At 36.8% G+C, this 122005-nt stretch overlaps 6 protein-coding genes across 19 annotated transcripts; 3 read left to right on the forward strand and 3 right to left on the reverse strand.

Annotated features, from left to right (window-relative positions):
- Positions 1 to 4659: 4659 nt before the first annotated feature.
- LOC139980823 (uncharacterized) lies at positions 4660 to 52477 on the forward strand. 11 transcript variants are annotated; one of them, XM_071992775.1, is made up of 10 exons: positions 4660 to 4877; positions 9479 to 9607; positions 13669 to 13692; positions 14702 to 14797; positions 22915 to 22992; positions 24795 to 24854; positions 32754 to 32871; positions 34896 to 34934; positions 44762 to 44892; positions 46342 to 52477. In XM_071992775.1, exons 2-10 carry the CDS (start codon positions 9481 to 9483, stop codon positions 46575 to 46577), a joined length of 909 nt encoding a protein of 302 aa, XP_071848876.1. In that variant the 5' UTR covers positions 4660 to 4877; positions 9479 to 9480; the 3' UTR covers positions 46578 to 52477. The 11 variants fall into 11 exon arrangements, with proteins under 11 accessions (XP_071848876.1, XP_071848883.1, XP_071848891.1 ...); XM_071992782.1 differs by having other exon boundaries at positions 34899 to 34934; XM_071992790.1 differs by lacking the exon at positions 34896 to 34934.
- Positions 52478 to 52993: 516 nt separating this feature from the next.
- LOC139980809 (uncharacterized) lies at positions 52994 to 70525 on the reverse strand. Of its 2 annotated transcripts, none has more exons than XM_071992764.1 (14): positions 70310 to 70525; positions 69042 to 69151; positions 68330 to 68514; positions 66263 to 66581; positions 64581 to 65470; positions 63702 to 63796; positions 62358 to 62459; positions 61626 to 61797; positions 60185 to 60292; positions 59318 to 59467; positions 58835 to 58954; positions 56931 to 57185; positions 56468 to 56504; positions 52994 to 55069 (listed from the first exon to the last, which is right to left on the reverse strand). In XM_071992764.1, exons 1-14 carry the CDS (start codon positions 70384 to 70386, stop codon positions 54906 to 54908), a joined length of 2784 nt encoding a protein of 927 aa, XP_071848865.1. In that variant the 5' UTR covers positions 70387 to 70525; the 3' UTR covers positions 52994 to 54905. The 2 variants fall into 2 exon arrangements, with proteins under 2 accessions (XP_071848865.1, XP_071848857.1); XM_071992756.1 differs by having other exon boundaries at positions 64581 to 65476.
- Positions 70526 to 71628: 1103 nt separating this feature from the next.
- LOC139980893 (pre-mRNA-splicing factor 38A-like) lies at positions 71629 to 77869 on the forward strand. The gene is made up of 9 exons (XM_071992902.1): positions 71629 to 71782; positions 73207 to 73366; positions 73943 to 74064; positions 74546 to 74673; positions 74873 to 74938; positions 75189 to 75295; positions 75910 to 76010; positions 77123 to 77195; positions 77693 to 77869. Exons 1-9 carry the CDS (start codon positions 71653 to 71655, stop codon positions 77715 to 77717), a joined length of 912 nt encoding a protein of 303 aa, XP_071849003.1. The 5' UTR covers positions 71629 to 71652; the 3' UTR covers positions 77718 to 77869.
- A 1519-nt stretch (positions 77870 to 79388) lies between these two features.
- On the reverse strand, positions 79389 to 93501 carry LOC139980873 (eukaryotic translation initiation factor 2D-like). 3 transcript variants are annotated; one of them, XM_071992872.1, is made up of 14 exons: positions 93360 to 93501; positions 91501 to 91595; positions 90708 to 90898; positions 90063 to 90146; positions 87624 to 87822; positions 87078 to 87334; positions 85926 to 86043; positions 85517 to 85666; positions 84402 to 84578; positions 83545 to 83634; positions 82926 to 83018; positions 82477 to 82603; positions 81360 to 81534; positions 79389 to 79808 (listed from the first exon to the last, which is right to left on the reverse strand). In XM_071992872.1, exons 2-14 carry the CDS (start codon positions 91554 to 91556, stop codon positions 79741 to 79743), a joined length of 1785 nt encoding a protein of 594 aa, XP_071848973.1. In that variant the 5' UTR covers positions 91557 to 91595; positions 93360 to 93501; the 3' UTR covers positions 79389 to 79740. The 3 variants fall into 3 exon arrangements, with proteins under 3 accessions (XP_071848973.1, XP_071848981.1, XP_071848990.1); XM_071992880.1 differs by having other exon boundaries at positions 93368 to 93479; XM_071992889.1 differs by having other exon boundaries at positions 93415 to 93433.
- A 6587-nt stretch (positions 93502 to 100088) lies between these two features.
- On the forward strand, positions 100089 to 105397 carry LOC139980902 (uncharacterized). The gene is made up of 5 exons (XM_071992915.1): positions 100089 to 100246; positions 101388 to 101555; positions 102074 to 102193; positions 102599 to 102736; positions 102979 to 105397. The coding sequence occupies exons 1-5, from the start codon at positions 100196 to 100198 to the stop codon at positions 103207 to 103209; spliced, it is 708 nt and encodes a 235-aa protein (XP_071849016.1). The 5' UTR covers positions 100089 to 100195; the 3' UTR covers positions 103210 to 105397.
- Positions 105398 to 106592: 1195 nt separating this feature from the next.
- Positions 106593 to 112724, reverse strand: LOC139980903 (uncharacterized). The gene is made up of 5 exons (XM_071992931.1): positions 112566 to 112724; positions 110888 to 111049; positions 109538 to 109657; positions 108797 to 108937; positions 106593 to 108015 (listed from the first exon to the last, which is right to left on the reverse strand). The coding sequence occupies exons 1-5, from the start codon at positions 112629 to 112631 to the stop codon at positions 107764 to 107766; spliced, it is 741 nt and encodes a 246-aa protein (XP_071849032.1). The 5' UTR covers positions 112632 to 112724; the 3' UTR covers positions 106593 to 107763.
- Positions 112725 to 122005: the final 9281 nt, after the last annotated feature.

Here is a 122005-nt window from a genome sequence, read left to right on the forward strand (position 1 = left end):
CTTTTGAGTGGGGGGGCTGAAGACTGATGGCTGGCCTGGGGGAGGGGTCTAAGCAGTGGCGTCACCAGACTTTTCAGTCTCGGGGGCACAGGGGGGCAGCAGCATTTGAGGGGGGCACTTAGGTGGATACGGATCGCCGTCCTGGGGGAGGGGTCTAAGGGGAGGGGGTGCCCCCCTCCCCTTTGGAAAATTTTCGCATACGGAGGATGGGCTAGATGCAAAATGGTGCCACATTTGATGCTAAATTCGATCTGAAGATATCTCCAGAAATTGCTATTTTTGAGGTAATGATTTTAACAACGCGCAGAATTTTACAGAGGATATGAACCATATGCTGTCGATATTATGCCTAACCCTATCAATAGAACCTACATTTGTTGAATTAATGTGTGCATGACCCCCGACTCCTTTCTTGTCCTTCTCGTTTTCTCCCATTATCCGAAAATACGAATTACTGTGCTTCTTTGTCCTTATGAAAAACCAACTCAGATGATGGGAGTTGAATATAACAAAATATATATATTTTTTTTACCAACCCAAATCTCAGATGGGGGGCACTCGGTTTTCCAGGGGGGGCACGTGCCCCCCTGGCCCCCCTTGGCGACGCCACTGGGTCTAAGGGGAGGGGTGTCCCCCTCCCCTTTGGATTTTTTTTTTGCATTTCCAGGTGGCCCCAGATGCAATTTGGTGCAATATAGCACACTTCAACACCCAATCCATTTTGTAAATAATTTTGCATTTTCACCTGGCCTTATAGATGCAATTTGGTGCTCCAAATGAGATTTTTTTCTCATTTGGAAATGAAAAAGGGGTTTTCTGACTCGCGGAGCGGGGGGGCGGAATGATACTTCCGCCCCCCCCATATTTTTGACTGGGGGGGGGCTGGCGCCCCCAGCCCCCCCGGTTCCTACGCCCTTGATAGAGCCATCTCGGGCCCAATTGAAATTTGCGTGTGGCAAGGTCACTAAAGTAACAAAAGTTTGAAAGATTGATGCTTTTATGCCGCATTATTTATATATATCCCGATAAATGCAACAGTAAGTGTTGGAACTGGAAGACATGTCAGACGTGAACAACCCAATGACTATGTGAGGAGAGAATCCACGTGCAAATTTTAATTGGGGCATGGACGTCGCTTAGGCAGAGTTTTTTTGGGCAGAGATGTGTTCATACCCTCCAAACCACTTTAAATGTAATACGAATAGGAAATGTATGTATGCTCGAGCGAAACAAAACATCGTGTAAGTACTTACGGTCAGTGGCGTCACCAGACTTTTCAGTCTGGGGGGCACAGGGGGGGGGGGCACCAAAATTTGATGGGGGGCACTTAGGTGGATACGGATCGCCGTCCTGGGGAGGGGTCTAAGGGGAGGGGTCGCATACGGAGGATGGGCTAGATGCAAAATGGTGCCACATTTGATGCTAAATTCGATCTGAAGATATCTCCAGAAATTGCTATTTTTGAGGTAATGATTTAAACAATGCGCAGAATTTTGCAGAGGATATGAACCACATGCTGTCGATATTATGCCTAACCCTATCAATAGAACCTGCATTTGTTGAATTAATGTGTGCATGACCCCCGACTCCTTTCTTGTCCTCGTTTTCTCCCATTATCTATTAAGATGTAACAGGTTCCAGCATCGTTATTGGCTCCTATCAGGGATCTCACCATGCAATCCAAAGTTTGATCACACATCGAGTATAGCTCAGTATGCAGGTGTGAACATTCGCCATTTGTTCCTACAAGCATCTGACCTCAAATGACCTCTGCACCCCCTACACAACAGGGTTAATATATGGGTCTACAAATATAGGCAAGTATGGTGCCTGCGGACCCTCACATTCTCACATTTCGTCAGCTCCTAACCTGTCAACCTCAGACTAAGGCAACATACTGCAGTACCCTCCCTTCTCACAGCAGGTCCGAATTTTCGGCATTTCACAGGCATCCAATTCACGAGTTGTGATGGCGCGGGTTACGACTTCGATACCCGACGGTCAAGGATAAACTTTTTCATTTTTTCGCAGCTCATTTGAAGAAAATACGAATTACTGTGCTTCTTTGTCCTTATGAAAAACCAACTCAGATGATGGGAGTTGAATATAACAAAATATATATATATATATTTTTTTACCAACCCAAATCTCAGATGGGGGAGGGGCACTCGGGGGGCACTAGGTTTTCCAGGGGGGCACGTGCCCCCCTGCCCCCCCCCCCCTTGGAGACGCCACTGCTTACGGTAGCGCACACTGTCACTTATGTTTGCACAGTGTGAAAGTACCGTTTGCGGACCTACGTGAAGTTGGGCTAGAATACAATTCCTCCTGAAGCCCAAACCACGAGGCATGCATGTGAATAAACGCAATAGGCATTGCATGTAGTGAGAAAATTGTTCGAGCTAGACGTAACTACTCGATTGAGTTCAAATGCGGTTGTATTTCAAGCTCAGTGAAACCTTTCTGTTGGATTTAATGACGCACGGAACAAGGAACGTTTATGTTTTACAGTAGGCCTAGTGCATACAAGCGAATCTACTTTGTTTAGAACTTTGGATTTTCTTTCGGATGTTATACTAATCTACGTTTGAGACTATCATCACTTTTGTTATTGTGCCAGTTTGACTGGTAAGTGAGCACATTCATACATCACTCTGTATAAAACCCGCCAAAAACGTGATCTTGAGATTTACGTTACTTTGGGTCAGCTTGCGAGTTACCTCTTCAGATATTGGGAAATCGTTGCGAAATCGCCGCAAATTTCGTAAAAAAAACTTGTAAACACGTGGTGAAGAAATCAAGAAACACCATTATATTCAGTATCTATTTATGTCTCGAACATTACGCCGGAAAATAACAGTTATGCTGACACGAAATGCACGCACAGCTCCGTACTGAACAGTTCACAACAGAAAAGATCATCACAGTGACGTCATTCACTGACCTGAGGGCTGTTCAAGGTCGTTGCAGTGTTTGCAAATTCCTAAATTACGGAGACGAAAAAACGATGTTTCAATTCCCTTTTTTATAACTTTCCGGTGTGCTATTTGGAAAATTAAAAAAATATGTTGCTTGGTAACATATAAACTACATTATATATGAAAATGAGAGATTTTTTTTCTGTCACTATCGTTCTACTTTAACATTTGGCAGCAGGGGTAGGCAATTAGTACATAACATTGCTTCTACATTATCCACTCCATAGGATCAGGATATAAATTAAAAACTTTCACATTTGATTGTTATTTCAAGTTCAAGTGCACAACAGATAAATAACCTTGAACAATTGAGAATGGGATTAGCTTAGATCCGACTTTCGAATTTGTTCAGTCTTCTCTAAAGTAATAATAAAAAAGATCAAACGCCCTCTATTAAACTGAACTTTTAATTAGAAAAGGAAGCCTGAAAGCTGTAAGTACCGTACACTACGCGGCCCACTGAGATAACATATAGTAAACTGGTAGCTCGTGTACAATTAATATTGAAAGTAGGAAAAGAGCTGAAGTTGGCAAAAAACAAGGAGGCGATTGACAAATTCATCATAACCGTATTAAAGGTCACTTCTCTCTTTTCTTCTTTCACTACCCAGCGGTAATAATTATTTTCGCTCCCGCGCCACCTACCCTCCCTTTCCTGACTCGCTTACAACAGCTTTTCTGGTATTGAATGAATTTAAATTGACGTGAAAATTTGAAAGGTGCATGGTAACGTGATAAGTTTTATAATCGCGACTTTCTGAGCAAAGCAAGATTGTAGGGTTATCCTGTCTTAATTCCATCTATCTTCCACATTTCTTCATGACTTTTCCAAATTTGGTTAAAACGAATGGTTGTTTTTAACACCGTTATGATTCTGCTTCTATTTTGATCATATTTTTTTACCATAGTTGGATTTTTCTGTTAACTATGGTTTGATAAATATAGACTTATCAGAGTTACGTTATATATCACAAAGGAGATCATCTTCAACAGTTCAAAATACTACGGTGTCCCTTACAAGACAGTAAATCCGTATTTTTTTTTTATGTGTCATTTTTTTATATGTCATTTATCGTGAATTCAATCTTCTCTGAAAATGCATTTTGTGTTTATTGTTTATACATATTTTAAATTCTAACAAAGCCTTATAATATTCATGTAAACTTGGATACTATTTTAACTTTTAACTAAGCCTTTTGCAGCAAAGTGGTTCCAACTTCACCGACAGTTCCCGTGGATTAGCAAGTTAGTTACATCCAGTACAAATGTTCATGCACCATCAAACCTGTTTAGTGATAAATACAAACAAATCGCCCGTTTTCATAATTTCCGGCGCGATTTCGACTATATACGGAGCATATTTTTGTTTTGAGATAGCCTACCTGGTCTTGTGATAAGTCATATCGTAAAGCCTTGAGTAAGTTTCAAACATAACGTAGCGTCTTCATCAAAAACTGTTGCTTTCCAGATATTTTTCTGTATATGTTTACCCCTTTTGATGGTCTGGAATATATTGCATAACACGAATAAGAATTTGCAGTGTATAATTCTGAATAAAATATGGCAAACTTCCAGGAGTCTGGTTGAGCAGTGAAGTTGGCACATCAACTATCTGTAAGTTGTTTAAGAGTTACCGTAAATCTTTCAACTGGCTCTCTAATTACAAACCTTTCACGATCACAATCGCTTCACGTCGTTACGCGTTAACGTTACAAATTTTCAACAGTGCAGTTAGCATGCAATGCTCAACATATGTCGTCTGTTTGTCGTTCATATCTCATGAGATACCTGTCGCTTTACCATTTATATAAAAAAAAAGTGGCAAAACCTTAGAAGTACCGAAAGGACTAAATCAATGTAGAGCTAACGTCTTAAAATGTTAGATATCCAACATCCAAGGTAAGTTCGAGCATGTTTACCTCCATGGTTCGAGATATTCGAAGCTAGCTAGGCTATGGAACAGGTCTCCTATCCGTGAGAAGCATACTGTGATTATGCTAGGACTAGTAGGAGGATGGATCTTGCATAGGCCCTAGTACATGTTTTGTGCAATTGCAACTGTAAGTGTAAGTGTGTGTGTAAGCGTGATTTGGAAGCAAACCTAAGGCTTGGCCTAGGCAAATAAAGGAGGCATGTTAATAATGAGTCATTGGTTTAGTTTAGAGACCCAAGGATCAGGAAGCCATACAATAGCTAAATATTTGAGACCCTATCTGTGTTAGATCCTGGATGAACACTGGCTTATTTCAAGCCTTCTCTTTTTCAATAAGTGTTCAGAGGCTAACAAGGCAGGGATGTGAATTTGCCCCCATTCCTGCTCCCTGGACTCATTTAACGTCTGCATCCAACAGAGGAGAGTGTATACCCCAGCATCTGACCATTTTCTCAAATATACTGAGGTAGGCAAAGGCACCCCATTCCACATCACTGCAGTGCAGCCATGACGAACAAAGTTGTTTCGAAACAAACCCGTTTCCTCAAGTTCACAAATACCAAATCCACGGAAGACTCCACACATAACCACTGCACTGCAAAGGTTTTAGGATAGGTCAAGAGAATCGGCTCCTTGTGGAATTTTGGTAATGTTTCTATCAGGCTTGGGGTAATCGTAATCAGTAATCGTAATCGATTACAATCGATTACATTTTTTGAAGTAATCGTAATCGATATCGATTACTTTTGTGAAAATTACAAAGTAATCGTAATCGATTACAAGGGCAAAGTAATCGTAATCGTATTACATTTATGATTACAGTGAAATTTGAATGAGAAGGGCAAAATTAGTAATGTAATTAACCTTGTTGCTGAAAAAAATCACTGCAAATTAAGTATTTTGGTGGATCAGAATTTGCTTTACCAGAGTTGACCACTTTTTGATGAAAATAATTTACTTTTACTTCGGCCTTCCATGTCCCATGTACTGTGGAATGCCCCATTTCAAAGCTGTTTAGTTTATTTTGGTGTTATAATGTAAAAGAGTTTTTAGTTTTGCTGCTAGGCAGAAATTATTAGTTTACAAAATATAGTGTTGCATGAAAATCTTCATTTGTTTTACTTTAGTATTTGTCTGTTTACTCTTTGTCTGTTTAAATTGTATTTTTTACTGGACTTATGGGTTACACATCTTAAACGTGTTAAGGCATAAATGTGTAATGCCTGGTAGGAATTGTAGATATACTTCCACAATTTTGTCCGTATATACTGTAAATGCCCTTCCTTTGCCCTATTTCATTGCCTTATTTCCCGGCAGAGAGTTATATTAAACAGATATGCAGAGGATTGTGCAAGTAACCACAATGTAATCGTGATTGTAATCACGATTACATTACAATGTAATCGTAATCGAAATCGATTACTTCAACTTTAGGCTGTAATCGTAATCGTAATCATACATTCTCAAGTAATCGTAATCGTAATCGATTACATTCAGATGTAATCGCCCCAAGCCTGGTTTCTATTGCTGAACACCACTTGTAAGTGAAAAGTAAAACCATTATATGTAGGCTAGGATGGCATACATATTTTCTTAAAGGTCAGCTGTAATCACATTCTCTATGATGTTTCTCTGTGATTTAGTTCTATCGTTTCGATCAAGTCTCTTCGTTGGTCCATTGGATTGTTCCATTAATTTTTGGGGGGTATTGTATTACAACAAACTTGTTTGACACAATACCTGACTGAGCTCTTATTGTGTAACAATATCTTCTAACATAGATTCAATGGTATTAAGATAGACAAGGCATATGAGGTGCCATTCCCAAAATAATTTGACAATGACAAACAACTTTGTGTCTGTAAAATACCCCAACTAAAAATAAAACAATCCCACAATGGAAGTAAGAAACTTGTTCCCTATCCTTTATCTTTGATTTTCATCAATTCTTTGGTCATGAAAGTGCCTCAGAATACAAAAAAATGTTTATTGCTTCATTGGATAGCTATTTTAATTGGTTTTGAGAGACTCTGGAGAATTTACAAACTCTGGAGATTCAAAAATTGGTTCAAATTGATTCAAAAATTTTGTTAAATTCAGAAAATTCAAAAATTGATTCAAAAAATTGATTCAAAAGTCCAAAAATTTGATTAAAAAATTTGACTAAAGAATTGGCTCAAATTGGTTCAAAAATTGATTCAAAACTTGGTTTTGACAGACTCTGGAGGTTTGACAGACTCTGAAGATTCAAAAATTTGACTGTGATAATAATTTTCTCATTCTTTCAAATTAAGGAATCAAATACAGGACAAATTGATAGAACGTCTTATTGAATGTGGTAACGATGAACATCTCGTCAGTAACGTTCAAAGGGATGTATATATTTCATTTAATAGAGTATCACTCATTGTGTGGTACTGCAGTTAAACAGAATTTAGTTAATATTTAATTGTGAAATCAAATGAGGAAATCCATCAAGCCTGTTTTATAGTTTCTTGGTAAAGGTTGGTAATTACAGAGAGTACAAACAAACTACAGTAAACTTGAAATATTGTGATATCGTTCTGTCTGTGTACAGTACATGACAGTACGTATGGAGCAATAAAATTGACATATTTGCAGACTCTGTTGACTGTCTTTTACTTCCTCACTACTATCAGATTATCTTACAGATCTATACAAATTTAAAAGTTGCAATGTAAATATGCCATATAAAGATTGCATATAGTCATAGTGTTTACCCAGACCTAAGTTCAGTTATCAGCCTGCTGCCAAAGTACTGTTTGTACACTTCAATGGATATAAGAGGGGAAAGGACTGTATATATATGCAAGGGGACTTTCCCAAATTATATTAGAGTATCTGGTTGCATAATTTGGTCAGCAAGTGCTTCTGCACTGAGCAGGACTACCTTCATTAAAGATTACAATAATAAAAAAATTAAAATGAAGTTCAAGGATGTTGTCACAAGTCTTATCTTGTGTTCTTAGCAACTCACCGTTACCAGAATCTACTGTACTCTGCGCTCTGAGTTCAGCTCGGGCGAGTCTCGTGATTTTTAATGTGGGACACGGTTCAGGATCGGGTCTTTCAATTGTCCTCCAGTGGTGTATTAAACTCGACCACACCCGCTGTCCATGAATAATCATTGCCCTAGGCCTTCCACCAGCTTGCCGTGACCTCGGCATATTACTTTCCCTAAATTTGCTAAATTCCAGATCCTGCTTACTCGTGTTTAAATAAGCGCATTGGGCCACAGACTGCGATCAGGGTTTGTTGGTGTTTGTGTCTTAAGTAGGCAAAGAGCATCTCTCATCATTACCTCCTGGTAACACCGCGTCAATGGGAATGCCCCTTCATTGTTTTTCTTACTAAGGTAACATTTGAATTGTTAAGTCAACCAAGATAAGATAAGACTAGATTCTGGGCACAAAAACCAAACAGCCTGATTCACTCTTAATCCCAGTCTTGGAACACAAAAAAAAACCAGATGTGGAATTGTATGGAGGAGGGACCTCTCTTATCCTCATAGTATTTTAAGTTTGGACAAGTACTTCAGTACAGTACTAATAGTAATACTTAATTTTCTAGTCATAGGGGTTGGGGGTGAGAGTATTTGGGGAGTGATCATGTTTCTCCAGATATAAGGTAAATAATGAAAATATTAATATAATTAAATATCGTGCATGAGGCCTGTATTTATTGTAATATAGGACCTATAAAAAAAATGTTAAAAAATATAGCTTCATTGAACATTTGCCCAGATCATCTTTAGGAGAAGAAATGCCACTTACGAGAAACTTACTATTCAGTTGTTCCGCTAATAATTACCGAATCGTGGAGTTGATCGCACCAGCCAACCGAAGCCATTCCAAGTGGACGCCCACAAACCTCTATGTACATTGATGATACGAATACGATTTAGTAAACCTCTCAACAAAATAAAAATATAAAATAAGACTTGTTTGTATACAGAGCATCTATTTTTATTAAACATGATACTTAAATGACTTGATTTGATGTAATTTGTATAGTTTCCACAAATTTTATTCCCTAATTGGGTTACTGATTCCTAACTTTTATACATTTTATGAATGCACATAACATTTTATTTATTATACTCACCATTTTCCTATTTATGAATTGTATTTTATGCAATTTATACTGGAATAAATGAAACGAAAAAAACGAAATTAGCAAACTGCTTATCCACTAAAGAGCCTGTGTATGAGAATGTGTAAAAGTAAGTTGGCCTGACATTTTGAAACCAACTTACTTTTACACATCTTATCAAAACTTCAAAAGGACTCTTTTCATATAGTCACTATTTTGCATATTTTTCACAACTTGTAAATTACAACTGAATGCCCACAATTTTGTGTGATCAGCATGAAGTCATATCTGGCAGAACAATTTCCCCTCCATGAGAAGATGTTCCTGCTTGTCCCATGACATGCTTGTCCCAAGAGTGAGGCACAATTTATTGGAGGTCATATTTGTGCTACCTCTCTTAAAGAGTGATGAGGATTGATGCCTTCACATTTTTGTTCCATCTTCTGATCAACAGCAATGACGACTCCTCAGAAAGTCCTAGAAGAAGTTGGAGCCGATAATCCAACTAACTGTGTTATTAGTAACTCCAATAATGAATGCTGTCCAACCCAGCAGAACTTTCCAAAATTGCCAGAGCTACCATGTGAGTATTGATCAGCTTAGTACTTTTGGTTAACTATATAAAGTTTTCTCTTTCTAAATTCAAATTTGGTAAAAAAACAACAGAAAATGATATTTCCTGTGTTGGTGTGTTGTCCTGTAATAAGAAAGCTTGTCTCCTCCTAGGTGTATGAGATATTAATACTGCCATTGACTACTGTGTAGCCAGTCCTTGCATGTATGTGAGTGTCGGTGAGTCATCTGCACTTGAACTTAATAAAGAGAGCTATCTTTCGAAATTTATTCAAATCCTGAATAGGAGGAAATCTTAGTCTGATTGTGAGTTTTTTAAAGGAAAAGTTAAATCCCCAACCCCCCCCCCCCATAAATAGAATGAAAAAAAATTGAAAATCCTCTAAATGCCAAGTGCATATTCTGGCTCTGGTGTATATGTTTTATGTTTATTAGTATGGACATCCCCAATCATGAAGTTTGTAATACTCTGTATTATAAACCTAATTTATTCTCCAAACCTCCTAGGATATCAACCTGTATGTTTAATAACCATGAGTTTCAGCATGGGTTCACAATTTGATGTCACGATAATGATCGCGAAGTCGCTTTGGTATGGGTTAGATTTGCTTTTACAGCTCTTTGACAGAACTGTTCACCAGTGAGCTCCTCTGTTAATACAAAAGGTACAGATGATAATCATGGCCTTCTGTTTTGTTCCCTTTTTTTGGAAAGAGCTGGTAATCCCTTGTGCGTCTCCATCAATCACATGAAATGATGCTGGTTGCAGGGACTCCGTCTAGTCTTAAAGATCTTATAAAGCAGAACCCAACCATAGTATCATTGGTATAGCATGTGATATTAAGAGATACTTGCAATGGACAACTTTCCCAAGTTACAGCTTCTGTACATAAACTACTACTACTACTCCTAAGAAGCTTCAGTGTGCACTGTGAAGGACTGAATTGAAAGTGAAATCTTTATTGAAGTTTAGCACTATGTCAGAATCCATTCAGTCATAATTAGAACACTTTTCAAGGACAAAAATGATAGTAGAACCTTAGCATTGCTAAATATAGCAATTGTTCAATGCCATTGAGTAACAAATAATGCTACAAACAGTACATGGTTTAAATTATGTAGACAATATTACACAGTGTACAATACACACCCACTTTTTGTAGAGTTACTGGAATTTCACAAAACATAACTGCACAGTGTTTTAAGCTCAATAGAAATCTGCAGATGTAGTAATTGATATGAGCAGAAAGCTAAGCATTTTAATGAGAGGGGGAGGGGAAGGAGAGGAGGGGGTTGAAGCCCTAATTGACCCAAACCATGGTTTCTGGGCCAATTAGGATGCCTGGAAAACTGGGGGTTTCAGAATATTGTATTTTTTGCTTTTCATAAATGTATCATGAATTTATGGAGACTTCAACAGGGGACCAGGTGAAATATTTCTTCCAGGGCATCAACCTGGTTCTCATTCCCACCAATGTGATGTATTTTTTATTTGTTTGGGGGCAGTCAGGGAATCTATGCAATGGTGATGGTGTGTGCGTGTTTGTGTGACACTTCAAATTTATGCTTTTGTTTGATTAACTTCGTTTTTTGTATGAGGGTCGGTCTTATTGAGTACAGTACAAGAACGCAGATTCTTTTCTGTGAAACTGTTCAATAGTCATTTGCAGTCAATAGATGTCAAAGTCAGAAACTTTTGTAAACATTTATAACTCAAAAAAGTACATCTTTGTTGAACATTATACATGGTATACAGATCCAGCTTGGTGAGCACAAGAACCCTATTGAAAATGTTGGAAATCAAAGGTCACATGAGGTCAACAGACCTGTATCAAAGTCTGAAAACCTTTTAAACATGAATACTCCAAACTTTAAGAACTACAACTACTTTGTGAACTCTCCAATGCTATGATTTTGTTTTGGTGAACATAGTTTGGTCAAATTTAGTTTGAACAGTAAATAGTTTTTTGAAGGGGCTCTACAGGGAATACTACAAATAAGAGTTGGAAATCTCTGATCTTTTCTGGTTCTCACTGAGTTATTGGACAAATTTAACCGTCTAACTCTACATAAGTCACATAGTTAAATGTGGAATTTTGAGCAAATTGTATGGCAAGGAATCACAAAGCCAACTGGCTTTCTGGGTTTTTCTTAAACTTTTGTTTTTTTTATCATAAATAACATAATGATGCATACAGAATATTTCACTATGTCCTGCAAAACATATTTTGTACCCTCCCCTAATTTACAGTCTAATTACAGAAGCAAAGCTTAAGTACAGTTTTTTAGTAGATGGCCTGTACTGTTGTATTGCCTGTAGTATATTAATTTAGAAGTACTGTACCTGTTCACCAACACTAATACTGTTGTCCAACACAGTTAAATGTTTTGTTTTATCTTTCTACCTTACAGTAAGTTATAAATGCTTATCTGACAGTAACTGACAGCTGGTGTGTGTGTTTGCCAGTTCGAATAAACTTACAAGTACAGGATCAATAATTATTATTGAAAGAATTAATGCTGTTGTCAGAAAGAGTGCATTTATCGCCTACACTTGGGACAGTACGGTATGATACTGTACAACTTGCCTGTGTTAGACAGTTGAATGTAACTTGCAAAGTAAATTGTATTGGTATCACATGCCATACATGTATATTTGTATGGACTTTGCAATTACCACAAGGGCGATATTAACTTTGTAGAACAGATGTTCATAAATTGTGAGAATTTTTATTTTGTCCATGATTGCAGAGTTGTATTTCAATATGTACAGTATATATGTACTGCATGATAATGACAGGTTAATAAACGATCTTAGGCCTACCATGCTTTTATCGCAGCATAATGCACGAATGGGGGTACAACACAAGTGAGGCACGAGGCCGTAGGCCGAGTGCGTCCAGCAACAGGGTAGGGAAAGGGAACAGGGTATAACCCTTTCGCTGGATGCACTCATGTTCTGACACCGGCTAGTCAAATATGGTGTATAACTGTCTTTGGTTACTTTGATTCCTTGGAACGCTGCTGTCAGGACATTTGAACATTGCTTCAATAGCTGCAAAATGCCATAATATTAGGCCTTATAACATTGTTGCCGGTATTGTTAATTGAGGTCATCGTTATTGCTCGCACTCAAGGTGAGTGTACTTTAGGCTAAAAGCTAGTGTTCTCGGAAATTTTGGTTAACATTTGGTGAACATTTGGTCAAGGACAAGGGGTATACACCATACCTGATTGTTTCACTGAAGTTCAGTGATTCGTTTGCTTTGAATTAGCTAAGGCAGCTAGCTGGGATCAGGATTAAGCTAGCCGACATGCATTTTTGGTTCCAGTTGCTGGTTAAGAGCTGGTGCTTGTACTGTATCTGGCCTAAATTGTTTGGGACCATCTGGGCGAAAACAATTCCAGGCCATTTTGGGCTGGGTGGGCCCCAGTCTCTTCCACCTCAGCATTTTGAGACACATTCTTTGGGCCCAAGTTTGTGGGGCCCATTTTTTGGGCCCATTTGGGTGCAAACTATTATTGGGCTCATTTATTGGGGATGGGCCAAAATTTTTAAAAGCCAGTAACTACGCAACCTTAAATCAGATTGAATCCAAACTTAGAATATACAGTAGTTGTTGGTTAATAGTTGGTACATGTGGGCCTCAATATTATTTATTATATTGTGTGAGATCTTCAAGACTACAAACACTTTAATATATTCCACTAAACAAGGAACAGTGTCTGTTGGGCTCTTGTTTTTCTTGCAACTTTTATTAAACACTGTAACATAGTTTTGTAACAAATTTAATTTTAGAGTTAAAAGAAAATATCTTGATACTACAGTACTATTGAAGTACAGTATGCATTGACAGCTTACCAAATCTGTAAGACTCACTAATGCCACACTATACAGGTGTGAGTGTGTTTGAAGTGTGAATTTGAGGTAGTTTAGAACATCCTTTAGAATGTGATGGCCCAAATGGCCAGTGCTGTAATTTAGTGAGTTTAAATTTGATGGTTTCCTACTTTCCATGTGTGTTTAATCATATCTGTATTATCTTTCTTTTGTTTCTTTTTCTTCCACAGCTTTTGATGAGCGCCCTACCACAGGTAAGATCACCAGTGATAGACATGTTGGTATGTCCTATATAAGTTGGAAGGTACTGTACAGTGTGTGTATAAATTATAGATGGGTAAACTTAAATTTGAACAGAGGTTAATACTGTAGGACAAACACCCACAGCACAGTAATGTATAGTTAACATAGTAGAGTCTTTACAGTACAGTATAGTACTGTACTAATACAGTACAGTGTGTAGCATAGTACAGTACAGTGCAATGAAATACAATGCAGGGCAGTACGTACAGTATAGTATAGTACATTACAGTCTGTCTGTACATGTTAAAGTATAGTACAGTCTGTAAGACAGTACAGTAGAACTACAACAGTACTACTGTATGAAGTTTGTCAAGTACTAGTAGTTTGGTAAGTAAACAAATTTAGTCACTGAGCTATAATTTACAAGGTCCAGAGTAGTGTTGTCAAAACATAGCATACATGTACATGCAGTAAATGTGTGCTGATAGAAAAAGATGTAGAAAAGATGTATGCTTTAATATGAATTAGAATGCCTCTATAATGCTTCTATATAAGTACACTTTCTCTGCTTGCTTACATTTAAATTTGGTCACACGCTTTGCAAATTACACTTACAGACACTTTGTGCAATTTTATAATCTATTTTTTATTATTTTTCCAAACACCATCTGTTATTTATATCATGGTAGGTTACTGCACATACTGTTATAAACCACTTAATACGCAACGCCTTGGCTTTGAAGTGTTTAAGACAAGCATATATAAATTTAAAATTGAATCACTTGTGCTTTAAGTGTCATTCCATTATGTAACTATGTTATGTAGTGTACAGTGTGAGCTGATCAGTCCCAACAAACTCTATAGCAAGGTAGAGAGTGTGATGAACAGCCTAATTCAATTAGATATGGGATTAACATTTAGATTAACTAAAATATGCATGACTTGTACTAAACCATTGCCTGACTTTTCACCCTCATTGTCTACCTGCATGTATGTTCCAATGTCACCACACAATGGTAGAGGGTACCACATTTGAAAGCTCCACCAGTGATCCTTACTCTACTGCTGATGTTACCAGAAACTTCACCACCAGAGTTACAACGCATGATCATGACGGTAACCTAATCTGTCATCTTACCATTTAGTCGATCAATCGATCAATCAATCGATCAATCTACCACTCATTGCTGTGTTGTTCTGCTGGTATTTCAAGCTGCTCTTTGTACCGACTTTGCCACAAAGGAGCTGAAGTAGCTGCTCCCAGATGGTCTGTATTTGCATTGTTTGGAGGATTGTTGGAAGTACAGTAGCTGAAAACATATGTAGTCTGCTACTTTTAATCCACAAAAATCACACATGAAGTAGATCAAATCTGGCAGAAATTGTGCAAAATTTTGAAACGAAACAATTAAATTTTCAGTTCCTTATTTGTGCGACACAATGTCTTCTGTATCAGACCAAAATGGAAGTTAACTGCCAGTCCCACGTCGAGTAGCAGTCAAATGGTCCTAACCACTGATCGGTATCTAAAGTTGACTGAGGGGATTAAACTATATATATATATATATATATATATATATATATATATATATATATATATATATTTATATATATATATATACATATACTGTACATGCCACCGTCAACACTTGTCATTGTAGTGCGTGGTGAATGTCAAACATAGTTCTAGTTGTTCATATTCAATGGAGGGGTCTTTCTACTGCAACCCTTGAAGTTATTTCGATCACGAAGAAGGAAGTTCAGCGTTTGGTCCTTTAAGGTAGACCAAACCTCTGTGTAATGTTTAAAAACAGTATTCTAGCTGTGCCTGCAATACAGTATATATTTAAATGAGGAAATGATGACTATAGAAAACCATCAGAACTAAGCTGTCAATCAGGAATCACGCCTATTTCGGACGTGACAGAGAATACACAGAGTCCTGGACACTGATTGTTGAAATTTTACAAACATACGTAACATCTGAAGGCCTATTAATGGACAATTAATCTAACGAATACACGTAGGTCTGTAGTCTATCATTGCAAATGTAACTCCCTCAGGTCTTTTAAAAACTGCTAGGTCGATTCCCTGGCCCTGGTTTATCATCATCCAAACATGTAATATATGCCATACACGGCTGTAGTATATGGTTAATTCCATGATAAGGTCAACATCATACCCAAAAATTTAAGATCATTGTACATTAAAATTGTACCAGTTTCCAATAAATAGAATACTTGTAGTTACTAAAAATAATTTTTTCACCCCCGAAACATCATTTGTTTGATTATGGGGTCGGTAATAACAAATGGTTCCCGTTGTAACTAAATTATGAAAAATACAGTGAAATTTCATTTTGTGCAGATTTGTACATAGTAATCATAGATATCATCAGTTTTTTGGACTAATTATATTTGCTATAGCATAGTGCTCACTTAATAGCTTCAATTTTTTTTCGACATCAAGGCATTAGACAATAGTGGTGAATTGAAAACACCCTCAATTTACTGTCACGCGAGTCACAAAATTTACTGTTTTTGTTTTTTTTCTCCTTGCCTGCACAATAGTTTTACTCCAAATAATGAATATCAAGTCTTCACATAGATACCAAAAGGATTACTGAATTTTCCTTTCCAGAAGATATTCAAATTTTGCGGAAAATCACCCTTTATGAATGTCACGCCAGTCACGTCACGCGAGTCACGTCAAATCAAGATAGTGTTTCTACCTATTTACTGTGTGTTGGACTAATTATATTTGCTATAGCATAGTGCTCACTTAATAGCTTCAATTTTATTTTGATATCAAGGCATTAGACAACAGTGGTAATAGAAAACAGTAAACACCCTCGATTTACTGTTACGGAGTCACAAAATTGACTGTTTTTGTTTTTTTCTCCTTGCCTGCACAATAGTTTTACTCCAAATAATGAATATCAAGTCTTCACATAGATACCAAAAGGATTACTGAATTTTCCTTTTCAGAAGATATTCAAATTTTGCAAAAAATCACCCTTTACGAATGTCACGCGAGTCACGTCACACAGGTCACGTCAAATCAAGATAGTGTTTCTACCTATTTACTGTGTGAAAATTACAGGGATGTTATCTAGTTTGATGAATGAATCACTGATTAAAGATATCATATATGCATTCCCCTTTAATTAGGCAACTTGAATAATATGGGCACACATAATGCAACTAATCATCATAATTTCATTTGAAATATCAGAATTTAAATCATGAATATTTAATCGCAATATAATGCCTATTTTATCACCACATTTGGAAAGTTAGCACATGTCATTGATTTTTTAGTATTATACTAAAACATAATCTATATTTGTATCTGGCAATGCCATGTGCTATGACTTGACAACCTTAAGGTCTTAACTGCTCAATCATTCCCAAAATCCTATGAGCGAATGTATCTTCTCAAATATTACACTTTATGTTTATTCAAATATGACAAATGAGAATGGTAATTTGAATCACATTTTGATAGATCTGTTTCTTCTCTAACTTTCAAATGAGTGACTTCAACAGACTTAATATTGTTATAAATATTAATTGACAAAATATATTGCCTGAACAACTGTACTACCCGTACAGTATATTACCTACTGTCTGCAGTCATGAAGGTAACTCGGGGACATTAATATTATCTGGACATTCCCAAGGGAAGTACCTTTTGGACACTTTCTAGACCAATGAATGTTATATTTCACTATGCAAGATCTGTACCTTCAATTCACTACTGCATTTGGTCTAGAACTATCCGAAAAGTGAACTTGTCACGCGAGTCACGTTTTCTTGTCACGCGAGTCACAATACATCTTCATCGTTATTTTCATGCATTACAACTTTTTTTCAAAGTTGCATAGCAATTGAGGTAGAGGTGTTTTTCAACTTCGGTATGATTATAAAAAGTGATTGGAAAAATTTTAATAAGACATAAGAAATCGAACATTTGTGTGTGCATTCTGATTTTTGCTAATAGTAACTGTCACGCGAGTCACGTTTAGTTTTTCGCCAATTTCACCCCCAAAACTTGAGGTATAAATATTTTTTCTCTACTGTTGTAAGCATTAAGGCGAACATTCACTGCTACATTAATGCTTTTCTCCCAGGTAATTTCTTTATTTGTTAAATGATATCAAATAGAGAGGAATTTGAGTAAAAATGTCACGCGAGTCACCATGGAATTGACCATATACTGCCATGGCACAATAATAACATTACAAGTACCTATGTTGCAAGAGCTGAAATAGTACAGATAATGCCGAGTCGTTGCGGATAAATACAATTAACATTTCATGCCTGCAGCTACTTTGCAGGATGTTGTTAATTCAAATGCGTTCAAATGATACCTGTCTTGTTCAATTCGAGAATAACGAACCAAAGTAGAGAATTTTACGTATAGTTTTGAAGAAGTATGCTAGGCAAGGAGATCTATTTAAATTAACGTGTGCAGAATTAACTGTTCGCGGCCACAATTCTTTGCAAATCTGAGTCTGGATTTTTTCCTGCGTGGCCAACCTGTGAATTTGAGATTGTTATGAAGAGCGTACAGTATGTTCAGTTGGCATATACCAGCCAGCCATGTAGATGGTGGAGCGGGCTAGTAATCCCAATATTGTAGCGCGCATGTGCACTATGTACAATAATCAACCCATTGAAAATACAGCTTTCAATGTTATGTTTCTTCTACATAAATTTGTATATATACATTTTTTACGTGTACAAATTTCTCTAGCAAGTTGTTTTGTAAACTCTCTTTTCTCTTGAGTTTTCATGTGTATCAGTATCCTGTAAAACATGATTGTAACATTTCTACTGTGCTCTGGTTTTCTCTGCAGTTTTTCTCTTAGAAATGCTTCAGGATTACTGTACCTAGATTCAGTTCTCCCATTTTTGTTTTACCTCTTCGTATTGAGGATAACTTGGTGTACTATAGAATGTACCTGTATAGCTCCCATATACCATTCCTTACAAGGGCATTAAATGCAGGGCTTCCCATTATGGCAGTATTATTAAATATTATTATGAATGTGGTTTCATAAGGTTCATTACCTACAGACTGCAGCAGTCTGAATTCTGAAAGACATTACCCCCATCAGCTGGTTCATTCTTGTCATACATAAATCAGTCATGTTCGCCTTGTTGATGATCAGTGCAATGTTATAAAACTTTGTGGAGCTTACCAAGCTGTTGATGTGGTAAAGTGTACACAATATATCCCCCCTCGCCGCCACCCTCCCTTTATCCCAGCTATGATGGGAGAACTACATCAATCTATTTAAAGCTCTAGAGTGTGGCTTAATTATCCATGAAGCAACCAGAAAATTTCAGACATTCTGTTCACCTGGTTACTTCATTTGGGACATAAATATGTGGAATGACTAATATTCATATGGAATCATATCCATCTGGTGATGTTTGAATTACATAATCGACGTTTAATCCATCAACATTGCTCATTTATCATGTACTAACGACAATCTGCTAAAGTCACAAGAATAGTGCAAAATTAGTCACAGAAAATAGTGCAAGAATAGTGCAAATATTGCAAAATTCATCCTCTGTCTAAATAAATATAATTTGTTAAACTTATCCTATAGCAGCTGCATGGGAAAAATGATACATCCCACACAACCTAAAATAAACACAAGCCTAAAATAATGTATTAGTAGTATTGTTTTTTGCATAATTGTCATGGTTTTGTTCATACATTAGGAATGATTATTTCCTGTAGTTCAAACCACACCCAACAAGTTGCATTCTTGATTCGTTGCCATTGAATTTCACTAATATATCCTTTCACCTTCTAGCCTATTCGTTGGCTTATATAGCGTTGGTCACCCTTCTGAGTGACAATTCAGTGTATCCGTTCATGAGCAAAATGTTTTTCATATTCAATTTTAACAAAATTAAGACACAAACTGGGTTCAAATCCTAGCTAACAGGGTCATGATAAAAGCTGTAGACATGGGTCATTGTTTCCTTCTCGTTTGATGCTCAATTAGCATACCAGTTGAGAATCCATGGGATAATGTATAGGATTGGTCAAATTGGATTGGGTATGTAAATTATTAAAACAGCCCTGCTTGTTGTACAGTATGTGGGAATCCATGGGATAATGTATAGGATTGGTCAAATTGGATTGGTTATGTAAATTATTAAACAGCCCTGCTTGTTGTACAGTATGTGGGAATCCATGGGATAATGTATAGGATTGGTCAAATTGGATTGGGTATGTAAATTATTAAACAGCCCTGCTTGTTGTACAGTATGTGGGAATCCATGGGATAATGTATAGGATTGGTCAAATTGGATTGGGTATGTAAATTATTAAACAGCCCTGCTTGTTGTACAGTATGTGGGAATCCATGGGATAATGTATAGGATTGGTCAAATTGGATTGGTTATGTAAATTATTAAACAGCCCTGCTTGTTGTACAGTATGTGGGAATCCATGGGATAATGTATAGGATTGGTCAAATTGGATTGGGAATGTAAATTAATAAACAGCCCTGCTTGTTGTACAGTATGTGGGAATCCATGGGATAATGTATAGGATTGGTCAAATTGGATTGGGAATGTAAATTAATAAACAGCCCTGCTTGTTGTACAGTATGTGGGAATCCATGGGATAATGTATAGGATTGGTCAAATTGGATTGGGAATGTAAATTAATAAACAGCCCTGCTTGTTGTACAGTATGTGGGAATCCATGGGATAATGTATAGGATTGGTCAAATTGGATTGGGTATACATGTGATAGCAGCCCTGCTTTTTGTATAGTCAGGAATCCATGGGGCAATATATTGCATTAATCATTTTGAAATTTTGACCAGTAGAATTGTTATCAAAAGAACTTGTAGTTATTTAAGCAAGTGGCTCAAAATTTAAAATTCTTGACCTGTAAATGTAATAAAACAAGTTACACCATATAAACACTGTATAAACAGCGTATATACACTGATTAAACACCATATAAACACCGTATAAATTGCATTATTGCCATCACTACGAGGGAGGAGCAGCATCCACTAATATTGTTGAATGTTGAATGTTTGTTTTCCTTTCTTTGCATGAAGACATCATCAAATTCCGTCATTGAAACTCATCTTGTAAGGATCAATTGACTGTACCATCAAAATATATTGACAAACAAGTACCATATGGCCATCAATGCTAGTTCCTGCTAAATTCTATGGAATTGTAAAAGCATTTCCTCGTTGACATGTACTGTACATCAAATATCCACCTTGAATCAATGTGCAATGTCTGCATGTGTCACTCTGTGATTATCCTGCAATGAAATTATGAACCTACAAAATTTGATGACGTAAACAACGTATATATGTATGTATGAACGTCAGTGTTTTAATCAAAACTAAAGAGATAATGTTTTATTATTGATATTTCATCTATCTTGATGACTTCCTCCCCCTAGCAACCATCAGAATACAATACTAGTTTTGGGGCAACACGCACAGACAGCTTCGTCGCTTTTGAGTATGATGAATGACTGTTCTACATGTCACAAACTTACAGACTGCAAACAGAAACACTTAGCTTACAGTAGTACATACAATCAGCTAGCAATACTAATACGTTGTTATCAGAATTCAGATTCAGTTATTGCATTGCTGCTCTAGTAGTAACTGGTATTTAAGAAGTAAGAAATTCCAAGCGGTGGTCAAAGGTCCAACAAATTAATTGGTTGTAGTGGATTAAAAAATAATTAACTAATCATACTCCAAAACTGAATCGGTTATCAGGCTTGGGGTAATCGTAATCAGTAATCGTAATCGATTACAATCGATTACATTTTTTGAAGTAATCGTAATCGATTACTTTTGTGAAAATTACAAAGTAATCGTAATCGTAATCGATTACAAGGGCAAAGTAATCGTAATCGTATTACATTTATGATAACAGTGAAATTTGAATGAGAAGGGCAAAATTAGTAGAAATGATTAAAACTAATTCTTACTATTGGCTTTTAGTGTGACCAAAGAAGTGTTCCTGCTTCTAGAATTCTCTAGCACAATAAAACTTATTCAGAAATTTGCCTACATTCCATTGTCCAATAACCCATCCAACTTTGCACCATTTACACCTCTTTAATTAATGTAATTAACCTTGTTGCTGAAAAAATCACTGCAAATTAATTATTTTGGTGGATCAGAATTTGCTTTACCAGAGTTGACCACTTTTTGATGAAAATAATTTACTTTTACTTTGGCCTTCCATGTCCCATGTACTGTGGAATGCCCCATTTCAAAGCTGTTTAGTTTTATTTTGGTGTTATAATGTAAAAGAGTTTTTAGTTTTGCTGCTATGCAGAAATTATTAGTTTACAAAATATAGTGTTGCATGAAAATCTTCATTTGTTTTACTTTAGTATTTGTCTGTTTACTCTTTGTCTGTTTAAATTGTATTTTTTACTGGACTTATGGGTTACACATTTTAAACGTGTTAAGGCATAAATGTGTAATGCCTGGTAGGAATTGTAGATATACTTTCACAATTTTGTCCGTATATACTGTAAATGCCCTTCCTTTGCCCTATTTCATTGCCCCATTTCCCGGCAGAGAGTTATATTAAACAGATATGCAGAGGATTGTGCAAGTAACCACAATGTAATCGTGATTGTAATCACGATTACATTACAATGTAATCGTAATCATAATCGATTACTTCAACTTTAGGCTGTAATTGTAATCGTAATCGTAATCATACATTCTCAAGTAATCGTAATCGTAATCGATTACATTCAGATGTAATCGCCCCAAGCCTGTCGGTTATCAATCTCATGTTGGGGATTCTTGTTTTGTTTGTTACTTCTTTGATTCCTAGGGGACCCCCCCCCCCCCGTCCGGTAAGGTTCTCTTGGGCTCTCCAACTACATTGAGTATTTTGAATTGGAGAGAATAAGCATGCATAGAATCTGCTGTAACAATGAGATAAACCAGGAATGTGGTAGTGAAATATGCTGTTCATTGAACAAGTCCCTCAATTCTTTGTTTTCCCCCTGATTGAATTCAGAAACAACAATAAGAACAGCAAAGATTGTAATTAGCAACAAGAACGTTTTCTGGCTTCCATATATGTTAGTCATCAGTGGTCCTAGGATGGCACAGATATGCATTACATCCCACTACAGTCTAAAGAATGCAATGAAGGGAATTATCACGTTCAATGTATTTTCCATGCACACAGGTTCTACTTTGAGTACGGGCCCTACGAGCCCTACGAGCCCTATTTCTGATCCTCCTGATGTTCCCATTAGAACCACCGGTATGCTTTGATTATATGATCTTTTACTCCACAAAGTTTTTTTTTTACCTTTTTCTTTTTGTATACCCAACATGTGTTTTTAATAATTTGTGTGTGTGCTTAAAGTAAAGGGGGATCTCAAAACATTGGGCATTTTATTAGATCATAATTGTTTGTGCTATCTATAGTGCATGGTTTGGTTTGTAGGAGGATGGGAATATTTCACTTCTTTTTGGGATTTATACCATTCCATTTTGGGATAATCCCGAAAGGAAGTGCATGTTGAAAATTCCGTGATCGCTAGAATGCATGTCCTTCACATATATCCTTATTACAGAGAAAAAGATTTCCTCATTTCCAACATTTTCCAACAAATTTCTACGGATATTCCCTAGCGAGGGTGTGACTCCTTGATGAATCAATCTGAGGGATAGTCTTAAAAATGTTTGCTGACAATGAATAATAATGAGAAAATCAAAACATGCACATGGAACATGGATTGGATGTATTTTGTGAATAACATGTTAACAAATCCCTGTTTTTTTTTTTTTATTGGATTACGCACTTTCTAACACATAATCGTGCATCAATTTCATCTTACTAATTTAAAAATACTAACTTTCAACTCGAGTGGCAAACTTGATGGAGGATACCTAAGGAGACATGTGTAGTCATTTTACAATTCTGTTTGAATTTGGTGTACTGACAGGTAGAATAAAGGTTGTGAAAGGGTATAACCTTATGCTGAATAGTCCTGCAAGTATGTTTCTAAAATAATTCACAAATGCCTAATCATACTGTACTTATGATCAGGATATTGTATATAACTGCCAAAAAATCTATGTATGCAAATTTTGCAAACTGCCCTTAAGCTTTGATACTTTCCTATTTAGTTACTCCATATATGACATACTTTCCAATTTAAAACCTTTTCGATCACTGGGTACTTTCTTATAAAGCGTTTTGCCCATAAAGCTGGCAGAACTGGATCATTTGGAAAACAAATATATATATTTTGCTGTAATTTATATCTATCATCATTTGAGAAACATATCCTGATAAAAAACTTTTTCATCAGTGGTAGAAAAGAATGCCTGGCATAATTTTGTGCATGTTTATTGGCAATTACAGAGCAGATCTGTTATTTTCAATGTTAGTTTCGATAAGAAAACGATGCAGATGGCTGCATCGTGGTAGCTTGTTCGATTGCGATCTTAATTTGAATTGGGCTTGGCAGAGTCGATCAAGTTGCCTGCAATTGTCCGCAGCTGCAAGTAACAGCTTTAAGCAAGTTGATCAGTAATGAACATGGTTATCTCCATTGCAAAATGACAGGCTTTACCATTTCAATCCTGTTAGTTTACAAAATTATAAACAAACAATATTGCAGTGGAGATTCATCACCACAGAGACGAGTGTTGTTATTGACATTCTCTGACATACAAATGTTGACTTGAAGTTAGCCTATTCATACAGTTCTTTGAAATGTTCAATAAGTAACCATGGCAATGGCTCATGCACGAGACAACATGTCTTAATGACAGTGCCAATCAGATGATATTTGTTAGAGAGTGTGATCTAAATTTTGATACATTGGTTCTGCATCAATGGTAAGATTTGTTGGTACCACCATGGGCTGGATCGAACATCATTCTAGAATCAGCCGACTGTATGAAAACATTGGCATTAATTAGGGGTTGTTGGTTTTAATGTAACCGATTTTGCACTTCTTTCATTAACCCATACGTGTTATACACTTTCCTTTGTTTTGGTATGTCTTGCGGTTCACCGTTCCCTTTGCACGCACCTTGCCATGTTTTTAGATATTGCAGACCAATTAACAAGCACTAGTTACTATCCCGACAATTCCACGACCAACCGAGGTGAGTCTTATTTTCATGGCAACTGCATGCACTCAGTATTTGAAGTTGTAATTATCATAAAGATCCTCAGAATCACAATTTAGAAAGCAATGTGACTTTTGCCATAATGAATAATTCATGATGTTTGTAAACTAACATCTTACAATCATGTCTCTCTTAATTTTATCATCTCTCTCTAGTCTTGGTTGTCAAGTGATATGTCTGTTTACATCGCTTTTCGTAAACAGTTATTGAATTTCTTCTACGACCTATCTTGTTTCCTGTTTGCTCTTTTTTACGGGATGAAATAAGAAAGAAGAAAGAATCGAGCCCTCGAGCAGTCGCTATGAATCTTCTTTCCAAACCACACAAGTTACAATGTGAAATGTAACTTGCTCAGAGCATGGAGCTATAATCTGTTTATAGCTCCATGCTCAGAGCATCCTCTTGCTGTTCAAAGGTCTGTGTGCGTTGGTGCAGGGAGTTGTTTCCATAACAACTCCCTGGTTGGTGTTTACTTTTTTACACAATTGAATCAGTTTCACTCGGCAGAGCATTTGTCAGAAAAGTCTGCTTAGCCTCCTTCAACTTCAACAAAATTGACCTCCAACATACCTTGTCCTCAACTTCAGACTTCTATACCCTGGATGGTTAAAAATTGAACATGAGTGTTACATTAAGTAGCACATTCCTCATATGAAAGATAGCTGTATGTTTCTCAATCAAAGAAGGTATCCCTCTGCTGGTTTCAGTCGTATACATTTCACTATTTGTGCTCGACCGTGTCCGTTAATTTTTCGTTGCTCAGTGTGTGTTTGTGAGCTATGCGGCTGATGAATCTTGCTTAATTACTGAGGCAATCAATCCTAGTAATTAATGAACACTTATTAAATGATGAGACATTTAGTTAAGCTCATCATTGATCAACATTTATTGATAGTAGCCAATGCAGGTTCTTAACCGCGTGGAGCTCTCTTTTGAAGGGTTGATGATTTACAAAATTAATGATAGTCAATTAGTGCCTAAGTAAAGTGTAATTAAGGTAAACAATCTGTAACTGTAAAGTATTTTTACTCATCTTCCTGTGGGTGTGGTTCTATAAGGACATGCTTGGCAAAGTCCAGTGATCGAGTCAATTAACTGCTTCACATAATATTTAGCTTCACTAATGAATTGCTTCGCTAATTATAGTTGCATCCATGACTGTAGCAGAGTCTAATGAAAGTTTTCCAACTGTATCTAGGCTTATGTATGTTGTTCTCCAATATCGGTTATCAATATTTATGTACTGATGCAAAGAAGAAACTTTGCTTGCACATGCATTAAGTGAGTGTTCTGGTGTTGTCGATTTTGTAAACAAACACAGGATGTTTTTATTTGAATTTTTTCATTCACTGGATCTCTGCCAAATGGGTTACGATTATGATCAATAACTGCATATGTAGTAGACCATGATTGCGTGTGATTAGTTACTACAATATAGTTTGGTACCAAAAAAAACAAAGAGAAATATTTAATTAGACTGTGAAGACTGAAAGCATTATGAAGCTCTCAGTTTCTGTTATCTAGGCACGCCGCACAGTCGGTCGGGAGTGATTGTACTTTGTGTTGAGCGACCGATAAATCACCCGGCTTACAATTCAATTAACAAAAGACAACTGATATACTACAACCTGGATGTTCTAGATAGTTTATTGTTTAAAAACCATTAAAAACCATTATACAATATGTGCATGACATTTATGAGTAATATGAAAATTAGACTGAGAGAGAGAGAGGTAGGATTATAATTTGTATATGTGTGAGTGAGCGTTACCCCAGAGACCTCAATTAGCGGCATATGTTGTTTATCACTGCCATGGAAACGAAAAGTCACATGGTAAGCCAAGACAATTTGTTTTACTACAACCTGTTCCTCCTGGGCATGTTTAGATTGGATAAAGCACATTGGCAATAACAGCGTTGAAATCTTGCATCTGTGCGTGAGGTTGTCAGTTTGCCGCTCAATGGGAGTTCTCCAGCTTAGAATAGTCAGTCAGCATTAATGGTATAGACGTGGCTTGTATGCTGCATTTAGTGTTGAAATTTATCAATGTTTGGTGACAGCATACTTGTTTGTAAAAGAAATGTACTGTAAGCTTGGCTCCTGAAGACCAATGTCACTTTAGCCCTCCAGAATCACACGAGGAAGCCCAAAATTATCGTCAACGTCAAAAGTTTGCAAATGAAACAACGAACATTACATCAGATTTGTGGCCAACTAAATTCTTTTGATACACTAGCAGTATACCCAGAGTAGCTGCTATGAGCCAAATAGTTTGATTACTTAAGAAGATTGTGGCATCCAATGTGTGTGGAAATATATTCATAGATTTAATAGTCAGAATGGTGAAATATTATACAACCCAAAGCAAAATTCAGATTAAATGGGTCAATATTTCTAGCAAGTTTATATGTAATCTTTCAGTCTCTCCTTGCCAGACCTTTTGTTAATTAATTGTCATTAATTAATTATTAAAGTTTATTTTCAAATCAGTGTCATGATGAATCATGTTTTACAGCAGTTGTCACAATTGCGATCAACTGAATTATGTAATGTCAGCTGGTTTAACGACAGATCCAGAGGGATCGACAGCCTTCGCAAATGATCCCGTCACAACTAGAAGTGGATCAGATATCAGGACAGTTGGATCATCAAGTTATACCCAGACAAGCTTTCAGACAGCCAAGAGTGATGTGCCCAGCAGCTTCGGTGGTATCACATCTTCTTCCTCCGTAACTGCTACAGCAGAGGACAAGGGCTCCACTGTAGCAAATTCCGATCCGTTCATATCGACCCACTACGAATCATTCAGCCATCCTACGGATATAACGATTATAAGTGACACAAAGGTCCCTTCCAGCCCAGAGTTGGGTGTCCCCAGCGATGGCAGATGGTCAACCCTAAAGGATGTTGATTCCACTCTCATGTCCACAGGATCGATTAGGACCGAGCTGTCGTCAGAAAAATATCACACAGAGCCTTTTTCAGATGCAACAGAGATTGTTTCGCCATTAACAGAGGACAATTATTACTCAGCTGATCTTACGCAGTCTCCTGTGACTTCTAGCAAAACTCTGACCCCATTTTCGGGCAACGGTGGGTGAGCCTATCAATGGATGCTTTATGTTCATCTGCGGTAGCCTAGTTTTCTGCATATCTCTCCAGTCATGATTGTGTTTTATGTCTAGACAGGGTTGACTCTGGGGTTTTGTGTTTTTGAATGACATTTCACTTGCCTGATGATAACAGGGAGTTGTATGTTGAGTATCTGAGTAACAATATGGGGTAAGGTTGCTATGTAACAGGCCAGGACTAGGAGATAATATGGGATGGTTCACATCTTAATTGGAGCAACAGTATGATGCAGTCATAAAGACAAAGAATTTGTCTGTTAATTGCATTATATGAAATAATTATTCACATTATTCAGATATCCTTTGTTAAACTAACCTCTAACATCATCAATTATATACCATATTTAACAACACTAAAATTAATTACGCATCATAAATTAATATATAGATTTTGGAGACTCCTTATTAGCTAGGTTCCTGACTTGAAATGAGACTTAAACAATCAGCTCCCTGACTTGAAGGGGTACATAAAGTATGAAAATACATTATGGCAGGGTCAACCCTGAGTAGTAACTGATATGCTGTAGTATCTGCTCAGCCAGTTGGGACATTTTGCTAATGCTAATACCACTCTAAACTGTACAGTACTACAATATCATACTTCGAAGCACTCGTACTGACAGTATAAACAGTTCCTTACCTTTATCTGCCAGCAGAATGGCATTTAATATTTGTACTGTTAATTGTCAGTTCATAATGACTGCTTTGAAGCAGAACATGAAAAACAGCATAAACAAAATCGCCCGAACTAGACGATCAGTTTCAAACATTGTTACATATGCAGCAGCTGTGCCAGTTCTTGATCGTATGCATATTCAACAGTTGGTATTCTTGCAGCCATACATTGTTACATGTTCAGCTACTGCCACTATTTATGATATATATGCATATTCAACAGATGGTAGTTTTGCAGCCATACATTGTTACATTTGCATCAGCAGCTGCTGCAATGTTTATCTTATTCATATTCAGCCTTTATGGTATTCGTGCGGCAATATATGCAGTGTGTCTCATGTTGCTTTCATGTTATCATTCAACCTCTAGATGAACTTCATATATATATGTATCAAAACATGTCAAGTCTTTCTTCTATGTATAAAACTGAAATCATGTAATATAAATTTACTTAGTACTGTAGTCTCCACCTAGTCCTTTCAACACTGTCCTAATTTTCATTGATGAGTCCTACATGTGTGTACTCTCTCATGTAAATATGGTGAGCCTATCAGTGATAGCTCATGTATATAGATGCCTCGTGTTAGATATGCTGGTGGCTCGATGGTTCTTCAAAACTACATTGTATTATAGTGTACATATATGGCATAGCTAGTTTAAGTATGCAATTGAGATACATGTTTTCTGACAGTCTGTTAGACTTTGCTTATCGCTGTGTTATTTCAGTTTTGACCCGTTCCTCTTTTTAAGGGGCTATCAAGTTCCTATAAACTACTTTTAATGGTGAGTCGGTCTATATAAAGATGTAAGGATAAAATAAAAGAACGAAAAACAAAAAGAGCCAATGATAATGTCTTTAAATATATCGTATGATCCATTATAAACCAATCATATATTTTTTATTATTGAGTGAGGGGGGGGGGGATGATTTTGATACATTTTTTCATTCTATATCAATTAATGTAGCTCATTATAAATGATGAAGGTCATAAGTTCTTATAGCCAAATATTATTTCAAATAATGAAGTAGAAACAAAGTCAATTTTTTTTCAAAACGTGTACATGTTTTTACTATATATGGTATAGGAAAGAGTCTAGGAGATAAAATGTTGAGGATAGTCAGATCAAAATTGTTACATTATTAATGATAAACTTTACTTGCTACCAAAAAAAAATATCTGACTGTGTCACTAATTATCTGTATACAGTATATTAGAATCTCTTGTAAAGTGAGGTACTATAGGTTTGATATAATTTCCAACCAAAGGCAAAATCATCGATTAAGAAGCAGTGTCTGGAACCTTGGAACATTTTGATAGGAACTAAGTTTTAGAAGCTTCTGGTGTCTGCGATTATAGCTTCGGTCTGCTTTAAAATGCTGGTGGGTTCGACTTAGGAATTATCATTTCTTTTGTACATCTTCAGTGCATTAATTTGATTGGTTAAAAACTTAAAATGGTATTGGCATTAATTATTTTTAATTAGGTTACTAATTGTACATGTCTGTTAAAGGTGTCGTGACCTTGTTAGTCATTAAAGTGACCTTTCATTAAGAATAAATCCTTCAGCTGATTTCATGTCAGCTACAGTATGTCGATTTAATACTTGTGTGTCTATTGGTAGACGGCCTGTATGTCCGTCAATCATATACTGTGTTAACACACAGCAGACATACCACACATGATGTCAAGGAATGTGCAGTACCATGTCAAAACACCCTAGCAGAGTATGATGTTATTGGTGTTGTAGCTGAGTGTTAATAGTCAATGGGGGATGTCATTAAAGCTAGCTGCTACAAATTTGAATTATGAGATGTTGAGGCAATGTTTAATCGTATGTGTGGTTTCCTTGCTGGGATATAATAATGGCAATGATGTAAAGGAATATGAATTGTTACAGTTTTAATGAGGTTTCAAATATGTATGATATTTCATTGACGGCGGTATGGAGGGACTGTCTGTTAATGCACAATTAGTGCTTGATGTATCACAGATATGGATATGATCTTAATGAGTAAATCTTTAAAGGCATCGCAGCTTTCACGCAATGTAAATAACCGATGATAAGTTTGCTGATCTTGGCTCTTGTCGGTCCTTCACACGACATTAAAAGCATTGAAGACTCGCCCCAAACCGCGTGCGGCCATCTGAAAAAGTTACCTTTCTGTGGCTTGCAAGTGACGTTTTGTTTGTGTCGCTACAAAATGCAGACAGTAATGAAACGTGATACCTTGTTATCTTTAGCTGGACCTGAGATGTCCATCGCTGTATCGTTTGTACACTGTGCTGTGGGTATTGACCGCAGCTCTATGTACTGACTCTACACTAGTGTCTAATTACCGACAGTAGCAAGCTGTGTGTGTATTTTCTGGGGTCGATGGTGGTGTTTAACACTTCTGTTACACCTCATTCAAAACTAGGTCAGATTACCGGCATTAGGCGTTTCTTTTTGCGTGAGTCTTCACACCCTTTAAAGTAATGACTTGGACAAAAGCCCACACTACAACAATTCTCCTCAATTATAGAGCACAGAATTTTGATTGGTTGTAGTAAATGTGAACGATCGTGACGGTAAAAGACAATTTGTTGTCTTAATCTACCCTTCTCATTCTACCCTTCCCATCTTTATCCCACCGTGGTGTTTTATACCTCACCCCCCAAATCCTACCCGACCAACCAACCAATGCGACCGTCTTCTTTCGCCTTTAATACCTCATCCCAAATTCATATCAGCTGATTTAGTGGAAAGTTTTATTCATTAGTTTGACTACTCTGCCACTCCTTGAGTCTTTATTTCTAATAACATTTTATTGGCTTTCTTCATGCAAACATATTCAGAAATGGTTAATGTTTAATACGTATACACCAATTTCGTCCATTTACGCATGTAAATGGAGCATAAAATACCGTTTTTGATGCATGTTAAGGGTGTGAAAATTGTTGAAACTAGTTTACATTTCCGAAGTAAAGTTGGTATTCATGATAGTCGCTTCAAATACATTGCTGATTAAGGAAGGGATAGTGAATGGTGAAGTCGGTCAGCTATTCCATTTAATCGGAAAACTGCATATTAAATAACACATACTAACAAATTTGGATTGTAACCCGTAGACTTGACAGAACATACAGTTACATAATGATCACAATTAGATAACATCATTTTTAATAGAAACACACGTGCAGCAAGTATATGTTTGTATTACATGATAGCAACATTTCCATGATCACAAAATTTGCATGATCCCAGCATTTGCATGATCACAACATTCATTATTTTTTTTTGTAAATTGATGATTTGCTGCAGTCGCAGTAAACATTAGTTGTTCTAGAAATGATAATCAATAGCCATGGTACCCCTTCCTTCCTCCTTTACTATGTCCCCTCTCATGCTCAATTGGTCGTCAAAACTTGTTCTATGTATGGGTGAGAGTGATAATTGTATGTATATGTAGTTACAACAATGTTATAGAATGTTCTCATTATCTGTCTGTAAAGCTGTAACCGCCATACCAAACCAAATATTCAAACCATATGTACATAGGACTCACCAGGTATTACACTTGCACTCTTGTCACAGATGACGTACTTCCCGATTCAAAATTCTATCTGCCCTACCCTCCATACCTTCCATGCCTGCCTCCCTCCATCCTCCTTATTCCCTTTCATTTTCCTTACAGCCGCACCGTAAATTTGTGACCTCTGCAGCCAGCATGGATTCTCTTCTTATGTCGCATAAATTCTTTCTTTTTTCGTCACTTTTTTCCTACTTCATTTTCTCCTTCTTCCTTTGTTCTTCATTTGGTCGCTAGCTCGATAAATTTTCCTTGTTTTTCTAGTGTCCTGTTTATAGTATTCTACATTTTTATTGTAATCATGTATAGACGAAATGAAATGAAATGAAATGTGTTTCATGTAGTGCTTCCCCACAACTGTTCACTTTACAATTAGAAGATATTCTTTAAAATACAAGTGAAAGAGATTATCATTGAAATTTGCATAAAATTATGATCAACTAATATTTTTTTTCTTCATTTTTTGACTCTATCGTGTATGTTGTTTCAACCTACAGGAGGTGACCATACTCTCATTATCGTTCTTTCTTGTGTTGGCTTCATCTGCCTGGCAGTTGTAGTGTGCGTAATATCATATTATGTGTACCTCTACTGGAAGAGGAAAAAGCAGAGAAGGTGAGTTTACATTACTAATTATGTGGGTTGAAATTTCCGATTTCGGAAAAGTTAAATTGTAGGCGATTATAATAGAAAAATGGTTAATATGACCAAGGAGGTAAATATGTGCAACTGTTGAAGGTAAAAGAAGTTTACCCTATTCCATCTCATGCATATTCAGAGAATGATCAAGTGACATCGAAATTAAAAAAGAAAAAAAGGGAGACATTTTGGTCTGTGGTTGCTACTTGACATTTCATGTTATTGTAAAACTTGCTCTACAACAGTAGTAACTTGTTTGTTCTCATTTTTGTATAAAAAATTATAAAATGTGGGTCAATTATGTAATTTGTGATTTTTCAGTGATTTGTATGACTTTTTGGGATATTATGTTCATCCTTTGTCTTGAATTGGCCTGATTTGGGAAAGATAAATCTTTTTCAATATTCCACGTTTACAAGTGACTTTCGACCTGTGTATTCATAATGCAAAGTTATGTCTACTTCTAACAGTGTGATGTGAGGTGTTTTTTTTAAGTCATTATTGAAAATAAACATTTTCTATGTCACATTTATTATTTCTCCAAGTGTAACTAAATCTTGTTTATAGGTTATTCCATGATGTCACTATAAAAGTAGTCGTTTGTGGTTTCAGATACCAAAATCACATAAACCGATTATATTCCCCACTTTGGTAGTTAAGGTGCAAAACTGTGAGTCCTAGAAGGCTAGATGTAAAAATATTTTCTTGCAACCCAAAATTACCATTTAGATTTTAATTGAGTTAACAGTTAAGTCACTCGGTAACAGTTTCTGCAAGTCGGCTAGGTTAAGGTATAGGTGCTATATAGAATTACTATTCTACTGTCAAAGTGCTTAAGGGCCAACAAAATTTGCTGGATATGCTAGGATGGCCACACCTTCATATAAGTACTTAAAACACATTTTAACACATTGCGTGATATTCATATGAATGCTGTTACAATCGGTGTCTGTTAGGGTTAAGGTTTCCAAGCTACTAGCTGCGTGATAATCAAACAGTGTTACGATGGGGCCGTTCAGCCATTCCCCAAAATCTACAGAGGGCGTTGTCGTTATAGGCCCTATCTCCATGAAACTTGAAACAAGCTGCATCTGATTTGCAGTCCATCATGGTTGATCAGTAGTAGTATAATAATATTGTAAAATATTGTTAGTAATTATTGAAGATGATCTCTTTTGAAACAAAGTTTCAAGTCAATTAAACTAACCGTTTGAAGCACGTACCATACCTTGTGTTTACCAAAGCACTTCTCTTCGTTCGACCAGACTGCACAATAAGTGGAACATTGCACTACAGTCAGTCAACCAGCACCTCTGTGCCCAAGTTCTTCCTGTTCATGTTGGCATGCTTGCAAGCTCTTTCATGCGATCATGTTACTTGGATTCAAATATCTGTAAATAGTACGAAGCGCGTTAGGTCTTCCGATATGAAAGTGCCCTCAATAGAAATATCAGAGAGCTTCATCGTTGCAAATATTCACAATTTTACAGGGTTTTTAATATTGACTGAATAAGGTTCCATTTGTTGAATCTTGTAATTAAATGTCAATTAAAGCTTTGTTTTTCTTTGGCTTCACTTTATAGTTTGATATTCATTGTGAAGAAGTGAGAACTTATTATTCAACAAACCCATGATTAGGTAGCTTTAAGTTGGTGGAACATGTTTACGTGTGCGGAGGAATTACATTGTAAAAATAACCAGTGCCCTGCTATAATAGACTAAATGTTACTAATGTTATTTTTATTATTTATTCTGTGTGAGTGTATGTGTGGATCCAATGAATTGTCTAAAAGTAACAAATTTTAGTACAAATTAACTACTGTAAACATTCCCTAATGGGTTCACTCAGTGCTTATTTTTTTTAATTTTTAATCTTATTATGTTCTTAGGGGCTTGGGGGGGCGGGCATGGGGAAGCAAAAGAATTATCCCCTTCAATGGTTTGTTTCTGGGGAGCCCTCGCCATTTTACTGTCCTTTCTTTCAACTTGTTTCTCTTCAGCAGGCCGAACCCTGAACTACCTATGAATAATACTGCAGAGTAAGCTAGCCATTATTGAATTAAATATCTCTTGCCTTCATAGTTGCATGCATAATTTCTCATTAAAAGAAAAAAAAAAACATTCATTTGCATGAGAAGCATATTTTCATTTGCTATTTAAATGCAATGATCACTCTGAGAAAGAGAGAAGATTTTAAGCAGGCGATGCCAGTTGGGTAGCACCAGATTTGGACAGAGCGCATTTTATTTGAGGGAGGGGAGAGGTGGTTGGGGGGGTTGTTTTTGCATTCGATATATAGTCTAGTTAGACTAGTTTCACCACAAATTGCAGTGTACACCTAATTCTTGTCTGGTGGTGTGGTATATCAGGAATTAGAAGCCAAGATCTGTGTCCCTGAATCTTTTCATACATGACTTTTCAGACATCACGTCCAATTCTGGTCTACTTTTTGGAAATTTCCCAGTTACTACAGGCTCCTTCAACACTAAGAGCAAGACTGATACATTTACACTACTTTTATTACGCCGACACAATTAACTTTCATTTTTGCGCCAAAAACTTTTCTTGAGTTTGCCAGAGTTGGTATCTGCCTGATCAGAAGAGCAAACAGGAATTTGTGGGAGAAGGGGAGGGGAGGGAGAGAAAATGGGGGGTAGGATGCTTGCCACACCCTTCCATTTTATCAGGTTTCATGGACAACCAACTCTGCTGATGTTTGAACAACCACGACAGAAAAAAAGAAATTCGAGCAGACTTCCCTTTATAAAACAATTGTGTGCTTCAATAGTATTGAGAGGGCATATAATTTACAAAAGTATGGGAACTCAAGCAAATTCGTAGTGGTGCAACTCATGGGACATTTTAATCGCAACATGTTAATCTAACAAAGTGTCGAATCATAGCTCAGTTGATATGGAAAGTTGTCTCTGGTTGCTATGGTGATTCATTAGCCTTCTTTGTCTCTCGCCGAAAAATTGTTGAGAAACAAGGAAACATGTGAAGATAAGCAGTCGTTAATAATAATTGGGTTGAAGCCAATAAGGAACCTAATTAGAGGATGTTTACAGCCAACCCGGGAGGGAGGGCTTTCTTACATTGGCCAGAATGTCAGATTGCTCACTAAATATTGTGGGTTCGTTTAGCGTGAGAGCTGTATAGTTATAATAATAATTACTCTACCCTAACTGAAGCTCTCTACCTATGGTATGCCAGTAGATCATTTTTTATGAGTTATGTAAACAAGGAAACCAAGACTGGCATCCGAATGAATTTGAGCATAATAATATTTGTACTGGTGGGTAAGGAAATGACAGGTAGGGCTGCATGTGAAGAATCTTTTAAAACATAAATGTGAAAACATCCTAAAGAAATTTCACTGCGTTTTCAATCATCGCCACTAATCATTATACCAAGAAAAACAAAGGACACGCAATTAGAATATAGAGTCCGATTCCAACACAAGAATAAGCTGTTCAAATCAGAGAAGAACAAAAAAAAAGAAGAAGGCCTAGAATCTTGTTAAGTTGTAGTACAATATATATCAAATTCTGTAATTGTGTAGTCTAAAAGGAGAGCTGGCTATACTAGGGTTGAAAATAATTAAAGCTTGTTTCAAATCAACCTTTATATATATACTGTCCAAAGATTGATAGGCCTAGTTATCTACTGTAGTTAACTGAAAACAGGGCTTTGATTTGAACACTGTGTGTTTGTGCACTGTATACATATAAAGAGTTGCACTTAATGCAAGCAATGTACAATGTGCTACTGTGCTCTCTACTTTACAATGAACATGAGAAGTTCTCAATTAATGTCCTACATGAGCTGGGCCAGAGAGAAACAGTTCACTGCATTTTCCTGTTTGTTTTGTTGAGGTTTTATCATGTCTGTCATCTGTGATAGATTATAGAAAAAGCATTTATGGGTGTACTGTATTGGAGCTCTAGTATGGATAGCTCCTGTATCTATACTGTAGCATGTATGGGTATAGTGCAGGTATATGGCAAGCCGTGTGGGACAAACACCGCATAATATATCCGCGTATTAATTTGAATATATACGCGTATTAATTCGAAAATATATGTGTTGTACATGTGTAAAGTTCCGCTTTATGAAACGATCTCGCGAGCCCGCCAAAACATTTATCGTTGGTATATGTACACAGCAAGAGCGGAATTGTTTTTTCGTGTATATTCTAATTAATCCGTGCATATATTGGATTTAATCTCGATATGTATTTTATTTAATACGTGTATATTTTCGAATTAATACGTGTATATATTCGAATTATTACGTGGATATATTCGAATTAATACGTGGATATATTTACACCATATGATTGGCTCATAATATATACGCATATATATTCCAATTAATACGCGTATAAATTCCAATTAATACGCGGATATATTATGCAGTGTTTGTCCCACATGGCTTGCCATACAGGTAGATATTGACTGTACATAGCATGTATGGGTATAGTGCAGGTATATATTTTTATATACTATAGCACATCCATGGGTATACAGTGGTGCAGGTAGAGAATATACTACAGCATGTATGCATGGCTATAGTGCAGGTTGATGTAGATATACTGTAGCATGTGTTGGTATACAGTACTGTAGGGAGAGCTGTATATCATGTAATGGGTACCTGGTGCTGGGTTGTCAGTTTTTATTTTTTTTTATTGATTTGCCAATTTCCAGCAAGTTTACACAATTTAACATGTAACATACAGTAAAAATACATAATGTAAGGTTTTAATTGATCAAACTATGACATCCTTCTACGTAATTTGTTTAACTTTAACATCTAGACTGAATGTGACAGTGTGAGTTTCTACAAAAATTTCATATCAAGACCTTTTCTGATATTCAAGTTTCATTGATTTCGACAACAGAGAAGAGGAGCCTATCGATTCAAATTCTCTTCGCCTTGTTCGATTCAAATTCTCTTTGCCTTATTCTTACATTATTTGACACTAAACTTTGCATGCAACCACCAGATAGACTCCATCATTACCACAGTATTAGTGCTAATTAACAACTAACGAGCAAACTTGACCAAAATCAGTACAAAAAGCAGCTTAAAATTATTGATTAAATGAGTCATTCAAATTTAGTTAAAATTATTATAAATGTTAACAGAATGAGCAGGAACAGGATGGGTAAAGGGAAATGTGTCCATTGAGGCGATAAATATGTTGATGTGTGTACTATTGTGATGTAGGTTAATTAGACTTACACTAAGATTTAAGCAATAATCCGTTGACTGTTTGTTTGAGTTAACAACAAACAAGCTCAAAAAAGACAAAACAAAGCAGCCAGTACTAGAACTCTTGCTGTGACTCCATTGTCTTGAAAAGTTCATGGCTTACTTTAAAAAGATTGTTTTTCTTATCAAGGATTTTGAGTTAGACAGTCCCAGCTCCCCCATACATGGTGCAATATGCAGTTTCATTACAGTACTGTAGCTTGACAATTCAAGTTTGAGGTAAAAAGCTTTTTTTCTGTTAAGTTATCTCTGTTGCTTAAAAAGATCTTGAATAGTATTGAAACAAAGTCAATATCTAATATTTTTCAAGTTTTATGTGTGCGATTGTGGGGAGAAGACAGGTGACCTCCATCGTCGTCACTTGTTAATATCAAAACCCGGTCACTTTTGGAAAGTCATCTGTGAAATAGCTTTTTGATTTCAAGTTAAAATACTTCAAATATTCCATTCGGAATGGACATTTTAAGGAAGAGTATAATTTATAATTTATTGAATGTTGGTATATATACCATTATTTACAATAGGCACCATTTTGAATCAATTGCTGAATGCTGAAAGTTTTAAGGAAGGTATGAAGCCATCTGAATGGCATTAATTACATATTGTAGGTAATTAGCAGTAGCTATTAATGCACTGTGCTACTTAGTACAACAACAAAAAACAAAGCAAAAGGGACATGTAGTCATTGGATGTAGATTTCCTGCAGGGCTTCTCAAGTTACTTTTTAGTTGTGATGCTTTGCGTATATTGTGTGGATGTGTGCGTGCGTGTGTACGTGTATGTATGTGACACCCTAGCTTTGAAACAAGGTATCTCAAGAAGGAAATATATTTATTTACGTCATACTTTTGTTTATACGTTGGTCAGGGTCAGTAGATGATGCCTATTGTTTGTGGTGAGGCTGTTATGCAATTAATGAGTGGACGGTTCTTTACGTAAAATTCGTAAAATATCTCTTCAACCGTATGTCTGATTTACAGTAGATATAATGGAAAAAGTAATTTAAGTACATAGTATGTACATGTTCTTTGCATCAACAACTTTGACCTTATTAATATTCATGTATGTTTAGACATAGGAACCACTGAAGTTTTCATTTCCTGATTGTTTCACGTTAGTAATTACCTCTTTACAGATTTGGAAATAGATTTATATTTACAGAAGCAATTATAAGTGGTTAGTTCCTATCACTGAAGTGTTTATCTTTCATGGTAATGAGAGATGGAATGAGTGCAAACCACAGTATTTGAATTTAACTTTGTGTGTCATTTTAAAGAAAGCCAGTAGGTCCCTGTACCACCCACCCCTTTACCCCCCCTCCCCTCCCCTACCACTCATTTCTGCAACTATTCCTCTATCTGCTGTTAACAGTAGTTAATTTTTCATTTTCTGTCCCAACATAAGGGCAATTAATTTTTCACCAGAAGTGCTCTAAAATGTCTCCATTTTTTTCACTGTAGAAGAAAATGTCAATATTTTAAATAAATTAATAAAAGCTGGAAAAAGATAGATTCTGTATATATATGCTCAACCATAGTTATTAGTTTTTGGCTCTGTTTATCCTCCTTTCTCCAGCTCAGATAACTGTTATGTACTGGTTATAAATTGTCATGTATTTCATGGCGAAATGCTAGATGTGAAAATGGACACATTTCTACAAATATTGGCAACCTTTGAAATAACTGTTTTTGTTTATACAGAATCAATGGCTGTTTCCCTTTCTTGCTTGCCTCTTCAATCAAAGTGCATGAACCAGGAAAAAGTGCATGTTTATCCGTGAATTGCTATCACCAAATTATTCGCTTACAGTTTTACCTTCATAGATACACAGGGATGTGCCCACGCTGGGCGGCACTGGGCGGCTCCGCCCAGCACTAAAATTACCGCCCAGCACTGTCTTAAAAATTGTGAATCCTGCCCAACACTATTTCCATCTAAACTCCAGACTTTCCTAACATATCTTAAATTGGGCCTAGCCTATGCCAAAATCATACAGACAAATAGTGCATCAGTCATACGCATGCGATAAAACATTACTTATGGCTCTCAATCGGTCCCTTGTAAAATCTCTTTGAAAACAAACTAATAACTTTTACCAGTTAGGTAATATATTTCACTATAAAAAATATTAAAAAATGTAAATTGTTAGCAAAACTAGTACTTGTGTATGTGCTTAAAAAGCTACACAAGTGCCGGCATTTGGCTTCTGAGCACCTTCAAAAATCGAAAAATTTCTGAAAGGGGAGGGGGTACCCCCTCCCCCTTAAACCCCTGCCCCAGGACGGCGATCAGTATACCCGGCACTCAGGAAATCCTGGGCACATCCCTGAATACATGTACGAAACATCCTGAAATTCTGGAGCAACGAGAAGAATAGAAAATAGATAAGTTTGGGAGGGCGGGCTAGAGGAAGGCTGGTAATTAGGAGATAGGGGGAAAAGGACACTGGTTTAATCAAATACAAGTTTTTATATCAAATTTTTTCCTGTCCTTGATCAGCTGCCTTTGATTTGTATCCAAATACCAGGTATTTTAATATTTAACTGACCAGTAGTCAGTGATGGTCATATTAGGCCTTGGTTTCCAATATTCACTGGTATACATGTAGCAATGTATACTGGCAATATTAACTAGTACCATCACTGCCATGCACCTGGTTCTTCTTTCAAGTGGAAGATAATGAGCAGAAATTTACGCCAGGTGGTTACTAGGCAACCAACTGGCTTTGTCTAAGAAATGTATACTTTTGCTGCATTGCAGCTGGACAAACTCTAAAATTTACTTTGATTTTTGTCTTCTGGAAAATATTTTGGGAAATCCCCTCAACTTTCCTCCCTCAAATAAATCCTTTCTAATTTGCAGTGAGGGAGGTGATATATTTGCATTTTCATTTGAATTTTTGTAGTTTTCGTGGTAATATTGATTTTTCAAATGGGTTGATTGCAATATTGAAGTTGACAACATCTTTTTAATATTCTGTGAATGTTGGCAGTGTTGTGATCTGCATTGGCATAGTAATAACTTAAAAAAACAGAAAGTAATGTTTTGTCTTTTGTAAAAGACCATTTTGGTTTCGATGAAAGAGAAACACATACAGTCATGATGGCGTGTGTGTGTGTGTGTATGTATCTATTTGTATCTGTGTGTATGCGTGTATGTGATGTCCAGCATGTAAACATGGTAACTCAAGATAGAGCAACACACTCTGAACATGTTTGGGCGTCAGAAACACTGAACGTTTGGTTTGTTTTGTTTTTTTAATATAATTTTTTTTTAATGTGTTTTGTCTTTTCTTTTTATATGATTGTGCTAGAAGGGAAACAATCATAGCGAAGGTATGCAAAAGAAATGCATAAATTCATAAAAACGAATTCATAAATAAAATTTCTCATAGATGGTTTGGTGCATTGAATTTTGCAATGAAATGATGAATTTAAACTTTCAATTAATATGTTTTACAAGTGAAACAATGTATATAGGCATTACAGTTTTTTCTTTGAATTAATTGGGGTTAAAAATTAGTAGTTATAAAGAGGATCACTGCATGGATCTCTCAAGTTTGAGTGTACATTAGGATATCCTGTTTTTGCGAAATATCACAGAATGAGTATGCAAAACATGTGGCATTTGTCGCAACGTAATCACTGCAAACATAAAATTAATTCAGCTTAACAAAAAGTGAAACTTTGTCCTTCCGAGTTCCAACCGTACGGTATAATGCATAGTGCAAGAACTAACAAGTGACAAGATGGAAAAAGTCTCGTCATAAAGATATATGCTACAATAGACTTTTGTTGTCTGTCAGCCAAAAGTGAAAATGGACAAAAAGAAACATTCCACAGGAAAAGTTACAATATTAATACAGGAAAAAAGAGGTACCTTAAATGGAAAAAAAAACATGATTTAACAGGCTGAAAACTTGTGGGATTGGTCTTATTTTTTCAAAACCAATTCTATTCATTTTTTTTTTGGGGGGGGGGAGGGTGTCAATTTGAGCATTGTTTACAGGTCATAGTGCTAGAAAATATGCTAGAGAGTCAAGCAATGGTCACGCATGATCAGATATTTCAACAATCACACTTGCATGGCGCTGCCATCTCCAGTGGATTTTGCCTCCAGATCACTGATACAATCGTCTAATTGAATACTCTGAGAATACTCAACATCCGGGAATAATGCAGAATGTCAGTAGCTTCTGAAAAGAACTCCAAAAAGAAAATTTAGTCTGCTTAGTATGCTGTATTGGCCCCAAATATGCTAGATATTCATATACAGTAAAGTGAATATTTTTGGTCAAAATTTACTGTTTTTATAATAAACTTTGAGGAAATTTTCCTTACTGGGACATTCATTCATCTTGTGTGTTCCATAAAAAAATGTCTAAGAACAACTTGGAGAGTAAAAACCTCCAGGAAAGTACTTGTTGGAAACTTAGCAATTATAGCATGCTGTAATATGGGGGCCTATACTGACTACCTATAAATTTGTGGACAGTAATGATGGCTTTTAAGGAAGTACAGTAGCTGTTTACAAACAAGTCTATTGTTACTGTAACAGTATATATACCAGTTAACCCTCTATTCTTTCTGAATGGATTCACTCACACCCACAAACAAAGCCTGTTTCTGTGTTAGGGAGTGACATGACACCACTATACATAGACATTTATAAATTTACAGAAGATTTGTCTTGCTGTCACAGCTAAAAATTAAAGGAATTCATGTTATTCGATATATCCAAAACCTCTTTATATTGATTTCAAATTTGGTGAAAGTGTCATGAGTTCAAACAGGTGTGGCATGTATCATCAGTACACTATTGAACTGTGAGTCATTTTGTGTGAGGGTTCATGTGAGTTTGTTGAAGTGTAATTAATACAAAATTTGAAGCAGTCTTGTTGTTGGAGGGGCAGTACAGGTAGCAGGGATATTCCATTTATTAGATAAGAATAGTCATATGTACACCAGTTTGTTGAAAACCCAATCTCAATACCTTGTTCCTAACTTTATCATATGATTGCTTTAACCATTTCGATTGGCAAAAACTTTCATAGGCCTTGTTAACATTTCAGAGTGCGGCTAGGAGTGAATCAGGTTCCTACATTACCCACAGAGAGAGAGAGAGAGGTGATAAAGCAAGAATGCAAGGTTATGAGGAGGTGAAATGAAACATTACTCAATCACTTATAGGTCAGGATGATTGCCTACAATTCTCGCTAAGGGTTTTATTCTGTATGCATGTGATATTACTTCTGTGCCAGTCTATGTGGAAGTCACAAGGTTAAGTCACATGAGATCTCCTTTGCCTGAATTAAGGTTTCATTATAGAGAACTGTTTGTAATGTACAACCTCCCATAGAGCAATTTTTTCAGTTATACTTAAATTATTTCAATCTTGATCAGGGGGTGTTGAAAGCCTGGTCGGGCCCAGGGTGGGGGGGAGGAAGCAAGGGAGGGGGAGGAAGTGGAGGAGGGGGAAAAAGTCTTCCATTATCCTGAGGGATCTGTTTGTGTATGTTTATAGTGGGTTACATAATGCTGTTTTAAATGAGTACAGTTCACTAACAGAAATGTGCACTCTCACTATCGTTATTAAGCCAGCTGGAATCAATCATCTCCACAACTAATATCCAGAAGGAGATCATGACAATCAATGTGTTATTGGGGGGGTAGGAAGTGGGGAGGGGGAGGAGGTTGGGGAGGGGGAGGAGGTTGGGGAGGGGGAGGGGGAAAAAGTAACGCAGCTGGTTGAAGTCTTCCATTTTCCTGAGGGATCGGTTTGTGCATGTTTATCGTGGATACTGCTGTTTTAAATGAGTACAGTTATAAAGACAGAAATATGCACTCCCACTATCGTTATTGAGTGAGCTGGAATCACTCGTCTTAACAACTAATATCAAGAAGGAGATCATGACAATCAAAGTTATGTCATGTCCTTTGTGAGTGCTCTTCAAGCTAGCTTTGTGTGAGACCACATTTTAATTAAAAAAATGGAATTTACTTCACTCCTCTCTTACCTGTCTTCTACGGGGCTTGAAAGACACGCGTTTTCCTTCGGAATGGTAAATCCGGAAGGGAGAGAGGGTGCGCGGTGACCTATGGGAGAGGTCACCGGGGGCGCAGTGCTAAAATTATACCAGTGGCGTCTAGGTAGACTAGGAAATGTGCGTAAGTGTTGTAGGAGACAGGTAAGTATCGTCGTTCGTAAATACCCAAACCAGTGAGTTTTGGTGTAACTCACATGTTCATATTTCCACTAATCAGTCCAACTTTTTTCCCTACATATATTTAATATCTCATACAGTATGTGACTATAGTTACAATGTTTACTCATACAAAACATTACTGCAGGTTAATGGGAGCTATTTAAGGATACACATTTTTTTGATATTGCTAAGTTTTTTGTTTTTTTCTCATCACGTTATGGCAGCACGTCATTTTCTTATTTTCGCTGTTCTTCTAACAGTGCGAGGGGAATTTCAGCACTTTTTTGTATTCCTCTTTCATTATTCTCATTGAGTTGTTGCTACTGCATGTCTTCATTTCTACTAATTTATTTGTAATTCATTCTAAAATCTCGTTTGCGTTCATAGCTTAACCGTTACACCAGTAAACGGTCATAGTCCTTCGCCAGCCGCTGAGAGGCGTTCAGGGACGTTCCATAATCCAGATGGAAACTTTGTTGAACTGCACCCTGCCACCAAACCGGCATGGGAAGGAAACGGTAAATGATGATAGAGACTTGTCCCCTCCCCGCCCCCTTCCCATCTTCTCTTCCCCATTCATTCCTCTTCCACTTGTATGTGATCAGTGTAACTGCGAAACATGCTTTTATGAAGGAGACAATAACTCTGCTAGTAAAGTACTGTATGAAGTAGAAACTAGATCCTTCCTCCCCCTCCGCCTCCCACTTGGCTTTCCCACTTTGTATTCTCTTAAACAGTATCTTACAAGTAAACTATCACATGATTCCAAGTGCTGCACAAATTTCAAGCAAAATCACTGACGAGAAGCACATGAACATTTGATTAACACTCAAATCAACATTTATGTTTAATACCATGCAATTGTCCTAATTTTGAAGCATGGATCATTTAAATGCACGTTTAATTTGAACTACTGTTTTCTTTTATTGCTATGAACTTTGACCTATTAATTCATCGCATTGGAGCTTGGCTGACAATGTTCAGTTTTATACAATTTGCTGCATTATTCAACATCTGGTCTGTTCATGCATTTACATACCATTATGTCTGTATCAACTAATTTAATGGTTTATCAATATATTTATGTCCATTTTATCAATTATTATTCATGAATGTGATTTTGCATCATGTTCTTCATTGCATTATCACCACTGGTTCATCTTTTACTACTATCATTTCTCCTTTAAAGAACAAGAGTATCCTTGGACCTGATTTTGACTCAAGGTTTATGTAATTGTCAATTTCAAAATGTTGATGGGGTTTGCGCTATAAAACCAGCTGCATTCCTGTTGCTGCGGCTGGAATTTCCAGTGGCAACAACTTATAGTTCTAAGTTTTTGTGAACTCTTGTTCATGTATACATGTGTACCAAAGAAATAAATATAAGCTTAAAGTACAAGAGGGTATTGACTGACAAACACTACATCTTTGCTTTTTATGAAAGTTCTTAGGCAGGTGATTCCAAATGCAACATTGCCTTTAGGTTGATTCACACCTACCATGCTGTGACCCAGTTATTGTAGGGAATATCCCCCCCCCAAAAAAAGAAAAAAAGTGGTTTTCCATTTGTTGTTGTTCAAATAGCACCAGCTACAAGAATTGATATTTGCTGTCTGAAAAATATTTGGTCACCTCTGCTCTGTGATGACCTCATAAATCGGCACATTTTACGTTATCTGCAGGGAATAGGGAGACACCAAGTTAACCTTAGCAAGGTATTTTAAATAGAAGACATATTTTGAAAGATGAAAGATGTTGATATGTTTTCCTCCCCCCCCCCCCCCAAAATCAAATGTTACAAGTTTGATAGAGCCAAATATGCCTTTGTCTTTGGTACTAATAGAAACAAAATTGTTTTGCTTTGCTATTATTTCTGATGTCCTTTTTAGGACAAAAGTGATTGATCCTTTTTGCTTTCTCTTCTTTTTTTTTCTGATCTGTGTCCTTTCGGTTTATGGCTCCCTCAGACAATGACGGCTACCAATCTGATTCTGAAGTTAATGGTAATGGTGGTAACGTTGACAGCGGCGTGGTCATCTCACCCAAACCCGAAATGAACGGCACGGAAGAAACGAAGGAAGATAATAAACCAAAGAAGAAGAAAAAGAAGAAGAAGAAGAAGAAGGCACCGGATTTGAACGAGTCTTTAATTGAGAGACCGCCAGCGGAGAAGAAAACAAAACCTACAGAAGTTATAACGTGAAATATTTTGGCCGAGAAATTGTTAGACTTTTTGTATATCATTAACCAAGCAGGGGAAAAAAAGGTGAAAAAAAAGTTTCACCATTATCTTTTGAGCGAACAACTGTCGTTTAGTTAATGGGAAACAAAATGAATATGCTGCTACTAACTAGAGACAAGCGGTTGTCCAAACTGTGTGGACGTTCCGAGGACGAAGTTTAAAATGCTTGTACGGACAGAAGTCTGACCACAACTTGTAGAGCTATGCAATCATGGGTGAGGATCGAGTTATTATCACGGACATTTCATATTTCAAAGTCTTTCCTTTTGTTCACGTATAGAGATGTAGAGGAGAGGTTGGGCAGGGATAGATTTAACCTGTTGGTTGTGCAGAGGAGATGAAGTGTGAAGGACAGTTGATCTGTAGATGGCCCGCCCCCTTTGATAAAACAAAATGAAGGTTGAAGGTCTCTGGTAATGATGGTTCTGTTTAGTTAATATCTGAGAAGGTGGACTTTGTAATGCAGGTAGTGTGAAGTTCATGGTTTTCAAGGTTGTGGTTTACAATATCACAACCAGGGATATTTATAATCCAGGTGGGTCTGCTCACTTCCTTGTCACTTACTTGAGTGGATTAACAATATAACCCATCAAGATGGTCTGTTTAAAGTAAACAAACAAAGCATTGAAGGTTATCAGATAAAAGAGTCTGATGATGGCCTGTTGTGGTCTTGTCTAGGTTACTGCTACTTTTTGCTGTTTCCTGGTTCAATCTTTTATTACTACAAGCAGTCAGTCTGAAGTTAGCCTTAGTATAATTAAAGGAACATCAAATAATGCAATCCTGCCGACTAAAGTCCCCTTTTGTTCTGTAACCTTTCAGCAATGCCTCCGAATCACAAAGTTCGCGCACAATATTTAGAAATTACAACAAATTTGACTGTTAAAACATGGTATACAATTTTCTACAATTTTTTTATATTCATTGAAACATATTTCATTGCTTTAAGTGATTTAGTTAACTCTAAAAAAAATAAGGGGAATTTTAGTTTGTACAAGTGCGAAATAATGTGTCTTTGTTTCAAGAACTGTTTATAGCCCGTGCACTGTAGTAGAAGTAGTAAATGACTCTCATTAAACAATGCTTCACAGTTACCCAAGCCCTTGATCAATGCAATAAGAAAATTAATAGGTAGAAGAAGTCATAAAACTGTGAAGGAAACTTTACACGATGCTCTACGCACACACTAGCTCTTTAAAAACCGTTTTAATTTACAATGAACTCTAAAACCACTTGTGTAAACAAGTGTAACTTATTCAACGATTCTGTGTAGTTCAAGAGAATCTCGTCAAAGAATGTTTGTAGTTAACACTTTAGTAGTTTGAATAGCCTTACTGCAGTTGGAAATAAGTTATCAGAGAATACTGAACCATGCATGCTTTTATAGAACAGTTAAAGAAAGGGGTTATGTACAGGCTGTACAGCTACTTAATGGTTCACTGCTTTCTGAAGCTTAACCTGATAAAAATAGAATTCAAATTGAGTTAGAGCTTAAAGAAACCTTTTACAAAGTCCGGTCAGCAGCTTTCCCCAAAACTTACCCAAGTAAAATTACAATTGATTAAACGGAGACACTCTACTAGAGTGAAGCTAAAAATAATTAAAGAACTTGATTAGATCCTGAACGTTTTTGTCATCTAGACACTTTGCACATAGTTACATTATACACAGTTTAAAAAAACAAGAGTTAACATGGAAAATTGCTTTTTTTAACTTTTAATCCACTATTTGAGATCAATCTTACCTGGTCAAGCGAATGAATTCCATTTGAGTATGAAACTTACATCTCTTACTTGTATCCATTTTCAAGATGTTCAAAATCGCTCCCTCTCCCCACCCCCCCCCCCCCATGTACAAGTTCCAACTACATTGCAAAGCTGTAAGGATGAGTATGTGTAGCATGCTTGAATATGTGTAAGTATCTACAAATGTTTTATATTTGTACTATCAGAAATGAAATTCAATCAGCATTTTTAATTTGATTGTTTTTCAGTGCCTTACTTTCCACTAAATATATAGATAAATGTATATAAATATATGTAGATATTTATATGTAAACACATGCATATAGATGAGGCCTTAATTCATGACTAGATATCTACATAATTACAGAGCCAAGTTCTTTAACATATATTTTCGAGGGCCACAAATTTTTGGCAGGTCCATCTCGAATAAAATTGCAATGTTTAACTTGCAAAAATGAATGCACATGATTGACAACTCTTAATCTTGAGCACTATTTTTACTGTAATGATTCCATGACAACTTGAGAATTGTTGCCATTTTAAGTTTTCAGATAAGGGTTATGCAAAAATATTTGATAATGTTAGTTATTCAGTTGTTTCAGTTATCCAGTTGTTTTAGTTAATATCATTATCACTATAGTGCAGAATATCCTTAATTTTACTAGTGTTGTATCACAAGGATAGCAGTTGAAGGTTTTTGATCAAATGTAGATAATGTTTCTATACACTACTAGGGGGAAGAAAATATGAAAAAACCTGCTCATTTATGGTGACAAAAAGCTTATGTAGATAATTTTTAAAAGCTAAGATGCTTTCATCCTAGCAGGATTTGACAAATTTGGGCAGTGCTCAAATCTTGATAAAATATTCAGAGAACACTTTCCTATTAGCTGGATTCATTAGAATTAACTCACAGATATTTGACAAGTATCAATGTAGGTAACAGTGTTCCTTTATGAGGAAGCAAGGTAGAAGTACTATCGATAAGCCTTTACATCTTTAAGCCAACACGTTGCAACAGTTATTCAAAGAGAGCTATACACGTATTCCTCCTAAAGGTTAAAACTCTCAGTTCTCTGATACTGTAGTAAAGAAAGTACCTGTTTCCTTTCATTCAAGTGAAAGTTAAACTTGCACAGAAACAGTTTTTGGAGGTCAATTGTTTGCAAGTTGCCAAGTCAGTATGATTATGTTCCTCTTTATGATGACCCACAATAGTTCATTACTGCTTGGCATGCCAAGTATTACAAAAGTTATTAGTATCAGCACTTGTTGGAATGAGTACATGGAATACCACGATGTGAAACTCGCTGTTGTAGGTAAGAATTAGCTTCATCATTTCCTGCAAAACTAGGTTGTCTATATGAATGCAACAGGAACTAGGAAGCAGTCGGATGTTTTGTTGTTTGGTCGGTCTCAGTGATCACACAAATTCCTTGAATACTTACACATGATTATAAGGTGTATTCCCCAACTGAATAGGTAAAGAGAAAAAGTTACTTGTGAAATGCCATCTGAGAAGTCTTGCCCTCCCCCTATCCTAACCCCTCCCCCTCCCCTTCCCTGATGTCTTTTTGGGAGTTAATCTTGGACTAGCTGTTTTGTTTTGACAAACTGGAATATTGAGTGCAATGAATATTCACTATTTGATGACATCGATTGTTATTTTTAAAGTGGAAAATTGCCCTTTTTCATTGGTCAATTTTTAAAGTCTTTTAGTTCAACTCTGGACAACTAATAATAAAAGTATAAAATGTTTTTTATAATTTGTACAGGACTATATTGCAACTTGAACATTCCTCTTTATACCCCCCACTGAATTTCTGATGATAACATCAAGTAGGGTCTGTGTGGTATGGGAGGAGTAGAGAGAATAAAGTCAAAACATTGTCTTTACGAGATTAACCGTTTAGTTTGTCAGTATAGTCTGACATTTAGGGGTTGTATAATATTACTTTTTATCCGATTACAATAATTTATACAACTCATACTATTCCCTGTTGGTAATGGAACCACCAGTTGGCTGGTATACGAGGAGACAGTCGTTATAAAGTTATAATAAAAAAAAGGAAACACAATTTAATTCATAAATTTGTTTACATAACCCAATTCAAAACCATTGTTAGCCTACACCATCTTTCTTGTTTGTAACTTTGCCAAGTTCTTTAGTTTTGCTTGTAATTTGTTTTCCTTTCCCTTTGTTTTCATTCTTCTTCTGTGTTCATTTCATTTTTACCTTGATCACTTTCAGTGCAATTTTAATTTTCACTGTTTTGAAACAAGAATGATTTGTGGAGGTGTGGGGGGGGGGGGGTATACAGGCAAGTCGGGAGGCTACAATCCTTCTGCTTGGGTTCAATAAGAGGGGGTGGGGGAAAGAAGTATGGCTCTCAAAGCCTAAGAGTGAGGGGCCAAGCAGGAGAAAGAAAAGGTGAATAATTTAAAATTTTGAGCAATAGAATCGTTTATGGAAATGTGATTTACTTATTCAATTTGTGAAACCATCCATTTTTTAGTTTTTAATTTTTTCGTAAAGGAAAGACCCTGTTGTTTTCATTTTACTTGGAAAGTTGTTTTCCCTTGACAAAGTGTTTTCTTCGTTACTATGCTGTTCTTCATATATCTCGCAAGGTTTAAGAATTTTTATCTTCTTAGCTCTTTTTTGTCCAAGTCTGGGCCAATCTCTTGTACTGGTCAAAATAGGTTGGAGCAAATGGCCAGAGTTCATGGAAGGCTGGTAGGCTACTCAAGCCTAAGGTTTTAATTAAGGTACCACCCTCCCTCCCCCCCCCCCCCATGAGTGCAATATTTGCAGGCAGATTTTTTATTTAGTTTCTTTCATGGGCCAGACTGAACTCTTTCACTTGTGTAATTTGTCCTGTGGGGCATCTGATGAGAACCTCTGGTGTATACATGCAATGGCCAATTGATATTACAGTTAACACTCAAGCTGAACAATTATGTGTCTGTGTGTTTCATCGTCAAGCTACAGATTCTGTTATACGTTTATCAGGGGTACTAGGGATTTGCTCATGCCGGGCGGCTGGAAAAAGGTTTGCCACCTAAGCATAGATCATTTGCAAAACTTTTCCTAAAGAGGAGGGACCTCTACCCCTCAGACCCCTCCCCAGGACACTACTGCACAGATCTGCCAAGCACTCGAATATCCCAGTGCACATCCCTGGAGGACAGTCCAATATTTGTGGAACATACCAGTTTAATTCATACATGGCTTTAAACAGGTTATTTTTGTTATTTTCTTCAAGAGATTGTTGCAGTTGGGATGGAGTGGTGGGGGAGGGGGGGGGGTGTGGAAGGGGGCAGTACTTGTGTGTTACAACTTGTTAAGTTATTGTACACAATTCATGGTTATGGCACAAAGGAGGGTGGGGGTGGGAGGGGTGGCATTGTAGTCTTGCTATAGTCCTGAATGTAACTTGTGTAGAACATCTGTGTCTCACACAATAGACAGCTGGGAATGCACAGGGCTGTGTGCTGCTCTACAGCTTGTACTGAAATTGGAATTTGTTTGCTCAATTGTTAGGAACAATGTCACTTCATGTTGTGTGTATAAGTGGGAGATGGGGGGGGGGGCGGTGGGTCAGAGGTGCGATAGATCTGGCAGAGTTAGGTAGATCCTGACAGATACAGTGCAAGGAATTCTTGTTCTACTCATGTTTATGCGGCATATATGCTGTGCACATTCCTGTTCTTGCTGGTAGACACTCCCACTGTAAGCCCCTCCCCCACCAGCCCGCCCCCATTTGTGAAAGCCAAGTTGGAGGTTATCCAGTGATAGACGAGTATATACCAACTCTTTAATTTTTCCTCTTATTTTTCTCCATCATTATATATTATTATGGTGATGAATATTAAACTATCGAAGATTCAAAGCTTTAAAATATTCCTCCTGTACACCATATAGTCTACAAGCTTTATTATTATTATTATTATTATAGTCCTTGCCTATGATAAATATGTATATATCTATATATGTGATTTGATATGTGAAGATTAGGCCCTGGAGTGCTTGGAACATTTGTAGCATACTATCAAAGCAGTACTATGACCACTTATAACTTCATGATTTGTTGAAGTAAAATCTTGACAAATTTATATATGTAAATCTTGTTTTTCTTTGCTGTTGTGTCTCAAAGTCATTCTTATGTAACAGTTCTATCCTTTTTGAAGCCAGGTATCCCCCTAAATTATGATGTATTATGTTTTTCCCTTTGTTGAGTACCGCATGCATCCTTCCAGAGAACCTAGACTAAATAACAGATAAATTCCACCATTCGTGACCATTTATGGCATTCTTAAATAAGTATTTGAGTGCAAGTAAGTGAGAATCGTGTGGCACGCGGTTTGCTAATATCTTGGCACTTCTCATTTAATAATATTCTAGCTGGGTGCTACACAGTTATATCCCTGTACATGTCTTGCGATATCTTAAATATAGAAGACCATCAAATTATTAAGCTGATTGTCATTCCTCCTAAATCAAAGTTAATCTGAACAATTTCCAATCACTTTGGCAATTATTATTATATCTCACATCTAATTAAGAAGGAATATAAATTTCTTTTAATCATATATGAAACAAAACTAAAGAAAATATAGACTAGAAAAGTGTTTAAGTAAAATGGAATGTTCAATTAATCTTTGTTAATACATCCAACACAATTTACAGTTTAAAAAAAAAAATCAAGACTAGATAACAAAGTTTGCTTGGAACCTGTGGAAACAAACAGGTTGTGTAAAAAAACAAATATAACACTGAACAAGCTGCAATACTTCCGAAGAAAAAATGCGGAGGTTATCAATTAGAGGGGGAAAAAAACTATTTGGGGCTTAAGATTGATAACAGCTGTTAAAGTCTGTACGAATATTTTAGTCGTTTCCAATTTTTATTCATTCTCCACTAAAATCGGAAAGATTGACCTTTGAGATCGAAGAAAATTAATTTTGTCAATTATTGTGAACTAAAAAAATGAAGCAGGATTCACATAGAACAAAACTTGACATATTTATGGGGAAAAAAAGAAAGAATTATAACGAAGAGAGGGGGAAAAAGTCATAATAACAAAAGATGGATATTAAATGAACTTTTGGTATCTGTAATGTATCCTAAAGTTCCTTCCTACTTGAAGACAGAATGTCGATATCCATTTTTCTTTACACCTACAAATCCCAATCTTTCCCCACAAAATATATTAACACTTTTAAAAGAATAATAACTAAACATATTTCCCAGAGCAAGTTTGAGATTCATGCATTTGATCATTAAAGATTGGGCTTTTAGCCCTAAAGGTGTTATACATCTTTGCATTTCTGTGACAATTTTGGCCAGTTTGCAGGGTGCAAAATAATAGAATTGATATGACTTAAAAATATTTGGGTCAAATATTCTTATAATATGACCTTATTCATATGACTAATAGTCTGGTTGTATCTATTTCCATTTGTAGCATCTAAACAGGAAAACTTAATTGTGGAAAAATTTAGACAGCAAGCAATTCAAAAAAATAATTTTAGATGTAAAACTTGACCACAATCGCACACAGGGTCCATAGAAAATTACTGACAGAGATAATTTTAATGGTATTAAAGAACAATCTTAATTGTTGATATGTTGCAAACAATTAAGATACACGGCTAAGGGTATGAAGTGGGTTTCTCAAAGCACTTAAGTATTGAGAAATGACCCTATAATCAAGTGAGCTTCATCAGTTTAAGTGTTATACACAGACCATTAGGTCACATTAGGTTCACAAAACTGAATAATGGATAAATAAAATCTTTGTGTGCCCTCAAAGACAGGCTTGCAATACATTACATATTTATATTGTAATTTCTTATATAAAGAAAGGAAAAATTGGTTGACCAGTTTTCACAATGGACTGCAAAAAGTTAGGAAGAGGGAATTTCTTTAAATATGGAGGATTAGTTCAAAACTTCTACTCTTAGTTCTCTACTGCTCTTATTTTCAATGCAGTTTATGTTATTTTGGTTGACACCTTAGGTTATAAAGAGACCCTAAGTATTGTTATTTTAACCTCAAACATGCATACGAATAACAAATACCTTAACATTCATTCAAAAATGCCACTCATTTTATAATCTTCATCCTCTTACAATTTAATTTTATAACTCACTGGCAGTAACAGAGAGAGAAAGAGACAATCCTGCTTTGACAATGAAATTAACTAGATGTGAAAATAATTCCACATTTCTTTCCCGAGTTAGAAGATCAACGACAGTCCAAAATGAAAGTTTAAACATAGCAGTTAGAAATTTGATTTTTCAAATATGGAAATAGCTCACAGCGCCATTCATATGTTTGTTGAACTTGGTTCTCTCACTGCGTTTGATATCTCGGCATCTAATGGCCTCTTTCTTGAATAGAAACTGATAGGAAATCAAGATGTGTTGATACAGACAATGATAATAAATAAACTCTGCAGTCACTAACAAAGCAATGCCACACCGACTACCTGAAGTACTTTGCACCTATTTCATACCTACTTTCAAACCTAATTGTCTGCTAACTCTCTGATTGGCTGAGAGCAAACCTAACATCATCCTGACTGACATTGAGCAAGATTCTTTTTCCAATCTCATTGAAACCAGCTTCAAGTAGCAATAGTTTGGAGGATGCAAGACGTACACAAACAGACCAAATCTCAGAAACACTGGGTGGAGTGAAACCTGGTGGAGAACAATACGTAAGAGTGAGAAACAAAATGGTGAATAAACTGCTAAACAATATACTGGAGAGGGCATGTGTATGTAAAAATTGATAAAAGTGAATACAATTGATATTTTGATGCTAACAGGTCTCTTTCTGCAGTCATACTTAACCTTAAAAAGGAGAAATGAAAAGCTTCATGGTGAGTTGGTGACATATTTTATAATTCGAAAATATGATAATTAGGTATCTTATGATGCATAGCAACCACATGCAAACTGGAGTTGCCGGTTCCATTAATAATAATAATAATAATAAGCAAATATTTATATAGCGCTTTATGCAAAGGCCTCAAAGCGCTTAAAACAAGTACACAAATATGCAAGACAAATCACTGTAAATTTTGGAATAAATGTGTTTTTAAGAGACGCTTAAAACAGTCAACCGATGGTGCATTGCGAATTGAAGATGGTAGATTGTTCCAGAGATGAGGTGCAGCAGAGATGAAGGCTCTTTCTCCATAAAACTTTGTGTTTGGGGTATGGCTGGTGGCAAGAAGACACTTTGTAGACGAGCGAAGTTGGCGTTGAGGATGATACTGAGGAATTAAATTTGTAATGTAACCAGGAGCAAGGGAGTGTTGTGATTTGTACGTTAAGAGGAGGAGCTTATAAATTGACCGATGTTTTACTGGAAGCCAATGGAGTGATTGAAGCACTGGAGACATGTGATCATGACGCGATGAACATGATATTAACCGGGCAGCAGAATTCTGAACAGTTTGAAGTTTTTTCAGTGTAGAGTCAGGAAGGCCAAATAAAAGGGAGTTACAGTAGTCAAGCCTGGGCATTATCAAGGAACATACAAGTTTTGTAGTGATATCTTTGGTTAAAAACTTCCGTATCCGGCTGATCTTCCGTACGGCATTGTATGATGATTTGCAAACAGCATTGACCTGTTGTTTCATGCTTAGATGGGGATCCAGTACAACTCCTAGACTTTTGACGTGCGTGGACGGAGTGATGGTAGTCTGATCAATTTTGACTGAAATAGATTTGATTGTTGTGGATTTAAATTGCGAGGTAGCATGGAGGATTTCAGTCTTTGAGTCATTGATAAAAAGATTGTTTGATATAGCCCATGATTTTACATCTGCAATACAGGGGGGGGGGGGGGTTTGTTGTTGGAATGTTAGGATGGAAGTACCCTAGGATTCTACTCAGCTAGCTACTCTTTGGATTTGCTTGACCATTCTATGAACTGGGGAATGGGGTTAGCAAAATCAGAGAGTAGCTGCTAGCTGAGTAGAAATCCTATGGTATATCCACACCTTCCAACAACCCTCTCCCCCCCAAATCCATTGGTCGAAAAAGAGGATAATGCCAATAAGCACTTCCAAAGTGGATACGGTTGCTTACCTTGTAATCGACATAAGGAGACATGTTGCTTCAACACCTGCAAAAGATAGGATAAATATATTGACATTGGCTAAATAAATTTAGTTGTTACTATTTTTTATTTTTTATTTGATTACAACAGGTTGTTTTAACTTCAAGAGAGTTTAATTCAAACAAAACAGTTAGCTTAGAAATAAACCACACTGATGAACCGTGTATATAATTTACATATACAAATATATATATGTTGTAAGGTCAATAAGCATTTAATTGAACCTTCTTGGGGGAGGGGTTCAGAAATACTGCTTAGTGTTATAAAAACTAGCTAGCTGCATTAGTTACTGGAATACAATTGCTTTGGAAGTAGAATACAAATGATTTTCCTAATGATATTTGTAACCAGCTGATTTAATGATCAGCAGAATGCCATTACCAACTCATGTTGGATTCTCATAATTATTGCATTTAAGGAAGTTTTACTCACCTCTTCAAAAGTGGTTTCTTCCAGTCCACTCTGTCTGAATTCTGATATCAGTGCCCTGAGGAAGATCTGTTCCTGCTCGGAAGCATTCCTGATGGCCATAATCTTTGGAGAACAAAACATCTCCTCCACAGCCCACTCAACGTGGTTTAACCCAACGGTACCTTTCGAACCCTTCTGTTTGGTCCTCTCGGCGATCTCTGTGGCCCGTCTGCAAATGTCTAGGGCCCTCCTGGCATCTCCCGAGAGAGCTGCCACCTAAACCACAAAGAACAGATATTAGAGAGAATGAGATAGCTGCAACATTATAACACCCAGAAAATTAAAGCAATATTCTATCTTGTTTGATGCTAACAAAACGAAATCAGGCAAAATAGTTTTGCTTTCATGAAAATAAAATTTAGTAGAAGATCCCCTTAACCTCTATCATATCACTTTGAACAACAGAATAGAATGTATTCTCGTAGGCAGAGGAACGCCATGCAAAGAAATATCAACACTGTCAAAAAAATACTTTGTCGGTGTGTTGTACTAACTTCTGCATCGTTTCCCACTGCAGCAGTGTTTTCAGCTGGTGTTACAATGGAGACCATCTCATTTTTGTTTTTTTCTTTGAATTATTATTCGTACTGTAGTTTAATTATTGTACGGATTACAAATGACTTAAATATCCCAACAATGGAACTTTGGGATAGCAGCAATTTTTGGCTTTGCATCCGTTTTGTATTTTTGGGTTGTTATAAACTGCTGAAAAAATTTATCAAATAAGAGTGTCCAACAAGCATGGTGTAAAATTGTACTCAAATTCTCTTCTCATGCAAATTTGTGACAAGCAGTGGCGTTACCAGACTTTTTGCTTATCTGGGGGGGGGGCTAAGGAGGGCAAAGAGTGCGAGTGGGGGGGCTCCAGTTTCTTGCGCGACCAGTTCGGTCATGTTAGGTACTTTTGCAATAAACCCCATTACCAAATACTTGAAACCATGGTATCGGAACTGTTATAAATGTTGCTTTACCCAAATTGAAAAATTCATTCCTGAGTTACATATGCTAAATTGTTGAAGGGATAGTCCAACTAAAATATGAACATTGTAAAGAACGTCAAGCACATAGCCAGGATTTCATCGTAGGGGGGCGGTGCATATCCAATGTATTGACATGTCAACAAGAAAGCTTTGTGCCATCTGCATAGGGTCCAGGTGACTGCCATGGGGGCCCCTGGTGCCTATGGTGGACTTAAGAGGCTTCAGTGCTTCAATTTTTATTTCAATTGGCCGAGATTTTAGCCATGTAAAATTCTATAAGAAATGTTCAAAATATTGCATATGATGAGCCTAATATTGATTAATATGGGATATTTTTTTGGGGGGCCCACCAATGTCATTTGAGAGGCAATCAGAGGGGGCAAGACATTTCACTTGGGGGTCCCACCTCCTGCCCCCATCTGGTTAAGCCACCGTGAATGAGACACCATAAAAGTCGTATTTTATTTGCTGTTAGGTGGAGTAGCACATCATCAGTATTATTATACACTATAATAATTTGCTATATTAATATACTATATAAATATGTATAAATATTATATACATATCAAAAATCGTCGTCTGCATGATAGTGCAAATCTTATTTCACCTGCATGTAGCTGCGGTAAATCTCCTTACACACAACTTTTTGGCAGTGAGATATATATATTTGGGAAATCCCATTCTAGCCAAAAATTTGTGTAGTCCTAATTACATGTGGCAATTTTCTACCAGCATTCTGTTTTAGAACTTGACCTGTAAGCTATGACTTGTTCAACATGGTCATGTCAGATACTTAATGGCTCTTGAAGTTTAGAATTTGCCCTCAAAGTGAACACACATGCTTTCTGTCTATTATCTGTTGTGTCATGCAGAAATCTTACGTACCTTTCGAGCGGCTAGTTGGATGGCTTCTGAGTCGAATGCACGAAGACCCTGTAATCTGACTTCAACGATCTCTTGAAGCTGTTTGAAGGTGTATGGTTGGAACGTCATTCTGCTTAAACCCTAAACAAAAGAAGAAGAAGAGAAAAGTGTGTTGTCATGGTAACAATTGTTAAAAGATATGAAAAATATGAAATTGTATGAGTTTTATCATGTCATTCATGAAACAGAGAACAAAGGAAGGAGAAATGGGAAGAACCACAAAATTTAACCAGGCAATCCAGATCCATGCCATGTGACGTTACAAACATTAAAATGTTTCAAACAAGCATGTCACTGAAGAACATCAGAATGCAAAATTTGATAAACATGCAGCACAGCATTATCCCTCCACCGTCCCCCTCCCGCCTCCCACCTTCTAAAACATGAAAAGAAAAGTAAAACAACGGATATTGCAGAGACATATACAAAATTTTGAATACTAACCAATCTGCTGGAAACCCGGTTCATCATGATCCTCTCTGGTAAATCCATTGTGTTAGCTATCGCCACGACGATCAGTCCAGATTTTGGTTTAGTCGGCCAATCGAAAATGCTGTAAAGAACGTCCTGCTTTCTTGTCCATAAGAGATCAAGCTGTAAAAATGATGTAAACACCAACATATATGATTATATGTTCAAACCTCTCAAACAATGTTTGCATAACAGAAAGTCCTCACCAAGTCACCAAAAGTCTAACATATGTCTTTGAGAAAAACTTGGCAATTTGCAAACACCGTGTAACTTAATGTATGATTTCTGTTTTTGTATGGAGTGTTTACAGTCATTAAACAATTGAAGCAATTGCTAAGACATTAATCAACATTATCACAAAAAAACAAACACTGTTCAAAATATGTTTACTACTGATCACTCAAAACTAAGACAACTCTTCAATTGTATTTTGACTTAAAGAGCTGGTAATTGTCAAGTTTGTCTGCTCTGACATAATAAATTGTTCACAAGCATGCTCTATACAACATATGTATCAATCATTTGAACAATCACTCGCTATGAAAGAACTAATATTCTATATTTCCCTCATTGAAATTAACATAAGCTACGTAAACCTACTAATTACATTGTGATGATTATATGGTTTAGCAAAATCAAAACGGTGCAGAAGTCAGTTGCCTCAACATAATCGTGTGCAACTGATGCTAATCCTCAAAATGAGAGGGTGGGGATGTTGAGGGGGGTAAACTATCCATGACTAGAACCAGAACCACACCAACATGAAGAATTACACATTTAATAACATAGTGAAGACACATTCCTTAATAATATGAGAGGATTGATGCCTTAGGTTTTTACCTCATCTACAATCAGGACTACAGGCTTAGACTTCGGTCGAGGCGAAGAGAAATATTGTTCCAACAAAGAGGCTGCATGTTGGGGAGTTGCTTTTTGACCAGTCAAATGCTGCAAGAATAAAACAAGAACAGAAATAGAAGTGGATTAATAAGAAAACTGATTTCCTGCCTATTTAAGACTAGTTTAGCAGAAATAATTTATGTGTGACCCAATATGTTAATAAAGAGAAAAGAGTATTGACGTGTAGTAGTGCTGATAGTCGACTCTTACTTTTGTAGTCGATTAATCGCATAGCTCTTCTCGCGATTACTCGGTTTCAGTTATGACGTCATCACACTTTTACAATGCAGAAATACAGTCAACACAAATCTTTCTCCATGGTGCACTGTCTTTATTTGTTCTTGTGTCTTAATGTGTGGTGTCTAAATCATGTTAACACCAATAAAAACTGTGAACCCTTTTCAATCTTAAATGTGTCCTAAATCGTTCATAGTATTTCATAAATTTTCGAATGAATCTACGAAGCTACTACAACTACTAACACTAATAAAAGCAAACATGCAACAATGAATAGATGTAACACCTTGTAGCGGTGTGATGATTAGTGTGCATGCCTTTTCGGTAGCTTGATAGCAGGCACATATTTTGCTCATTGAAATTAAACTACACCGCAATCGACACACTCGATCAGACATCTGATAAATGTGAACCAGGCCAGTAATGAATTGTAAACATGTTTGAAGAAATGACAAATATTTGGCAATGGTAAAATATTAATAACTTACAAACTTGCAATTATGGGCAATGATCAATCATTGCTAGGACTGAATGTTGCACTGCAGAACAAGAGTATTACTGACAAGTAAACACATGCATCAAACCGGAGCAGGTGCTTGTCAAATTTGAACACAGCACAGTGCTACTGTAGCATTATTAGAACCTGTACCTTTTTTCAATATTTGCTGTCAAACTGCTCTAGTGTTGTGTTTGGTAGGTTAAGCTATTTTTCAAAAGCAGATTTTGTGTAGTGCTAGTTTGTAGTCGAGTTAATCCCAACTTAGGTTTTGAGCACAATTAATGAAACTTCCAAAATGTAATCCGGACAACTGGCGATTAATCAATTACGGCTATCAGCACTAATGTGTAGCCCACCTTGCTAAAACCAGGCTACAAGCTTTATGACTTCAAGCTGATGCATTACGAATAAGGATGTGAATTCTGAATATTTAAAGGTGGCGGAAGGGTGCAATACTTAACTATTCTAGCATTAGAAAGGGTACCTATCAGTATTGAAATGGATCATTTTCACATACAGAAGGGGAAGAAGGTGGAGGGGGGGGGGTGTATCGTAATGGGTATCAATTCATGGTTAGCAAGGAATAGATAATCAAACTGCCAGGGACCACAGAATGAATCATTAATCACACATCTATAAACCTACCTTGAGAATTTGAACAAAAGCTTGATGGGGTTCCGTTAGTCTCATTCCATTGATCTCTATTGTCTGGAAGGCTGGTATCTCACCTTCCTGTACTTCTGTGTTTAGTTCTTCCAGCATAGCATGGACAGTGGCTGTCTTACCAGTCCCTGGGACCCCAGACACATACAGACATCTTCAATAAACAGACATTAAAATAAAAAACAAGGTCAGCAATTACACAGGGCTGACATGCTTACAATTCTGACAGGTGGGAAAGTGATGAGAGTGCAGGATTGGGGAGGAGACATGTGAGAGGAAGTAAAGTAATTGTGAACTAGAAATAAAATCCAGCTGAGTTTTACATGGATCAAAGCTATAACTGCTGATGTTTTACAGGTCACCATGGTGATGACAAGACCCACAAAGAAAGAGATGAGGGAGAGGGATTGGGTTGAGGTTTAATAGGAAACCAAGACACATGTAGTCAATATTTTGTAAAAGAAAGGACAACATTTTTCAAGTGTGCTCAAGTAATTTGACCAACGATTTATAAAATTTAAATAACACATTTCTACTAATTATTGTTTATTAGTATTGTATATTAGTATTGTTATTGTTATAAGTATTTTAATAAATATTGTTTATTGTTTATTAGTAATGTTTATTACACAAATGAAAACAACCCCACAATACTAGACCTCTTGCAGCATTCTCTCTCGACAATTGGTTTGGGTGAAACCTGCTTCAACTTACCCCCAGAGTCTGTCAATCAAGTGGCCCTTGACGAAAGAAAATATGTCGGTGAATTCATCTTCCCTGCACGGAAGGCTGGATGGTACTGCCGAAACGTGAAGTCTAGTTTCCAGGGAGACAGAGAATAAAAGTTAAGAATAACGATAAAACTTATAACAGCAATATATAACAACAATATATATATATCACTTAAACTCATTTTTCAATTTAATCACTCTTTGATCACTTACAGGACATTTTCACTATTCACTTTGACAAGGAATGTTAGTCTTCAACAACATTTTGTTAAAATGCATCAAAACATTACATTTAATATAATAAAGACTACATATGAGCTCCATCTCTTGTCTAAATGTCCTATGGTGAATAAAAAAAAAATAGTACAAAAAAAGAAGAATTAATTTGGATTTGGATTTTCTGTAGGCAGACAACAATTTTTAAATATAGAGGTCACAGAATACCAGTGAGACTCCTTCAACAGCCTTACACATATTTAGTAATATTTGTAGTATTGTCAGGGGTGTCAGAAGCTATTTGGGATTGGTACAGCAGATCAGAGTGTGCCCATCTATCATAATTATCGGGGGGAGGTTTGGTAGGTCAAACTGCGCTACGCGCCACCATGGTTGGCGCGTAGCGTAATGAAGAAAATTTTGAAAAAATGCCTCCCAGATTGCAGGAAATGGCACTTCCCGAGCTTGAAAACAAGACCCCTGCCATGCCAGAGTAGTCACATTTAGCCTACTTGCTGTCATCATTATTGAAAATTATTGAAAAATATACCTCCCAGATGCGTTCTCATTTGTCAGTTTTTGTACCCGATTAATCTTCTGAAAAACATTTTTGAAGTGTGTTTCATTTTGGTTCTTTACTTTTTGCCATTTTTTTTCTTAGTCCTACTTTTTTTCTCTTTTTTTTGCCCCATGAATATTGGTGCGTACTGGCTCAGACGCCACTGATTTTGGTGAAAGCTCATTTCTTGTTCAGTAGTTGACATATGTTACATGAAGCTTTCTTTAAGGCATATTGAATATCCAGAAGAACATATCCAGAATAACATATCCAGAAGAACATACATCCAGAAGAAGATACAAGAACATTATGGAGTGTTAGCTCAGTGGTTAATGCCGGTGCATTTCAATCATAAGGTCCCCGGTTCGAGTCACTCCCAGATTAATGTATGTCGTCCAGTTAAAGAGTTGTTGACAATGAACAATTCATAATCATGGACGTTAAATATGAATGTAAGAGACTGACTTCGGTCAGCTTGCGGCTTTAATAAGCCAATGAGGCTTCTTCACAAGTTCCTGCTTGCAGGAGGATCTAATGTACATACATACATACCTGACTCTAGCCTGTTCCAGTGGTTTCGATGGTGTCTTTCTAGGAGTTTTTCTTGACCGAATCTGAGGAGTTGCTGCTTTAGCGGAGACTTTAACCTGTCAGGAAAAATGTGGGAGAAAAGTTCAGTAACTGCCAGAAAGAAAGGATTTGTTCCAGAAATGGTGCCAAAATTTGTTCTATGACAGTGAAAAAAAAAAAGAAGTATTTTTGTCTTCCATTAATAAAAAAACTCATTTCTTGAAAGTAGTTCTTTTCTGAAAAGTTTATACATTTGATTTCCAATCAGACAACCTGCCCTTACTTACAGAGGTTTTCAAGGATTGAACAGCAAAGCTTGTTAAACAAAGCAAAATGAATCTGTGACTGAGACAATTTGTAAATAAACTAACTGTTCCTCAGATGACGGCAGGGGACACTTTGGTTGTATGACAAAAGACTCGAGTCATTTGAAATCACTGGACAACCCCTAAATGACTGGACAACCCCTAAACACTGGACAACCCCTAGACTGGACAACCCCTTAATGACTGGACAACCCCTAAACACTGGACAATCCCTAAAATCCAGCAATGATGATCATTCAGGACTTTATTTTTAATTTGTTTCTGTATTTGTGTATGTTATTAAATTATTAGCAATGTCATATCCACACCTCATAATACATAGTGCATGAAATAAAAAATAATGTTATTAATTTATTTGCTTTTAGTTTGTGATGAAAGATTGCAGTGTGAAGAATGCATTTCAACTGTAATTATTCTATATTTTTGCTGTGCCCTTTTCTTCAAATACATCCCTGTCAACCATCACAAACAAAAGCAAGGAAGGAAAGAAAACAATAAGAAAATAGACAATCCCTTGACTCATAATTAAACAGACCTTTGGGGTAGCCGCAGCCCTTCCTTTCACTGACTTCTTTGGTGTTTTCGCTCTCGAGGGACGATAGTTGCTCTCCTCCTCCTCATCGTCACTGCTACTCTCGCTCCCATCCCATTCATCTTCTTCTTCTTCTTCTTTTATGGATGAGAAGTTGATCCGTCTCTTAGGAGTCTTCCTCAGAGATGATCTCCTGCTTGAAGCTCCAGGCTGTGGACATGACTGGGGGACTTTCTTACTGGCGACAGCTTGACGGGGGGTATCTTTCCTTCTCTTCACAGATACCTTTGAAGTGGTCCTAGGTGTCTCAGACTTACTTTCAATCACCTTCTTTTTCAACCTCTTCAATTTCGCTAACCTCTCGTCCTCATTTTCATCCTCGTCTGAGAAGTCGCTATCGGAATCGACATCCTCAAAGACGAGCTTTCTGTTTCGCTGGGATTTAGTCTTGGTCGGGTCTCTGTGCTTCTGGCCTTTACCACGATCTAACGGAGGGCACGACTGAGGGACTGAAATCCGTACGCTCTTCCTCCTAGTGGGTGTGTTTTCACCTCTTTGGCTAGTCGATAGTCTGGACGTGGTCCTCGAGGCTGCCGCAGATTTCGGCTTTGTATTCTGCCCAGAATTCGCTATATTTCTTGTCAGACCATTCAAGACCGTCACAGATTTGTTCCGTCCTTTCACAGTGTCGTAAATAGTTTTATCTAAATCTAGGTCGCAAATGTCATCTTCCCGAAAAGTCACACTGCTTGACGTAAATTTCTTCTTGGTCTTGGAGAAGGTTGATCTCGATTTACTTTTCGGGGTGAACTCATCTCCGCTGCTGAAGAACAGGTCCAAAGCGTCTACCACGTCCATGTTACCTTGCGAGACTCTACCAGTGGTTTTATTGGCTGAGACTAAAAGACAAAAAGTCTGAGACTTCAAGCATTTGATGACACTACAAATGCCGAGATGTTTGAAAAATTATGTTCTATTATAATCTGCATGTTTTGCTTTTCAAAATGTAATTTACCAAAATATAAAGGTGAAACTAACCCAATTGTCATCATCATCCAATTTGATTTTGACACTTGCGTCAGATGGAGGCAATCATTTGTGCACCTAACTTCTTCATGTTAATTACTGCGTATTTAAGGTTCCATTATTGATACAGGTTTTGCTAGTTGACAAATTAAGACATTTCAAGTTCTTAACATGATCAAACATTGACACATTATCAACACTATTTTTTTTTTCCTGTTCATATTGAAATTATGAAAGATAAACTAAGTATGCTGGTGAGTCAAATAATGATTAGCCACGTGCAAAATTTAGCAAATGCTTTCTATCCCATTCTTTGAGCAGTTTTAACACTAAAGGTGTTATGTTGCTCTGAGATTTTACAACACTGAGTATTTTAGTTGCTTCAATTGACACTGGAAATAATGTGAAGGATCGCTCTCTGTACTTAAGGTATGGTGCATGATTTACTTTTTGGTCCCATTGTCACATGTCACATTTTTTTAGCTTGCCAAAGCAATAGATTAAGTTTTCTCTTTAACATCAATCCCATCATCTAAGCTAGCTTTCTTGCATTTTGAGTCATCATGGAAGACCCGTGGGGTTGAGGGCCTAAACCTTTGCAGACCAAGGTCTTACAGAGAACATGTGAAATCTTTACACTTGTAATACATCACAAATACCTTTTCTATGAGGTAAAGACTTGGTCAATGCAGCCTTATCTCCCCTCTGCCTAGCAAGCGGAGTCCTCGCTATCCTGTTTCTCCCGCCTGCCTCTCTTTCCTCTTCATCCCCACTCTCTTCATCAGAGCTCTCTTCATCTCTTCGTCTCACATCTTTCCTTGCTTTTGGTGTTTTCTTGGTCGATTTAGCATTTGCTATGTCATCAGAGAACATAGGCAAAAATTGTGACCCATCAAAAGTCCACCGGACAAAGTAAAATGGCCGGTTATTTTTTATTTTGAAGGGTGGTATAGAATCATCTGTATATATGGCCTCAACCTGAAAAAGATTTGAGAAAAAAGAAAAATTCTAATCAGAGAAGGTAAGAGTTGATGTCTTGGTGTAGGGAAATTCTCCTTTAAAGATTTCCATGCAAGCATTCACATTCCCAATGTTCAAATAAACACCTGTTCACCAAGAAAGCGGTTTTGCTTTCTTTCTAATGGTCATTTCAACTACTTTATTTATACCACATTTAATGGACGATGGGGAACCACTTGGCTTTTTATAAAGCTTATCAAGTATATATGTACGTATATATATATCAGCAATGAGTTGGAAGTCTGGAATATTGAAAAACTTCCAGCCTGAACTGAGACTTGAGCCCTGACCTCACACTATATATGCAGACACCCTAACCAAGTAGACTATGGACACTGATTGTATATCCAGAGGTTCCAAAAAACCTGTTAAGAAACGTTGCCATTAGGGCTGTGAGTTTTCGTTTAAAGACCTAAACGTTTAAACGGCCGATTTTTCGTTCGTTTAAACGTTTAAACATTCGCGAATATCGCGAGAAAACGCCGAGCATAAAGGCGTGGGGTCCAGGGGACCACCCTAGGGCCCTGGTGGGGCGAAAACCCCGGAAAAGGAAAAGGAATTTTTTGCGTGTCTGGCGATAAAAAAATTCGCAGTTGAGGATGCAAAATACTGACAAACTTTTTTAATTTAAATTGTCACAAAGCTGATGAAAAATTTTAAATGACAAGTTAGAGTAGCTGTATTATGTTATAAAATGAAAAGGGATTTAATCTGTTTTACAATCTTTAAAAAGTTTAACTTACAGAACCTCGATACACTTAACTATGGTAGGACATTATTTTTTCCGTATTTTTGGAAATTCTAGAAAATACTTTCTTTTCCCCCCGCTTAACACCAGATGTGGTCTTACAGTTTATTCATAAATGGGTGTACTAGAGCCTTGTATACATGACATTAGTTGCATTTAGCACGATTTGCCAGTTTCGCGTGAATTTTTCGAAAGTGTTTTGCTGGATCTTTCGTAAAATTTGAAAGGTGTACCAACTTACTTTTCGTACGCAATTGGTAATTTCTCTACTGATTTTCAGAGTTTTTTTTTCTCCAATAGATACATTTCCTTTGATCATGTATTTGAACAACTATTACCAAGTCGAGTATTCGACCCGGTATTGTCTGGTCGGAGAGTTCAACGTGATGGACAGGGATTGTAATCATTTCGATCGAACATGCATTGACTGGATTATCTGCGCCGCCGCTGTCGGCTCGATTATAAAGTACACTTGTGCCGCGAATCAGGAAGTTTTCACAAAATATTAACATCGTTCAAGTTTAAGCCATTCATATTGCCGGATTCATCGGGGGGTGGGGGGTGGGGGGACAAAAGTAGGATTACGTTCGCGGTTTATGATTCGACTGATCGTAAGTTGTGTTGTTATTTCGCGTAGTAGACAAAATAAACACGGGAATTGATACACGATTTTTGCCAATAATTTAAATTTCAGTTGATATCATAGTTTCGTTTAAACGTTCCTAAAGTTTTATTAAACGTTTAAATGATGTTTCGTTCGTTTACACGTTTAATAGTGTAAATGGCACAGCACTAGTTGCCATTTCACTATACCTCTCCCCACCTGTATGTATAATAGCTAGTGCTCGTTGGTGACATATATCTGTTTACTCTATATATATATATATACCGTATATGTATATACATACAGTACACACATCTTTACTTGATAAGCTGTCCTAAATTGTACAATACTTACAACACATTGACCAATGATAGTCTCCGCATCGATATCAACTTCCACTATGCTAGATTTTGGTCTGTTAAACAAAAACAACTCTTGTTCATGAGCCACCATGGGCATCCGGAGTTCCCCAAGGGCTGGAAGCTCTGATTTCCTCAGGTACCATTGGACCTTAGCCCTTTTACTGTCCATAGCTTGACCTGTGAGTCAAGCAGAGGGAAAAATCTTGTCAGCTTAATTGGGTAATGATTATGAATTAATGTATAAAATTTCAAGATTCATTTGCACAACACCTGTAGATCTTAATAGCCTAAATTATTTTGTTTGATGCTGGCCAGCAGGGTTGTCGATTACAGATGGCAACGTTCCCCCCACCCCCAAGGAAATACACGGTCACTGTATAAAATTTCAATATAGGCCCCTTTATATAAAAAATTTAAGAAGAACAGTAGTGGAAGGAATCAAAACCATGGGGTGAAAACTAGAAATGTTGGTATAATTACAGGCTGGTTGCAACATCAAGTCAAAGTTTTAACTTTGGCAAAAAGGGAAGGAATGAGAGGGACAAAACCAAGATTAACTTGTTACACTTTCTTCCACATTATCCTTAAACAAAACCCTGAAGTAAATCTTCAATAAAAAGGAGATAAGTGTAACATTATCTATGACATGATAAATATATAAAATTTACCATTACTATTATTACACTATCAACAAGTTTACTAACCATTATCATAAAAGTGTTCAACCACAGCCACAAAGTCCTCTCCATCAACGTTGTCAATGACGACAATATCCCCTGTACTGACAATGGTTTGGTCTGGTAATTGTAAATGCCTGAGAACAAGAAAATAGTAATTTACATAATTCAAAACTATGCAGAATATCTTTTGACGCATCATACTTCTTACTAGCCTACTGTACTGACCAAGGAACTCTACAAGAAGGAAAGAAAAATCAACAAATTTGTCCCAATGGTAACTGAATGTGACCCTTAAAGAATCATGGATTTTGCATTGAAGTTTAATTTTGCTTCACTCTGACCAATTCTCATAACATTAAGACATAATTTGTTACCCCTCAATATGCAGTTACAAATTCCAGCTAATTGGTTGAGCAATCATAATGATGGTTGAGTACTTAAGTCCTTTTTTAGTAATGTGTTACATTTTCATTTGAGAATGTTTCATCATTGTTTCATCAATGTTGGTATGATTTTGATGGACTATGTTATCAGGTGCAAGTCATAGTTTTGGAATTTCATGGATAGTGACTGACAAATGTATTGTCTATCATGAAGTATACTTTAGAACAGAGTATAATGCAAGTGTCTACAGACATAACAAATAGGCCTTTGAAAAGGCCATATAGCTACAACTTTTGAGCACACTAGCCCAGCTGCAAAACAAAGAATGGCAATTTGATCATGGTGTGTATCGCCTATGCCCTGTGCGTCTGGTTTGGCCTAGGTCCTAGTTCACTAAGTTATATTTTGACCTAGGCTAGGCCTATAGAGGCTTTGTCAAAGTACAGTAGTTCAATGATAGGGAATGGCATTGTTAAAAGTTTGCAAAACTATCACCCCTTCTTCTCTAGGCAAATCACCCAGGAACCTAGGCACGACAACCGAACTACTACTAGCCTACTAGTATTTAGTCCACACACAGTCCCAGTTTCCTTAGTCCTTACACGTTACAGAGTGTGAATGTGTGATCATCGTGAATTGTGTATCACGAGTTCCGTCAGAAAGGTTACAACATCTAATTACAATAACGGGCCCGGCCTGAAACATCCTTTTTGCTGATCTATATATAATCTATTGTATTTCTTAGAATCAGTTTGGCGATGGCCTTATGTTGAACAGTCGTTACATAACTGTTATGTTAGTAAAACAGACTCGATGTATGCAAATATCCCTTTAACTTTAAGCTTAACAAGGCAATTACGTATCTACAATAATTGAACGTGCATTATGTACACTGACTTATTTCTTACTCGTAATATTTCTTCGATCTACGCTTTGAAGCTCCCTCCACGGTGAACTTCCCTTTCCAGCAGTATTGCATTTCCATGATTACAAATAAAATAAACGAATGCTCCCAAACCAAACTGAAGGTAAAGAGGAAAAGATATCTTCACCTCGAATTAGACTGAGATTTTAACACAGTATTGCAAGTGAACAAATTGATCAGCTGTTTATTTCAGTGTTGCCGCGGCGTCGTTCATGCTTCGCGCGAAATGAAGCACGTGGTACATAACACTGTTGGTCGATTCCATTCTGTTTAGAGGTTTGTGTGTTTGGTTTGTGTGTTTGATTTCAACTTAGTTTAGCAATTTTCTAAGGTATCGTAACCAATCGAATACTGACTGTGAAATTGGGAATTAATTTTAAAAGAGCAAAGACATTTTGGGCGATGAAACGAAAATAAGTGGTATAAATAGTCCGTATAAAGTATAAGTCCTATAGAAAGAAGAAAAGAACGACAATAATTTTACCAAAGGAAAACTAGTAGGCCTATATCAAAGCTGCAACTGCTTGCCACGAGCCTTCCACCGTGGACTCCAGCCTGGACACTAAGATCCATACAAAAGGCAATTCGAAGCATTTTTTTCCTTCTATATTTGCTTGTAAATTACCAAAAGAGATGATGAAATATCTGTCTTACTGGACTGTTCCAGGGCCCCTGCAGAGCCCTGCATGGCCATCATCCCAGTTTAGTGTAGCGTAAAGAAACTTGCCATCCGCATATGCTCAGCCCCTGAGCCCCTGAAAATGTTCCATGTTACGCCCGTGTCTATCGACTTCTTTACATCTTCAAGAAAAAGAAGCATGAATTGCAAATGGGCCTACATAATTATAGGAAAGGTGATGAGGCCTGTATTTTCTTAGAAATCCGAGAATTGTTAACCTTTTTAAGAAAGGGCCCAGGGGAGGGTATACATTACCCGATTTTAGGTAGGTTTGGATCATTATCATAACATATAAAACAGGAAGCGAGTAAGAGTCCGTTTCTACATAGACATTCAAACTTATGTGACCGGGTTTCACATGAGAATATATATGGCGCAATAGCTCTTGTACAGACTCAAAGCCATACGGACTCAATATGGCCCCATAGAGACACAGATCCTGTTTATTTACCCCCCCCCCCATTTTTCTTTAGGCCTCCTGATTTACACTGGTCCCCCAGACTGTAGCCCCTCTCATCCCATCTTCTCAGGCCTGCTTAGGCACTAAACACGGAACACCTCCAATTTTAATATTAGGGACTGAACTGGGAAAGAGGGAGCTCGACTACTTTTTTTCGGCGTTGAATTGATCATAGGTTGTAAACAAAATGGCGAATCGCACAGTGAAGGACGCCAAAAGTGTGAAGGGTACAAACCCTCAATATTTGATCGAAAAAATCACACGTTCAAGAATTTATGAATGCAGATATTGGAAAGAAGAATGTTTTGCTTTGACAGGTATGTTTCAAGTTTGAGCAGGTCAGAAATAATGGTTGCGTTGACGTTAAAATTGTAAGCCTAGTTTGGACCACTGATGTAATGTAATCTAGGCTGCACTGGTCGTATAGGTGTCACTCAGTAGTAAGGGTGGGCAAAGCCTAGTTATGCGAATTTGCGATCACTTTGCGGGGAATTTCGAAGCTTACCAGTCAAAACGTCCCTTAACCAAAACGTCCCCGTACCAAAACGCCTCCGCTTTTGGTCAAAACGTCCCCGTTGGTCAAAACGTCCCTGTAAGTCAAAACGTCCCCGTCTAATACATTCATTCACAGTTGTTAATATATATTAATTTGAAGTTATTATTTGGCTAAGTTATCAGCATGCAAGTTGGATTACAGGATTACAGGCGCTAAATAAATCATGAAGGACTATATATCGTTTAGGGCAGAGACGGGAAAGGGGGCTGGGGCTATAGCCGTGGTCCCCCTTCTAGACCATCAAAAAATAAGAAGGCAGAATAAATTCTGGAAAAGGGTACTAAAATAGGCAAACAATCACAAAAATCAAAAATATAAAGTGTCTTCAGAAAAAAATAAACATGTGCTGTAGGAAAATATATATCACTTTCATCCAGTCTCTGTCTCGCATATTCCAAAAGTAACTTGTTGTACATAAACAAAACAAAAATTCTTTTATATTCCCTTCCCTCAATATCATATATATTCATTCATTCAGAAACCAACTCGTGTTTAAAAAAAGTCCTATTACCCTACAGCCCTCTTGCATTCCCTTTTCTAGTATCTTACCTCAGAAAATTATACTCAAAAATGTTTCCGCCCTCATACCCGGCACTTCCCACTCCTAAAAACTGTTTTCAACCTAAAATATACTTAACCTTACCCTTTGATTTGAACTAAAAACATTGACACTTGCATTCCAACTGATTAAAAAAGCGGGGACGTTTTGACTCAAGGGGACGTTTTGACTGCGGGACGTTTGGTAAAAAGCGGGGACGTTTTGGTCTTAAAACTGCGGGGACGTTTTGGTAAAGGGACGTTTTGACTGGATACCATTTCGAAGGCAGGCCAATTTCAACTTCTTGTACTGATACATGAGAGATAGTGCTGTTACCAGTTCCAGATATTTCTTACAAACTCTGACAAAAACAAAAAATTTGAACTACGTTACTTGGAAACATTAGAATGACTGAGGGGATGTGGTTGCCAGCCAGACTAGCCAAAGTCTAACATTAATCACTTGAAAAGGTTTACGATCTCATGAGTACACAAAGAACTTTTCTTTTTGGTATGATGACAGGTACTATATATACTTTTCGCTTGACATACAGTATAAACAAAGGGGATTATATTTTGTCTTGTAATGTTGGCATCAGTGTCTAAAGAGGTAATTGACGCTATGTAACACTTTCCACACATTCACAGCTGAATTGTTGGTAGACAAAGCGATGGAACTTCGCTACATTGGAGGTACATTTGGAGGCAACATAAAGCCAACACCTTTCCTTTGTCTGATACTAAAGATGTTACAAATTCAACCCGAGAAGGACATCATCATTGAATTTATCAAGAACGAAGACTTCAAGTAAGTTTTTGAAACTTCCATCAATTGTGTTGGTTGATAAGGTATTGCTAGTATTCAGGGCAATGCTCTTTTTCAAGTGTTACCTCTTTAACAATGTTCTATAATAATCTTACCTGTGAAAAAAAAGTAGGAAGATTCAGTTTGTTATATTTCAATCTATAATTGAGCCTGATAATGAGGTTAATGTATGTAACATTGGCTGACTTTCCACCAAACTCATAAATGTGTTTTAAAGCTGCTACTAAAAGTAAGAAACAGATAAGGTAACTTATTTGAAAGTAATTTATTTAAATGAATTACTTATTTCTCTTATATTTACTCCAGTATTATCATTATTATCTTTATGGTCTTTAATAGTATAATGAGGCTGAAAAGTCTCCAACCATGAAGTACCTGTCCCCTGAGAGTGAAAATGCTTAAAGTTTTATTTGAGAAAGTAAGCCTTGTTTTATATATATATAAATTGCACTATAGAAGTAACTCATTTTACATCAATTAGTTCATTGTATTATTTTACGGTTGTTGTTTACAAATCATCACTAAACCATCATGACATTTCAACGTTCTGTTTCCTAGGTACGTGCGTCTGCTAGGAGCATTTTATATGAGGATCGTAGGTGAATCTCTGGATGTTTATAAGTATCTGGAACCGTTGTATCTGGACTACAGAAAAATAAGAACTCAGAATAAACAAGGAGGTACTGTGATCTCTCAGTCTTTAGCATACCCCTATTTACGTACTATTTCAGTTAGTGGGCTCCAAGTGTTTGCTGCTACTGTATGTTCAATAAATCTCTCTAGCATAAATCATCAAGTACTATAGTCAGAGAGGAAAAATCCCAAAGGGGGCAGGGGATGAGGCAGAGGGATGAGGCAGGGGGTGAGGCAGGGGTAAGGGAACGTAACCAGGGAAGTGGACGGGGAAGCAGGCAGGGAATTGATATCTTTATACCAGTTAACTTACTTCCATAATTTAATGGAAGTGATTTTTATTTTTTTCATCTGACCTAAAATGTGTTACATTGGTAAACGATTATTATCCAGTCTATAAGAAAAATGCCTTGCTAGAGACTTATATTGTTCAGACAGCAAACACACCTCTTTGGTTAGGTTATAGGCATATTGCAATGGGTTAATTTTGTCAAATTCACATTTGTGCCTTTGTTGTGACCCTAACAGAGTTTGTGCTCTCGCACGTGGATGAATTCATCGACGAACTTCTTCGGGAGGAGCGAGTATGCGATGTCATTCTCCCTCGTATACAGAAGAGAAAGGTGTTGGAAGACAATGAACAGCTGGAAACCAGGGTAAGTTCATGTTGTGATAGCTAAGTTGGATGCGTTTTCCTACAGGTGGTATGAGAATAGTAATTGGGGCTTTGTGTAGGTTCAAGAATCTTGCGAAGAAGCTAAAATGGAAAGATTTAGTCTGCCCTTGTTTTCATTGAAAGTTCGGACAAGTTATATATTGATGCTGAAATATTTTCTTTTTTGTATTTCTCACCAGGTCAATGCCTTAGAGGAGGACATGGATGAAGTGGAAGAGTCAAGTGATGAAGAAATGGAACTTGAGGTAATCCGCTAACGTGGTCAAAAAATATAATTCCGGATGCTTTCAGTGTTGAAATGTTTACTGACCCCATGTACAGGTTGAGGGGAAAAAATATAGTTGACGTTTCAAGAAGCTTTAAGCATATCTTTGGACTTACTACTCCAACAAAAGTAACAAGGATTTTTATTTGTCAGCGTTTTGTTTTGACTTTTTATAATAGACAGATTGCAAAATGAAAAGAAGAATATTAAACATTAAATTTTCATTACAGGAGCTCCAGAGGCACAAGTCTCCAGAGCGGAGGAGAAATCACGAAAGAAGGAGAAGGAGTGCGTCGCCACGACATCGGAGAAGTAAAAGTAGATCGCCACATCGAAAGTAAGATCATGTTGAAACACATTTTCCTTTTTTTTAGTTTCTTGAAACGGAAAACTATGGAGTCATTCTTACCAACCTTGCAAATTGTAAGGGGGACCACAGGTTGCAAGTTGGCTATGACTAAAAGGCAGATTGCAAAGTCGGTAATTACTATGACGGTTTGATTCGTCCATCACGTCAGCATACAGAAACGTCGTACTCAAAGCCGAAGCCAAAGTGAATTAATCAAGTCACACATCCAGAGTCTATGCATGCTAAGTTCTTCAATACTACTCTCATTACCTTTCAAGAAACATTTGATGCTGCATTTTTATATTTTTTTCTTTCAATAAGACAAAAATATTATCTAGACTTTCCATTTTGTGAATTGCATAGGAATTTGTTGATGAATTCTGAAGTAGTGACGGAACAAAGAAGACCTTATGGACCTGACCGGGCACAAAGTTTCCTAGTTGATATATGTCATTCTTTGGAAATACGACTGCATCCACTCCATACATTAGCTTTCCACAATCTGCTGGTACTTTCATTTTATTGTGAGGAGAAAAATTAGATCTGCGTTGCTCTTTCTTTTGGTTGCAAATGTGTAAAGATGAGCTCTGTTCTGTTTGCAGAAGAAGAAGTCCCTCCCCGAGAAGAGAAAGAAGAAGAAGTAGATCACCCAAGCGCCGCAGGAGTCCTCATCGTGAGAGGAGGAGAAAGTCCAGATCACCAGGTAAGTAAAAATTTACAGCATTGTCTGCATTTGAATTAGAATGTGGGGGGGGGAAGGAAGGGGTAGGATATAAGGCAAGTTATCTACCTTCCCCTTCTGTCCGATTCTATCGTTCTGTTGCTTTCACAGGTGCTGAGAATGTCTTAAAAAATATTCATACAATATATGACTGTTTTATTATATCTCCCAGGTGGCATGCATGTTTTTCACATTAAATGATGGAGTTTCTTACAGATTTCATATTTACAGAAGACTGACAGATATTATTAACATGTTCATGATAATTTGTATCTTGAAGTATAATTTAAAGTTGACCTGAGTCTTCTTATAATGAGATTGATATCCCCTCCCCCACCCTCACCCCCTGTCAAAGGATATGGTACATAGGAAGCAGGAAAATTGAAGTACCTTCTCTTCTCAAGTGACTGTTCTAATGTAAAAAATACAATCTCAGTATTGGCATATTTAAGCTGACAGGTGCACATGAGGCCGAACAGTGGAAGCCACACTTGATTTGTTTTTCTATTGCCACCACATACAGGACCTATGATTCTCTTTAGTGAATTCGGGCATTTTCCCTTGTCAATAAGTGTGTTCACAGTCAGTGGATAACAGTCCATCAACTGCTTTAAAAGTGGAAATTTTAGTGATTGTGAAACACACTGGATATTGGAAACAGTTTCAAGTCACAAACATTGCTTCAGTCTCTAAAACATATCATGATGATAATGTACAATTGTGATGGGGAAGAATGAGTTGGGGGGGGGGGTATCATTGAGTTAATGTTAAGTTTAGATTGAATTCTTCCTTAAATAACATTAACTCCACATTTGGCATTATTAGTGACTTTGTATCAGCAGATAACCACTTCCATGTCAGAAATGTGGACATTTTTCTCTGCATTTAGTCTGTTTGCCTTTTGAGCAGATCTGATGAGAGAGCTTTGAGTAAACAGTTGTAATTGGTGAGTATGAGAGGCAAGCCAGTCAGTCGGTAATCAATAATTACAGTGTAATAACCCAGTGCCAATTTCATCATTCAAGTCTGATATTTTTATATAATTTAATGGTATTTTCCCATCCTTGTTATTTTATTTTATTTTATTTACATAGATCATAGGCACAGAGATGTCAGAGATAGTGACCATCATCGTAGAAGACACCGGTCTACCTCACCAAACGACAGGTAAGAGCAAAACATTTGTAACCTGCTGCAAGGCACTCTCCCAGATTTCTTCAACTAACGAACCTTGGTGTTGTGAGCACTCAATGAAACAGTTCAACTAAACACATTGTTTCAACCAGATACTTTTCCATATCAGTATAAAGCACATGAACAAAGACAAACCAGACATTTCAGTCTTTTACATTATTATTTGAAAGCAATGTCCTAGGTTAACCCCCTGTCATGAATGTAGTCAAAAAGTTATTTAGAGTGATTTTGTCATGAGTTATTGTGTCATGAATCTGTTGTCAAAAGGTTATTTGAGAATGAAATATGAATGAGAATGAATCCAACACTGTAAGACTGTACAGTAAAACCTTTCCAATTTGATAAAACAGTCTTTTTTTAATCTCTCCTTCGAAACAAACCATCCACTGTCATAAATTGTATAAATTGTGGCTGTCTTCAATTTTGAGACATTCACTTCAATTTTTGGTCTTTTTTCTCTTTTTTTTCAGACACAGAAAGTCTCATCGTCACTGATCACAAGGCAGATAATAATGTCAGTGCAAGGGGACGGTTACAAATGCGTTTAGGAGACGGAGAAAGTCGAGAATTGATTATTTTTCATGTGTCGGAACTTAGTAGTTTGAAGCAAAGGATGTTTCTTGTGATAAAATTGTCATACGTAACCTATGAACATATTTGACAGCACTGCACTCTTGGAAGATCAGTTTACTGTCACTGTATCCTAAATCAGTATGCAGGAGTGATGCAACTTTTGGGAGGATATGAAAAATATTTTCCCCCCCAGAATGGAATAATGATAATAAAAGTTCTATTGGCTGGAAGCGGATGGAATTTAACAGCTATGAAAGAGATACACTTGTATGCGAAATGTAATGTCCTTATGCATTAATGTTGTTATTCAACTTTTGGAGGGGTCTGGTTGCTTTTACAAAACGTACAAGAACTAAATATTGAAGACCTGCAGTCCTTTTTGATTAGCAAATGTAACCATTCCTGATCTTTTTTGTTTTGTTTTTTTATGGGGGGGGAGGGGAAGTGTGTGGGACTGTCCAACAGGAGAAAGACAAATCTATGACTCACTTTCACCAATTAATTTATGAATCTATTGGCAAGTGGAATATGTATTTTAAGCAACACAGAATAGGCATCAGCTATGATAATAAGAGACTTCAAGGAGTCAATGTATGTTTCCAGTACATTTGTAAAATCAAGGCAAGAATTCAGCTTACACAGGACTTTCAAATCCAGCAGTTCTTTGTGAAATCTCTGAGAATGATTTTTTGTTTATTAAGTAACTTTCCATCTGTAATCTCGTTTGTGGAGCATCCTCAGAGGCTTTTGTTTTAGTCTTTTTTACATTCATGTTTGAATGAGGATAAATACTTAGAGGGTGGTAGTAAAAATGGCTGTTGAAGTTGGAGTATGGGTGACCATTAATTTACTTTCTAGCATATATTGGGCTAGTACTGATGATCTTTAATGAGCTGAAGTTAACTTCAGTTAAGGCCCATCTTTATGCAGAATGTTTTTGTCAATAAATATAAAGAGATAGAAATCTTCAAAGTTTCTTTTTGATTTTTGTTTGTTAGCATTCATTACAATGACATTACGATAAAAATACATTTCAGTTAAGACAGGAATGAAGGAGGCTATTTTGAAGTGTAGGGAGGGGTGGAGCTGAGGCCAAGATTTCTGGAACCTCATACTCTGTCAAAAGCAAGATAGAGCACCCACAGCAGTGGAGTTAGTAGGATGTTATCATTAGTGCGGGGGGGGGGGGGGGGTAGATGTGAAAGGGGAATAGTTTAATATTTGTCCCCTTAGAGTAATGAACACACTATTGATATGACTTCACATCATTTAATCAACTGCATGCACTTTTTGCTTGAATCCACAAGACCACATTCATTCTAACCCTGTACTCTGGTTTCAAGTTTGGACTCATTGCATAGGAACATGAAACCTAGTTGACATTAAAACAGGTTTTAGGGGATGATTTACCAATTTTTCAAGAAAATTGCAGGTTTTATACATTAGCAGTGTTTTCTACATTTGTGTACCTTTTGAGTTAAAGTGAGCATACAACGTGCAGGTAGAACTTGTAGAACTAGTATTCTGAAACAAAAAACACCTGATTCTTGCTTTATGGGAAACTGGGATGGCGCGAGGTGTGTCACAAATTACTCTAAAAAATAAGTGAAAAGTGGTTTTAGATCTTTATTACTCGCTCATTTATAAATAGTTTGCAGTCTGAAATACCAGGTGTAAAGAAACAACCAAAACAGATAAAAAATCATTTTTACCTCAAGATTATTATTCAATATTATTCAACATAATAATGCTGATATTTAAAGTCAGATCCCTTATGGAGACAAATCTATGAGTTAAATTAAAAAAAAAAAAAAAAATTGGATAATATTTGGAGACACAATTCTTCCATCATATTAGCCATCGTCAAAACACTTCTGAAAGGAAGATGGAAAAACAAACTAAAATCGATCTGATTTGCAGTTGAGTTATTTATTTGTTGTTAAGGTCACCTCTTCTTACTCTTAGGTGCTAAGTCCAAACCTTGTACGAACCTTCTTGGAATCTCGTACTCTTCTGTGAATGCAGAAAGGAGAGAGTAAAAATTTGTTTGTATGCATCTTCACTCACACAAGTCAAAGTAGTCCGTTCTGTCTCCATGGTAACGTCTCTGTTCACACACACATACAAAACATACCTTGAGCAGAGAGTTTATTGCAATGGTTGGTTATAGCTTATTTACCTCAAGAAAGTTACATTACACCTCCAAACATGTATTTAAACTACCTCTGAGCCCCTTTCAATACATTAAAGCTCTTCTTTAAGATGGATGGATACTTTGGTGTTTGAAGTTCATTGCTTTAATAACAAAAGTGCTGTAACAGTATGTCATAATCAAAGCTGATGCCGTTTTGTATGATGGAAATATTTAATTTTTCTAGTTTCAGGTAAACAGCAGAATGAAAGATGTTATCAAAGCAATTGAATAAAATATGATTTTGTTTTTCCTAACAAATATGTACGATCCTTCTTCCACAGACTGAAAACAACATTTCTACAGAAAGAACTGCATTTTTAGAACAATGATTGCCAAACGAACATTCCAAAAAAATCACATTTTCAGGGAAAATATATCAAATCCAAATGTAAAGCTACTGAATATTTTCTGCCATAATGACATCACAGACTACAATATGTATTGCCATCCACCTCTAGGAGTAAGAGAGAGTTTTACAGCTAGTTTGTCAAAATAGGTTACATTCGATCGACCAAGTCTTGAGTTTAGAACTAGATATTGGGTTTCAGCAAACAAGATAGAACAGTTTTCTCTTTACGATAGATGTTACATTCTTTACCGCCAAAATATCCCTTCATGCCCTATATGGAAAGACCGACCCCTTCACGACAAAAAAATGTTTGACTACATTAAATTTATTGAAACTTCAGGACATAATCAATCTAGGAACTGCTTCAATCACGTATCGTTTCATACACAATCTGCTACCAGACGCTCTCTCTAACTTTTTCACAATCAATTCCCTCATTCATAACTACAATACACGGAATCCTCAGCTTCTTTTGCATACTGTAAATCGCACTTCTTCCCACTCAAGCCTTCATTATCGTGCCACTAATCTTTGGAACTCATTACCCAAGGCAATAAGTGACAAGCCTAGCTTAAAATCTTTTAGGTATAACTTAAGTAATTATTATTTAAACAAATACTAACTCTTGACAAGTAACTGAAAGACTCCAACTTGTTGTATGGACAAACTCAGGTGTTCAGATGCACTGGATTGTTTTTTTGCAGGGGGGGGGGGGGGTGTTATTGTTTTGTTATGGTCTTTTTGTCCTATTGTTTGAAATTGTGTATTTTGCTTTGTTGTACTTTGATTGGTCTCTTTCTCTTTATTTTAGGGAGCGAAGCACCCCGTCAAGCCCGCAAGGGTTTTTTGTTCCGCTTCCTTCACTTCATGTATTATCCACTACTACTTATTGTTACTTGTTATTTGTAAACGTTTAAATGCATGTTGTGAAAAACAAATAAATGAAATGAAATGAAATGTTATCGCAGACTGAGAGTGCATAAAACAAAATCAGAAATATAAGTATGATGAGTGACCTCACCTAATAACAGCTTGCTCAAATAGTTGATTTGGTTGCCCTGAACTCTGACCTCCTGGCCAGCCTTTTGACCGTGTCCCTGGGAAATGGTTGCACTGGCCGCGACCCCTATCTGCAGCCGATGGGCAAAATCTTTGATATCGATACCATACGGATCGAGATTCTGGATGACCGTCATCTGTGAAAAGGGAATAAGGAAGGGAGAAGTCAGTGGAATCGGTAAATTAAAAGAAAGTTTGAAGTAATGAATGAATTGGCTATACTGGAGTGATCAGGAACTATATGTGTGGTGTGCCATCACCTACCACAGAAGTTCAGGAGTGTGGTCGGATACTTGGGGTACAATCTCATGTAACCATGGCTATACTGGAGTGATCTTGAATTGATCATTGATTTGTAACCATGGCTATACTGGGGTGATCCCAAACTATGTGTGTGGTGTGCCATCACCTACCACAGAAGTTCAGGAGTGTGGTCAAATACTGGGGGTACAATCTCATGGAGATGTTCATGTGAGGTCTAATGAGAAATAAGGGATGGGAAGGGAACTGAACCCTCCTCACGGTCCTCAGGACATATTTACGTAAAGATAGCATTCTTGGTAACATTCAGAGTTAACAATAATCACCACCACAACCTTATATGATTCTGATGACTCAAGGATTTAAATCTTTAACTATCATCAAACAGTCTTCAAAACATGCAAGGGCTAGTGGGAAAGCGAGGTGGGGAATGGGGGTGGTGGGTGTAACATGATGGCAAGTGAGCTTAATAGAATGTGAATCACAGTCACATCCACAGGGTGGCTATGGAAGCAGAAGTGGGGAGGGGGGGTTAGGCAGGGGTTCCAACACAAAAAAAGATAAATAGCAAAGCATCAGCCGATGGTGTACACTCTACTGTTCCCAATCATAATTCCCAATCATAACACCACCAGATCCCATCCTGACCCACAAAAAAAATTATAGCCCCACCTCTTCCAAATTCTAATGCTGTTTGTCCCCTGAACAACCAGTTGTACTGAACATCTGTACAATGTTGTACAATGTTAAGAGACATGCCATTTGTTCTTCCATACATTCTAGAGGAAAGATGAAAGAGAAACAATGTTTATTCTTACCAGCTTGTTGCCAGCCTTTCTCTCTATTTTCAAACTAATTGGTTTCAGTTTGCCTTTGATGACTGGTCTATTGGAAGCCTGTTCTGAAGGTAGCATCTGGTAGCCAGAACTCATTTTAGCAAAACATCTAAAAAATAAAAAAAAGTGAAAAATAAAAATAAAAATAAAAAGGATTAAGAGCAATATTTCCAAAGAAATACACCTGCTGGTCAGCTATTACAAAGCCCGGTTTAAAATTAGGTACTAATGGGCACTCTACTATAACATTAAAACAAGAAGGTACAAAGGTCAGTTACAAATTATTTAGTGAAAGAACCCTGTAAATAGAACTTAACATGCATTAAACCATCTGACACTACTATTTATAGAATTGATATGGAAACTGAAGGTCAAAGGTCAGAAAATAAATGTATTAATGAATTAGAATGTTATTGAGCTGTTTGTCATACCTTGTAAACATCTGGTCCCAAGGTAAATGAGTTATGTAACCTTCTGACTTATCCATGATTGCATCATGTAAATGAGGGTCAAGGATCACCTGACTGGGAAAAAAAAACAATGAGATGATTACTTAACACTTAGATTTGTGAATATAAATAATACAAAAGAAACTAAATTTCTTATAATTTCAATAAGACAGTAGGGAAGGAAATAGGTTTTTATCAACACCATATCATAAAATAATCTGTAAATAAGTACTAGGTTTCTTTCCAACTGGAAACTAGCAATTAGTTTTTAAACAACTTTACCTATCCAAACTCCCTAGGGCTACCTACAAAGATATTTTGAACATCCCTGAAATTTTTTTTTCAACCCACAAAATTGATTTGAATAAATATTTGGTGAGACAAATAACTTCAAATTCACTTGGAAGGTAACCCAATCCTCAATATTACATTCTAGTACTAATTTCCAGCAGTCTAGTCTCTAGAATTTGGTGACCTTTTTTGGTTGCATTATCAGTTTTGCAGTGTTCAACTGTGTTTAAATAAAAATAACATCATATTTCTCTTTGTACTATTTTATGCTTGTAAGTAACTAATTATGAGAGACAATCAACAAACGTACCTTCTATTCAGTGGATCAACCAACTCATTTCTTTTTACGTATTCTGTCACAGCAGATCTAACTTCTTCTGCCTTCATCCACGAACCTTTCCTTAATAAATACAAAAAAGGAGAAGAAAACATCAAGTTTGGAACACTTTCATTTGTACAATTTTCTTTCCCAGTCAATGGTATCTTCACCAGTCTACTTTCACCGATGTGTTAGACTCCGCCCCCCCCCCCCACCCCATTCTCAGAGAAAGCCAAAAAAGTTATCCCACTCTCCCTCCCAACTACCTCCTTGTCATATTTAAGCTTTGGCAACACACCTTGTTTGCAGGTATAACCGATTATGTAGCAATTATCATAAAATACCAAGAGTATCCAAATGCTTGCATCTTATTTATTTTATTATTCTTACATTCCTTAGTATAGAAACTATCCGGTCAGGGAAACCACTAATCCTTCAACTAAATTCCCCACCCCCTCTTACCCTCCCCAACCCCTCTACTAATTGTAGAGTACTGTAAACAGAAAGGTAACTAATTCTCATTCAGGCAAAAGAGTCACCCCTGCACTGAACCCCCCCCCCTCCATCCTTCCTCACCCTCAGACTACTAACTGTAAATTACTGGATACAGAACGGTTACTGATTTTTATGCAAAGTACTGACTAATTGTGCCATCTGGGGAAAATGTCTTGGACTGTGTAAAGTATATTGCTCAAGTTACTGGAGGGTCAGAGGTGGAATACTGTTAATGGCTGAAAACCAGATACATCAGTATTCCAGAAACGCATTCCTGGCCACAGCGATACTCTTCGGTAAGAAAGCAAGATTGTGCAGCCTGACATGGTAGGAAATGTGGAAGGACCATTCACCTGTATCCCATTGGTTCAAGAACACGGGCCATGGCTGAGGTTACGCTGTACATCTGGTGTAACGTGCCTTGCCAACTACCTTTGGTGTCATTGCTAGCCTCCTGGGGTATATGAAACTTTCTTTCCTCCTTCACATCTTCCGAAAAGACATTTTCAGGAATTTGAAATTCTAGCAAGCTATTGGTAGAGACACGAAGATAGAAGGAACAAGATGTGTGAATAGCTAAATTATCTCTCATTTGAACAGGTTGAAAGGGATTTGAATGAAAAATTCAGTAAAATTAAATCGATATCAATGGATGACCTGTTAGCCTGGTGACATTCCTGTTAGCCTTGTGACATTTCTGTTAGCCTTGTGACATTTCTGTGAGTCTTGAGACATTCCTGTGACTTTGTGACATTCCTGTGAGTCTCCAAATTTGAGTTAAAATGTTGAATTGAAACCCACCAGACGTGTAAGTTGTAATCCGTAAGCCCTTTCGGGCTTCTCCCACATTTGGGGTCCCTAAAGCATTGTAAAATATAATTGTTGATTATTATTATTATTATTGCAACATTCCTGTGAGTCTTGAGGCATTCCTGAGAGTCTTGAGACATTCCTGTGACTGTGTAACATTCAGATGCATATTGCCACTGCTATGAGCTTGTGACATTCATGTGACAGTGTGGTGACATTCATGTGAATTTTGTGATTGTCAGGTACATACTTCTCTAGAAAAAGTTTTTAAGGTATGTTTAATTAACGACGATACCTAAGGGGTTTCATCACGTCATTGACAATGTAAAGTTAAACTCCCACAGTTCCCTAGTGACAGACCACTAGCAATCATATCTCAGGTTCTATTCTATGTCTGTTGCAAACCGTGGTGAGTTATTAATTCCGGATGGTGATAAATGAAAAACTTAAACAGTTAAAAAAAAAATAAAGCTTATTATCTAGAGTACATTCTTCAGCAAACTAAAGTGAGCAGTTAAAACTTAAAGAAAATGTGACGTTTACTATTTGCTATATATCAGTTTTTTCTAGTTTAAAAAAAAATTGAAAAGAAAAAAGGTACAAACACAAAAACAATAAAATAATAGTAACCAACAATCATTGGCAAACAAATACTTACTCGTTGTGTCTACGATCAAAGTTTACAAGACTGTCAACACCTCTGGACGTTTCTTTAACTTCAATCAAGCCTTTACTTTCTGCGTACCCTAGAAACTTGTTCAACTTTTTGTAACTAGACTTTTTAACATCTAAGTTCATCGATGGTGGACTGTATTAACAAAAAAAGAAAAACAGATAAAAGATAAATGAGCAAAAGCAATACGTTATACTTAAGCAAATTTTAGGGTGATTTTGGTGAAAAAAGATCACTCATATCAGATACAGTACTTCATACAAATTTAATTTAAAAAATGCAATTGTTGACAACTTTGAACCCTTTATAGCAGAGGGAAGGGACTCGTTTCTGGTCACTGATCATAATTGGGTACTAGGTCATATCAAGGTATTGCTGTTATAGGTTAACTTACCAAACAGATCTCATGTGTGTTCTGTATAAGATGATGGTGGTCATCGGTAAATCGGATGCTTTCACTTTTGTCTTCAGACTATGAAGGAGGCATTGATAGAACAAAGCATCCATTTGTTCTGGAAGTAAAATAAAAACAATGGAACTTATGCGGGGATTGGATTTTGGTTACTCATGAGCTGTTTACTGATAAACACTTCTCCGGTTGGCTACAGTTCACCCTGTGCCATTATTGCCATCTCAAAAGCAAATCCCTCTGGTTGTATTTTTGTATGCCAAAAATAGCATAGATACAAATTGTGGTTGAGTTGAGATGAGCCCAGTTAGGGTGGGCTGAAGTAGGCTGGAGTAGGCTGAGGTAAGCTGGAATAGGCTGAGGTAGGCTGGAGTGGGCTGGAGTGGGCTGGAGTAGGCTGAGGTGGGCTGAGGTGGGCTGAGGTGAGTTCAAGTTTTTTATTCTTCCATGGTTTCTAAGTTCAAGTTCAAAGTGATTTCTCATAGGCAAGTTATACAGAAAACATTCATAAGTACATTTACCTTCAACCTAGCATGGTGAGTATGAACAATCCATATAAGAGGCAATCTCCTGTTACATTGCATGTTCATTTAATACAATAATTCTTTGTGCAGAAGATAACAGCTCCTCCACATTAACTAGTTGATAATACATACACAGAATTATAAATCAACAAAAATAAAATGACAAAAAAAATAATCAACTTTAGTTAGACAAAAAAACAAATACATAAGTAAATAAATAAACAACCTTCCAGCATAGGCATTGAAAAGTGTCTTCACATCATTGTTTGAGACAGCAAACACTGCTAATGTTATGAGGTATCAAGAAGATTAACAATAGCATAAGTCAAAACTTCTGAAGAATATCTTCCCTACTGACATCACAGATCACTCACTTTGAGCCACTTCCTGAAGTAGGGGAAAGTTTAACCTATAACCATACCTCCAGTTAGGGACAAGATATCAAGTTGAGGTTTTCAAATCCTGAATATTTTTCATTTTTAATATAAGTTTCACATAATCTGCCACCAGAAGATCCCTATATTAGCCTTTTTACCATGCAGACCTCACACCACTAAACCTGTTAGTGACACCATAATGGAATTTTCCTTTAATAATTGATATGAATATTTACCGACTGGCGATAAGGATTCTCCTTCTTCTTCTTCCTCTCCATTTTCTGCATCCTTAGCTAGCTGTTCTGCATTCTCCAATGCCTCCTCCTGGGTGGCCACTCTATTCTCCAAGGATAGAGAATCCAGTTTAAGTTCCCCAGTCTCTTCCTTCTCTGCCAAATTGTCAGTTAGAGACTCTTCTGGACTCTCTGTCGACTCTTGGCTTTTGAGATCTCCTGGTGGGATGTGAGGCGGGGTAGACTTATCTCCCGCTTCCCTATAAAAGATATGATTTATACAAAACAAAAGTCAATGCAATGTGTGAGTCATCCGGTCATCTCCTAACGGGGAAGCGAGGTGAGAGGGGAAAGCAAGGTGAGGGGAACGAGAGTGGTAGTGGAAGAAGGGGATGAAGGGGGGGGGGGCTAATGTTTCTCTCACGTCCATATGAAATGGATAAACATGCATGAAGTATACATAAAGTAGTTACCTGTGACAGATTTAAAACTCCAAGATTCCAAGTCGGGATTTGTATAAATATATACGTATGGAACAAAGAAACCTACCACAAATGATCTCCGAAACAGTGTTTGACAAGTACCCCTTTGCCTTTCATTCCACAGCTGGTCATGTCACCGCTTGCCATCGAGGTGCTCCCCACAGCCATGGCTGCGGCATTGCCTTCCAGATTCACCGCACATGGACGATTTCTCACAAATTCGGGCAGTCCAGTATCCGGAACCATCACTCCAGGTAACATAAGATCTGTGAGTTGTAAACAAAAAAATTATGGTTCTTGTAGGATTTCTCAGAAATAAAAAATACTCACGACATCTTTCATGTTTAGTTTTTTCCATGATGGAGAAAGTAAATACGGAAAATAGGGTTTATTGTGTATATATATATATATATAAATGTAAAAAATAGAATAGAGAGAAACTTGGGGCTTAATATGACAGAACATGTCATGGATGAGTAAAGAAAGCAGAAGAACAAGAAATGCTTCTAACTACTTGTACATTGATATCTGATATAATAAAGAAGTGTGTTTGTGAATTCTGAGGGTTAACAGAACGTCCAGAGAATAATTTAGTGTTCAAATTTTGTGTAGAGTGTCTACAGCATTTTTTTAATCTCTGAATTTTGTCTCTTATAGAGTATCACGGATCCTATGTACAAACCTGCTATACATCTTTGCGTTTGTATAGCAACTTTGCTCATATTGTGTAGCATATTGCAATGCGATACCCGATAAGTTTATTCCCTGGACTTCACAAAATTATATGAATCTGTTGTGGCATTGGTGCAACAAACTTACAGTATATAATATTTGATCAAGTGTATTTGAAAGTAACATGTACTGCTAATAGAATCATTTCTTTGGGATGTGAGTTCAGCATGTCAACGATATTGAGCTACAGTATTTTAAGTATTAATCAACAAATAAAACAATGAACATCAGTGTAAACATTTCTCACAAATGTTGTCCCTAACCTAGTGAAACAAAATTATTTTGTATCAGTGATCAGTCATAATTCAAATTCAAACATTAAAATCCCAAACATTACAATTGAATGACTGATGTAAGACCTTCATTAGCAATTTCGACGAATCATACTTGATTCATTTCAATGGAAGGGTTTGCATGGTCATTTTGAGCTGCTTACACGATCTAGAGGGTGATAAGCTTTGCCAGGTAGAAAACATGACATTAAACGCTTTCTGGTCACTTCGCCCAACAACCATTTCGCCCAACTGCCATTTCGCCCAACCAGCCTGTTCATTTCGCCCAACCAGCCTGGTCATTTCGCCCAAACAGCCTGGTCATTTTGCCCAACCAGCATGGTCATTTCGCCCAACCATTTTTTTACTCATATTCAGTCAGAATAATATTACTTTTTCTATTTCACTAGTTCCATTTGAATTATTTTGGGAATCGGTGTGGAATAATATCACCTTTTCTATTTCACTACCTACCGACTGTAACCACGACTTCATGGTTCCTTAATATTCGGTTCGTATCCCGTAACGTTAACAATTCCTGAACGTTTCCTATCAAACCTAAGCCCTAAAACACTAATCCATCCTCAAGTTTCCTTAATATTCGGTTCCGTCGTATCCTGTAACGTTAACAATTCCTGAACGTTTCCTTATTGAATAAGGGGTTAATCAACGGTCTAGCGTGCGTTACTCACAGGATTAATGCACGATCAGGGGATAATGCAAGCGATGCACGAGGGCGGAGCCCGAGTGCATCCAGCGATAGCATTAACACCCGGACTGCATTAATCATGTGAGTAACGCATGCTAGACCGTTGATTAACCCTGTTCATTCATACACTACCATTTGTGTGGGGGAAAAATCATAAAACTAAATATTTTTGGTTACATATAACCAAAGATTTATTAAAGTGATGCCCCGTAATTTTCCCGTGCGTCACTCACAGGATGAACCACGGTCAGCTGACCTGAATGGACCAATAGGATTTAGGAATCTTTACTAAGTATGAATGAAGTATAATTTTAATCAAGGTTGGGTGAAATGACCAAGCTGGTTGGGCGAAATGACCAGGCTGGTTGGGCGAAATGACCAGGCTGGTTGGGCGAAATGACCAGGCTGGTTGGGCGAAATGGTAAGGTTGGGCTTCCCATTAAACCACTAGCATTACATTTATCTCTTTTTATCACAGATCAACAAAATGAGGATACGAGGTTACATCGTTGAACTTGAGAACTTTTACAATATGACAATTACAACTTGTAACTGAGCTATAGTATTACACTATATAGTAGAGTTTCTGGTGGTATCACTTGGAGAATCTGACCTTACTCAGAAAGAATTGTTTTTTTGCTATTTGTAAGCTTCAAATGCGTCAAATTTAATGTACATGCTGTATTCTGTTTGGACATTACAGCCTTAATACTGACATTGTTCTCATTTTACAGTACTTAGTTCATGACTGTTGCTCTTCTGTGAGAAAACACTTTCCAAATATGTAACTCACCTGCCCCTTTGGCTAACTTTTCAAAGACTGGCGGCCACGTGCTCAACGATGGGACAAGATCAGGCAGTGACCAGAGGATGTACACTGGTAATGGAAAAAACGCATACATACATGTGATGAAAAAAGTGAAGAGTCATTACCAAGGAGAGAAAGTGGGGTGGGAATGGGACAAGAGGGAGCAGGGGGGAGGTTGGGGAGTAGTTGGTAATGGTTGAAAGAATATGTACCAAGGAAAAGTTGAAAGAGGGATGGGTATCGGACAAGAGGGAGCGGGGGGGGGAGGTTGGGGAGTAGTTGGTAATGGTTGGAGGGGGGGGGGGGGGGAGTGGATGTAAGCAGAGTGCCTTGGAGGGAACAGAGAAGCAATATCTGGGCACGATGAAGTAACACAACCCAGACAGATATTATTAAAAATAACAACAATAAGCTGTATATTCAGAGAATAAGTTCCACTGAATTAAACCTTGTAGTTCTACCTACATTGCCAATAGTTTGGTATCTCGATCTGATCTAGTATACAACATTTTCCCTTTCTTCAGTTGAACTTGCTTGCAGTAAGGTAGGTATGCATAACTAGATTTAATTGATACCACTGCTAAAGAAGACAAGATGCAAGATAATCTAACGTCAACATGAGATATTCACCAGTAGGATAGAGTCGCTCGTTGCACTCAAAAAAGAGAGGTTGAGATTCGAGAAGGTAAACCAGAACGTCTTCGCCTGAATGAGTGGTGAGCTTCATCACGTTGACAGTCATTTTGTTTGGAAGAATATCAGCCATGACTTCGGGAGTTAGGACCGGAAAGCATTCTGAAAGTCTTCCTTTCAAGTGGCGTCTAAAAGAGAAAAGTATTTTTTTGTTATCTTTGATCAATGGCGAGTGAATTTCTCACCAATATAGATCTCTGTTTGTTTCAATCATCTTGTGGGGCTTCTACTTACTGTATATGTTACCGAAACAAATAACATATTTGACAGCAAGAACATTTCAGAGGTAAAAACAATTTTTTGTACTTAAAAGCAGCAGTTTAGGTTCATTTTGATAACCTTTTCTTGATGCCATGCCACACCAATGTCTCATGACAGATTAGGTGTAATTAGCTTGACTAGCGGAGTATCATATGATGAAGTACAAGTGGTAAATTTTATATCATCCAATCTCCATACATGTACGTCTACATGATGATGACTTCAAGCATTGTAATATCAAAATAATTAAAATAATTAGAAAGAAAAGCCAGAAAAGTATAATTTTAAATATTAAATGATATCCAATCCACAGATGTAGTTATAATATCATTTCCATTATTTGCAGTTTTAGAGTCCAATATTAGAGTATCCAATTATAGACACACACAATAAAAAAAAGGGGAAAAAGACAGCCACACCAAAGAAAACAACATGAAAAACCATATAGTTAATATCTTAAATACAGTACCTGTCAGAGCCCCTCATGTTGGTATTTGACTTCACATGAAACGGTTTTCGGAACATTTTGGAGATGTATTCGTTGAGTGTCTTTTGATCTGTGAACTAAACAGTGAGTAGGATTTAAAAAATATTAATTAAAACAAATTTCATACAGTATTTCAATGCAAACTGGTCATATTACATATAAAAGCATGACTGAGTCCTCCTGCGTCATATTTGTCATTGTTTTAAGTATCCAGGCAGTGAGCCATCTCTGTCTAATCATTGAAAATTCATTACATATATACATGTTTAAAACCTGATATGCTGATAGAAACTGATCTACCAGTAACCAGATGTAAGTTATATATAATGGACTAAATTCAATTCACTTCTCAGGATAATTTGAATCAATCTTTAAATAAGTTAAATTTAATTTTACATGAATTTATTACTATGGAGCCAACATAGTCAGACAAGATTTGAACTTTTTTTAAAGAAATAGTATCATGGACACTTCGAAGTTTGGACACCTAAGCCTTAAAACACCCCAAAACTATATCTTCTGGTATAAATCACCTGAAAATATACTTGATATGGTGGGAGAAATGTGTTATATTACGATACACGGCCAAACTTTCTTTCCTGCAAACTGTTTTCACGTTGTATTCCAAGAAGTTTCTTCGTGATTGTGGAACTGGTATTCCTTTGCTAGATTATTGCGAAGTTCGGACACCTGGCCCACAGTGTGGCGCTGGTGATAACATTGGTGGCGCAGTTGCTCTTTCAGTAATTATAACAGACTTCATAGATCTCCGTCATTTTATTGACAAATATGTAAGTGCTTACTTGCACACAGGTCATGTTGGAGAGAAAATCACTGTAGCTTTGTAGTTTTTCGTGAAATTGGCTGTTGCTATAGGTTGTCATGGTGAAATCGTGTATTTCTTAGGGGTGTCCGAACTTCCCAGTGTTCCGAACTTCGCAATACTGACTATACTTTACTAAATGCTTGCATTGCTTATAATTATAGACCATGACCACAGAACCAATGTAGCATTCTTGTAACAGTTTTCACCGGTCATGCATTTTCATACAAAGGGGGAAAAAATTATTTGTATCCACATCCAAATTAGAAATGAGAGACACACCTTTTTTCCTTACTCATTGTGGACTTCATAAAAAATAAAAAAAACACAACGTAAATGCAAACCTGCGGAGACTTATAATATCCTGTTTGATACACCTGATTTAATTGACCTAACATTATGTCAGAAATTTCTAAGTTATATGTGCACTAATTCAATTCACAATACATCTAAGGGCTTTTAATTGAAAAGCACTGATAACACCCGTTTGACTGAACTTTTTTTTTCAAGAAAAACAAAGTCTACTACAAGTATCAAATTCTTACTCATGTACCATGACCACGGAGCAAACGCTGAAAGTGTAGTCACACAAGAAACTTCCTCCAGACTTTTGTGATCATATGATGCATGTAAAGACTAATGTGTAAGTCCTCAAAATGCTTACCCTATCACTTATAATATCAGGTGACTGTGTAGCTGACTACCAGTACTAGGCTGTAACAGAGGTCAAGACCGGCAGACTGCCTTACAGTTGCAGTGTATACTTCTGTTATGTGCTGTAGTTTTACATTCCAACTTGCTAATATTGAATGTAAGCATTACATTATAGTAGGAATAAAAATTGAGACGTGAGTAAGTGTAACTTCAGAATCAAATTCTAGTGCAATATGGAACTAGGCTAGGCCTAAGTATGTTATGATATTATAATAGCTGTACTTGATAGACATGGACCAGTTAGACTAGTCCTTTCAATTTGATATTCGTCTTTAAATGTTAACAATTTTCACGTCATGCGAACCTTCTTACGATAGTTGTCTTCTGTGTGGAAAGGTTGTTTATACGACTCTACTTACTTCCTGAGAGTACAAAGATATTCTTACTGTACTGTAGTGTTACCGCAAAGTACTACATATCATTGGCACTGATTCCGCAAAACGTATGTCACGTTGCCAATTACGCAATCGAAGTGAAACCCATGTCAGGTTTGTGACTATTAATCAATTCAAGAATACGTTATGTTGGCAGGCTAGAGGACTTAATTTCAATTCCGATGTTTGCGTTATCATGTAATCAGCTATGGATCAGAAATGGGCCGTGGGAGAAAATCCACTTAGTTTTACGGGAAATCATGACATTTTGTTATGCAGCGCTAATAATAGCGCAACACTTACCTTTAGTTAGCTTATAATAATTCGTTCAGATGTTAAATGTCAAACCCCGGATGCATAGCGGTTGGAATTTGCACAATAATCCCTAGGATTATTTTGGGGGTTTGAAAATTGTAAATCGTGTTCATGATAATTGTGAAAGACAGGGCAGTGACAGGTTTATATGATGGTCGCTCATGTCCAAATGTTGAACACATGTTTTGCTATCAACCTATTAACATTCTTCCTCGCTGCGATATTTGATTGTCTGATTGAATACCCCATAATGTCGGAGAATAATATGAAACTGAGTCAGGTCCTCCAGAAAGGCATTTATTTTCAGCAAACTTAGAATCTATCGGCCAAGCTTTGGAGTCAATATTGAATAACCTTAAGGGTATACCTCCTTCCGGGGAGGCCCTATGTATTGAATACTATTGGATGTTGTGTGAGGTTGAAAAGGTGGTGTAACGTCCCCAAACACTCGGCCGGGATCCGCGCCTGTTATCGTCCTAGCGCTGACTCCCGTATTGGTTACATTTAAAAAAATTAATCCCATCGGTTGGGCACGTCACTGCCCTTGGTAGAACCGGGTAGGAGTTATAGATATTTATCCCTTCTATAGCTTCTGCACCCCACCCACACCACCACATATTAAATAAATCTCGAGGACCACAAAGAAATTTTCCACCACGGACCTCTGCAATTCCTGTCATCAGGCACGGGGTCTGTTGTAACGTTACATGCAAAAAGAAATAGGTAGTATTTAACCTTTCAGCATTTGTTTAGTACGTAAAGATCTGTAAATGTTTATGGTATTGTCAATGGAATGTATTCATTTATTATTGGGTCGGTTAATTTGCATTATAAGATTATATATAATGGTTTAGGTGATAGCTAGAAGCAACAACGGTGTTTGCAAGCAACCTATTCACTCAGAGATTACAACTATTCTGTTAATCTCAAAGTTTGGTACCACAGTTAAAACTGGATCGTGCTGATAAAGCAAATTAATCGGTATCATGTGCTATTAGGTTAACAGTAAGAACTGAGGATATGTGTACTACCAACAAATGCATCAAACGAGATTTGTTGGGATTAAACTTATCCTCAGTTAATTACTGTAAACCTAATAGCACATGCTACCGATTTATAATACGATCCAGTGTTAACTTTGGAACAAAACTTTTAAGATTTACAGTAGTTACTATGTGTTCTCTGTGTGTATATCGGGTGTTACAAGAGATAATCCCGGACCTAAATACGACACTTTTAAACTTGGTGAAGGGAGAGCTCCCTCTTCAGTGGGTAATAAAATGCTTAACTTGAAGTGACAGGCTGCATTACATCATTGTAACCATATCACACTAAGGCTGGGCTAGATTTACCAAAGAGACTTTATCAAAGTTTTGTGAATCGTTTGTGAAAGTTTTCGCAAAACGCGCAATTAGTCGATTCTTATGGTGATAATGACTATAACGACTGTCCCAAATCGTGTCAGCGGATTGGGCTAGGTTAATTTCTTCTGATGTATACATAAGATAGTGTGGTATACCAGTTATGCTGCTCAAACAAGTGACGTATATAGTTTCTTTTCAAAAAATTATGCTGGCAAGATAATTCACACTACAAAGACAACCCAGATTGCTTTAAACTGATGATGGGAGCTAAACTTACTTCAATTGGTGGTAATTTATGAACAAGTTTACCAAAGATTACCTACATGGCACCAAACCAGTTTGGTTTTAGTTTTCCCCCTGCATATATTGAAATTGTTTATCGTGTACACTGTTTTGTATTGATTTCTTAATATCGTCCCCACTGTCACGGAATAGTTATATACTAGGCCGTGTTATCAAATTTGTCAGTTGAGGAATGGAAGGGGTTGGAAGGGGCGGGTGGGTAGGGCTTGAGGATAGTGCGATAGCTAGATAGTCCCATAGTTTCATTACGCAAGTGATGCTATATGACGTCGCACAATGGATTTAAAATTTCATGCGATAAGCGTCAAGAACCAATAAGGAAAGAGTTTTTATGAACTCGAGAGTGTGTTTGTTGGGGGAAGCTATATACGCAGTAAACATAACCGTTACTACAAATAATCTACTACTACATCTTCTGAGTAAATCAATGAGTAGGCTACTGTTAGAAAAGGGGGGACTTCCCGATACGTCTTCATACGTCATACAAAAATTACACTGGAAAATATAAAAAACAGCCATATTGACATTCTTAATACAAATGTGATATAGGTTGATGATATTGATATCAGTCACGGTTACTGATCATTGTTAATAACTCATTGCATTCCATTATTTTTCTTGGTAGGCTACATGGAAATCACCACGCTACCAGAGCATAATGCATATATCGGAATTGAACACAGCATCTTTTAGTCCTTATTCGCTGTTTTGGCTTCACCAATATATATGTAATACACTAAATAAAACAACTTATTTAGCTTTTTCACAGGTAACACAAGCCTGGACATTCTTCTACTACACTACACTGCAAACATACCGTAACTTTAAGTATATTGTTGTAACCCATTTAATACTGTTATAAGATAACTTTTTCTGCTGCATCACTTCATACGTAAGACACTAATTCTGATCTGTTTAATAAGTGTTTATTGACTTAAAGCAAATCAATCATTGACATCTTTGTGTATACCATCGTTCATTCCAGGTAAGTAACACACATGCATATAGTGTCAAGATGTTGTTAACTTTGACACGTATAGTTCAGTTAATGATCATAAATAGTTTACAGGATCTTGTCTATGATATCACAGTGCCCAGCCGTGTTGGGGATTAATAGCTGGAAACATAACCTTTGTTACTCCTCCTTAGTAATACCTTAAATACTGTTATAAAATATTATTTTCGTCTGCATCACTGTTTGTTAAGTGTTTGGGACTTAAATTAATGTGGACATTGCTTTGTCGAAATTTCTTTATTGCAGTTCAGTAACGCGTAAAATGTCAAGAGCTTGTTAGCACTGACAAGTATAGTTAAAGGGATACTCCGATTGACATACAATGTGATACATATACATTGAAAGGGGAACAAAAATATGTCACACATTTAAGTTGAAAACTCCAGCACAATATCATATTCCTAACTTAAAATATGGTTGATTTGATTTGATTTATTTGTTTTATCACGTGAATATATACATTGTGAAAGGAAGTCTTCTAAAAAACCAGTCTTCTAAAAAAACCCGTCTTCTAAAAAAAGTCTTCTAAAAAAAAATTGAAGTGGAACTGGCTAAAACCTCGATTCTTCCTCATATAGTTAATCACATTGGAAGGTCAGTAATGTCGTAACGGCAAATGTTCTTCAAACGCTTTACTTTCATATTATAAAATATTATAATAATCTTCTGGATGATTTATCTTTGAAACCTGATGCATTGGTCATGTTTGCGGAACCGTCAAGGTTCTCTGTATTTATAACCCTTTCCTCTAGTGAGGTAAACATTATTAAAAGAAACTAAGCAAAAACAGTTTTTAACTGAATTCCCGTGATGACACAATTCACTTTGCTGTTGTCAGATGCACTCCCAAACTATACCACCAAATTTAAAAAGAAATCACATCTTCGCCATACAAAATGCGTCGAGGATGTGGGTTTCTCCTGGAAGATGCTGAAAATCGTATGCAGATTAGACTAGGTTAAGTTCCTCTGCATGAATACATAAGATAGTGTGGTATAGGTCTACCAGTTATGCTACACAAACAAGTAACGTAGTTTCTCTTCAATCCCTTATGCTGGCAAGATTATTCACTCTACAAAGACAACCCAGATTGCTCTAAAATATGAAAATGATAGCTAAACTTACTTCATTTGGTGTTAATTTATGAACAATTTTACCAAAGATTACCTGCATGGCACCAAACCAGTTGTGTTTAACCCCCCCCCCCCCCTCCCTCTCTGCATCAACTGAAATGTATTGTTATCGTGTACCCTATTTTTGATTGATTTCTTAATATCGTCCCCACTGTCACGGTATATTATACTAGGCCGTATTATCAATTTTGTCAGTTGAGGAATGGAAGGGAGGGTTCAGTTGAAGTGGTTGGGGTAGGTAGTGCTTTGAGGAACGTGTTATAGGAACATGTCTGTTTTACTGCGCAAGTGATGTTATGACGTCGCACAATGGATTAAATATGTCATGTTATAACCGTCAAGAACCAATAAGGAAAGAGTTTTTATGTAATGGAGATTCTTATATTTGTATGGAGGGGAGAGTTACGCCGTAAACATAACCTTTACTACCAAGAATCGAGTACGTACTACATCTTGTTAGTAAATCAATGAGTACTGTTAGAACAATGGGACTTCCCGTTCCCTCTTCATACGTCATTCAAAAGTTACACTTGAAAATATGATAACAGCCATATTGACATTCTTGATACAAATGTGAGTGCTATATGTTGATGACACGGTTACTGATCAACGTAAATAACTCATTGCATTCCATGTATATGTTTTTGGTGCAAGAAATGTTTTGTTTTTTATAAAGCAATCAACTTCAGCCACCTGCAAATATAATAATTTGACGTTTTCCTCAAAGTCACCTCCCACCCCAGTCCTACCTATACGCAATCATGCACACAGTGCTTGTTGCTTCTTTCTGTAGTTGTTCTGTAGTTGTGAAATCAAATGAGCGGAGCAACTGAATTAAGTTGAAAATCTCACCCCGAAGTTTAAAGTTTATAAATTATCCAGCAATATATTGTTATAATAATTTACTCTCACTCAAACCCGGAACATGTCACTTTGTTGACAAATGGGGTGGATTGGAAAATGGGAAGGGGGAGGTAGGGTGTCTGTTAAATTGGTGTTAAAATATAGACTGTTGGAATGTATTTCATTAGCTCTTAGATATATTGTTCATTAATGGAATCAGTCACAAATTAAACTCGCAAGGAAAAAGGTTTTCCTAAATTACCACAGGATACTTGGACAACATTGTTCACATGCCTTGTACACTGAGTATATAAGAGGTATAATACAACGGAGGTATTTCATCCGGTAGAATGTGTTAAGCTTAATTATAATACCGACACCCCCCCCCCACACCGCCCCTCCTCCGATGAAATACTCAGGGGGAGATTTAATAATGTCAAATCGGACCTAAATATGACCTGTTGTGGAATTAGTGACGGTACAGGATTCCCTTCATGAACCATAAAATGCTAAGTTACGGTATTTGTTACCTTTGGTGTAACCATATAATACAAACAGGCAAATGCAGGGACTAGACTCACCGAATCAACTTTATGAAAATTCTCTTCGGCCAAGACAAATTCGCAATCAGTCGGCTAATAATGCCTATAGAGGTTTTTTATGAAACCTTGTATGTTATATTCCTCTGCTATAGAAAAGTGTGGTATGTCTTTATGCCCTGACAATAACTGCCACAATTCAGTCAAATGCTTTCTGAACCAGCCTCTTTACTGACAAGAGAATAATACAACCATATGCATTACCTCTAAATGGCAAGTTAAAAAGTGATTGATTTCATTTGCTCGTAATTTTTCTGACAACTTATAACTGACAACTTATACCGAATATTCTATCAGACGTAACTGCAATTGAAGAACTAAATACACTCGCTCATCTCTTTATCACTAGTTGAACGTTGTTTTAAGCGATTATATACTGTGATTTCATTCGATTGTAAAAATAAAGAGAGAAAACACTGGCAGAATGTATAGAGTTGTACACTCTGTCACACGAGGAAGATGGGCAGGGTTCGGGAGGGGAAGGGGGGGGGGTCGGGCGACTAATGTGGGAGTGTTGGGAAAAGTGAACCACATGTTTCTATATGTAACTGATGTAGAAAGCAAATCGGCTTCATTCACAGATTTAAAGATTGTATGTGATAAACGTTATAAACCAATAAAGAAGGATTTTATGTAGGCTACTTGAGAAGTTTCTGGTTTTGCTTGAAGGGAAAAGGCACGCAGTAGCCTACACATAATCTTTACCACTGTGAAGTATTATAATCTTTTAAGTGGTTCATTGAGTACTGTTGTAAAAGGGGCTTTCCTGCTGTGCCTTATACAAACGTAATACACTGATAAGTACGTCTTTATTACGTATTGCCTCTTAAAATCAACGTTGTTTTGCTGATATATATTCAAGTTACTGATCGTCATAAATAGTCCTAAACGAAGTCCTAAATGAAGTCATAAATGGAGATTTCTTATGTAAATAAAGTAATAAATGACGATTTTATTATATTTCTATATATATTACATGTAATCATACATAGGTCATAAAATCATCGATTATAGACTGAATCCGGGATTGAAGGATTTAAATAAACCATCGTATAGAAAGGTTTCTCAAAGTCAAATGCTTAAAAGGATGAGTTCTGGATGTGGATCTCTCACAATTATTTCATTGCGCTCTTTGAAAAACAAACTTGAATTATTTTGGCCAAACTTGAAACTTCTCATCGATAGACTCAAGACATGCAAAAAGCAGACTTTACCATGGATCATGAACCTCGACTTGAATACAAGGTATGTAGTTTTTTATGAAGCCATATGTCCGACTGATGGAGAGAAGAAATGATATAATGTTTTGCTTCCTTGCGTGCAGTGCAATCGCCGGCGAGTCGTACGGTCGAACAGCTGACCGATACTGCAGATTCGAAGCCTAGCCGGACCGAGTTGACGTATAGTTAATCATCATGTAAGATAGTCCGTAAAGATTCTAATCAAATTCCAAAGAGCAGATTTGTCATTATATCTAAATGTCGTTGCATTTCGAAGACGTTTGCTGCTGCACTGATCTTTTAGCATGTCAAATAAATATACCCTTCCTGCAGCTGCATAAAAACCCAGTGAAGACAATTTTGTAACGACTATATATACTTTCATGTCATGCTTCGAAGCAATTGTACTGACAGTGTGAACATCATGTTTGTGTCACATTAAGGTTAGTAACACTTCATATTGTCAGTATACGTTGTGTATTGAAGCACGATAAGAGAAGACAAAATAGCTTGGTATTAGCTTTGAAAAATTGTCCTTTTTAATTACTGGCTGTCCATATAAATATGTGTAGCTGTGTTAACTTGCTTGGACATTTCAGTGTTGCCATACAATTGTATATGACCGTATGAAATGCATACATTTACTTTAATAAATTAATAAATGATAAGTTATGAGGTGACATCACACAATAAAATATGTACATGTAAACTGAATGACTTGGTCTCTATAAGACATTAGTCAAAGGACGGGAAATGTCCATATTTAAATTATTCTGCTGCAAGTTTCAAGCTATCATCTTTTGGTTCCCGATTTACCGACTATTCCTAAATGTTACCCCCATCCCCTCTCTATCTCTCGGTGTGCGTGTGTGTGCTGGTGCGTGAATTTTGTGTTTGTTGAGATTAAGGGGGGGGGGGAATTAAATAGTGAGAAAATTAAACAATGGATATTTTGCAGGAAAAAAAATCCCTTAGAATTTAACCAATTCTTTTCGCGATTTTCAGAGGATTGAGATGACCATAAAGGGGATTCGGGTGGTGACTGGGAGTCGGGTCAAAGCCGGAAGAGATGAACCCTAACGTGAGCTGCAAGAATTAATCGAAATCTTGGCAGTCTGTAACCATTCGATTTTCATGCAAAGGAACGTTTTCATTGTATCCCTTAGGGTAAGGATAGGACCACGCTGTACGTGGTGGCCATAACAGTCATTGTTGTGACTATCCTGGTGGGATTCTTTGGTGTATTTTATTTGCTGCTATCAGGACCAGAACCAACGGTTATTAACAACTTGTCAAATGAGGTCGAATCCGAATCCCCAGATGCCATTTCACGGGTAAGTATACCATGATCACAGTGTGAATGAGGGTCCTAGTGGGGGGTCTGGCAGTTGGAGAGGGCTGGAAGAAGAAGGGCATGTGATCGACGATTCAGTGCACCCTTACACGGTGTCGTCCGAACGTACAGTGGCGTGCATAGAATTTCAATGGTGCACGGGGAAAAGGGGCAAAAATAAATTTCTTCCAACTGATTTAGGTGGATTTTTATTAAGGGACCAGAGGCGAATCAATGATTTTATCAAGGTGGGTGTGCTTCGTTCAAGCCACTCACAGGTAGAGGGTGTGGGGTCCACCCCACCCTCCGTCAGACAGCTTGTAAGTCTAATGGTGCATTCTTTGCCACATCTGACTTTTCATTGTCACTATCTCTCGCATCTATCAACTTACTTGTACGAAAGTTTATTAAAAATAAATTGCAAAAATACCATATTAAGTCATTCGCTATCCCATTATGAAATAGAGAAAAAAGTCAAGTTGTAGAGTGGAAATTCAGTGATATTTTCCTTTATTTCAGAGTGTATCGTTTGACATGGGTGATGGTGTGGAACACTGGGAGAAAACGACAGCCGATGGTGATATGCTTACCATCCAGAGTCTTGATGAGAATTTTATTGCAATCTTTGACCATGGAAGGGTAACCAAGCAAGCTTTTGGGTTTATGAAGTGGTAGATTATTAGAGGGGAGGGGGAGGGGGGTAGGGTATGTAGTCATAACAATTTTCGAGCTATTTATGATTCAGAAGTTATATGTAAGTAAATGCTTTGATCGAAGTAAAAGATGGTTTGTTAAATGATTCCTACCCCCCCCCCCACCCACCCCCGAGTGACCATGGAGTTTCCTTTACAATTAGAGGGAAGGAGAGAAGGGACTCTCTCGGGTAGCGATGACCATACCCCACTGTCGTAATCAAATTTCAATGAGTAAGCATAAATGTCCTCTTTTCTCCGCCTGGCCACTTTGTTTCCGGTTGTGAAACGTTAAATGAACAACATTAATCCGAATTTCTAAGATATTTCCTGTTATTTGTTTTTTCTGCAGGAAATAACTATGTGTAAGAACCTGACGTCTTCTAGATGTTACTTTAGTCATTTGGACGAAATTCCTGACATGGGTATGAATGACATGGATAACGTCCATCCATTCTACTTTAGAGAAATAGAGCCGGGAACAGATTCGGTAAGTAAGATAGAATGATCACAATTGTGGTTTTGTTATAGGGTAACAATGAAACATGTTAGAAATTATTGTTTATTGTCATCTAATTACCGGCCACACAGCAGCTGTCATAATGGTGATTTTATTGGGTGGAATAAGATATGACAAAGATCAAGGCTGGAAATCATAATATACATCTAGAGATAAAATTAAGCACATTGATATAAACACTGATCTATGTTCCCTTGTCTTGCTTTATGTAGATGTCTGATGTTGATCCATCAGTCGAAGTCTTTAACTTTGAGCAATCAGATCCGATCCCGACGGATTACATGAAGTTGACTAACAGCCTCGCAGTTTCAAGTCTCTGCAGCGGTGGTGAGTCGTATTGGCTGACACCACAAAATGGTGGACTTGTTCGACGAGATGTGACTATTGAAATAGACGTAACTGTCGTAGGTGTTCATGTTCACATCAAAATTCAATGGGATTAGGAAACCATGTTTGCTCTCGTCTGTTTCGTAGTCCATGCATATCACCAGATGAAGAATGTCGTCACATTTTACAACGTTAATTTACGGATAATAATCACACAGCTCTTGTGGAAGCCGTGCAGCCTACATACACTTGTCATGATTCGTAATATACCAAGGCTGTACTTTCTATGCCTAATTTAGTCTTAGCTTAGTCTATCAAGTTCTAATCTTGTCACCAAGATTTAATTGTAGTTATTCCAACACGTATGTTTAATATTTTCTAGAAACTTCATTCTGATGTAATATTTTGATTTTTCTTTTCACTTTCACATATAGTTATACATTTTAGATTCTTAAAACTTAGCGAAAATGTATAAACGGCCTTATTGCTTTTGCTGCAAAAGGCGGTGGGATGTATTCACACTGAAAGGTCATAACGCCAACGGTTCCAAAAAAAAAAAAAAAAAAAAGACAATGTAAGGTACAGCGGGACACTTCTTGGCTTGGTGTGAGTTGGCAATTAGAACATTTCATCTTGCGTTCTGTCTTACTCCTTGATGAAAAGAGCAAGAAGCTTGTATACTCTTAACAACATATAATAGTTCAATTCCCAATATCTTTCCTTGCCTTTTCCATAGTAAATAGATGACGTCATTGTGTTTGCTCTTTCATCGTTGTGATGTCCTTGAGGAGGCCTTGTGTTCTTCCTAATATAAAACAATATATCTAGTGTAGCAATGATAAATCTATTCAAATGTTTTGAACAAATATTTTAACTTCTGCCATTCATTTTTCATTGTTATTATTTTACTACGTAATGTATTCGAGCAGTCCCGACAAGTAATCATTGACATGTAGAAAAAATATGATTTTGACCTATACTGGAGGAATAACATAATCTAAGCAAACATTTGGAATTTTAGATTCAATTCCTGCGTACCGATTACAAGATACCAACGTTTGAAGTTGACACGTTTTCAACCCAATGTATAAACTTGAAGCACACAGGCATAATGTCATATATAAGCACAGTGATATATTACCTACATGTTTTCCTTTGACATTTACATCCCAATTCCCTACTTAGAAAACCGGAATGTATATCAATGCACACTACACTTATTGATATATTATTTCCTTTAAATCCCCTGAAAGTTTGGATAAAGTTATCTTATCCATGAGGTCAACACAATAAAGTGAAAAAAATAAAGAAAAACAGAAATTTTGCTGCCAGTGTACAATTACTGTACAGTATGACATCACACCTGTTTGCTTCAAGTTCACTTGTTGTATAATCTGTGACAATTTTAATTATCAATATCTCGATAAAGCTATGTATAGGAATTTTTGCTTGAAAATGTTACCAGGATCATACTTAGAAAAGAACATTTTCATCTTTCATTAGTCAATAACCAAATTCCCTGTGGGCAATCCTTTTAAAGTTTAGGCCGATACCGCGGTAATGTAACTATCATATATTGTCATGTTACGATATATGTTACCGTTCTAGTAACATGACTTAAATTAACAGGTTAACACAGTTGTAATACCTGGTGTACTACAATTTTGTTATATTGTATATGTTACAGTTTAAGAGTAACGTGTGGTATTGTAAACGTCATTTTGTACTTGTTGAAAGTTGCATTATGCTCAAAATATGTTCCTTCTGCGTCAGTCAAAGATCAAATTTCCTTTGGACAATCCCTTTAAATACTTCACATGTATTTCGAACGTGTTATAGAAGAACACGTATACTCAAATGGCTCAATCATGATCATAAAAAAAACATGTAATCAGACTCCAAACGATGAGAGGCAGGACTACTTGTTTCGTAAATGCTGCAATTTACGTTATGTCGTTACTTAGTGTCACTTTGACCAAACCAAGAATACACGCCTTCAATTCGATACCCTAGTGATCTACTAGCTAATCGGTATGTGTAGTGCTACAGGTCCTTCCTTTGTCAGAAAAGTCACCCAAGGAAGAACCCGCGCACGTTAGTCAAACAACCAAACTACTGATCCTTTCTCAACTTCACCAGTTCTCCTGACATCGAGACTGAGACTGTGTGATCATAGTCACGATTCCCTTAGAAACCATCAGATACTACACATAGGCCTAATCTTATAGCCAAAAGTTCGAGTAGCGATTACATTGTTGTATATAACATCCATCCATGGTATATAAACTCTTGTGACGCAATCAATCTACTTGCATTTGTATTCTATGCATGCTTTAAATGTCTCTTTTTATGTATCTTTGGTATCTGTTTGGTATGTGCCGTTTTAAATGGTAAGAAAATAAGGCAGTGAAAGGAAAGGCGTAGGTTGAAAACAGACCCACAATACGGATTGAATGAAGTAAACGGAGTGTAAACCCTCAGTTGGACACAACTCATTTACGCGTGAAAATGGAAAATAAAATAAAAACAAGAAAACAATATGGCTGATCCGTCCTAGGTATATACGTCAGTTTACTCCAGGTTTGTGTTCTATCATCTTCATTTTATCTTTGCAAAGCTTTGAATTATGTCTATTGGGTGAATTTGATGAAACAAATTGTGTTTTTCTTTCTTTTGATGGTCGTGTACGGCCGGTACCCCACATATAGTCTCATAAATTAAACGTAAAATACATCATTTTCGATACCTATTTTAATTCTTCTGGTGGAAAAGAGAACATCCAGGAAATGTTGATATCAACAATTCTCGTATGAAGTCGTTTCAAATCGCCCAAATAAGGACAGGAAAACAATTATAACAAAGTGATTAAGGACCCCTGCATTCCAATTAACGGACTGAAAATATAAAGGGAACGCTTGCTGAATACATTGCAGTAACTTCAGTGAAATTAATTCGTTATTATCCGTTGGTCGTCGGCAATTTAGATTCCTTATTCCCCTCCAACCCCTTCCTCACCCCCCCCCTTATTGACCGAATGAGTCACGGATTGCGCAAATGGGCCGAGGATAGGGAAAGCAGTGCAGAAAGGGTTCACATCACAGCATACCCGGACACAGCAAACCTTTTCCGGTTTTCACAAATTAATCTGGCTGACAGTTTTCACGATTGGATCTACCAAACTTTTGGTATTATTGATTTTCAATCGGTATCTTGGTACCGGGGCTACCGGCTACTCACCCCACCCCTCCCCTCACCCCTCCCCCGTCCAACAGCCTCCATTACCTCATTCTTGTTGCAGTTGTGGGCCTGGGATATAAACCTTCGACTAGTGATAATTTTGTGAATTGATGTTTACGTTTTAATTTGGGTGATATAAATGTAGATTGTGAAAAGTATGCAATCAGTACCATTCGTTGGACTATCATTGTTATGATGAGTCAAATTACCCCCCCCCCCTATACTCCCCCAAACAAAAATAGGAAATATTTCCAAATGTCTATGAAATGTGTAACCAAATTTATTCACCAAACTTACATCAAAACATTCATCTTGCACCGGTACATGAGTTAGGTACGCACAAGTATAAAAATAAAACATGCTAAAAATAAGTGTAATGAAACACCCTCCCCTATGCTTTCTTGTTGACACCACCACCATCATCAAATCGCATGAACAGGTATCCAGGGTGGGATATGAGGCGCCACTACTACTTAGTCAGCTTCAACGACCTCATGACCACACTACCTTTATTTCAAAATCTTGATTGCGGCCCTGATGAAGTGTTAGTATTTAAGGTAGGGCCTTCTTAATCCTTAATCTAATTTACATAACAAGAAACTACTTTTATTTATCTCGAAGTCTGAATTTTATCAAATTTGGAAGAACAAAGAAATGTATGTTTGTTTCCAACCTGAACAGTCATACACATCAATACGAACTGACACACATGGGTTTTAAGAAAAGAAATATCAAAAGCAGAACTTTTATTAATTTCAGCAACCATTTGTTCCGCAAACATGTCACAAATAGTGCATGGAACGCCGTTATTGTCAAGTAAATGTATCCTGAACAAGTCTGTATCTTGCAGCACGGCTTCAACGGTAAACTTATGATCTTTTTTAGTTACGTCATTGGTTTTGGGATATAAAATGTAACTTTCTGTGTCGTCACTACTTTACTGAGTCGAATCACGACACAAAGGACTTGGCAGCAGTCGGTTACCGATCTGTACTACAGGAGCTTGTTAACGTTAACCTTAGTTTAAAGAAAAGCGCTATTACAAAGGATAAATGCCAATGTTTAAATCTACCAAGAACACAAATCTGTACTCCAAAGACAGAACAATTGTAGAATATTTCACCATGATTATTTAATATAACATCGAATGGTTCAAGTTGTCTGAGAGTTATATTTGCTAACTTATTAAATACAATCGAAAGCGCCCTGTGATAATGATAAGAAAGACATATGTAGGAGAATCGAAGAATGATGATAACCGACTGTAATATATTATTGAGGAATTTGAAAGTTTACCATAATTCCTTTAATTTTATTTGAGCACGATATTTTCTTTTACATTTAGTTAACCAGGATTGAAATCATATTATTGAAACTGAATTTATGACTCAACAAGAGTCCTGCAAATTTGCTTAATGAGTAACAAACGTTCATTAAAAGAATATAATGATTATTTCGCAATCGGTTACTATTATCCAAACTGCTCTTGGTGCTATTTCTGGTCTTTCTTGTACTTCTCGTCCAATCGGACTCGCTGCTTGCCGTACATTTCTTGTTGCTTCGGTGTTCATTGGCTCAATCCAGAAGGAATCAATACATTGATCAGTATTGGTCAATTTCACGTAACCAGCTGGTATCGGCTCAATTTCTGTAGCAAGGATCCTTGCATTGGAATGATTCAACAACTAATTTGGAAACAAAAATGTAGGACGTGTCGATTAAGGCTCGTCTGTTAACATGCATGTTTACAAATGAATATAACTAAAATTACAACCATCAATATAAAACCACCATATGTTAGCTATCACTGCTATGGAATTTTATCGATTCACAACTTCACATGAAAATTGATTCTGAAAAAAAAATACTCATTTATAATAAATATTAAATTCTAAACTAAACTTCCAGTCATGGGGAACAAGAAAATTCCTCATTCTAGTTACTTTAAATGTATATGTCGAGTGGGGTACAAACACATGAAATTTACCAAACTAAGATATATTAAAAAGTGGCAGGTATACTCTTTTAATATTTTACTTGGAATAAAATTTACTAAAAAAGTGAAAGGTTTCTATCGAAGTTTACCACTCCTCGCATAACACTCTCCTGGTATGTGTGGTACTATACTTTGAAAAAGCTCTGAACATTGTTATTCTATTCATTTTATTCACCTTTATATGTTAAAGGATGAAATAATAGGTACTCATATAAAGAAAGTCTCTCATCAGTTCCCATTACCCGCCCCATGGTCCCACCTTCTACTAATGGTGAAACTTCCCTAACTTGTTAGATACTGGCGCCGTCTTTTGGAAGAACACGATAGGGGAGGGGGGGGGGGAGAGAGTGCATAAGTACTAAATTATGAATCCTTATGTCAGCAAGATTATATAGGCGTATCTAACCATGTTTTCCCCCTTTTCCCCCTCCCATTTCCCCAGCAACGCCGGATAATGTTTATCCGTATACCTTGTCTGTCGTTAAATTAGTCTCGCGAAAGAAGAACGGGAGAATATTATCCAAATTTTCGACGTTCATGTTTTCGGGAATGCTGTCAAGAGGGGTGAAGTAGCAACTGTTGGTCGTCAGATTTTTCATCATGACAATATTCTGTATCAGAAAGAATAAACAAAATTAATGAGTGTTTTTTCTGTTTGGAAAGTAGCGTTTTTACACAAGGTTAAATACGTGAAAGCTTAAAATGTACTGGAGTGTTATTCACAGCCAATTTTGGTTCATAGGCTATCTGAAAGAAAGTGTGTATGTTTACAGAGCAATGAAACGAGTCATTTTTTTTCATGCCTATATTTTAATATCACTTGTCGGATGTATCAAAGCTTATTCTAGGTTGCGTACATAAGAATCTGGGCAATAAATGAATGTTTCGTCATTAACCATTCATTAACCATTCATGGTAGCGCTATAATTAATTACGTACTACAGGGAAAGAAAAAACACTAAGTTCATACATTTCTCAAAGAGACTTCCTTCTTCTGGTTAATTGATCGTCTCTGGTAGAAATCGGAACGTAGATTTATAATTTATTTAAGTGAAAACACTATAAGTACCACAAACAATTTCTTGCTATGAAAGAATATCTTATTATAAGAATATATGAATATTGGAGTCTAGCGATACAATGCCATAGACTTGGATTGGCTGTTAAAATGCCGTCTAAGCCCTCAAACTGCCAAAGTATATGTAACTTACCTTGTCATAGTCAAATGTAGCGGTATATCCATCATTAACGTTCTGTATGATCAGGGTATTTCCCTGGACCATCATTTTCTCGTTTCTTGGTACACCATCAAACATTTCAAAAGCAACATCCTGTAAGAGAAATAAACAATATTTTTTGTTTGCTTTTTGTTATTTTTTAATTTTAAAAGAAAGACCAATGTACAGATAAGAAACTTTCAGTATAAGTTTATCCATCGTATAATTGCTATAAGTTTCCTTAGTAAAAATAAGATTATTGATAACCCAAGTTTGATTTTTTTGTGACGAGTTAAGTGAAACCCTAGACCCCCTTTTTTGGCGTTGCAGCGCAGTTGGAGATATTTGGAATAAAATATATCTCGAAATATTTAATTCAAAACTTGCAGTCGAGTACGAACATATATGTGTTTTGGTTATGATTATGAGAACAAAATGAAATGGTAGAGCCTCACAATTGTTTACGCCAAGTATTACATTTAACTTTGTAGAATAACAAAAGCTTTCCAAATTATGATACTTTCAAGCATAAGCTTTCATTTTTCTTGAGAGTTGAACTGTATATACCTATTAATGACAAAAAGCACAAAGAAATCAAACTGCTAAGAGATTCCTTGCACTATTGATAACGGAAATTAAGCTTTTGATGTCATGAAATAAACTGGTTTTTCTTTTTTTACATAATTTGTTGTGCAGAAGAGATGAATGCAAATAAAATGGGAAAAAACGAAAATGTATTATTATTATTATCGTTATCATTGTCGTCGTCGTGGTCATCGTCGTGGTCGTGGTCGTGGTCGTGGTCGTGGTCGTCGTCATCGTCATCGTCGTCGTCATCGTCGTCGTCGTCGTCATCGTCATCGTCATCATCATCATCATCATCATCATCATCATCATCATCATCATCATCATCATCATCATCATCATCATCATCATCATCATCATCATCATCATCATCATCAGCATCATCATTATCATTATTATTATCATTGTTATTGTTATTATTATTTAAAAATATTAATAATATTATTATTGTTATTATTATTATTATACTAGACGAGATTCAGAAATGTTTTGACCTAATTGGACACAAAAAAAGTGACAATAGCAGGCCATATATGATTTGGTACTTCACAGAAGAGTAAGGTTTGGCGCGAACTGTTCGAATTACGTTCTGAATAGTCTGCTCCTCGTGTACATCACTATTCATAAATTTAGGCATTTCCTGTTGATTTTCCTTTAATCTGAATGCAAACCTTGCAAGCGAAAACAGGATATGCGCGCATCCCACCACCAAAATCATTGACTCGACTTTTATAACCGCATATAATTTTGGTTACTTACCCTAATTATGATGACTTGATCGTCATCTTCCGTTGCTAGGTTGTTGACGACAGTTGGAGTCTGCGCAGAAAACACAAGATAGAAGACACCAAATGATAACACCAACAAAGTGACAACGGTAACCGTCACGGCGATCACATAGAGTTTCGTTTTATTCGTCTCCTGCAAATAAACAACAAGAAGAGGAAAATTAAATTCAAGTAACCATTTGAAGACGTTTGTTGTAACATTATAATGATGAGAAACATAGCGAAACAAAGATATCTCAACTCATACGAAACAGCTTTCAAACCTATAAGGGAAATTGATATTCCACTTTCAAATTACCATTACTAAATGTACTGTTCATAAGTTCCCATGTACGGATGTTACTTCTTGCATCAAAAAAAAAATGAACAGCAAATAATAAAGCAATATAAGTGGCTTTAAAAGCACATCAGTGATACATTCGTTTCTATTGTGTTATGTGTTCTGTTTTTCGTTTCGCAATTATTTATTATTAGGGATTGGCATGGATAGGGTAGGCCCTTGGCATTGTCTGTGTACACACTCTTTATGGACCATTTTATATCCGTTTCTCCTAAATTTGTCCAAAATTCAATGGACATGAACTGTATACGGTTTAACGGTTGGGGATGGGGGGGGGGGGAGTAATGATGGGATGGTATGGGATGGGGTATAAGAGGACATCTCCCAATTAACATACTTGACAGATAATGGTTTCAGACATTACACTCTCCTGTTGACTTGTTGTCAAACTAACCGTAATAATACAAAAGAGCGAGTTTAAAAGGAGGACAAACAAAAAACCATGTGGAAAACTGTTAAACGTGAATTTATTTAAGCAAACAGTGAGTTGCAACTAGCAGTACTGATACATTATATTTCTCTTGACACTAGTGCACTTCATGTTAACTTTCGATAAGGATATTAAGTTGCGTTTAATTGTTCATATGTCAATAAAGTTGAGCATGCCAGAACCGTTAAAACTAGTCAATAAGCATTCATAACTGGAAATAAAAACTATGATTCGAGAAAAATATTTCAATTTGCATTTTTATTTTTTATGCATAATCTCTAACTAAAAAAAATGAATAGAAGTTTATTATTATTGAAGATGAAACACATTTTTCTTGTACTATCCAGAAATTCTCTTTGCTCCAAATAGTATCGCTCTATGACCTTCCTAATCGAGAACTCCTGCAGTAGAATAATCGATCATAATGGCTGGAGAAGCAAGTTTATATATAATTACGATTACGTCAACGCCTCACAGATTGCACTCAAATGATGTAGAACACTTGAATGATTTTGTTCCAAACACACTTGCTTTGAACACAATCAACCCGTTACACAAACACTTTAAATACATTGTTCAAGCACAGATGGTGGTTGATTTCATCCTTCGATGAACTTTTTTTTTCAAGTAGTATTAGCCACTGCTATTGGTACTAGCACTTAAAAATATGTGTATACCATCTCCACCCCGCCCACTCCCCCCTCCCCCTCCCTTCCAAACTCTTATTCCCATCACCACTCGAAAATGATGTCCTTATGAATTGAGCCGTTCAGCTTGAAGATTTTGTTACAGGAAGAGAACGAGTGGTATCTGCTCTCAAAATCGTTTTTAATCTACTTTCAATCTAGATAAAAGAATTTAAAATCCTTGTTGGCTTACCTTATATGCAGGAGGTGGGCCCATGGCCACTGGAAGAGCTCCTTTTACTTGCAGTTCTTGAGCCATCTCGATGAAAATCGAATGCAGTCGAATTCTTGCAGAAGAACTGTAACTGTGGTAATAGAAGGAACGTCAGATTTTGTGGTCGCAGTGTCCGTACCGTCGCCCTTTTATGCATTTTTGAAGACTGGCAGCACCCTTGATCTTGAATGCCCCTGACGTAGGTGATTTAATCAAACATTTGAACCTTTTCTATCTTAACAATAAACCGGATACAGGAAATATCTAGTGACGGAGATTGGTTGCCTAGGACGACCAAAACAATGTTTAGTACGTAAGCTATAGACCTTAAAATGGAAACAGTCTTTTTCTTGTCTTATCTTTTAAGTTATATTATGTATAATTATACATACTTTTGGTTTTATATTTTCTGCATCAATAAACCATAACGAAGTTAGAATATTCATACAACAATTCCATGAATTAAGGACGTTTACAGAAGGACATCACAGTCACGACTTACCAACATGGTCAACAACAAAGTACAACAATCTGAGGCTTCCATGGGACACATAACATAGTCAAAGGTTACCAGTATCGGCCCCCAAGTTTTAGCAAATTAACATCCTTGAAAACTTCCAAAAGTATTTCTCGCAGGTGTCTGATCTCTCACGTTATTCTCCTGCAGATACGATTGATAAGTGTTTCAATAGATAGTTAAATGTCTAAGTAAGGAAGACTGCTAAAAGCGTGTCAGTTAAAAGTATGTTAAGATGGTCAGTCTTAGTGCACAAACAAGGTTTTGGTTGTTACATATACTACTATACCAGCTCCCTCATGATAAACCATGTCATTATGAAATCGCCTTCACGCTGATGAAGTGAAATTGTATATGAAGAATGCATGCATCTGTGATATCGGTGACCTCATGTTCGAAGGTCAAGTACAAATGAGACAAAAACAAAAGAGGAAAAATGCAACAATTTTAACAACGACTGAAATTATAACATCTATTCTTTTAACGGAATTAGCTGTGGGTCCGGTGGACAAAACAAGAAACGGTTATCCCTTTTACTATACCTATGATTTTGAAATAGCCTACATGGTGAAAAAGTGACTTCGTGAGTTAGGGTGTATCTGTAATCTCATTGTAGAAGGAAGGTCAAAAAGGCAACAATAAACCACTATAACAACTTTAACAACGACTGAACGACGACGCCTATTTCGTTTACTGTAACAGTGGTGTGCGCAAGAGTAGGGGGCGGGGAATGTCAGTCGGGGGAAATGTTCGATAATTGCGATAGATGATTGCGCTTGTTCCAACATAGTTGTCTTGTATGAAAATTTCAGCGAGCAGTGAGCTATGTTCAGGTTCCTAGAACAAGTAAAATCCATATTTTGAAAGTGTCGAGATGAATGACATTGAAAGCCCTTTTAACTGGAATACCCTTCCTCAGGTGTGTAAAATGCCATCTGTCGACTCTAAAAACATGTAATCGACACATGATTTAGCCACAGAAACCCCTTTTAGATCCGGGTTTTATTTAATGAAAAATAATCATTGTCATCATTATATTCAATCCACGTTAAAGTTTCTATAGGTTCTAGAGTTAGGTCACTGAGGTTAGCGATAGATAATAGTAGGTTAGCAGGAATACATTACAGTAACGTGCAAAGAGGCAGACCCTGGTTTGATGAATTAGGCGATGTGGCCTTGGGGTCGTTTAAGTAGACCTTCACTTGCAGAAAGGGGAATGTTTGGGGTCTTTAGAAAGGGGAAAATATAAAATTAATGGTTAGACTTCCAATGGAAAGGATAAAAGGAGCTGGGATGGTGACTTGGACATAATAAACGCGCCACCTACGCTGACAATTTCTTACCGTTTACTTACGAACAACACTTGCACAATCGCTATTAATAATAATATATTCATGACTCTTATATATCTCATTGTGTCATATCGACAAAAGGACATGCGGTTTAAACTAGTTGACGCCCCCATTTGTGTAGCGGATAACAGCTGTATTTAGTAACAAGATGTTTTGTATGTCTATAGTACCGGTGACCTTTGGTGGTTCTTTTGCCTGAAAATTGTAAAACTATTTTCCAGGGGCATTTCGTGACGTTAATGGTATACCAGGGTCGAATACAAGTCTGGCTATTTTGAAATAATTTATTTTATCATAATATGTGTTTCTATAGGTCCCAGGTACCCAGCTAGCGTCATCAAACCTTTAATAAAAACTTTAAAATCTTGAAAACTAATTGTAAGACGGATCCGGTCCTTTGTTAAACCTTTAAGTCAGTGACACGTGTAACTATGATTTTAAGAGAAAAGTAAGCTTCAAGCCAACTCACAGCGTCGTAGATTTATGTTCTTAACCACTTGGATCAGCGTTAAACATAGCGAGTAATGCTTTTTGGATTAAGAAACGTTTTCGTCGTCCAGACATTTTATCAGTGTCATAATCAACACTTGTAAATTCAAATCTGGAATAGTTACTAGTTTACTCAATATTTTACATAGAACTTGACAAGTAAAGTTGGTGAATTGCATTAATTAGGGATTTCTTTGTCAATGAAATATATATATATATATACATTTATATATATATATATATATATATATATATATATATATATATATTAGACATAAATATATTATTATTAATACCGGTTGTGCCAAGGGTTGTTCGTAACTAATCGGTTAGAAATAGAAGTGTAGGTGGCGTTTATTATGTCCTAGTCATCATCCCAGCTCCTTCTATCATTTCCATTGGACGTATAAACATTTATCCTCCCCCCCCCCTTTCCCCTGTATAAAGTCCCCAAAAATCCCCAGTCCCCTTTCTTCAAGGGAAAGACTGCTTAAACGACCCCAAGGCAACATCACCTAATTCATCAAACCAGGATCTCTCTGTCTCTTTAATAAATCTTCCTGCCCTTGTCAAATCAATCTGGGATTTTGGAATAGTGCCCCCCCCCCCCAACCTTTTTATTTGAAATCATTTGCACGTTACGTTAATGAAAAAAAAACATTGCACAAACAAGTTATCGGGTATTCCTGGTAACCTATAATATTGTACTATTGCTATCCTCAGCGACCTCACTCTGAACCTATAGAAACTGTTACGTGGATTGAATACAATGATTGTGATAATGAGTATTTTCTTTTCTTTAAACTCGGATTTAAAAGGGGGTTTTCTGGCTAAATCCCGCGTCGATTACACCTTTTTAAATTATGGGTTTTTTTCTTATAGGTATCGGAGAGGTATTTCATAAGCATTTCTACAGTTAGGTTAGGTATAAAGTTAAAAGTTGAGGTTGCTTTCGTTTAAAATTAAAGTAGATGTTGCTGATAGGTTCATCTGAATTAACATTACATTTAATTAATTTGTAGGACTAGGTTCTTTGAGTTATGTTAATCATATATTGTTTAATTGATAACGACTCCATCTAATTCTTGGAAATTATGGTAATTCGCCAAACTGTGCGGTCTTCGTAAAATCAACTAAATAGATGCCATGCGTAACATTCCATCCCTACTACAGCTAAGAATCAGCATTTGATATGTAACTGTTGCACTGTTGATGTGTTGCGTACTCTTCTTTATAGTTATGTATAGGTATTTTAACACTCTTGGTATGTTTTCACACTACAGGGTGAAGTTTAATTTACCCGCCAAGCTCTTGTATAATAGAAGATGCATCGACGCTGATAAGAGACTGTTGAGGCCAAAACACAGTCAATAATTTCTGATTTTTTTAAATGATTTTTTAGGATTGTGTTTGCAATCAAGTAGAGAAAAGAGGAGGAAGCAAGTAACTCCAATGCGCAATATTCACCAAAACTCTTCCCATTACTCTTAGTCATATCGAAGAAACTCAACATTATATATACATAGTCATTAATGTACTTTAGATGGAACGTAAGATCAGGGAGTTTTATGGAACAACTCCCTGTTTAGACGTGATTGACAATAATATGTTCAAACGATAGTTTCACGATCTTTATATTTTTCCGAAGTCTCGCTGAAGAAACAAGCAAAAACTCAAATGGTAATCATGTGGGGGCATAGAAAAATAAAACAGAGATACAAATTGGTGATCACGCAAAACTTAACAACTACAATTTATCAGGATCAATTCAAGGTCGTTTACAGAGGATTTGTACGTGGGAAGATATTGTTTAACATATCAATGAATTCCAAGGAAATCCATTTTTGTGTAATGTGAAAGCAAACACTACAGCAGATCACAATAGCCATTTTTTCGGGCTTAAGATAAACGCTCCTCGCCGTCAGTCTGTTTACGAACCAATCAAGTATCAATCATGACTTCGTGGTGAACCTAGCTAACGTGTTGACTAGGCTTGCATGTAAATAATATTCTAGAAAATATTTGGTGTTTTATTCGAAGGTAGGGCTAATTATAAAGTGCATCAACCATGCTTAAACGTGATGTGTATGTATGTATGTATTTTAGATCCTCCTGCAAGCAGGAACTCGCGAAGAAGCCTCATTGGCTTATCAAAGCCGCAAGCTGACCGAAGTCAGTCTCTTGGATTTATGTTTAACGTCCATGATTATGAATTGTCAATTGTCAACAACTCTGAAACTGGACGACATACATTAATCTTGGAGTGACTCGAACCGGGGACCTGTGCAGTGATAAGTTTCATTTTGATGTCCAATGACATTATTGGTTCTCCAATGAAGTGGTGTGCGTAGTCGGGGAAAATGATTCAGTCGGAATAAATTTCACATCAGCAGGGGGAGAACTTTCAACCACACACAAACAATCCAGGGTGCTTATTAGCAGAACCTTTGAGATGCTTCCTATGGACCAATTTATAGTCTTAATATGCCTCAGGACACCCCCATTTAACGTCTCATTGTTTTACTCTGCAGTATATTTCACAGTTCATTGCTCTTGTTGCAATTTTGATAGAAATAAATAATATATGATGTTTTAGTAATGTAGGCCTCCTTTCGTTTCTTTCAACCATGGTTTAGGAATTAAGAGAATAATGCCTTTTTTATATACAGTTTTACAGTTTTCAACTATATCTTACCCACCCAAAAAGATTTACAAACATAATCAGCCCAAAATTACATTCCAATAAACTATTAAGTATCAACAGGACAAGTGTATAACTCTATTGCATCTGTCATATATTTTATTCATTCTTTGACATTCTGTCTTAACATTTCGTTACCTCTTAGATTAACTCATTAAATTAAAAAACAAGAACCCTCAACATTAATACAATTATAAAATCAAGTCCAATTTCTTAAATTTTTCTGTAATTTGTTAGAGATCAGAAGTACCATAAAATGATAAAGAATATTCAACATTTTTACATCAAACTTATAGGCATTGAAGACCTGCGCGTCTGATGCTGATAATCTGACCTAGTTTAGAATGAGGTGTAAGAGAAGTGTTAGCCTACACCACCATCGATCCCAGAAAATACACACACAGCTTGCTACCGATGGTAATTAGACTATAGTGTAGAGTCAAAACATGCAGCTACGGTCATTACCCACAACACAGTGTACATAGCAAAGTTTCAGCTGTTTACAAAGGAAGTGTAAACATTACCAATGTCGTCCTTAGTTTGTCATTATATTTTGTCATAAAAACCATCTTCGATTGCAAAAGAAGGTATTGTGTTTTGGACCTTCCTTCAATGATCTCAGCAGTACTAGATTCTCACACTCTATGAGAATGCCCTGCAGTCGCACAGGCTAGTTCATTAGACTAACATTATTGTTTTTTAATATACTTCTGGCAGTATTAGGGGTATGTATGTATTTGTATTGTTAGATCCTCCTGCAAGCAGGAACTCGCGTAGAAGCCTCGTTGGCTTATCAAAGCCGAAAGCTGACCGAAGTCAGTCTCTTACATTCATATTTAACGTCCACGATTATGAATTGTCAACTGTCAACAACTCTGTAACAGGACGACATATATTAATCTTGGGGTGACTCCAACTCGGGACCTTATGATTGAAAGACCGGCGATAACCACTGAGCTCACACTCCTCGGGCTAAAACTACCGTGGTAATGATTAAAACAAATTATAGTCAGTTTTCCTATTTAGCTGTTTCTCCATATCAGGGATGTCACACATACTTCATATTTCTCAACAATTTGCAGTCAATAAGGATGCATGCCAAGTCAAGATTTATCATCACATGGAATAAGACCCTACAAAATAATAAGACTCTAAATAGTTTACAGTGACATAGCAAATTAGAAATACGTAGACTGCTTTGGTTCTTGGTACAGACTCGTACAGATATAGAAAAACAAATTTTAAGTTAAAAATGCTTACCCGGACTTGCGGGAGTGGAATAGATTGTGATCTGTTTTCCTGCATTATTAACACCTAAAGCAAACATAAATTTTTCAATGCTTTCAATTGAAGCCTTTACCAATATATAATATGGTTCCTAGGTACAATATTTCGCTTCAATGACTATGAGTTAACAGCCGAATTGACTGAAGGAACAATACCAGAGTAAAATCCGCTTCTTTGTTAAGTTTTGGTTTAACTACAATTCTGGTTTTGACTTGTTCCATTAAAAGAGTTCAAACATATATCATAGAGATTTTTGCGATTAAGCTAAATCTATGAACTCAATGAATTGTCCCCCCCCCCCCCCACCCTGCCTCTTTCCATTAATTTTGTTAATGATTTGGATTTGCCCAGCATAATAAAAGTAACATGTCAACTGCATAATAAATGAATTTCACGTCTTTTCACTCTCCATATAGTAACAGGAGCTGAGTAAGACAAAACACTATGTTATGGCCGTAACAGTGACAATTGTCACTCTGTTGGTGTTATCGTTTGGCGTGTTCTACCTAGTGTTCTCTGCGCAGAATCCAAAGGTTGTGAACAATTGACGACGGGAGATGGAGATCAAGTAGTTATAATCAGGGTATATATAAGTTAAGGAACGGTAGCTTCGGCCAATTCGATGAAAAACAATTAAAAAAAGCCGAAAGCAATGTAGGGCTTTCGTCATTTGCTGTGTTATTTTTTTTATCAATAGTTACCTTTACATTGCTCGATGAATAAATTCTGGTGGTATGGATGTGGGAATGTACAATACATGGGTTATTTCGTGCCGAAACATAGTAGATATCATTTCCAATCTGAATACACAAAAAATATGTTATTTTCACATGAAGTGGATTTTGAATGTATGATGGTATACCATGAAAGAGAAAATGATGGCTGAGGGAAATATTCTGACCAAAGAGAATGTTTATGACGGATACACCGCCACCATAGACTATGACAAGGTAAATAAACGTTGAAGATGCTTCATGTTTTGTTCGGTCGGTATCTTTACCGAACATAGCGATATAACTCAAAATAAGATTCAATTGATACAACTAGGATACTCGATCAGAAGTTGAATTCATATTATATTGAATGGAAATCGATCCTCAACATGTCGTCGATTAGAGACTTTGTTATCAGTCAGTTTAGCGGAATCCTGGTAAGGTGGAGCAAGGAGAATAGGAATCTCCACTCACCCCCCCCCCCCCCCCGCCTGTTTTGTTAAATCTCACAAGTTTCCCTTTTTCGAAAATTACATGTGTTTCGCGGATTTTATGTATCTCAATAGCGGAAAACATGCTGTTAATCAGAAATAACCTTTCACTTCATCACACCTTTGCCATCCGTCTGACATTAATTCTGAAGGCGCACAATTTCCTATCACGGGACACCTTCCTACCAAAGTTGACGTTCGATATATTTGGTAAAGTTGTAAACAAGATTGTTTACATATATTAGCACATATATTAAGTGATGCATTTTGGCATTTGACGTCAGTGAGCATGGCATCTACATATTTACACACGCAAGGTCCCACCACGTGATACCTTCCAAAACACCGACTGAGTCGTTTAAGACGGGTTTTGACACAAAATTGCACAGAAGTTATATGTTTGATCTTTGACCCGTGACCTTTGACCTCATATATCATGGTAGCCATATGTTGCTGTAGTTCTTTGTATTCCTATTTAACTCGTGAAGGTTGCAGGTCAATTTTAGTAAAGTACAAACATCCCTTTCACTTAATTTGACCTTTGACCTTTCGTTTTGCAAGTCTGCCAGACACAAGTTCCTTAGCATAGGTTGTCTATCTACCACCGTGTGAAGAGAATATACAACAACATTGGAGATCTAACAGAAGCACGCGCAAAACTCAACTACACAAACGCACAAACGGGCAGCTTTTCACCTCTCCTGCAGACTTTTCAGCAAGGCAATCGTTGCTATTGTAACTGAGATAACCATAAAAAAGCTTCAACAACCAAAACATAACAATGCATCATTTTCCATATAGAGGTGGTGAGATAACAAATAGGGTAGATGAGAATTATTTGTTCATCAGCCTAGAGTATACATAATCCCTGGTCCACATGATCACATCTGCAATGAAACTGTTGGAGACGTACGGCCATATGTTCACATTGTTTTAATGTATGTAATATTATGTAATTTTATCAACATTCATGCACCATTCGTTTTTTTTTTATCCTGTACACCCTGCATGCTCCGAAAAGTGTGGGTTGGACAGCCAACAGTGGTTTAAATAGAGGGCGGGCTGGTAGATATTCGAGATCATGAGTTTATACTGAAAACAGGTACCCGCGGTTTTGAACAAGACTAGACCGAACACGGTTGACATTCATAATGGCAAAAAAATTACCCCCGCGCTCAGTTGTTATAAATACGTACAAGAGCACACGTACCATGCTATTCAGCAGCAGGTGATATGCGTTGCCTTTGTGCTGGAAGAGGGAGACATACACTTATTACCAATATTTATATGCTCTTTTAATGATATTTGGCTGGCAAGATATCATTAGTAAGTGGAAGTAAACCTGAAGCAGTATGGTGATGCTATTCGATAAATGCAAAAATGAATTCTCAAATTGTAAACCAGGAAGTTTAACGTGAACTCCAGTTTTGTATTCATACATATATGTTTGATCAGTGATTAATGCCTAACGCCGCCATCAGTGTTATTGTCTGTCACAATCACTTGTTGATATCACGTTATCATAGTAGTTAAAGTGTTCAAAGGAGATACAAACCCAACTGCAGTTATTGGAATATTTCATTGACACTTCCACGCACAGCTAGATAAAAATCTTATTCTATTTGGGAGATTTAAAAGAATGAAATTATTCCTGCACAATCCAGGTTGAAGACTTGATCAAGTCTTAATACAACATTATCGGTCCACACGTGCTTCAAATTTTTTCCTTTTTTAATAGTTATTTACACTGTTTGCTATATTTAATGGGGAGGACTTTGCAAATGCTGAATCTAAGATATTGCAACTTTTTACGTGACATAATCATGTCATTGGTGCCAGTCTCATCACTGTTACCACTCTACCTTAAAA

Source organism: Apostichopus japonicus, chromosome 2 (genome assembly GCF_037975245.1).
Source record: "Apostichopus japonicus isolate 1M-3 chromosome 2, ASM3797524v1, whole genome shotgun sequence".
Taxonomy (NCBI): domain Eukaryota; kingdom Metazoa; phylum Echinodermata; class Holothuroidea; order Aspidochirotida; family Stichopodidae; genus Apostichopus; species Apostichopus japonicus.

Excerpts from the sequence above, each read along its gene's own strand:
- LOC139980809 (XM_071992756.1), bottom strand. The coding sequence starts at position 70,386 with ATGGAAATGCAATACTGCTGGAAAGGGAAGTTCACCGTGGAGGGAGCT. Across the intron at positions 68,515-69,041 it reads TGAACACTTTTATGATAATG|GTCAAGCTATGGACAGTAAA; the intron begins GTTAGTAAACTT and ends CTTGACTCACAG. Across the intron at positions 55,070-56,467 it reads CTCCTTATGTCGATTACAAG|GTTTCACTCCACCCAGTGTT; the intron begins GTAAGCAACCGT and ends GTTCTCCACCAG.
- LOC139980893 (XM_071992902.1), top strand. The coding sequence starts at position 71,653 with ATGGCGAATCGCACAGTGAAGGACGCCAAAAGTGTGAAGGGTACAAAC. Across the intron at positions 74,065-74,545 it reads AACTCAGAATAAACAAGGAG|AGTTTGTGCTCTCGCACGTG; the intron begins GTACTGTGATCT and ends TGACCCTAACAG. Across the intron at positions 77,196-77,692 it reads TCTACCTCACCAAACGACAG|ACACAGAAAGTCTCATCGTC; the intron begins GTAAGAGCAAAA and ends CTTTTTTTTCAG.
- LOC139980873 (XM_071992872.1), bottom strand. The coding sequence starts at position 91,556 with ATGTTCCGAAAACCGTTTCATGTGAAGTCAAATACCAACATGAGGGGC. Across the intron at positions 84,579-85,516 it reads TTTGATCGTAGACACAACGA|CTTGCTAGAATTTCAAATTC; the intron begins GTAAGTATTTGT and ends CTCTACCAATAG. Across the intron at positions 79,809-81,359 it reads TTTGAGCAAGCTGTTATTAG|AAGAGTACGAGATTCCAAGA; the intron begins GTGAGGTCACTC and ends CTGCATTCACAG.
- LOC139980823 (XM_071992775.1), top strand. The coding sequence starts at position 9,481 with ATGACGACTCCTCAGAAAGTCCTAGAAGAAGTTGGAGCCGATAATCCA. Across the intron at positions 22,993-24,794 it reads TGTTCCCATTAGAACCACCG|ATATTGCAGACCAATTAACA; the intron begins GTATGCTTTGAT and ends CCATGTTTTTAG. Across the intron at positions 24,855-32,753 it reads CAATTCCACGACCAACCGAG|GAGGTGACCATACTCTCATT; the intron begins GTGAGTCTTATT and ends TTCAACCTACAG.
- LOC139980903 (XM_071992931.1), bottom strand. The coding sequence starts at position 112,631 with ATGGCTCAAGAACTGCAAGTAAAAGGAGCTCTTCCAGTGGCCATGGGC. Across the intron at positions 111,050-112,565 it reads GCCCACCTCCTGCATATAAG|GAGACGAATAAAACGAAACT; the intron begins GTAAGCCAACAA and ends GTTTATTTGCAG. Across the intron at positions 108,016-108,796 it reads CTAATTTAACGACAGACAAG|TTGTTGAATCATTCCAATGC; the intron begins GTATACGGATAA and ends TTTCCAAATTAG.
- LOC139980902 (XM_071992915.1), top strand. The coding sequence starts at position 100,196 with ATGCAAAAAGCAGACTTTACCATGGATCATGAACCTCGACTTGAATAC. Across the intron at positions 100,247-101,387 it reads AACCTCGACTTGAATACAAG|GGTAAGGATAGGACCACGCT; the intron begins GTATGTAGTTTT and ends TGTATCCCTTAG. Across the intron at positions 101,556-102,073 it reads CCCCAGATGCCATTTCACGG|AGTGTATCGTTTGACATGGG; the intron begins GTAAGTATACCA and ends CCTTTATTTCAG.